The sequence below is a fragment of the Microcaecilia unicolor genome, chromosome 1 (assembly GCF_901765095.1).
Source record: "Microcaecilia unicolor chromosome 1, aMicUni1.1, whole genome shotgun sequence".
Lineage (NCBI taxonomy): Eukaryota > Metazoa > Chordata > Amphibia > Gymnophiona > Siphonopidae > Microcaecilia > Microcaecilia unicolor.
The window spans coordinates 715080737-715224915 of record NC_044031.1 but is presented as its reverse complement, the minus strand read 5'-3'; positions in this window follow the sequence as shown (position 1 = coordinate 715224915).

Sequence of the window (144179 nt, the reverse complement as noted above, 5' to 3'; positions counted from 1 at the left end):
TTTTTGGGGGGCTCAGCACCCAAGGTAAGGGAGCTATGCACCTGGGAGCAATTTGTGAAGTCCACTGCAGTGCCCCCTAGGGTGTCCTGGCATGTGAGGGGGACCAGTGCACTACAAATTCTGGCTCCTCCCACAACCAAAGGGCTTGGATTTGGTCATTTTTTAGATAGGCATCCTCGGTTTCCATTTTGGCCGAAAACTGGGGACGACCGTCTCTAAGGTCGATCATCTCAACATTTAGGTTGACCATCTCTAAGGTTGACCTAAATGAGATTTGGGCGTCCCCAACTGTATTATCGAAACGAAAGATGGCTGCCCATCTTGTTTCGATAATACAGGTTTCCCCGACCCTTCACAGGGCTATCCTGTGAGGATGCCCTTATGAAACATTGGGCGCACCGTTCAATTATTCCCCTCCACGTCAACATGGATTTAGTGAAGGGAAATCTTGCCTCACCAATCTACTACATTTCTTTGAAGGGGTGAACAAACATGTGGATAAAGGTGAGCCGGTTGATATTGTGTATCTTGATTTTCAGAAGGCGTTTGACAAAGTACTTCATGAAAGACTGCAGAGGAAATTGGAGAGTTATGGTGTTCTATTGTGGATTAAAAACTGGATAAAAGATAGAAAACAGAGAGTAGGGTTAAATGGTCAGTATTCTCAATGGAGAAGGGTAGTTAGTGGGGTTCCCCAGGGGTCTGTGCTGGGACCGCTGCTTTTTAACATATTTATAAATGACCTAGAGATGGGAGTAACTAGTGAAGAGGTGCAGAGAAGGGCAACAAAAATGATAAAGGGAATGAAACGAATTCCCTATGAGGAAAGGTTAAAGCAGCTAGGGCTCTTCAGCTTGGAGAAAAGGCAGCTGAGGGGAGATATGATAGAGGTCTATAAAATAATGAGTGGAGTTGAATGGGTAGATGTGAAGCGTCTGTTTACGCTTTCCAAAATTACTAGGACTAGGGGCATGCAATGAAGCTACAATGTAGTAATTTAAAATGAATCGGAGAATATTTTTCTTCACTCAACGTGTAATTAAACTCTGGAATTCGTTGCCAGAGAATGTGGTAAATGTGGTTAGCTTAGCGGAGTTTTAAAAAGGTTTGGACGGCTTCCTAAAGGAAAAGTCCATAGACCATTATTAAATGGACGGGGACAATCCACTATTTCTGGGATAAGCAGTATAAAATGTTTTGTACTTTTTTGGGATCTTGCCAGGTATTTCTGACCTGGATTGGCCACTGTTGGAAACAGGATGCTGGGCTTGATGGACCTTTGGTCTTTCCCAGTATGGCAATACTTATGTACTTATGCATGTACTAATGTAATTCTCAGGGTACTATTTTCCAAATCCTAGGTAGGGCTCTTTCTTTCCTCCCCCTCCTTCTGCTCTTTCAGCCTAGGGATATGTATATACCTTATAGGGGACCTAACATCTCTCTTACCCTTCCTCTGTGACTGATGTACTTATGTAAATCAGGAAAAAAAATCCAGATTCTCCAAAAACAAATCTTTTCCTTCCCCTGCTATTTCTGGATACACTCTTCCGATTATAGCTGGCATCCCTGTGCTAAGGATATAAGGAAAAACTTTTTCCTCATCTAGAAATGGCTTACCTTTTTCATTATGACAGAGTAACCCTTGCCAGCATCAATATCTAGGAAGCTTACCTCCTCATCTTGACAGAGTAACCCTTGCCAACGTCAATAACCAAAAGTCCTTGCACAACTCTAACAGAATATAATACTGACCTGATTAATGTACCTGGACATGAACCTGTTTAAGGAGCAAAGGATCTAATAAAGAAGAAGATTGATCTGTTGAGCAACAATGGCAACTTCTAAAGAAAGAAAAATCAATACAGGTTTTTCAGTTTAACTTTTCTTTGTCTTATATAGTAATTGTTCAGCTTTAAATAAACTGTATTATTGGATTCACCCTGACTTGGTGCCCTCAATTTGCAGATAGTCATAAACAACTAAAGAGTGCAAAGTAAACAAGGTTTCATTCTGTTCTAACTCCCCAAGCTATATAAGTGCTGGGCAGACTTATGCGGTCTGTGCCGGGGCTGGTGGTTGGGAGGCGGGACTAGTGCTGGGCAGACTTATACGGTCTATGCCGGGGCTGGTGGTTGGGCGGCTGGGATAGTGCTGGGCAGACTTATACGGTCTGTGCCAGAGCTGGTGGTGGGAGGTGGGACTGGTAGTTGGGAGGCGGGGATAGTGCTGGACAGACTTATAGGGTCTGTGCCAGAGCTGGTGGTGGGAGGCGGGACTGGTAGTTGGGAGGCGAGGATAGTGCTGGGCAGACTTATAGGGTCTGTGCCAGAGCTGGTGGTTGGGAGGCGGGGTTAGTGGTTGGGAGGCGGTGATAGGGCTGGCCAGACTTATACGGTCTGTGCACTGAAGAGGACAGTACAAATAAAAAAGTAGCACATATGAATTTATCTTCTTGGGCAGACTGGATGGACCGTGCAGGTCTTTTTCTGCCATCATCTACTATGTTTACTATATATATATATATATATATATATATATATATATATATACATTTTTGCACTCTAGTGGAAGAGTAGCCCAGTGGTTAGTGCAGTAGCCTGAGAACCACCGGAACTAGGCCGAATTCCCACTGCAGCTCCTTATGACTCTGAGCAAGTCATGCCATCCATTGCCCCAGGTACATCATAAGCACTTGCATTTATGGGCCCTTTTACTAAGCCGTGTAGGCACCTATGTGCACCCAATGCACGTCAGTTTTGAGTTACTGCCCAGCTACCGCGTGGCCCTTGCGGTAATTTCATTTTTTATACACTCCAGAAAATGTTTTATTTTCTGGTGCGCAAGCAGTAATCTGGCAGTAATCGGCATTTTACATGCGTAGATCATTACCGCCCGGTTACCGCATGAGACCTTACTGCTACCTTGCCACACGTCCATTTTTGGCAAAAAGTTTTAAAAAGGCCTTTTTTACAGGTGCGCTGAAAAATGGATCTGCACGTGCCCGAAGCACACGCCTACATTAGCACAGCCCATTTTTTGGCGCACCCTAGTAAAAGGGCCGCTGAAAGAATTCCTCATTTTCCTCATTGTCTTAACTTCTAAAACACCTACAAAGGCAACAAAGGCAACTCGGCAACTTACACTTTCAAAACACGGAAGTTACAACGAAGGCACACTATTGAACACAATGTTTTATATCAAGCAATACACTGCCTCAGGTAAGTCTCTTCATAATGGTGGTTAATAAATCCTAATTTAAAAAATATTGGCCATTCTAGAGTTGATATTCAAAGCAGGGGCGTAGCCAGACCTCGCTGGGAGGGGGGCCAGAGCCCGAGGTGGGGGGGCACTGTTTAGCCGCCCCCCCCCAGCCGCCACATTGGATCCCCCTGCCAACGACCCCCTTGAACCCTCCTCCCGCCACCAACCCTCCCTTGCCGTCGCCATCACCGCCCGCCCCGCCACCGCATCAAATACCTTGTTTGCTGGCGGGGGTCCCCGAACCCCGCCAGCTGAAGAGAGTCTTCTTCAGCGCCGGAGTAGCGCCTTCGTTCAACGAAGTTCCTGGTGTGATCAGCTGTTTCTGACGCCTTACGTCCTGCACCGTGCATGTAGCCCCGTGCAGGACGTAAGGCATCAGAAACAGCTGATCACACCAGGAACTTTGTTGAACGAAGGCGCTACTCCGGCACTGAAGAAGACTCTCTTCGGCTGGCGGGGTTCGAGGACCCCCGCCAGCAAACAAGGTATCTGATGCGGCGGCGGGGTGGGCGGTGACGGAGAGGGAGGGTTGGTGGCGGGAGGGGGTTCAAGGGGGTCGTCGGCAGGGGGGCCAAGGCCAAATCTACGGGGGCCCAGGCCCTCTCAGGCCCCACGTAACTACACCACTGATTCAAAGTGATTTAACTAAGCAGGAAAAGCTCCTGGCTGGTTAAATTGCTTGTTCAGGGCTATCCACTGATATCCAGTGGCAGTTAACCGGTTAGTGACACTGAATATCAGTACTAATCGCTAAACTGAAACCTGGTTATTTTGTGGGCGGTCCAGAGACAGAGTCAGCACTTATGCAGGTAAGTGTTTTTATTCATTGAGGGGACTTTTACTAAAGGGTTGGTACGCGGCAACAGGCTTGTCGTGTGTCAGTCTGGAGCTATCGGCCATTGAAATTTCCTCTCCAGCGCTACAAAAATATTTTCTATTTTTGTTGCACCGGTGCTTACCTGGATTAGTGTGAGAGCCTTTACCGCCACCTCAATGGGTGGTGGAAAGTGCTCTCCCCAGAAATGGCCGTGTGGCAAGTGGTTCACTTACCACATGGCCATTTCTTTTCCAGAAAAAAAGACAACCTATTACCCGCTGAGGTAAAAAGGGGGCCTAAAAGCGTGTCAAAAATATGCACTGACACTAGCGCAGGCCCCTTTTACTGCAGCTTAGTAAAAGGACCCTTAAGTTAACTGGATAAATCGGACCACATAAACAGTCCTATCTCTTCACGTTTTGCTTAGGCAGTTAAGTACTGAATGTAACATTTATCCAGATAAGAGTTAACTGGCCACATAAACACAGATATGTATTGCCGATGCCTGGACATGGCTCAGTATTGAATATCCAGGCAAAATGCCAGGTGATGGCCAAAATAATGCTGACCACCGCCAGCTGAATATTTATACCCAATGTATACCCAATGTATTTTTAACACATTATTCTATTTATATTGGAGTGAACTGGACATCGAAAGTGCAGTACACAAAGCTCAGGGCAGGAAAGAACTTTGGGGCAAGGACTCCAATGTTCATAAGGACTATGGGATGAGTGATGATGATTTCTTCTAATATAATTTTTGTTTGCTTGATTTTTGTCTTTTATAGTATCTCTGATGTTTTATTGTAACGCTGTTTAGAATTATTATTTTATTTATTTATTTAAAATTTTCTTCCATCCTATCCATCGTACAATCTGAGTGGCTTACCAATCAGTGGGGCTGTGCATTTGTTTGACATTTCCCATGTCATTGTGTCATTTTCAGCCTGAAACAGCAGCAGAAAAGCAAATTTTCAGGATATTTTTCCTGTTTTATAATTATTGCGCACTATTAACAAATAGGGGAATCCTTTTAATAAGCTGCAGTAAAAGGGGGCCTGTGCTAGCATCAGTGCATGTTTTTGATGCACGTTGAGGTCCCCTTGTACCGCAGTGGGTAAAAGGCTGTCTTTTTTCTAGAAAAAAAATGGCCGTGCGGTAAGTGAACCACTTGACGCGCAGCCATTTCAGGGGGGAGCACTTACTGCCACCCATTAAGGTGAATATGAATATAAGGGCTCCTGCATTAACCCAGTGATAACCGGGCAGCGTGCAGCACTGCCTAATTTCTACCAGGTAAACATCAGCACTACAAAAATAGAAAATATTTATGTAGCGCCAGAAATGATAATGGTAGCCTAATGGTTAGCGCAGTGGGTTTTGATCCTGGTAACCTAGGTTCAATTCCCACTACAGATCCTTGTAACCCTGGACAAGTCACTTAATCCTCCATTGCCCCAGGTACAAAAAAACTGAGGGGCCCTTTTACTAAGCTGCTTAAGCATCTATGCGCGCCCAATGTGCGTCAAAATACAGTTACCGCCTGACTACCACGTAGTTCTTGTGGTAATTTCATTTTTGACATGTATCCAATACGCACGTCTGAAAAATATTTTAAATTTTCGGGCGCATATAACGTCGCGGCCCAAGTGGCATTTGATGCGCATAGGTCATTACCACCTGGATTCTTTACCGCTATGTCAATGGCTGGCGGTAAAGTCTCAGACTCAAAATGGATGCGTGGCAATTTTGATATTGAGGCACATCCGTTTCGGCAAAAAAAAAACCCTGGCTGAGTGTGTCTCAAGGATTGGGTTGAGGACCTCTGCTATAAAGGAAGTAGTCACCTTCCTTCTTTTATAGAATACTAGTGTAACCAAGTAAATAAGTATGGGGCTCCTTTACTAAGCTGCAGTAGGGTCTATGCACGTGCAGCGCGCACCAAAATGAGGCTACAACCAGGTTAGCACCCCCCACCCCCCCCGACGGTAATTTTGGATTTGGCACATGCTCATTCCAGAAGTAAAAATTACTATTTTTTAATTTTCTACCACACACAGCGTTAATGGTGGTAATCAGCAGCCGGCACATGCCGAACAGTTACCACACATGTAGCGTGTGAGCCCTTACCGCTAGATCAATGGGTGGCGGTAAGGGCTAAGGCTGTAAATAGGCGCATGGTAGTTTTCATTTTAGCGCATGTCCATTTCTCAGCCCATTAAAAAATGCCATTTTTCTCAGACGCGGTACAAAATGGCTCAGTGCATGCCAAAAACACGCACCCATACTACCGCAAGCCACGTTTTACCGCAGCTTCGTAAAAGAACCCCTATAAAATTAAGATGAGAGCTGTTATGCCAGCCATTGAACTGGTGTAAAAGCTAACGCCTAGATTCAAGAGATATATAATACTATAAGTTACACATGTAAGTTATCATTCTCTGGCCGGACTTGACCGATGTGAATGCCTACCTGCAAACTACATGCTATTAAAGATGTGCACATATTGACAGAGTTGCATGTAGCTGGATATCTGTCATTTGTACATGTATGTGCACAGTATGGGGTGAATTCTACATATGGCACCAAAGAAAGCGATATTCTACAAGCCATGCTTAAAGTTAGGTGCAGTTTACAGAATCGGGCTTAAGCCCAGGAATCACACCTAACTTTAAGTGTGGCCATTTGCAGTGCACCAACTGAAACATGGTGCAAATCTTTGCACCTGCATTAGGTGTGTTTCACCCTTATTCTATAACTAAGGTGGGGGGGGGTCTTTTACTAAAGCTTATCTCGAGTTATCTGCAGCAGGGCCCATGGGAATAAAAAAATGGACCCTGCTGCAGATAACTCGAGATAAGCTTTAGTAAAAGACCTCCTAAGGGGGTCTTTTACTAAAGTTTAGTTTGAGTTATCTGCGACATGGTGACGCAGTAAGAGCACTCTTACCGCGTGGCCATTTTTTTTTTAGAGACATTTTACCTGCTACGGTAAAAAGGTCTCTGGCCTGTAGGAAAAACAGCCCCCACCACTACCTCAGGGCCCTTTCTCCCACAGCTTAGTAAAAGGACCCCTTAATGAAACAAAAACATTTGGACCACACACCCCTAGCACTAAGCAGGATGTTAATGTTTTTAAATAAAGATTTTGCAAAATTGCCCCATCGTACAGTAAGTAGTAAACTTTTTCTTGCAGTCTGCTAGTTGCCAAAATGTACTGAAAATCTATATTAATGAGCTGCTTCGTGGGATGGATTTTGAAAAAATAAAAAAAGATAGCTACACCGCAAGTGGTATAATTATATTTTTTTCAGCTAGGCCACACTCGAGTTTTCTCATGAACATTTCCTATGGAAGTTCATTTGCATCAGTAGCAAACTTTCACTGAAACGGGCCGCTAAACCACAGAAAATCCCATGGATTAGTGCGTTGGCTCTGTTGTTTTATAAAGGGAAAATGTTTCAGCAGCAGTTTATCTTAATTTCACATATTGTGAGAAATGAAGATCAAAGAAAAGGCGGCAAACTCTGTACTCAATGACTAATTAGAAAGGCTGTTTATTGATTTTTTTAAAAATGGTGACAAGCATAAAACAATAACCTCTAAGCTGCTAAATCAGTCAATTGCTAATCCTCAAGGCTCTTTATACATGAAAGAAGTACATAAAGAAGATCACAATATTTTTTTCTTCTGCGTTAGCAGTAAATGCTGCGAGCCCATTGCATTGAACTGTATTCCATAAGCACACAAGCATGGCAGAACTGCTCTTACAAAAAAAAAAAAACTGTACCGATACAAAAATGCTAAAACTTTACTCATTCCAACTGACATTTACTGAACTGTGTTATCAGCGCGGGCATGAAATAATTCTGAGGATAAATGTCAGCCTCTTAAGCCCAGAAGAAACTTCCCAACATTTTAGTTGTTATCTAGCGAGATCTTTTTGCAGTCTTAAGCCTCCTATTTCATGCTGATGCCTGTAAGTCTCTCTTTTATTTTTTTTATTTGGAGGTTGAAAGCAGGGTCAAGGTAAGATTATAGTCTAGAGCTACCCTTCAAGTACTATTGCATGTAATACACACCGAAAAGCTTCACCTACTTTGGTCCCGCTGCAAGTCTCATAATTAAGAGTTAGTAAAGACTGCTTGTGTTTAATAGGTATTAATTAGTTTCCAAGAGTTGATTATAACACTTTAGGCATCTCAATTAAGGATGTACTACGGCATAATTGCAAAACTTTAAGCCCCATGATTGTCAAAGGATTGATTTGAAGGCTGCTAAATCCAGTGAACTGCTGCAGAGAGTCTCTGGATTTAATTTGTACTCTGTATTTATGGCAAAAGTATTTCTACCTGAGATTGATTTATCAGGTGCTAAAAACTAAACTAGAAGTAGATGCTAAGAGATGGAGACTGTCAAAAAAGGAGTTTAATTTATCAATTTACCAGCCTCTCCACATGAGGTTGCTAATGGTAACAGTGGGAGGTTGTCTTAAGGCAAATGAGGGGAGAGCAGCTCGAGCAAGGAAAACAATGTTGTATAATGTAATTTCAAAGCTTTTAACATTAGAAAATTATAGATGCATCCTTAACATAACATCTTTGAGACATTTCAAATACATTTGAACCCTCTGGCCATTTTTATGAAAGACTTGGGGGGGGGGGGATTTCAATACTGCTACTACTACTACTACTACTACTTATCATTTCTATAGCGCTACTAGACGTACGCAGTGCTGTACACTTAAACATGAAGAGAAAGTCCCTGCTCGACAGAGCTTACAATCTAATTAGGACAGACAAACATGACAAACAAGAGATAAGGGAATATTAAAGTGAGGATGATAAAATGCGGGTTCTGAACAAGTGAATAAGGGTTAGGAGTTAAAAGCAGCATCAAAAAGGTGGGCTTTTAGCTTAGATTTGAAGACTGCCAGAGATGGAGCTTGACATACCAGCTCAGGAAGTCTATTCCAGGCATATTGTGCAGCAAGATAAAAGGAACGGAGTCTGGAGTTAGCAGTGGAGGAGAAGGATGCAGATAAGAGAGATTTACCCAGTGAACGGAGTTCCCGGGGAGGAATGTAGGGAGAGATGAGAGTGGAGAGGTACTGAGGAGCTGCAGAGTGAATGCACTTATAGGTCAATAAGAGGAGTTTGAACTGTATGCAGAAACGGATAGGAAGCCAGTGAAGTGACTTGAGGAGAGGGCTAATATGAGCATAACAACCCTGGCGGAATATTAGTCGTACAGCAGAATTTTGGACAGATTGAAGAGGAGAGAGATGGCTAAGTGGGAGACCTATGAGAAGCAAGTTGCAATAGTCTAAGCGAGAGGTGATAAGAGCGTGGATGAGGGTTCTGGTAGTGTGTTCAGAAAGGAAAGGGCGAATTTTGCTGATGTTATAGAGGAAGAAACGACAGGTTTTAGCAGTCTGTTGAATATGTGCAGAGAAGGAGAGGGAGGAGTCGAAGATGACCCCAAGGTTACGAGCTGATGAGACAGGAAGGATGAGAGTGTTATCCACAGAAATAGAGAATGGGGGAGGAGGAGAGGTTGGTTTAGGGGGAAAGATAAGAAGCTCAGTCTTGGTCATGTTTAGTTTCAGATGGCGCTGAGACATCCAGGCAGCAATGTCAGACAGGCAGGCTAATACTTTGGCCTGGATTTCAGCTGAGATTTCTGATGTGGAGAGGTAGATCTGGGAGTCATCAGTGTAAAGATGATACTGAAAACCATGGGATGAGATCAGAGTACCAAGGGAAGAAGTATAGATGGAGAAGAGAAGAGGTCCCAGGACAGATCCCTGAGGTACACCAACTGACAGTGGGATAGAAGTTGAAGAGGATCCACTAGAGTATACACTAAAGGTACGCTGGGAGAGAAGAAGAAAACCAGGAAAGAACAGAGCCCTGAAATCCAAGTGAGGACAGCGTATTGAGGAGTAGGCTGTGATCAACAGTGTCAAAAGCAGCAGATAGATCGAGAAGGATGAGGATAGAATAGAGACCTTTGGATCTGGCTAGGACCAGATCATTGGAGACTTTAGCAAGCGTTGTTTCAGTTGAATGAAGGGGGCGAAAGCCGGATCAAGAATAGCTTGAGATGAAAGAAAGTCAAGGCAACGGCGGTGAACAGCACGTTCAAGTATCTTGGATAGGAAAGGGAGGAGGGACATGGGGTGATAGTTGGAAGGACAGGTAGGGTCCAATGAAGGTTTTTTAAGGAGTGGTGTGACTACGGCATGTTTGAAGGCATCAGGAACAGTCGCAGTGGACAGTGAAAGATTGACGATATGACAGATAAACAGGATGACAGTAGGAGAGATAGTGTTAAGTAGATGGGTGGGAATAGGATCAGAGGAACAGGTAGTTAGTTTCGAGGAGGAAAGAAGATGTGAAGTTTCTTCTTCAGTGATTTCAGAAAAGGAAGAAAAGGAGGAGGCAGGGGTTGGAGGGTTGAGAGAATAGTCCTGTTTGTCAAGTAAAAGAGCAGACTGGAAGGAGGTCAGCAAGAATTTGAAATGTATGAAGTCAGCATGGGTACGAGATTTCAGCCAAAGGCGTTCAGCAGAGCGGGCACAGGAATGTAGGCAGCAGATTCTAGAGGTCAGCCAAGGTTGGGGTTTGGTATGTTTTACAGAACGTGGAATGAGAGGAGCGAGAGTATCCAGAGCAGAGGAGAGAATAGTATTATAGTAAAGTCCCACAATGATGGAATAACGCAACTTGAAATCATCGCTAACATAAGGCCTAGTAATCCTAGGGATCTCATCTTAAAGCAAAGTACAAATACAAGTATGAGCCAGGGTCCTCTGTTATCCTTCCCATTAAAGCAAAGATTCCTCCCCACAGAATCTGAAGAAATATTTCATACCCACATCCCAAGCCCCTCCTACCCATGTAGGCCTCTCTGGACCCCAGTCTTCTATCCTTCCCAAAGACCCCTGCCTACTGTATATCCTCCCCTCTTTGGCCTACCTCAGGCAATCTATGGTGGTCTAGGGGGTGTAGGGCAGGAGGGATCCCCAGTTACTCTTGCTCCTGCTGGTGCCAAGTTCAAAATGGTACCTGTGACCACTAGCAATAGTCTCATCATATTACCATTAAGGGTAAAGCTGACAGAGCCTATTCTTCCTGACGGCATTTCTCCTGTGTGTTCATATTTCCTCTACTCCCCCCCCCCCCCAAATAAATAAATAGATATCCAGCACCTTCTCGCAACTACCTTATTCCTTTTTCCTTCTCCAGCATTTACCCTCTGTGTCTCTATCTCCACCCCATGGTCTAGCATTTCCCTTCTCTGTTCCTATTCCCCTTCATATTTAATATCTCTCCTCCATACTCTTACCTCTATGCCATGTTCAGCATATCCTTTCTTTGTCCCTATACCTACTCCTTTGACCACAGCATGTCCAGCATGTCTCCTCCAACCTCCAACCTGGTACAGCTTCTCTTCTCCTCATCTAACATGTACTTATGATATGGCAATACTTATGCCATATCATAAGTACATAAGTATTGCCATACTGGGACAGATCAAAGGTCCATCAAGCCCAGCATCCTGTTCCCAAAAGTGGCCAATCCAGGTCACAAGTACCTGGCAAGATTCCAAAAAAGTACAATACATTTTATGCTGCCTACCCTAGAAATAAGTAGTAGATTTTCCCCAAGTCCATTTTAATAATGGTCTATGGACTTTTCCTTTAGGAGTAGTGGAGTGGAGGAGTAGCCTAGTGGTTAGTGCAGCAGACCTTGATCCTGGGAAACTGGATTCAATTCCCACTGCAGCTCCTCGTGACCTTGGGCAAGTCACTTAACCCTCTTTTCCCTCAGGTACCAAAACTTAGATTGTGAGCCCTCTAGGGACAGAGAAAGTACCTGCATATAATGTGTACAGCACTGCATACATCTAGTAGTGCTATAGAAATGATTAGTAGTAGTAGAAACTATCCAAACCTTTTTTTAAACCCCACTAAGCTAACTGCTTTTCTCCTTGGGACCTGAGGCAATGGCAATACAAGAACCTACACATGCACTGAAGTCTGTACTGCATCATGCTCTGTGTAATCCTCCATCATAATGAGGATTACTAATCTGATTGGAGCCCTTTCCAAGAGTCATTAGAGGGAGGGAACTAGTTGGTGATGGAGAGTGAGAAGAAGCCCAACCCAAGGGGAGTGTTTGTGAGAAAAAGTGCTGAGGGAAATGTTCCTGGTTGTTGAATGAGAGTAAGGGAAGAGTTTAGAGATGATAAATGTTGTTTTTAGGGAGAGCACAAGGTCTTTGGCTGCCTCTACCCCTGCCGGGACCCTTGTGAAGATGGAGGTGTCCTGGATGGGTTCAAGAAACTAAGGCTGGACTAAATTGGATATTTCTGCCAGTGACAGCATTAGCTGTAAAGTAGAGGAGTGCTCCAGGTGGGAAGACCCTGTTCAGAGCCAAAGGTGGTAGACCAGAGAGGTGCTCCTTTGGAAGAGTGTGGCCAGACAGGGAGGTCTGGTCCAAAAGGGAGATCACTTGTTACGCCAGAGTTGCAGGCCCAGCCTTAGGTTGTTTAGTCCAGAAAGGATGGGTAATGGACAGGAGGAGCTGTAAATATGTACACCATATCCCTGAGTTTGGCTCTGGAATTATTGTTACAAGATTTGAAGTTGAAACACAAATTAACTTGTTTATTCTAGAAAGATTTAAACTGCCTGTTGCAGCCTTTTAAGTAAAGATCCTGTTGTTTTCATATAAAACCTGGACTGGAGTCTTTTCTTGGCATGAGAGTGGAATTTTCTTACTCCTGCACTACCATAGAAAAGTAGAGTGTAAAGAATAAAGCCCTGGCTTAATACCCTACGATCTTCCGGATTTTTATCCAGTCCCGGCTTGTGTCTACCTCAGTAAGTCAGAAGTGACTAAGCAGAAGAAAGAGAGAAACTCCCCCTTTCTGTGTTGGCTTTTGTGGTCCTGGTCTTGGCTGCTGACCCGTGACAAGGTATCTGGTACCCGGACTGTGTATGTGGTGAGACCAGGGTTAAATCACAGAAGAGGAAGTCTGCATCAGAATGATGGGACATGGCAGAGTCTTCAGCATAGGCAAAAAGACTGCTGTGCTTCCTTTCTGTTGTATTGCCACTGCCACAGGGTCTCAGGATGATATAGTAGCAGTTAGCTAGCAGGCAAGAAAGAGAGATGCTGGACTGGGGGGTTTGCATATAAAGCCATACTAAGCCACCTCTGAATCTGGAAGTTATCAGAAAATTACACTTACACTGGCCTGTTTTTTTCTCCAGTTGGCTGTTGGCCTTCTCTGGATCAATGATAGATGCCAAGGAAGACGGAACCAACAGCACAGTGAGAAGAAGCACATCAAAAGAAGCACAGTGGGCCTTAATAAAGCTTGCTACCTACATCCCTTCTTGAGGCCCATTATGCTTGTTTTGATGTACTTCCATGGATAAAACCAGCCAGGCCAGTCAAATAGCAACCTTACAACCACTCAGGCTGAAGTGGATATAAGCAATCTGAAGTGATAGTGAAAAGCAAGCTTCTAACAGAAGCTCAAGAAGAGAAAATCCCTATAATATACTAAGCTGCAAACTGTGCCAACACATCACAGGACTTGTTTATTTGAAAGTTTGTATGCCCTCTTCTTTGGCAGACCCAGTCAAGGCAGTGAGCACATAAATAATCAAAAAAATTATAAAAAAAAAATACAAATACATTAAAAGAATGAGGTATAACTAAACAGGCGGAAATAAAAACTGCTTTAATCCTTTCCAAAGATAATAAAAGTAGATCCTATTTTCTTAAAAGTGCAGGTATTTTTTTCTACCATACAACAGCAACTACCCTAAAAACATGTCTTTGCTATGCCTCCTTTTTCATTACATCTTTACCCGAGTATACTAACAAATTATTTGGTGAGGAGCACAGAAGTGAGTTCAGGGTATATTTATTTAACCACTCAAACAATATAGCAGGAGTCTGATTTTTATCACTTTAAAAGTTAATACTAGTAACTTAAAAATACACTGTTCCTTAATTAGCAACCAATGCAAATCCCTCAACAGGGGAGGAACTATCTGATTATTTTCTATGCCCTTACTAATATCTTGCCAACGTATTTTGCATGATCTGAAGTTGATTAATTGGTTTACTGGGCAAATCTGCATGCAATGCACTACAATAATCCAGTGAACTACAATCATGTTCTGATCAAACTCAGCTCCAAACATGAGTATAAGTTTCTCACCATACACAATTTAAGATGTACTTGAATATTTATATAATCTGTTGCTGTCCTTCTCCATCTTCCTCTAAGATTACTCCCAAATCTTTGAGAGACGATGCATGCCATAACATTTTATCTTCCACCTTTACCTGGAGTACTGAACTGTGCCAATCTACATCCCCAAAACATAAACCAGCTGGCTGATACATTTCACACTAATCTAAGTAGTACTAAACCAGGATCCTATCATCTACAAAGTAACATAATAGATAAAGTTACATAAATAGATAAAGACCTGTACGGTCCATCCAGTCTGCCCAACAAGATAAACATTGTATAAAGTATGATACATATACTATGATCTTGATTTGTCCTTGCCATTTTCAGGGCACAGACCATAGAACTCTGCCCAGCACTGGTTTTGCTTCCCAATTACTGGTGTTGCCATCTACTCACCACTAAGCTTGTCTGGTTCCATGTCTTCTGTACAGGATTCCATTATGTTTATCCCATGCATTTTTGATTTCCATTACCATTTTCATCTCTACCACTTCCCACAGGAATTCCAGGTATCTACCACACTCTCTGTGAGAAAGTACTTCCTGATATTATTCCTGAGTCCCCCTTCCCCTTCCCCCAACCTTAATTCATGTCCTCTAGTTCTACCACCTTCCCATCTCTGGTAAATGTTTGTAAATTAATACCTTTCTATTTGAACAACTGTATCATATCACCCCGTCTCTCCTTTCCTCAAGGGTATACATGTTCAGGTCCTCAAGTCTCTCCTTATACGTCTTATGACGCAAACTCCATACCATTTTGTCACTTTTCTCTGAACCACTTCAAGTCTTTTTATGTCCTTAGCAAGATACAGCCTCCAAACTGAATACAATACTCTGAGTGGGGCTTTTCTGATAAATGCATTTAAACTTTAAACAGTCCCATACATTGCCTTTCTTTAGCTGCAAGTTCACTTAAATGCAGATCAACTAGCATCCAGGCAATACAAGCAGATTTACTCGATTTCCTTTTCCTTTTCACACACTTAACCCTTTTGCTGTTGTCCTTTAAATGCAGTTCAGATCAGACAGCTCTTTTAAAAGCACGATGATTGTCCTGCTCCAAACTTTCTTCATTAGCTATTTAATTTTGTTTCTTATTGTTTTTTTTTTTACTGTTCAAGCCTCTCTTAGACTTGTTACTGCAAAGTCTATGATAGCTTGGAGTATAACCTTGGCACACCAGTCACACCTGGAGTCTCTACTATTTTTATGAAGTCTCTTTTATTGACTAAATCACAGGTAATTTACTCACAGTCAGATGTTCAGAAGTGCTGCCCCAGGGCACAGAGACTCCGTAATTCTGAGAGCTGTTGGAGTGGAGATCTGAGGAGAGGTAGCTTTATTGCAGATGAGAAATAGTTGAGCAGATAGAAGTGGTTCAAAGCTGGGTGACTGGGATGTGCGATATCTCATTAGGGAGGAGATATTTTCAAGGTAAAAAACCAAGTTTGTTGCAGGGAGTTACAGCAGGACAGAGCTGTCTGGGGCACGATGGTACATGCTCCATGTCTCTAACAAGATGGTGAAATGCCTTATGGCTGAAGAAACAAAGAGGTGTTGAAGCCTCACACAGGCTCAGGGAGGAGCAGATGGGGACAGAGCCTGTCATCGGGTAGCAAGGGGTGGCCCTAGAGGACGGCTCTCGATTGGAGAGAAAGGTCATACCTGGCTGACCTCTCAGGACAGAGTTAGTAAGACTGAACAGGAAATGATAGCAAGTAGAAACAGGAGCCAGGCTTGGCTGAGAGAGAAAAGAGGTCTGGGCAGCCTCACAACCAGTGATAACCGTTCTTATTCAGACAGACAAGTGTGGTTGCATTGCCTGTGAACTACATTACACACAATGCCTTGCTCACATATCTTTGCAGAGGAAACTACAACAGTGAAGGTCCTTAGAAATGAGAATAACAGTAAAAGCATTACACACATTTTAGAATCACATCATAAACTAGTGCAAGGCTGTCAGAGGACAGAACACTCCCCAGGTACTTTCTAGTAAGTATGCAAGTGTTTAGTTAGTGTTATGAGTCATCCTTATTTCAGTTATCTGTTATTGTTTGCCAATTGCACTATTCTGTTCCACTGTTCAATATTTTTTAAGGGAATAAAGATAATTGTTTGTGCGCCCTGTTTGTATGGACTGATAAAGAATCCTGGTGGTTTGTGTGTTGGGTCTGTAACTGCCTTCTGGGAACTGTGGGCCCACTGGGATTGTAGCTCTAGTAACATAGAAATCACTGGGGATAATTGGAGAGCAGGAGACTCACGCAGAGGCGGTTGTGAATCAGTCGGTGAGACGAGGGTGCTAGTGTAGAGCACAAGTGGCAGGTGCAGGTGGACCTGAGCTTTGCTGGGGATAGACCTTCTAAGTGGCCACAGGGTAACCCCAGGCAGGTGGCTAGGCTTTTCATGATAACATCTCAATTTAAAATCTAATCCCAGACTCAAACAAGTTAAATTTTTAAAACTGTACTGAGAAACATGAAATATTTAAGACATTTCTCAGTCAAATACCTAAACATCATTCACCCACATATAATATTCTCAGATAAACTTCAAAACTCAGGTTTAAATGAACAATTTCTATATTTCCCTCTTTTGTATGCCTCATTCTCTAGCCACTGTAACATTTTCATCTCCAAGACATCAGAGTCCATATCTGATTTGACATCCCCCTCTTGAACTCTCATCCTATTAGAGCCATGCATTTGGAATACTTAAGGGTCCTTTAATAAGGTAAAAAGTGGCCTGCAGTAATGTGAGCATGTCTTTTAGGCGTTTACTGGACCATTTTTTACCTTGGCTGGGAAAAAGTCTACTTTTTAATGGACATGGGCTAATATTAAAACTGGTGCATGCCTATTTATGGCCTGAGCCCTTACCACTACCCATTGACCTAGTGATAAGGGCTCATGCAGTACCCCAGTGATAGTGCCGATTGGGTGCATGCTACCCCACGTTAGCCCTCCCATGCCTTTGTAAAAGGGCCCCTTAATTAGGACAGTTATGCACACCACAAAGTTTGCAGCCACCAATCTCCATTTTGAAGTTATTTTCCCCATAGGCGCCAACTCCGTGGGTGCTGTGGGTGCTCGAGCACCCCCAATATTTTAACCCGCCGGAAGTTCCAGTTCCGGTTCCAGTTTCAACCCCAGCCAGCCCGACCTGTCCACCCTCTTCTCCCTCAACAGTCCTCCGTCCTCGCCTTCCTGCCACTCAGCATTCAAAACTCATCTTACCTCGGGTCCCGGCAGCAGTGAAAGGCAAGCAGGCTCGGCACTTCAGCCTTCCCTTCTCTCTCAGCTCTGGTCCCGCCCTAATTTCCTGTTTCTGCAAGGGTGGGGAGAATGGATGAAGATACCAACTGTTTTATTTGCAGATAACTCTTTGGAGAGGAGTATTTAGATGCTCGTTTTTCAAAATATATACATCTCATATATATTATTTTGAAGAGAGGAGACCAGAGAAATTTGTTTCCTGTTAATTTCCTTGGAGAATATACTCTAAACTACATCATTCAAGGTTATAAAGACCCCTGAAGCAGGCCATTGTGCCGAAACACGGCCGTGTCGGGTCGCTGTTATGTACACATAATTTTTTAAGTGAATAAATATAAAACAGTTGGTATCCTCATCCATTCTCCTCACTTTTTTGTTTCATCTTCACGGTTTCGTGAGGATTTTTTACCTCCCCTTTTGTCTTCACTCTGCAAGGGTGGGACCAGAGCTGAGAGAGAAAGGAAGGCTGAAGCGCCAAGCCTGCTCACCTTTCACTGCTGCCGGGACCGAAGGTAAAATGAGTTTTAAATTCTGGGCGGCAGGAAGGCAAGGATGGAGGACTGTTGTGGGAGAAGAGGTCAGGCTGGGGTTGGGACTGGCATTCAGAAGAAGGGGGCCTGGAACTCAGAAGAGAGGGGGAGCCTGGAACTCAGAGGAGGGGGGCTTGGAACTTGGAGGAGAGGGGGGCTGAAAAGGGGCAGGTGGTGTTTGGGGCAAGTTAATGGACATGGAGGGGCGGGGAGGGGAGGGGAGGGAGGAGAAATCGCTGGACATGGAGGGGAGGGGAGAGAGAGGAGAAATTGCTGGACATGGAAGAGAGAGCAGGGGAGAGATGAGACTTGTTAGACATGGTTGGAGGGGAGAGAAGAATTCGCTGGACATGGATGAGAGGAGAGGGTAGGGGAGAGAGGAGAATTGCTGGATATGAATGGAGGGGGGAGGGGAGGGGAGGGAGAGAGGGGGGAAATGTACCACCTGTAAAAAAAAACAAAACCTTTTCAGCACCCCCAATCATTTTGAAAAGTTGGCTCCTATGATTTTCCCCATAGGTTTGAATGGTAAAAGTACATTTAAAATATTTTTGTATGAAAACAAAAAACAATGTCACCAAGCTTTCTATGCCGCACTAGCAAATCTTTATCAATATCCCGGTATTTTTACATTTTAAAAATAAGAAATTTTTTAGACCATACCTTTTTCAATAAAAGAACCTTAAAATACCTCAAAATTCACAAATTATCACATAAACTATTTAATAAAATTCCCTACTCATGACCACAGTTAACGGAAAACAAAACACACGTCTCCCAGAGCACAGGACCTCTGCACCCATAATGCCCATACTTGGCCACAAAATAACCCCATCTATAATTCAAACGTACCTAACCCATCTCTAAGGGATCCCCAAAACTCTCAGAGAAAAACAAATGTTTAATGACCTTCAGAGCCCAAACTCCACAGCTTCAAAACGTGCCCATAAAATTTTTAAAAACTTAAAGACAACCCCATAGGACTTCTTACCTGAACTCCCAGACCTGCACCTGGCCCTTCAAAACTTCAGAGCCCCTCTGGAATGACCCCCAACGCCAGCAATATAAAACCGCAAAATCCAGCTGGAACTCCAGCTAAATGGCACAAAAAATGAGGCCCGACTTCATTTTGGTCCTATTTCCTTGCTCCAGAGTATATTATGGATCCGTTGGACCCGGCTCTAGGCTTCAAGCAAGCCATTTTCCTGAGCACCCAGACCAGGGAAACCTCACTTTGCTTATGCTTCCAGGCAGCATCGGGGAAGGTCACCAACATCTCAGCTCCTGCCCCTGTGACCCAAACCACAAGAAAAGGACTCCTACTGGCCACCAATGCCCCCATCAGGACACCCCCCCCCCCAGGAAAATTTATCAACTTTAAATAAGTTTTTAAAAATTAAATCATTTAAATGTAAATTTTATTTTCAAAAATTAACCCTTGAATTACATTTAGATGCTTTTCTATATTAACATTGCCATCATGTTTTTGCTGGAGGTGATTTTCTGAATTCCCTTGTTTCCTATTATCAAACTAAACTCTGGGCTGAGGGAGTACAAATCCAGGGGTCCTTTTACAAAGGTACACTGAAAAGTGGCTTGCAGTAGTGTAGGTGTGAGTTTTGGGCACGCACAGAATCATTTTTCAGCGTGCCTGTAAAAAAGGCCTCTTTTTTTCACAAAAATGGACGTGCGGCAAAATCAAAATTGCTGCGTGTCCATTTCGGGTCTCTGACCTTACTGCCAGCCATAGACCTAGCGGTAAAGACTTTGGGCAGTAAGGACCTACATGTGTTATATGCCACTTGGCGCGCGTCTGAAAATAAAAATTATTTTTCAGACGTGCATAGCGGATTCTCGCCAAAAATGAAATTACCGCAACAGCCACTTGGTAGTCGGGCAGTAAGTCCATTTTGGCACGTGTTGGGCACGTGTAGGTACCTATCCTGCTTATTTTCAAAGGAGATCACCAGCCATCTTCCGACACAAATCGGGAGATGGCCAGCGATCTCCTGAACCCGGCCAAATCGATACAATCGAAAGCCGATTTTGGCTGGTGCCAACTGCTTTCCGTTGCGGAGCCAGCCAAACTTCAAGGGGGCATGTCCAAAAAAATATTTTTTGCCAGCCTCAAATGTCATACCCAGCTCCCTGACAGCAGTATGCAGGACCCTGGAGCAGTATTTAGTGGGTGCAGTGCACTTCAGGCAGGTAGACCCAGGCCCACCGCCCCCACCTGTTACACTTGTGGTGATAAATGTTAAGCCGTCCAAAAAAAACCCAAACACACTGTACCCACATGTAGGTGCCCCCCTTCATCCCTAAGGGCTATGGTAGTGGTGTACAGTTGTGGGGAGTGGGTTTTAGGGGGGATTTGGGGGGCTCAGCACCCAAGGTAAGGGAGCTATGCAGGGCCGCCGAGAGACTGGGCCAGGCCTGGGACAAGGCCGCCCCCGGGGCCCCCCCACCCGAGGTCGCCGGGCCACCTGCCACCGGGCCGGGCCCTCTCTCCACCCCAGGGTCCTCTGCACTGACTTTAAGCGCCTCACCTTCGAAAGTGCAGCAAGCAGCGACAGGCCACTCCTTCCTTCCGTGTCCCGCTCTCGCGGAAGTTACGTCAAGCAAGGGCGGGACACGGAAGGAAGGAGTGGTCTGCCGCTGCTTGCTGCGCTTTCGAAGGTGAGGCGCTTAAGTTCAATGCCAGGGAGCGACGGCGGGCGGGCCGGATTGTGGCGGCTGTGCCAGGCCCCCCTGGAGGCCCAGGCCCGGGGAATTTTGTCCCCCCTGTCCCCCCTCTCGGCGGCCCTGGAGCTATGCATCTGGGAGCTATTTTTGAAGTCCACTGCAGTGCCCCCTAGGGTGCCCGGTTGGTGTCCTGACATGTGAGGGGGGCCAGTGCACTACAAATGCTGGCTCTTTCCATGACCAAATGCCTTGGATTTGACTGGGTTTGAGATCGCCGGCATTAGTTTCCATTATTGGCAAAAACAGATGCCGGCCATCTCAGACCCAGCCATCTCTGACATTTGGCCGGCCCCAACCGTATTATCGAAACGAAAGATGGCCGGCCATCTTTTTCGATAATACAATTCGGGACTGCTCTTTGCGGCGCTGGCCATATAGATGGCCGGCGCCGTTCGATTATGCCCCTCCACGTGGCTTAGTAAAAGGTGCCCTCAGAGAGCAAACTATCCCACTCACTGATTCCCAAGCAAATACAACCATATCCAGGCAAAAAAAACAGGTTACTATGCAGAGGAAAAGAAGTTGAATTTAATATGTCTGCAGAGCTTGTTTCACTTTCTAACTTTAACTGCCCCTAGATTATAATAAAAGTATGAACTTAATTCAGTGCTAAGCAAAAGGAGAGAACTATTTTTTTTTCCATTTACAATTTTTATTACCTTACTCATTAGCCTTTCTTTTAGCATTAGGGTATTCATTAACCTTTCTCATGCAGTATGCTCAGAATGCATGACTTGTCTTGATCAGAGATTCACAGCATGGAAGTTGCTAAGACACGTCTTCAAAATGGCAAAGAAAAAGTGAGCAATCACCCTGGAGTCTGCTGTTGCCACTAAAGCTTCTGATAATCCTGCTACTGCTACCCAAGAGGAGAATTTTTAATCTGTACTTGTGTTGAAGCTATTATAATTTATCTGCAGAATCCACACTCATCAGTATTGGCATTTTCTTGTTCCCATAATACGCATTTTTTTAAAAATAATATTTGTTCTTTTACTCTGTTATGTAAGTAGAACATGACATTCATTTGAGGTGATCAATTAGTCTTAGTTTTCTGTTTACTTAAGAACTAACAATTTTTCTGTAGAAGTTCAATTTCTTCATAACCCTTAGAAAATTAAGTATATAGCTACTGCTTGTGTGTACTTTTCCAACAAGCCTGACTAAAGGATGACAAATATTTTATCATTTCTGTTCTGTCAAAACATTGCTTCAATTAATTAAATAACAGAATTTATACCTATATCCACTCATTCTATAAACTTGTACACCCGACTTAGAGCCAGATGCACTAAACTTAACGAGCCAGCAACGTGGTTTTTAAATTAGTTCTAGCCGGTTTAGTGCACAAGTAGTAAACCGGGACATGCACAAAAGGGTTCTCCAAGCCATTTTCCTGTCACAGTAGCAGCAAACAAAAACGGAATGCAAAGCTATTATAATGAGCTAATTACTATTATAATGTGCATGCAATGCGATGCACTGCCGTTTCCGACCCCATGCACAAAAGCAGTCCATACCTTTCCCGTGGAAATTTTAATGGGAGGTCTGGACCTGCCGGTTCTTCATTATCGCAAGTAGGAGAAAGGGAGAAACAAGGCAGGGAAGATGGAGAACAAAAAAAAAGTACACCGGCTTACATGCAGCTTCTTTGCGTGTATGAAAGCCGTGCCATGATTCTTTTTTCAAATGACATTTTACTGGCAAGAAATTGGGGGGGGGGGGGGGCAGTAAATGTAAAGCATAAAAGTAATGATGACTTACCAAAAATGCAAGGAAGACAAGGGTCAAACAAGCTCTACTGGGAAACTGCATCCCCCAGCATGCTTAGAAGCACAACAGAGAGGGGCTAAACCAATTGGACAGTGTCAGCCTGGGATGTCCAGCCCACTCACTACTGGATGGGGACACCAGGAAGTTCAGATCCAATAAGCTCACAGCTCTAGAATGGTGTCATCAGGGAAGCCCTGCAGGGAGAAAGATTTGGGACAGAAGCCAACCAGTAAGAGTCCATCTTCAGGGAGATTGGTGTTCCAGGATGTCAGCTGGCCAATAGAAGGAAGCAGCAGGAACAGCTGGGGGTGGAACTAAGCCCTGATGCTGATTCCTCAGAGTACAGAGCTGAGAGCAGCAGTGGGGATGCAGGGAGCCCCAACACAGGTCTGTCCATCCAAAAAAACCTGCGCTTTTGTGTTTGCAAAAAAAAAAAAAGGGCTTCATCTACTGCTGTGTGTATGAGAGTCATCTGTAGCATGCGCAGAGCAGCCACGCATAGCGATTGTTCTGCGCATGCTCATCTCACCAACTGGCTTCCCCCATATCATATGCAAATGACCTGGGTTGCAAAAGCAACGAGCAGCTCATTTGCATGCGATTCTCTTTGTGAATCCCTCTGTGTTTCTAAATCGGTCAATTTTTACCGATTTGGAAATGCAGATGGATTCGTAACAGGACTTTTGTGCATCTGGCTCTTAGTGCTTAGCTTGCAAAATTGCACACCCAATTTATAGAATAAGGTCAGTTATGTGTGTGTAATTTAATTGCATAATTAGATGCTAATTGGCTTTAACAACCAAATATTGGCTATAATTGGTGTTAATTGGCACTAATTAGCCGTTATGCATATTACTCCCTTAGTTGGTGTTCTGCAGTATGTGCACGCAATTTCCATAGAGTGCAAGGGGGTGTGGACCTGAGAGGTGCATGGGTGGGTTAGGGCCTGGCACTTAAATGCACATCTTATAAAGTAGTTGCAGTTAGACACCTAACTGCATATAGTTAGATGTGAGCATTTACATCAGGGTAGGTGCTTGCACCTAACATTAGTTGTGAGGAACTGCGAACTTACACTAGTATTCTATGATGATCAATGCTATGCAATCGCTATTATGGAATTCACACTTAGGGCCAAATTCTATATATGGCACCTGAAAAATCGACGCCAAAAAATCATGCATTTAGCACTATTCTATAAACTAAGCCTAATGAGCATATGCATGAGCCATTCTCGTGCCTAAAATTTAGGTGCACCCATTTAGGCCACCTAAAACCAAGCCTAAATACCTGCAACTAACGTAGGTGCAGATCGGGTGAATTGCATAACAGTGCATATAGTTTTTTAGAAAGGCAACAACCCACTCATTTAATGCCCTTGGCCAAACCCCCTTTTCGGCTGTGCGCATTAGAATTTACGTGCACCGCATTATAGAATATGCCTATAAGGTTGTGATTGTAAATTCTAATTAAAGACAATTAGTGCTGCTAATTAGTGGTTAAATACCAATTAACAGCGCTGATTGACTTGTTAACCAATTAAGTTGTGTATGCAATTTGGCTGCATGGCCAAATTAGTGCACACAACTTAAGACGCTGTCCCCCAGATTCTATATAGCGCGCCTAGACTTCTACACCGAAATCCAAGCATATTCTAGAATGCGAGTAACTTATTTGCCTTAACATTGATAGCATTGATAGCAGCACTTAACAATCAATAATGAGGACTCATTAACAATAATTAGAATGTATGCACACAACTTGCTAAGCATGTTCTGTAACGCAGTGCACCTAAATTCTAACCGCCAAAAGGGGACATGGTTATGGGTAAGGAAATGGGCATTTCAGGGGCATTCCAAAATTTACACACAGTGTTATAGACTCTGCATCTAAATCTATGTGCCAGAATTTACGCCATGCTTTTGTTGGTGTAAATGGAGACCCATAGATTTAGACGCTACGATTTCTGCCTAAGTGTACTCTATATACCATGCCTAAATCTAGGCACGGCTTATAGAATAGACTTAGGCAGAAATATTTTCCATGCAGATTTTTTAGGCGCCATATATAGAATCCCCCTCCCCCCATATGTAGAATTTGGCTGGTTAGTGCTCAATCTCCCAACCTATAGGTGCTTATTGAATAAACCCCAGGAAAACAAAAGCACTTCCCCTAGCACTCTCACCCCTTCCCTGACTCTCCGTTTTGTTTTTGTGCCTTTTTATAAATGACTCTGACTCAGCTGCACAAATATGTGTGTTTTTGATGCAACTAGAAAAAGTACTCAGCAATAGTCTGCACACAACCAAAATCAAGCATCTTGTAAAGCAGGAGGATTCATTTAGATGCATATGTGAATGTTTACAGTTATCCTGTAATGTATCGGGGACTTATCTGGATGGATATAGATTTAGCATCATTTTTATGTCCCCTTATATATGTTTTGGCTGCTGTACTATGGAACCCTTCTATTAAGCCGTTCTAAAAAGCAGCCTGTGCTTTTTTGAGCACATGGGTTTCCCATGCACGGAGACCACTATTAGCATGGCTGTATAATAGCCGCAATTTCTTTTTTTTTAATTATAAGAATTTAAATTTACAAGCAATAAAACAACCTGCCAGAAATACAGAGAAAGTAATACACAGGAATTATTTCAATCAGGTAATTCTATACTCTTCCTTATACCACAAAATAGGGAGAGTGAAACAAGACAAGGAGATCAATTAAACAACAGTAAACAAAAAAATGTGGTATTAACCTGATTATCCCCAGTTATTATTTATCTGAATCATTATTCCACATTGATCGCCTGGTTGGCTTCTTCAAACCCAAAACGGTGTATATTCAATTTATTTCATTGGAAACATACTTATTGTGCAATATTAGTAGAAATAATACACCTAATTTCATTTTTTTCTTTTTTAAAACCAGAAATTATTTAACAATGCAACACTTGAGTCTCTAATCCAATTCCCACTGATTAAGGTATTCCCAGTTTCACAGGCTTCACTCCTTTTGAATTAATATTATTAAGTAATAATTTATATTACTAAGAGGAATCATTACAAAGGAAAATAACAAAATTTTCAGAAATATTTCTGAGGAAATCTTTAGGAGTCATACCCGGAACTCTGGGAAAACAACAATCTCAGTATTAATCATCTGTAATAATATTCATTTTGTTGACATTTCTGGTCTATTATCATTTTCAAAATCTTAACCATTTCCTACTCCTGTAGAACTTCATTTGCTGTATCAATTTTTCTTTCTCAAAGGGTTCGATTAAGTTATCCATGTAGCTCACTAATACATTTAATACCACCGTTAGGTCCTGGAGCGCCTTCCAGATGATGTTCAATGTAACCTCCACGGGAGCCCAAAACTCCAAGCTGATAGCTCTTACAGGTTTAGGAGTGGCACCGCCGACTCGGGTTCAGTTGTAAACAATTTCCATTTCAGCTTGGACTCCTAACTCACTTCTCCACTCCTTTGGACATGGTGGTTAAATGATTCGGGAGTGATGAAGTTGTTTCCAGGTCCAAGAGCGTTGATGCTTCTTCGCCAGCGCTAATCAAAGGACTCACCAACCCAGTCATCTGTGGGCAGCTCGTCGCGCAGCAGGCCCACACTTGCTGCACAGGGGACAAAACTCTGGCCATCGGCGGCTGACCCCCGATTGTCCTCTTCCTCTCAGTTAAGGTAACTGCAGTTGCAGAGAGGAAATTTCAAGTAAACAAAGACAAAAGTTCAGAGGACAGCTGGGCCGTTGAGCGTACGAGCTTCAGGTCACCATCTTTCCACTCTCTCTAGTTGGGACACTCTTTGTCTGGTTTCTCCTCAGAGGCCTGTCTGATATGGGTAACCCTTCAGCATAGCCCTCTGAGTCATTGAAACAGAGAAGCCCCTCCACTACTGCAAGGTGGTGTCCCTCGGAGGGGGCCGCAATTTCTTTTTTTCCCATTAATGGCCATGTGTTAATTTCTGAAGGAGGAGTAGCCTAATGGTTAGTACAGTGGGCTTTGATCCTGGCAATCTGGGTTTGATTCCCACTGCCGCTCCTTATGACCTTAAACAAGTCACTTAACCCTCCATTGCCCCAGGAACAAAAACCATAGGGGTCCTTTTATTAAGGTGTGCTGAAAAATAGCCTGCGGTTAGTGTAGACGCATGTTTTGGGTGCACGCAGAATTATTTTTTAGCGCACCTACAAAAAATGCCTTTTTTTCTGCCGAAAATGGATGTGCAGCAAAATGAAAATTGCCATGCATCCATTTTGGGTCTGAGACCTTACTGCAAGTCATTGACCTAATTGTAAGGTCTCACACGGTAACTACGTGGTAATGGTCTATGCACGTCAAATTCCACTTGACGTGCATAGCTGCTGCATGTCAGAAAATAAATATTTTTCAGATGCGCATAGCGGACGTACGCCAAAATTGAAACCACAAGGGCCACGCAGTAACCGGGCAGAAACTCCAATTTCGTGCGCATTGGGCACACGTGGGCACCTACGCAGCTTAGTAAAAGAGGCCCTTATATTGTGAGCCCCCTAGGGACAAAGTACCTGCATATAATGTGTGTAGCACTGCATACATCTAGTAGCGCTATAGAAATGGTTTGTAGTAGTATTTACTAGGTGGTATGGGCTCTTACCCTTAATCCATGCTAATCAGCAGTGCACAAGAATTTGTCTATTAGTGCAAGGCACGCGCCAATCCCAGAACTACTACTACTTAACATTTCTAGAGCGCTACTAGGGTTACGCAGCGCTGTACAATTTAACAAAGAGAGACAGTCCCTGCTCAAAGAGCTTACAATCTAATAGACAAGTGAACGGTCGGTCCGATAGGGGCAGTCAAATTGGGGCAGTCTGGATTCACTGAACGGTAAGGGTTAGGTGCCGAACGCAGCATTGAAGAGGTGGGCTTTAAGCAAAGACTTGAAGACGGGCAGGGAGGGGGCTTGGCGTAAGGGCTCAGGAAGGTTGTTCCAAGCATAGGGTGAGGCGAGGCAGAATGAGCGGAGCCTGGAGTTGGCGGTGGTGGAGAAGGGTAGTATATCAGTTCTGGCGGAATATGAGACGTGCAGCAGAGTTCTGAACAGATTGAAGGGGGGATAGATGGCTAAGTGGGAGGCCGGTGAGGAGTAAGTTGCAGTAGTCCAGGCGAGAGGTAATGAGAGCGTGGACGAGAGTTTGGGTGGTGTGTTCAGAGAGGAAAGGGCGAATTTTGCTGATGTTAAAGAGGAAGAAGCGACAGGTCTTGGCTATCTGCTGGATATGCGCAGAGAAGGAGAGAGAGGAGTCAAAGATGACTCCGAGGTTGCGGGCAGATGAGACGGGAACTACTGTGGGATGCCTGAGCGCCTCCTGTGATAGTGCCTTTTAGCGCACAGTAAGCACGCATTAGTGCTTACCACCACTTAGTAAAAAGGTCTGATGCTTTTAATGATTCTTGCAACGTGTGTTAAATAAATCTTAGCATTTATATTGCTTTCTTTTGGAAACTGCTTTGATAGATTTGTGTTCTAAGGGTTGTATAAGTAAATCCTGTGAGTGAATTAATTACATAAATACATGAGCAATGAAAACACTCTTAAACAGCAATGCTGTATATCCTAAAAACAAAACCAAAAACCCCCCCACCCTAATTAGCTGGAAAATAGTCACCTATTTTTACATTGCTAAACACCTAAGTCTAGAAGCCCTATGTATAATATTAGTCTAGAACAGAGGTCTCAAACTCTGGTCTTTGAAGCCCACAAGCTTTCAGTATATCCCCATAATACGCAACTCTGTCCCATACATTATGCTATCTTGACCACCATCCATCCGTGTCCAGCAAATCTCCTCTCTCCCCTGCCCTCCCTTCCCATCCATGTCCAGCGATTCTCCTCTGGCATCCTTCTGGAAGTATAGGTAAGAAATATATTTTTACCCTAATGAAAAAGTGTCACCTTATATTCTTTCTTTATTATTATAGTTTTATTTTTATTTATTTAGGGGCCATTTTACTAAGCCACAGTAAAAAGTTGCCCTTGCTAGTTTTGGTGTGTGAAATTGGCCCTACCACACCTTTGTAAAAGGGCCCCTAAGTATGCTAAGCTAATTGCATAACAAAAAAAAGGCTTTTGGAGGGAAAGTTTGCTATATCTATTGAAAGTGGTAAAGGCGGTTAGCTTAGCGGTGTTTAAAAAATGTTTGGACAGCTTCCTAAAGGAAAAGTCCATAGACCATTATTAAATTGGCTTGGGTAAAATCCACTACTTATTTCTGGGATAAGCAACATAAAATGTATTGATTTTATTTGGGATCTTGCCAGATATTTGTGACCTGGATTGGCCACTGTTGCAAACAGGATGCTGGGCTTGATGGACCTTTGGTCTGCCCCAGAGCGGCAATACTTATATACTTAAAGTTTAATGTGGCAAAATGTATCAGAAATGAAATAAGATATGATTGAATGTTTGATCAGAGCCCTCTAGATTAAATCAGAACTGTCTAAATTCAAATAAATGAGTTGAAAATAGATTAATCAAATACTGAACTTCCCAACCCAGGCAATGAAAGTACCCTAGTTTAAGAATCCACTACTTGAAGTCTGACAAAGTTCCCTCAAGTAAAGGTCTGATGATTTTGAAACAAGCTGAAAATCTACCAGATTCTATTTGATCTCATATGTTTTGCAATTTAAGAATTTATATAGATTTTGCAAAGACATTCTTCTCTTATCCTTTTCTTATCTAACAGTTTTATCTCATTTGGCTAAAAATAAAATCAAGGTTGTGCAGAATCAACAAAACTGGAGATCATGGGATTTAACCGAATCATCTACCCAGATGATGTCACCATTTGCATACCTTTCAACAACAATATCACAGAAATAATGGGGAAAGTCAAAACAGGTCTGGACCTTATGAAAAACTGGGCAGAGACTTTCAAAGTCAAATTAAACAGAGACAAAACCAAGTTCCTGGTACTGTCAAGCCCGCATAAGTCCACAACCATCTCTCTGACTTCATGTGCAACTTTCTTTAAATTAGTCACCTTACTTTCTAACTCTTCTTAACCTCTTACTTAACTACATGTTCCATCTTTGCTTTTATCAATTAAAATGTTCTATTATGTATTATGTTGCTATTGTAAGTAGTATACAGTACTTTGTATTGTTATTTGAATATTTCTACTGCTGTAATTGTCTATTGCTCATGTTTGATCTATTCTTACTGTACACCGCCTTGAGTGAATTCCTTCAAAAAGGCGGTAAATAAATCCTAATAAATAAAATAAATAAATGCATATTTTAGTAGAATGATATAGGACATTAGCTTTAGCAATCAAGCAGTCACCAGCCTTAGTACACATTCCCTGATAATTAGATTATTTTTTACCAAAGATAAAAGCTAACTCAAGTAAATTAATGTTATTGATCAACAAGCTATAGTTGACAAAATTCCACTTAATTTTAACAAACTAATGTTCCAGTAGGTTGAAGTGAGCCAATGTTGGTTACAGTCTGATACACTCAGAGTCTGAAGTCAATAAAAGCTCTGTTTTCAACTGCCTTGAGAGAAATTGGTAGGGAATCTATTTAAAAATAGTTCCCTTTCTTAGTTTTTTATATGCAATACTTGCATCTTAAATAAATTAGGAACCTTTCCGTCATTAGACGTGTTATTCTTGCTTTACTTTTATCTTCTATACATTAAGTGCTAATATTTGCATAAATGATTAGAATACTGACATATTCGTCCATATGTGTGCACAAATATTTATAAATGTCAACATTCTGGCAATGCATTATTCTATAAAAATACACCTAAATGCAATAGCATGTAGTTGAAAGGTGAGTATACGCATGGAATGTGACAGGGCATACAGTTACATACCTAAATTATAGACTGTGATAATTTATAGGCAGGAATTTTACCTGTTACACTAGTATTCTACAAAGGAAAGTAGACACCCCATAGGCATCTTCTAGGCACCTAAGTATGGATCCACTGTTAAAGAGTTGCCTTCAAAGGAGAAATTCTATAAAATAAATGCTGGGCAGTCAAAAAAGAGTAGTATATGCAACAGGACGCTTCCACACACAATGAAAAACGACGATGAAGTCTAGAAGTTCTCAATAGAAGATGGTCTTTATTCTATAGGGGTAAAAGACTTGACACGACACCGTGTTTTGGCGAAGTGCCTGCTTCAGGAGTCTTAATAGATGTAGCTAAATGAAATAAGCCAAAAATGTTTGTGCTGAAAGTGCAGGAGTATTTAAAAAGACTGTAGGTGCACTTTTAGAAGAAAAGGACAACCGTACTAAAACTGCATATACGTACCGCACTGCTGCACTGCTTCCAGGTCGGAGGGGACCAAACAAATCAATCCCAGGCCTGCCTCCAAGCTCTAAAATGTTGTGCTGGACAATAAATTGTTTGGGTCACAGCCCTAGCAGCTCACCCCATTCTGATTCAGAAAAAAATAGAGTATTGGACTATCTTATAGCTCTGATTTCTCACCTCCCATATGTTAGCAGTTTTTGATTGAAACACAAGCAGGCTCATTTTCGAAAGACAAAGACATCCATCTTTCAACATAAAACGAAAGATGGACATCCTTCTCTCAGAGACGTCCAAATCACTATAATCAAAACTTGATTTTGGACGTCTCCAACTGCAGTCCATCACAAGGACGTCCAAATTTCAAGGGGGCGTGTCGGAGGTGTAGCGAAGGCGGGACTTGGGTGTGCCTAACACTTGGATGTCTTTGACCCATAATCAAAAAAAGCAAGGACGTCCCTGACGAAAACATGGACGTTTTCACCCGGACGTGTTTTTTTTACAAATAAGGCACAAAAAGCTGCCCGAAATAACCAGATGGCCACCGGATAGAATTGGGGATGACCTCTCGTTACTCCCCCAGTGGTCACTAACCCCCTCCCACCCTCAAAAAACATCTTTAAAAATGTTGTGCCAGCCTTAGATGTCATACTCAGGTCCAAGACAGCGCATGCAGGTCCCAAGAGCAGTTTTAGTGGGTACTGCAGTGCACTTCAACAGGCAAACCCAGGCCCATACCCCCCCTTCCCCACCTGTTACATTTGTGGAGGAAACAGCGAGCTCTCCAAAACCCAGTACCACAAACCCACTGTACCCATATATAGGTGCCCCCCTTCACCTGTAAGGGCTATGGTAGTGGTGTACAGTTGTGGGTACTGGGTTTGGGGGGGGCTCAGCACACAAGGTAAGGGAGCTATCTTCCTGGGAGCATTTTATGAAGTCCATTGCATTGCCCCCTAGGGTGCCTGGTTGGTGTCCTGGCATGTGAGGGGGACCAGTGCCCTACAAATGCTGGCTCCTCCCACGCCCAAATGGTTTTTGACATGGATATCTTTGGTTTCAAAAATCGCCGAGTCAGAAACGTCCATGTCTAGGGATGTCCAAATCTACGGATGTCCAAATTTGAAGATTTGGACATCTCTGACGGTATTTTTGAAACAAAATATGGACGTCCATCTTGTTTTGAAAATACGGGTTTCCACGCCCCTGGATTTCGCCATTTTGCAAGGACGTCCAAATCGCAACTTCAACTTTTCTTTCGAAAATGCCCCTCAAGGTTATTTTAAGGCTTCTAGTTGTCATCTGTATTATTTTGCTTTTTTCTTCTGTTTTGCATTTACTGTGCAGTAGCCCCCAGATTCTACATATGGCACCTAGATTTGCACGTCAAAATGTGGGTGCATTCTCAAGATGTGTACACAAATTAATGGCTAACAAGCCAATTAGCATCAATAATTGAGTGCTAACAACCAATTATTAAAGTTAATTGGCACTCATCAAAGTTCGTGCACACATCTGGCTGCACGCAAGTCTATAAGGCATGGCGCCTAACTCTACCAGTGTGTCACTCAAAAGGGTCATGGCCAAGAGCTTGTCAAGGATGTTAACATAACATGGTAACATAGTAAATGATGGCAGATAAAGACCTGTATGGTCCATTCAGTCTGCCCAACAAGATAAACTCATTATACATGGTATGTGATACTTTATATGTAAACCCGAGTTTGATTTGTCCTTGCCATTTTTGGGGCACAGTCCGTAAAAATCTGCCCAGCATTGTTCTTGTTCTAAAATTTAACTAATGTCAAAGCCCATTAAAATTTACACTGCAGCCCATCGATATCTATTCAGTCACGATCAGGGCACAGACCATAGAAGCAGTGCTTTTTTGTAGGAAAAAAGGTACCGGTACTCATTATGGGCAGGGCCACCACCTATGGCTCCGCCCCTATGATGGCCACACCCATGTTAGCCACACCCCTTATACCAACCATGGCGCATATAAACAGGCATCATTGATAGCTCTTCCCTCCTCCTCCTCCCCCCCCCCAGTCCCCACCCACTAGCAGAATGGCAGGCATACACAGTGTTATTTGAAAATCAGGTAAACTCTAGTCGAGAGAGATAGTGGAATGAATGACCAAGGCACATTCGATACCAAGCTAAAAACAGCAAACACTACAGCAACAGGTGAAAAAAAAGAATGGTGTGTTCTGAAATAAATATGCACACACACAATCATTTCATGTTTTCATTTTGTGCTAATTTGCCTTTTCACATTAATTGTCATCCACAATTGCAGGCCATTACAACCTCAGGTCAATGGTAGCAGTAAATCAAGCAGTCATTCACAGGATCAAGGAACTCCAAAGAGCCGTCTAGAAAGGCAAACTAATTAGCGAGTTAACTAACACACTGCGCTTTTAGTACACGATCAGCTCTCAAGAACCTTAAAAATACAGTTTATATTCCTGCCCCGCGTCACCTTGCTGAAGTTACACAACACAGGAAAAGCACAAAACCTTGTCTAAAAGCACTCAACTACTCACGCTTTTCCCTAAAAGTTATGAAAGCTTGAAGTTTAAGAAGAAGGGCGCGCGGCTGCCGAGCAACAGCCCTGCTCCTCACCTGGGTCAGCGCTCTGCCAGCCATCCTTGCTTGCCAGGTGCAAGGCTTACAGTGGACTAGATAGGCTCTCTTCCATGCCACTCTCTATTTACCCAAAGTCGCAGTGGAGAACCGGCAGGTGGCAGCAGTGAAAGCTGCAAGCAGGCAAGCTCTCCTCCGTCCTTTGCTTCCCTGCCCTCTAAGCATCCCGCCCTCGTGGAAAGGAAATGACATCAGAGGAAGGCGGGATGCTGAGAGGGCAGGGAAGCGAAGGACGGAGGCAAGCATGCCTGCTTGCAGCTTTCACTGCTGCCGGTTCGCCGCTGCAACTTCGGGTAAATAGATTTCCAGGGGGCAGAACGGAAGGTCGGAAAAAAGGTGCTGGTACGCCGTACCGGCACGAAAAAAGCACTGCATAGAAGTCTGCCCCGAATTGCTTCCCAATTACCGGTGTTGCCACCCAATCTCTGCTAAGATTCCGAGGATCCATTCCTTCTAAACAGGATTCCTTTGTGTTTATCCCATGCATGTTTGAATTCCGTTACCGTTTTCATCTCCACCACCTCCCGCGGGAGGGCATTCCATGTATCCACCACCCTCTCCATAAAAAAATACTTCCTGACATTATTCCTGAGTATGCCCTCCTCCAACCTCAATTCATGTCTTCTAGTTCTACTGCCTTCCAAAAAGTGTTCAAAAAATTTGTGCACGTAGTTATAAAATACTGCCTCAGCATGCTTAATTTGGAGCCAGCATTTACACCAGGGTTCAGCAGGCGTAAGTCTGGCACCCACTTAGGTGCAGGAATTGGCGCTAAACGTGACTCTAAAGGGTTTGTGCCTTTATGGAATCGCACTTAGTGCTGTTTTTTTCCAGTGCCAAAACTGAACAGCATTTATAAAATTCCCCTCTAAGTGTATAAATTAGCACACAGTCCCCCAGATTCTATATGTGGTGACAAACATAATCAGTGCCGATAATTGGCCACTAGCAAGCGATTATTGGCACAAATTAGGATTTACACGCACAACTTTCTAAGCGTATTCTGTAAAGAGGTGCATGTAAATTCTAATATATGAATAAGAAGTGGTGGTGTGGCTAAGTCAATGGCTGGCGGTAAGGTCTCAGACCCAAAACGGACGCACATCAATTTTTATTTTGCCACACATCCATTTTCGGCAAAAATTTTAAAAAGGCCTTTTTTACAGGCACACTGAAAAATGGATCTGTGTGCACCCAAAATATGCAGCTACACTAGCGCAGCACATTTTTCGGCAAACCTTAGTAAAAGGGCACACTAGTGAACTAGAAAAATTAAAAAGCCAAAGGTTTATCTGTCTATACTGATTCTCCATCTGCTCAATCTTTGAATGCAGCACAATGCATTCACTTTCTGAATTTTTTGTTTTACATTAGTGACTTTCCCAGTATAGTCCTTAGAACTACTAATCATTTCTATAGCACTACTAGACATATGCAGTGCTGTACACATTATATGCAGGTATAGTGATACCTCGGTTTTCGTTGATAATCCGTCTGAAAACAATCAATGAAAACCGAAAGACGAAAACCGAGGCAATTATTTCCATATGAATCAATGTAAATCCAATGAGCATGAGAATGTGTGGGTCGCCCTTTGTTTTCGCAAAATTAGCAGCGAAAACCGAGGCAACCAACGTAATCCGAGACAAAATTTTCACTGAAAAAAATCAATGTTTCACTATATTTTTTTTCTTTCCCAAGAGGGCTCACAATCTAAGTTTTTGTACCTGGGGCAATGGAGGGTTAATGACTTGCCCAAGGTCACAAAGAGCTGCAGTGGGAATTGAACCCAGGTAGCCAGACTCAAAGCCTGCTGCACTAACCATTAGAGCACTCTACCACTTGACATTCATGTTTTACTTTAGTGACTTTCTCAGTATAGTCCTTAGAGAAGAATTCTTGATTCCTAAACATACCATCCACTTTAGAAACCAAATCTGCAATTTTGGAGGATGACTTAGAATCCACAGCATTCAACTTAGCCAACTCAGTCCAAAAAGAGCACATTGTCACTACCACAGATTTCACACACAGAGAAGCTGGCATGTGCACCACAACAGCAGGGCCATTTACAGCAATATCAGTTGACCTAGTTCTATCCATTTCTTCCACGTTCATCACATCCTCTGACTCTCCACTGGTCAAATTACTATAGTGACACACTTCCACCAGCAGCAAAGTCTGGAAAGAGCAGCCCCATGCTTACTATACTAATGAACTCAAGTATGCTATGAGAGACACCGACCTTTCCCATCCCAATACAGATCTAGCAATTTCAGAAGGCTCAACCAGGGACTCTCTGCCAATGGAGAATGCTGGACACAGAGGTGGAGTGTGTCCCGAAGGAGATAGAAAGGTTTCTTGTCTCAACAGGCCTGACACTTCATCATGGTTTGTAGAGGAAATTTCACCCTTGACAATCTTAGACAGATGAAAAACAAAGGGGCCAACCTTCTGCTGGACATTGACAGGCATAGAGGTCTCAAAGGGAAAGACTTTATTTTCTATTTAGAATGCACAATTAGAAGAAAAGCATAAAAGAAACAGAACTGTAGCAGCTGAGCCAACCCTTTGATAATTTATGCTGCCAAGTGACTCTGTCCATCAATTTCTTTAAATTAAAATGAATTAATGGCTTTTCCAAAAGTATATCTTACCAAAATGACAGCTCTAAGTTTCAGTAGCGGAAGCACACTATTAAGTTTAAATAGATATTTAAACGTTTAAATATCTCAAGGGCATTTATGTACAGGACAAGAGCCTTTTTCAAATGAAGGAGAGCTCTGGAATGAGGGGGCATATGACAAAGTTAAGAGGGAATAGGCTTAGGAGTAATCTATGGAAGTACTATTTCACAGAAAGGGTGGTTGTGGAGGCGTAGGATGGCCTCCCGGTGGAGGTTGTGGAGTCGAGGACTGTTCCAGAATTTAAAAAGGCATGGGATAAGCATGTAGGATCGTTTAGGAACAGGAAGAATTAAGGGTTACAGAGGATGGGCAGACTGGATGGGTCATATGGCCTTTATCTGCCACCGTGTTTCTATGTTTCTAAGTAATCAGTGATAAAAAGGTCAATCTGACTGACTGATTCCTCTGAAACAGAGTGGTGAAAAAGGGTCCAGTGTGCAATCTGGATTTGGAAATGAGAGTAATCAAATACAAATACAAAATTTTAACACATTAATTCATAACATGAAACTGAATTCCTTACTAGTTGGGAATGCTCAGTTGCCTGTTTTTATTGATGTTCTACTTTCCTGTCAAGTCATATTCTTGGTTCAGTTTTTATTTCATGTTTGTAGATCAGCATCTTTCAGGCCAAAGTGCTTTTGCTGCTTCAGAAGGGCAGAAACTCAGTTGGTAAACCAGCAACTTGGCTGGTGCCATTCAGTGTCCCTCTGAATAAGGTAAAATGTACAGTGATCAATATTTTAACCTGAGAATCTAAAGTCAACACAGGCTAGCATTTCATAGAAAAAGCAATAGACTATTTTCATAACAAGAAGACAATCAAACATTCAAGCATCTGTATAAATTGCACATTTCATCTAACCATGTATGTATTTTTTTTTTTTTTTTTGCTAAGTATATAATTGTAAAAGCTTTTTTTGTTCATTTGAATCTAGAACTTGTTCACTTTAATAAGTCAAGGTGAGCAGAATTTGGCCCAACTGTTTGAGTAATTGTTTTGCTGAGGTTTGAAATTAAAGCCCTGGTCTGTTGTCTTTTTTCCACCTCACAGAATACCATGTTTTAGTGAGGCATCCAAGTGGCACTGAAAGGCTCTAAGCCCGTATTACAGGTTATATAGACACAACTCTTCAATCACACTATGTATATTTGCACTAGATAATTAACTTTAATGCTATCTCTCTGTTGCTTAGATCTGTCACAGATATGGGCTCAACTGCTTAAGATCTGGGGATGTATTAGGTACATGTTTAAATAACTATGCCATAAGAATAGAAAAAGATAGTTAAAAACAAGGAAGGCAATATTCAGCAAGATACATCTATATATGAAGGGCAAGTGGGCACCTGATTTAATCTTATTTGATAAATACACATGGAGGGGCATTTTTGATATGACGTCTAAGTCAGACTTTGGACGTTTTGCGCTAAACATCCAAATCCGAACAGGAAATATAGCCATTTTCAAAACAGCAAAAAGTTCATATTTTTGTTTTTCCTGAAAATAACCAAATGCAAGATGTTTTTGTGCTTTGTGCGTTTAACTTTTTGGTCCGTTAAAAAAAAAAAGTCCAAGTGAAATGCACAAAATCAAGCCATTGGGATGTAGAAGAAGCCAGCATTCTTAGGAGACTGGCCACACAGATATCCCAGGAGAGCAATAGGGCACCCTAGGGGGCACTGCTGTAGACTTCGTATACAAGCTCCCAGGTACACATCTCATCATTGCTCCCTTTTCTTATTTAAGCCCTCCAAAACCCATCGCCCCCCAACTGTATACCACTACAATAGCCCTTATAGGTGAAGGGATCACATCTATGTGGATACAGTAGGTTTCTGGTGAGTATGGGAGGGCTGATCACTTTCAACCACAAGTGCAACAGGTAGAGTGAGATGTAGGCCTAGGTCCTCCTCCTCTCTACAGTGCACTGTACCCACCCCTACACTACTCCAGGGACCTGCTTGCTGCTCTAATAGAACTGGCTATAACATCTGAAACTGTCACAGATGTTGGTATATACTGTTTTTATTCACATCTTTGGGAAGTGGGAGGGGTCAGTGACCACTGGAGGAGTAAGGGGGTCATCCCTGATTCCCTCCAGTGGTCATCTGGTTCTTTAGGGCACCTTTTCTTGCCTTATTAATTCTTTAAACAGGTCTAGACCAAAATTTTGAAGTTGTAGCACTAGACTTTTTTGTTTTGTTCCATTATGGTTGTAAAACATCCAAGGAACACCCTAAGCCCACCCTAATCTTGTCCCCAACATATCCCCCCTCCCTGACATACCCTGTTCTGATTTGGCCACACTGCAGATTAATTGCACAGATAAACCTCTGCAGAATAGGCTTTGAAAATACTGATGTTGATGAGTTGTGAAAACATATATCCAAATACTGCTTTATGACACTTTATGGACATTTTTCTATTTTGAAAATGAGCCTCACACATAGTAATATAGTAGATGACGGCAGAAAAAGACCTGCACGGTCCATCCAATCTGCCCAACAAGATAAACTCATATGTGCTACTTTTTGTGTATATCTGACCTTGATTTGTTTCTGCCATTTTCAGGGCACAGACCATAGAAGTCTGCCCAGCACTAGCCTCACCTCCCAAACACTAGCCCCGCCTCTCCCCACCGGCTTTGCCACCCAATCTCAGCTAAGCTTCTGAGGATCCATTCCTTCTGAACAGGATTCCTTTATGTTTATCCCACGCATTTTTGAATTCTGTTACTTAATAAGTCTAAGTACTTTGAAAATACACCTCTTAAGTTTCTATGTGTCTTTATAAATTTGTCCCACAAATGCAGCAGAAATTATGTGATTATCTATAGAATCAGGGGATTGGTTCATTTTACCCATGATTTCTGCTGCATTTGTGGGACAAATTTATAAAGACACGTGGAGGGGCATAATCGAACGGAAACGCCTATCTCCATGGGCATTTATCTCCAAGAACGGGTCCGTGAAGGGGCAGACCGAACCGTATTTTCGAAAAAATGGACGTTTTTGAGCTGGGCATTTGTTTTTTTTTAGCAATAATGGAAACTAAAAACACCCAGCTCAAAAATGTCCTAATCCGAGCCATTTGGTCGTGGGAGGGGCCATGATTCGTAGTACACTCGTCCCCGTGACATGCCAGGACACCAATTGGGCACCCTAGAGGTCAGTGCTGTGGACTTCAGACAACGCTCCGACATGCATAGCTCCCTTACCACGGGTGCTGAGCCCCCAACCCCCAACCCCCCTCCCCCAAAACCCACTACCCACAAATGTACAACACTACCATAGCTCTTAGGGGTGAAGGGGGCACCTACATGTGGGTACAGTGGGTTTTGGAGGCCTCCCATTTACCAGCACAATTGTTACAGGTAGGGGGGATGGGCTTGGGTCCACCTGGCTGAAGTACACTGCGGTACCCACTAAAAGTGCTCCAGGGACCTGCATACACACAGGCCTCTAGGACTTGTTGCTGCTATATAACATTGGCACACCAACGTCCTTTATTGGAATAACCGCGTTTACTCATAGTTAACTGCAGATCAGAGGTTGTGCCCCACTGGCAATGAGTCTCCCTGGTACAGAGATGAGCAGTAGGTCAGAGCTGGCAGAATGCTGTACAATGCCCTCTTTCAGCCACATTCAAGGTAAGAACTAAGTTCTGTAACGTGGCTAACACAGGAAAGGGAAGTAAAACTGGCTTACAAAAATGGCCACTACTGCATGGACTACAACAGGAAACACAACAGGGCACACTCTGACCCAGTAGGCAGGGGGAAAAGCACCATGGGAGAAGAGCCTACCAACTACCAACATCGTGAGACTGTAACACAAGCTAATGAAATCACAGAGCCCAATACCCTACACCCACCATAATGCAATGCTGATGTGACCCTGTACTGCACCCGAGAGCCACATCTGACCCAGGGAAAGGCTGTGACAGGATCGAACACATTCTGCTGTCATGGAGGTGGGTACGGCATTTGAGGCTGGCATAGAGGCTGGAAAAAAAGTTTTTCAAGTGGGTTTTTTTTGGTGGGAGGGGGTTAGTAACCACTGGGGGAGTCCGGGGAGGTGATCCCCGATTCCCTCCAGTGGTCATCTGGTCAGTTGGGGTACTTTTTTGGGACCTGTTCGTGAAAAAAAAGGGTCCAAAAAAAGTGACCCAAAATCGTGGTAAGAACGCCTTTTTTTTTTTTTCGATTATCAGCTAAAGACGCCCATCTCTCCTCGGCCGATAACCACGCCCCAGTTCCGCCTTCACCACGCCTCCAACATGCCCCCGTCAACTTTACCCGTTTCCACGACGGATTGCAGTTGGAAACGCCCCAAATCGGCTTTCGATTATACCGATTTGGGCGCCCACGGGAGAAAGACGCCCATCTCCCGATTTGGGTCGCAATATAGGCGTTTTTCTCTTTCGATTATAAGCTGGATAGAAACTTAAGAGGTGTATTTTCAAAGCACTCAGACTTATTAAGTTATCTGTGGGGCTCATTTTCCAAATAGAAAAATGTCCATAAAGTGTCATAAAGCAACATTTGAATAAATTTTTTCACAACTCGTCACACAAATTGCCCCTTAGGGCTGGATTCAGTAAATGGCTCCCAACAGTATTCTATAAAGGGTACTCCGGGATGAGCACTTTATAGAATAACATTGGGCACTGAATTCCACACCCAACTTTGGGCATGAACGCTTATACCAGCTAAAACCAGCGGTATTCTGTAATACTACGCACAATTTTCCGGAACACCCTTGACCCACCCATGCTCCTGCATGGGTGTTAAATAAGATTACCCCCAAAACCTATAACTTTACATGGATATGTTCCCTGTATTTGGGGATTTCACCATCTCAAACCCAGCGACATCCAAGGCATTTGGCCGGTCTAAACCGTATTATCGAAAAAAAAAAAAGATGAAAAAGATGGCTGGTGCAACTGCAGGGCACATAAATGTTAGGCACTTCATTTTCAGTTTTTAAATGTGCAGCGGTCTAGACACAATAATGACGTATTTGATTTATCCTTCAGCCAAGGGAAAAAGAAAATTACATTTATTTGAATCAACTTGGCATTTTAAGCAGCCAGACACTGAACAATCTTAAAGGCTATGTTTAATTCTGCTGTATCTTATTTAGATTTTACATAAGAGGGGAATAATCGAACGGCGCCGGCGTAATAGATCGCCGGCGATCTATTTTGGCGGTGGTGCAACAGCTGGCCGGAACCGTATTATCAAAAAGATGGCCGGCCATCTTTTTTTTTTCGATAATACGGTTTAGACTGGCCAAATGCCTTGGATGTCGCTGGGTTTGAGATGGCCGGTTTTGTTTTTCAGCGATAATGGAAAAAAATGTCGGCCATCTCCAACCCGGCGACATCCAAGGCATTTGGTCGTGGGAGGAGCCAGCATTTGTAGACACCAACTGGGCACCCTAGGGGTCAGTGTGGTGGACTTCAGAAACAGCTCCCACATGCACAGCTCCCTTACTGTGGGTGCTGAGCCCCCCCCCCAAACCCCCTACTCACAAATGTGCACCCACTAAAAGTGCTCCAGGGACCTGCACACACTCAGGCCTCTAGGACTTGTTGCTGCTGTATAACCTTGGCACAGCAGTTGACACCTGAAGACTAATGTCTTTGAAAGAGTGCTTTATTTGAATAAGCACGTTTACTCACAGTTAACTGCAGATCAGAGGTTGTGCCCCACTGGCAAAGAGTCTCCCTGATACTGAGATTAGCAGTAGCTCCAAGCTGGCAGAATGCTGTACAATGCCCTCTTTCATTAACATTCAAGGTAAGAACGTTTTCTAACGTGGGTAACACATGAAAGGGATCTAAAACTGGCTTACAAAAATGGCCACTACCTCATGGACTACCGGAAACAAAACAGGGCACACTCTGACCCAGTTAGCAGGGGGGAAAAGCACCATGGGAGTATAGCCCAGTACTGTATACCCACCACAATGCATTGCTGATGTGACTCTGCAGGGCACCTAACAGAAAACATGTCACACTCACCCGAGAGCCACATCGCAACCACAGAAAGGCTGTCAGACGATACAACACATTCTGCTGTCATGGAGGTGGGTACAGGATTTGAGGCTGGCATACAGGCTGGCAAAAAAGGTTTTCATTTTAACTTTTGTAGTATGGGAGGGGGTTGGTGACTACTGGGGGAGTAAGGGGAGGTCATCCCCCATTCCATCCGGTGGTCATCTGGTCAGTTGGGGCACCTTTTTGAGACTTAGTCGTGAAAATAAAAGGACCAAGTAAACCCGGCCAAATACTGCTTAACGCCGCTTTTTTTTCCATTATCGCCAAAAGCCGGCCATCTGGTAGCCACACCCATGCCCGCCCATGCCTTCGCTTCACCGGCAACACGCCCCCTTGAACTTTCCCCAGCGAGGCGATGGGAAAGCAGCGATGCTGTTAAAAAGCCAGCTTTCGATTATACGCTTTTAGCCGCTTTTGCGAAATCACCGGCGATCTCCCGATTTGTGTCAGAAGATCGTCGGCGAAAAGTTTCGATTATAAGCTGGATAGTAACATAGTAGATGATGGCAGAGAAAGACCTGTACGGTCCATCCAGTCTGCCCAACAAATTAAACTCATGTGTACTACATTATGTGTATACCTGCCCTTGATTTGTATCTGCAATTTTCGGGGCACAGACCGTAGAAGTCTGCCCAGCACTAGCCCCGCCTCCCACCACCGGTGCTGCCACCCAATCTCTGCTAAGCTTCTAAGGATCCATTCCTTCTGAACAGGATTCCTTTATGTTTATCCCACGCATTTTTGAATTCCGTTACTGTTTTCATCTCCACCACCTTCCGCGGGAGGTCATTCCAAGTATTCACCACTCTCTCCGTGAAAAAATACTTCTTGACATTTTTCTTGAGTCTGCCCCCCTTCAATCTCATTTCATAGCCTCTAGTTCTACCGCCTTCCCATCTCCGAAAAAGGTTCGTTTGTGGATTAATACTGTTCAAATATTTGAATGTCTGTATCATATCACCCCTGTTTCTCCTTTCCTCCAGGTTATACATGTTCAGGTCAGGAAGTCTCTCCTCATACGTCTTGTAATGCAAATCCCAAACCATTTTTGTAGCTTTTCTTTGCACTGCTTCAATTCTTTTTACATCCTTAGCAAGATATGGCCTCCAAAACTGAACACAATACTCCAGATGGGGCCTCACCAATGACTTGTACAAGGGCATCTGCACCTCCTTTCTTCTGCTGGTCACACCCCTCTCTATACAGCCTAGCAATCTTCTGGCTACGGTCACCGCCTTGTCACACTGTTTCATCGCCTTCAGATCCTCAGATACTATCGGACCAAGATCCCTCTCCCCGTCTGTACATATCAGACTCTCACCGCCTAACACATACATCTCCCATGGATTTTTACTCCCTAAGTGCATCACTTTGCATTTCTTCGCATTGAATTTTAATTGCCAAACAGACCATTCTTCTAGCTTTTGCAGATCCTTTTTCATGTTTTCCAGTCCCTCCGGGGTGTCCACTGTGTTACAAATCTTGGTATCATCCGCAAAAAGAAAGAAAGTCAAAACATTCTTGTTTCAAAAATACGTATTAGATTCTATATCTTGATTTGCTTGTTACTATAGTCGGCATATTCCCAGAGGTTTGTCCTTGGTCTCTTGATATAATGTTACCCGCTTAGAACTGTTTGTGGTATTAGTGGGATGCCAGACTGTTTTATCATTATCTTTAATCTATAACAGAACCTGGCTGCTCAATTGCTATATAGAATAGCACAGCCTCAGCATACCTAATTGGAAGAGCCAAATTGAAGAATCGCGCCCATGATGACTATATATAGCTAGAGCCTATGTGTTCTGCAGCCTGGTAAACCTTTTTTAGAAACACTTATGTGGTCAGCACCTGTTGCAAACTGCAGTGGTGGTTCTGAATATTGGCCCCTTAGATTCTGCAGATGCAGCCATTGCCTGGTTTTCTACAGGAAAGTTACAAAGCTCATTACAGGGTCAGGATACTTTTGTCTCAATATAAAACTGTAGCGTGATTAATTTTTAAAGAAAGATTAATGACTTCAGTGACAGCTGGTAATTTGAGAATACATTAATTCTATTAAGTAGTTCTGAAGATAACAAAAAACATATTACCCTGAATTGAAAATTAGGAACATGGATTATGACAATAGATAAGGACCCCAGAGAGTAATCTAGTCTGCTCAATTTGCTCCCTTCGACAATGCCATAAACCACAATTGATCTGAGTGATTCCCAGAGTAGAGACAGAGAGAGTGATACTAGCAGTAGAATAATAGGCATTATCTTGACACTACTCACTGTTACATCATTTATTATTATTAATATATGTGTGTGTGTGTGTGTCACAGCCCTGCTATGACTCCTGTACCGACCCCTCCAATGTACTCACCGCTCCACAGTGCTTCGTAGGATGGTGTCCTTCCTCCTTCCTGCAGCTGTGTGCTGGCCTCCTAGGGCGTGCACATGTGCCTCAGCCTTTAGATTATAGGGCATGCGGTTGTAATCCCTGGGGATGCCCTGAGAGTGAAGTTATGGGCCAGGGCGCATTTAAGGAAGGCCCGGCTCCTCCTCCAGTGCCTTCACAACAGGTCTCATCTGTGTTTTCTGATTGCCTTGTTCCTGACCCATCCTTGCCAAGCCTTGTGCGTCTCCAGCCTTGCCTTGTTCAAGTTCCTGCCTTGCCTTGCCATCAAGTTCCTGCCTTGTCTTGTATGTCTCTTAGCCATGTCTTGTCTTCAAGTTTCAGCCCTGCCTCCTCACCTAGTTCCTGTCTTGCTGTATCTCTAGTTCTTGCCTTGTTTGCTTAGTTGTGTCTGGATCCAGTTCTTGCCCTGTTTTCATTGTCTTGCCTTGTCTGGGTCCAGTTCTTGCCTTGTTTGCTTTGCCTTATCTGGGTCCAGTTCTAGCCCTAGCCCTGCTTACCTTGCTTTGCCCTATCTGGATTCAGTTCTAGCTTTGTCTGCCTTGTCCAATTCAAGTTCTGCCTGCCTTGACTTCTGGCAAGCCTTGTCTAGTACTTTGCCTAGTGCTCTGCCTAGCTCAAGTGACTTGCCTGCTGTAGCCAGTGCCCTATTAAGGTCCAAGGGCTCACTTCCCCTGAGTCTGTGATAGATAGATAGATAGATAGATAGATAGATAGATAGATAGATAGATAGATAGATAGATAGATAGATAGATAGATATCTAATATAATAAAACGCAACGTGAACGTTCTGAAGACAACGTTCTGAAGTCACTCTCAAACACTGCCTGGCTGTAGGGTTTGTGGATTCATGGTGTGAAGCCAGCCAGCCGTCTCTGCCCTGCCCTCGCGTCAAACGTCATGACGTCGAGGGCGGAAAAAAAAACGGATCGCACCCACGCACGCGGTTCCGGCAGTGCAGCGTCAGGGAAGGAGGCGGCGCTCCCGACGTCTCTAGCCTTCCCTTCACTGTGTTCCGCCTTCTTCTGACGTCAAGGATGACATCAGAAGAAGGCGGAACACAGCGAAGGGAAGGCTAGATGTCGGGAGCGCCGCCTCCTTCCCTGACGCTGCGCTGCCGGAACCGCCACGGAGGTAAATTTAAAAAGAAAAAAAAAAAAAGGATGTTGGGGGGAGAGAAGAGGGTGGGCAGTAAAGTTGAACAATGGGAGCGGAAGGGCAGGGCTCAGGGAGAGAGGGGAATTGCTGGAAAGGGATGAATGGAGGGGGCAGGGGACAGAGGAGCATGGATGGGCATGGATTGGGAGGGCAGGGCTCAGGGAGAGAGGGGAATTGCTGGAAAGGGATGAATGGAGGGGGCAGGGGACAGAGGAGCATGGATGGGCATGGATTGGGAGGGCAGGGCTCAGGGAGAGAGGGGAATTGCTGGAAAGGGATGAATGGAGGGGGCAGGGGACAGAGGAGCATGGATGGGCATGGATTGGGAGGGCAGGGCTCAGGGAGAGAGGGGAATTGCTGGATAGGGATGAATGGAGGGGACAGATGGGCATGGATGGATATGGATTGCAGGACAGGGCTCAGGGAGAGAAGGGAATTGCTGGATAGGGATGAATGGAGGGGGCAGGTGACAGAGGAGCATGGATGGGCATGGATTGGGAGGGCAGGGCTTAGGGAGAGAGGGGAATTGCTGGATAGGGATGAATGGAGGGGACAGATGGGCATGCATGGATATGGATTGCAGGACAGGGCTCAGGGAGAGAAGGGAATTGCTGGATAGGGATGAATGGAGGGGACAGATGGGCATGGATGGATATAGATTGCAGGGCAGGGCTCAGGGAGAGAGGGGAATTGCTGGATAGGGATGAATGGAGGGGGCAGGTGACAGAGGAGCATGGATGGGCATGGATTGGGAGGGCAGGGCTCAGGGAGAGAGGGGAATTGCTGGATAGGGATGAATGGAGGGGACAGATGGGCATGGATGGATATGGATTGCAGGACAGGGCTCAGGGAGAGAAGGGAATTGCTGGATAGGGATGAATGGAGGGGGCAGGTGACAGAGGAGCATGGATGGGCATGGATTGGGAGAGCAGGGCTCAGGGAGAGAAGGGAATTGCTGGATAGGGATGAATGGAGGGGGCAGGTGACAGAGGAGCATGGATGGATATGGATTGGGAGGGCAGGGCTCAGGGAGAGAGGGGAATTGCTGGAAAAGGATGAATGGAGGGGGCAGGGGACAAATGGGCATGGATTGGGAGGGCAGGGCTCACACTCTCTCTCTCATATACAATGTCTTTCTGACTCACACTCTCACACACTCTGTCTCACACTGTATCACATTCACTCTCTATGTGCCACACAGTCACTCACACACTCGCTTGGTCTCATACACTCACTCTCACAGAGAATCTGTGTCTCACACACACTCTCTCTCTCGCACACACACACACACTCTCTCTCACACTGTGTCTCACATACACACTTGCACACACTCTCATTCTCACACACACACTCTCTCACAAACACACTCACACCCAGACTCACTCTCTCTCTCACACACACACACTCACACTTTCACTCTGTCTCTCACACAGTCACTCTCACATACACTCTCCCAAACATACACACTCTGAGGAAAACCTTGCTAGCGCCCGTTTCATTTGTGTCAGAAACGGGCCTTTTTTACTAGTAGACATATATTATATATGGTTTTTGGTTCCGAAAGAGTAGAAAAGAGACATCTTCTTCTACTCTGATTTAGCTACTTTATTGGAGAAGTGAAAGATAAAGATCAGCTACCTTGGTAATGTAATTGCCAGGATGAGCCAGAAGTTTGTCTGTAGAATGCAGTTGTCAATCAAAATCTCATAATGACACATCACTGTTATTATTCCCCCCTGAAGCCAAGCTCATGCTATATTGGGAGATTTAGATAATAGATAGTTATGATTTGATGATTTCCATGAATAATGAAGACTGATCCATATGGGATAAAGCAGTAACCTATGTTGATGATAGATAGATAGATAGATAGATAGATAGATAGATAGATAGATAGATAGATAGATAGATAGATAGATAGATAGAAACATTGATAGAAACATTTTTTTTTTCTAACATTCCTTTGCCAAATTGACATATTTTATTTCCAAAGGTATTTTGTTTTTATTTTCTATAAAAATCATTGGAAACAAAATGTATTGTCAGGTTGGCAAATGAATGTTTAGAAAAGTTCACTTACCTATTTACTTCATTTGTAACCCACCTATTAACTAGCTGGTTAACAAAATACAAATATAAGGGCAATAAAACACAACGCAAAACAGAATATCATCATTACATAAAAGAAAACAGTATTCAGCTTTTTATGGGAATCACAATATCACCAAAATGAAATGTAATTTACCTCAGATACAGTATTCTTGCTTAGCAGCGTAATCAACCTCTGGTGCCACATGAACCAAACTGTACAAATGTTCAGTTGTACATTTTGAAAAATGTAGTTATGGGATGCAAAGCAGCTCCTGGATCTTCTGCATTCCTAGATAAAAATTTTTATGAACTTTTTCATGTGTATCTGGGACCATAATGGTGGCTGAAATATAAAGGGTTCTCATTGCTCAACACATAAGTATTGCGATACTGGGACAGACCAAAGGTCCATCAAGCCCAGCATCCTGTTTCCAACAGTGGCCAATCCAGGTCGCAAATACCTGGCAAGATGCCAAAAAAAGTACAAAACATTTTATGCTGCTAATCCCAGAAATAAGCAGTGGATTTTACTCCTGGCTGCCCTCCAAGACCAAACATAGAGGGGGATTCTCAAGGCCCTGGTAGTCTAAAATTCTAACATGGGGCATAAGTGGAAGAATACGCCCCAAAATCTTTTGCCCCTTTAGGGCATGTCAGGGGCCCCTGTTGGGACATGAGCATTGCCAGGCAAAAAGACACAGCAGGATCCAAGGCAGAAAACAAGAGCACTGACAGGAACACAATCACAGAAACAGACCCAAGGTGGGGTCATTTAAACCCCAGCATTCTAAGGACTAATCAAGAAAAGAAAATCAAAATGGACAAAACACAGGAACACACACAATGAACAAAGACCAAGACAGAGGATACCAGAGCCCATGCTCATCCCACGAAGATACGTAAGAGATGAAAACACCTCCAGCTCATTACCTGTACCCTGTTTCCTTGTGGTTTGCAGGTAAATGTGGCACCACAAATATCAGACTGTTACACCTACTCAAGGCTTCTTTTTCCAATCAGCAATAAAAGGGGCCCTGTGGTGGCATCGGCACACAGGTTTGCCGTGTGCTAAGGCCCCCTTTCACCACCACTGGTAAAAGGCTTTTTTTTAAAGGAATGAAATGGCTGTGTGGTAGGTTAAACACTTGATGTACAGCCATTCCCTGGGGAAGCCCTTAGGAAGCAGTAAGGGCTCCCACGGTAGCCTGGCAGTAACTAGGCAACAATGGCCACCTGGCACGCCCCCGGAGCTAGAAAATAGAAAACTATTTTCTAGGGCTGGTAATGGCGCACGGTGGTGGTTAGAACTACTACCGGGCTACCCTGGGAGCCTGGTGGTAGAGCTGAATTGCCACAAGGCAAGCCGCAGTAGGCTTGCCGCACTTTCATAAAAGGGTCCCTAAATGATACATCCTTTCTAAGTGCAGTACAGGAGCTCCACAAATAGCTGCATTTATTAAGATTAACTTTGTTTACATGGATGGCATTCAGTAGAATTATTTATTTTCACTAACAATACAAACTGATGGGATAGAAAAGATTGTAAGCTGCTTTGAGCAGGGACCGTCCTTCTTTGTTAATTTGTACAGCGCTGCGTAACCTTAGTAGCGCTCTAGAAATGTTAAGTAGTAGTAGTAGAAAAGAATACAATGAAGTTTTATCGAGTGCCCAGGTTACATGAGTGTTATAGAAACAATGTATAAACTTACCCTTTGTAGTTCCCTATTTTTAAATATTAATGGACAGAGCTGGTATAAAAATTCCTTAGTGTAAATAGCCCAATGACATAGCATATACATTTGGTGAACCTTAATGACACAGAAAATATCTTTTTATAAAAATGTATGGTTTCAGTGTAACCATTCTCTCTTTCATTCTCTGCACACCATACCAACTGAGACACCTACCCATGAGGAATGCCATCTTCAAAGTGTCAGCTGTAGCGTGAGGTGTCAAAATGCTAGCAGTAGCCACTATCAACTTCTTTCAATGTTTTGGCATCACTTGTCATAACTAATAGGGGGAATGTTCCCATTTTCTCCTATGTTTTCCACTGTGGTAGAGCAGCATGGAACAACCTGGATAAAGATGATTGTTATGGTCCCCGTAGGCTCTTCAGTCTTGTCAAAATCACTTACCCATGCTGATGCCACTGAAGGGGATAAGCATCTTTGTTTCATACACAGCTGGAGCTGATTTGAAGATAGGAAAGCAATGTTAAGAAAGAAAGAAGGTATTAAAGCTTGACCATGTGTGAAAATACATCAGAGGAAGAAGAACAATTATGGATTCAGCAGGAGTGAAAGAAATGAGGAACGCTGGGCATCAGGGTTACCAAGCTCAAAAGGTACATGTCTACATGAGGTGTAGCAATGGTTGTAGGTATGCAAGAACCAAAGACAGAGTGTGCAGTTAACGATTTTATGAAGTTATAATGAAATATTTTAACATGTGAACTTTATCCTAATAAGAAGAAAAGAAAAAAATTATCTGGCCCAGTGTTTTTAAAAAAAGGCTAAGCTCCTAAATTTATGAATCCTTCTTCATAAGCTTCCTTATATCTTTCTCTCAGATTGATATTTCACTTTCATGACTCTTTGCTTCCTTTCTTTTTCTGAAGATTTGATTTAAGCTATGGAGTAAGTACACTTAGGAAATCCAATACATTAGCATTTAATTTTCAAAAAGGAGACTATGATAAAATGAGAAGAATGTTTAAAAAAAAAAAAACCTTAGAGAAGAAGCTGCAAAGGTCAAAAATTTACATCAGGCATGGATGCTATTTAAAAATACCATCCTGCAAGCCCAGACCGGATATACTCCATGTATTAAAAAAGGAGGGAGGGAGGAAGGAAGGCCAAACGATAACCAGCATGGTTAAAAAGTGAGGTGAAGGAAGCTATTAGAGCTGAAAGAAAATCTTTCAGAAAATGGAAGAAGGATCCAACTGAAAATAATAGGAAACAGCATAAAAAATGGCAAGTCAAATGCAAAGTGCTGATAAGGAAGGCAAAGAGAGGCTTTGAAAATAAGATTGTGTTGGAGGCAAAAACATGTGAGTAAAAACCTTTTTAGGTATAAGGAGCAGGTAAAATAATCAGTTGGACTGCTAGATGACTGATAGGTAAAAGGGGCACTCAGGGAAGACAAGTACATAGTGGAAAGATTAAAGGGCACGTTTACAAAGGTGTACAAGTGACTATGCATGTCCAACATGTGTCAAATTGGCACTACCGCCCGGCTACCGTGTGCCCTGGGCGGTAATTCCATTTTTGGTGCGTGCCCAGAACACATGGTAAAAAATATTTTCTATTTTCTACAGCGGGGCCCTTACATGGCAGTAATCGGCAGTTGGCGCATGCTGCACGCTTACCGCCCGGTTAGCACGTTAAGGTCTCAGGACAAAAATGGATGCATTCGGGTTTTCAATTTGACACACGTCCATTTTCTGATACATTAAAAAATCCCCATTTTTCAGGTGCACTCCTTCTGAATCACCAGCTTATCCCTTCAGAAATGAACATGTTGCACTGGATGACAATACTCTCTTTCACCCACAGATGACACAGAGTGGGCTAGCATATAAGCTTCTTCCTTGGTGGGGAGTTTTAACTTTTTTTTTCACTTCCACCCACAAAGTCCAGCAGCACCAATACTTCTGATATTCATCCCTTTCAATGTTGAAAATTCTCTAATGTCACCTCCAGGATATTTGCTGTCGGGATAATAGTGCTCATTATGGCCTTTTTGGAACTCAGTTCATATGTAGGTTCTTCGAAGGGCTTCAGTACTTCTATGACCTGACTCCATATTTGTCCAATCTTGATGCCCAAGGGGGCTTTAAATACTAATCTCACATAAGAGCATAAGTGTTTGCCATACTGGGACAGACCGGAGTTCCGTCGAGCCCAGTATCCTGTTTCCAACAGTGGCCAACCCAGGTTACAAGTACCTGGCAAGATCCCAAAACAGTAAAATACTTTTTATGCTGCTTATCCTAGAAAAAAGCAGTGGATTTTACCCAAGGCCATTCTAATAATGGCTTATGGACTTTTCTTTTAGGAAGTTATCCAAACATTTTTTAAACCCTGCTAAGCTAACTGCTTTTACAACATTCTCTGGCAATGAATTCCAGAGTTTCATTACACATTGAGCGAAGAAATATTTTCTCTGATTTGTTTTAAAATTACTTCTTAGTAGTTTCACTGTGTGCCCCCCCTCCAGTCCTAGTATATTTGGAAAGAGTAAACAAGCGATTTACGGCTACCCACTCATTCTTTTATAGACCTCTCTCATATCTCCCCTCAGCCTTCTTTTCTCCAAGCTGAATAGCCCTAGCCACTTTAGCTTTTCCTCATAAGGAAGTCGTCCCATCCCCTTTATCATTTTCATCGCCCTTTTCTGTATCTTTTCTAATTCCACTATAATTTTTTTTGAGATGCGGTAACCAGAATTGCACCCAGTACTCGAGGTGTGGCTGTGCCATGAAGCGATGTAATGACATCTGAAGGAGAGTTGCCCTTTGTTCAACTGAACTCTACAGCATCAGGTTTGTGGAATTCCACCTGGTATCAACATCCTAAATTAACTGATGCACAAGTGCCTCTGCTGCTTCCTGCTTCTCATACAGGTCATGCCATGCCATGCCATAACATTTTAATTTATATTCCGTTAAAGCCATATTGAGTTCTAAGCGAATTACAATAAAATGCCAACTAGTACAATACTAGTAAGAACAAATTATACAAGAAACCATAAAATACTTAATAAATCAAGAAATAACACTTACTACAACTTTGACATCTTCTGCTGGTATCCACTTGTATTAAAAAGTCTTTTAAGGTTTTCAAATTCCTATTCACACTCAGAAACCACAATTCCCAATTTTGCAGCACAACGATACTTGAGTTAAGTTCTTGTTTCATGATATTTAAATCATAGCATCTATGAGGGAGGTCGAGCACTTGACACCCGACGGCGGCCAGACCCGTTTCACTCAAACGGCTTCCTCAGGGGTTGTGCATCGACGTCTGATTTTTGCCAGGATGGTCTCATATATTAGAATGATAACCTATGGACCATGTATAATTTGGAAAGATGCTATGATTTAAATGTCATGAAAGAAGAACTTAACTCAATTATCGCTGTGTTGCAAAATTAGGAATTGTGGTTTAAATAGAAATTTGAGTGTGAATAAGAATTTGAAAACCTTTAAAAGACTTTTTAATACAAGTGGATATAATAAAGCAATAAAAGTAGAACGAAATAAAATTTCAATATCACGAGGTTTTTTTAGACCAATGATGAATGACACAACCCCAGCAGAAGATGCCGAAGTTGTAGTAAGCGTTTGGGTGTTTTGAGGTTTTTTTCCTTCCCACTTTGAGAATTTCAAAGACCTCAGCTGTGCCACTCAATACACAAAGATCTTATGCACCACCTTCTTCATCTAAACTACTCTTAATCCAATTACTTTTCCAGTGTTAAAAACATTGGTAAAAGAGTCCCCCTCCCCCCCCCCCCCCCGGAGAGAGAGATAGTCCTGGTTAAACTGGCCAGACTCAAATCACATATCTGGTTTCCAGAGGTAATATTGATTTAAATATACTTACTGATATGTCTCTTTGTGCGCTTTTCCTGTCCAGACTGCTCTACTCCTCCAGCTACACAATCTCTACTGCCCAATAGCACTGCAAGCTCAGTGGAAAGTTCCACCTTCAAACTGCCCCAGCGGTGATATCACTGGTTTCATAATTAAAAGTTTGCTTTATTCCATGTGGTGCACACCAAAGGAGCATGACAAGGGAGTATGTCGTTCTCTTTTGTGCACTCCTTCTTATTCCTCTTGGCTATGTTGTCTGCTCTTCATCCATATTTGCTTTTACTTCTTTATATGTAGCAATTTAAAATGCATTAATGGTCTACGCGTGTCAAATGCCACTTGATGTGCATAGCTGCCGCACATCAGAAAATAGAAAAATATTTTTCATATGCACGTAATGGACGCGTGGCCCAAATTCCTGTCCTATGTGACCACTGGATACCCTCTTGTGGCACAACAGGTAAGATCCTGAATCCTTATCTCTATCCCTCAATGCTCCTCTGATACACATGTCTGCACTATACTATACGCTATATGTCACTGGGATGTGCTTCACCATAGAAATGAGGTACTAGCATTTTTGGATGGAAATGTAATCAATAGAAATAAAACAAAATAAAGCATGAAAAAGAAAATAAGATGATACCTTTTTTATTGGACATAACTTAATACATTTCTTGATTAGCTTTCGAAGGTTGCCCTTCTTCATCAGATCGGAAATAAGCAAATGTTGGTGGATGACAGTATATATATAAGTGAAACATCAAAGCATTCCAGTGACAGTCTGACAGGATGAGGGTGGATAGGTGAGAGACAGGAAGAGTCGGGTGGATGAGGGACAGGGAGATATGCATGGAGACAGGAGGGTGACAAAGCAGTACAATTTTCAAAGCAGTACAATTTTATGGTTTATAATGGGCTAGAAAACCCAGATCTTTGTTAAGTCCTGTCTGGTGGGTGTCAAAATATTTAACCATTCTTACTACAAAGTCACTGGTACAGTGTTCTGGTTTTGTAAAGTGCTGGAAATGAAAATGGCCCACAGGTGCTGTTAGTGGTTTTGAGTTTAGTAGAATGGGGTGAGATATTAGAAACCAATTCTTATTTTATGCAGGCTATGGGCTCATAATACCTGAATACCTTATGCCTGGAATAGACTTGCTGAGCCTGTACATCTAGCTCCATCTCTACCTGTTTTCAAATCTATGCTGAAAACCCACCTTTTCACCACTGCTTTTGGCTCCTAGCTACTACTCAATTACCTTTCCTTGTTCCTTCTCACCCAGTACTTCCCTCACCCTTAATTGTCTTGTCTGTCTGTGTTATTTCTAGATTGTAAGCTCTATTGAGCAGGGACTGTCTCTCTATGTCATGTGTTCAGCGCTGCATGCGTCTGGTAGCGCTATACAAATGTTAATAATAAATGTTAATAATAATAATACCATCTATGAAGGCTGCAAAAATTAACTACATCTGTTGTGGTATACTTAACTATTCAATATCAAATGGGACGTATTTAATACTGGGTAACACTCCTTGGGGTCCTTTCACTAAGGTGCGCTGGAAAATGGCCCGCGGTAGTGTAGATGCGTGTTTTGGGCGCGTGCAGAATTATTTTTCAGCGCACCTACAAAAAAATGTCCTTTTTTTATTTTTGCTAAAAATGGATGTGCAATAAAATGAAAAATGCCACACATCCATTTTGGGTCTGAGACCTTACCGCAAGCCATTGACCTAACGGTAAGGTCTCACCAGGCATTAATGGTCTACGCGTGTCAAATGCCACTTGACGTGCATAGCTGCTACACATCAGAAAATACAAAAATATTTTTCATATGCACGTAACGGACGCGTGCAAAAATTGAAATTACCACAAGGGCCACGCGGTAACTGGGCGGTAACTCCAATTTGGCAAGCGGGCATGCATAGGCGCCTACGCGGCATAGTAAAAGGGCCCCCCCTTGTATTAATGCCTAATGAGGTCATTTGCATTTTTGTTTTGCATTTGTTTGCACATTAGCAGTACTGTGAGATAACACACCTTTAGTTCATTAACACACCTTAAATTGTTGATCGAATGCACTTTAACCTATGAATTAAGGTTTGCAAAGTCAATTTGCAGGCATCAAGGAGTTCTAGCATGCATATTTTTTACATGTGCTAACATGAACATGTGCTAACATGTGTTAAACAGGCCAACAAAATGTACCAAACAATCATTAAAAAAACAAGGCCAAAACTCTGAAAATGAATTACTGACATCCTACTAGCACATGTAACATGCTTAGTGTATGGATGTTTGTGCTAACTCCCAGGATTGCATTGGCCTTCGTTTCAGAGTCCAGGGGCCCTTTTACTAAGCCGTGGTAGACTCTACGCGCTTGCAGCACGTGTCCAAATGAGACTACTGCCAGACCAGTGCGCCCTCCTGGTGGAAATTTCAAATTTGGCTGGCACCCATAGAGTGTGGATGAAATATTTATTTATTTCCTCCTACACACACCGGTTCCGGCAGTAATTGGCAGTTGGTGCGCGCTGACCGGTCACCGCATGTGTAGCAGTGGGTGGTGTTAAGGTCTCAGGCCAGTTTTGGGCGCACACTGGTTTCATTTTTACAGCAGGCCTTTTCCCGTCCCATTTTAAAAAAAAAAACATTTTTGTAGATGCGGTAAAAACTGGCCTGGCGCGCGCCCAATACACACGCCTACACTACCGCAGGCCACTTTTTACCATGGCTTAGTTAAAGGACTCCCCAATGTCTTAATGAAAAGATTATGTTCAGAATAAGATGTTATAAAAGGTTGGACTGGCAGGACAAATTATCTGTGTCTTTATTTATAACACAAGTTCATTTTAATTTAGTCGAGCTTATAATTGACATAAATCTTTTGAAGATCAGCATGTTTTGCTTTGATTTGAATCTCTTATTTTTTTTAAATTATTTTCACAATATGTATGCCCCTTACTTGCATTTTTTAAATTAGGTTATTCTGATTACCTTGGACTAATTATCGAGCCTAACCATATCCACTAGGCCATTGACAAATCAGCGTTAGTCAAAATCTGAATTCTTTGTAATTACCCTGCAGTCATTGAGGCTATGGTGAAGAGACAGATGAACCCCCTTGAGACCATTCCACCTCGAATAATCAGAGGACGTCAATGGGGTCATTTACCGTTTCAGCTTGCCCTATAGCGGTGCATGTAAATCAGTTTACTGGGAGTTTGGGAAAGTGCTTTGATAACACTTACTCCACTGTTTTTATCTCTGCAGTTGCAGGCATCTCATGACGTTGGGCAGTGCAATACACAAGTAGAAATATGCTGAATTAGATGAAAATGCTGCTAGTCAATGAGCCACAATATTCACTAGTTAGCAAATGCAAAAAAACGTAATACTTTCAGCCCACTACTGACTGTTGCCATTCATTTTAATTAAGTTTTTCTAAGAGCCGATGATGGATGTTCACCTAAAAAGACAGGTTCTTTATCCAATTTGCAATTTATCAACACAGCATCTTTCTTTTTCAGTCTGTATAATAACTTTATAATAAGGGAAGCATTCATATCATCCAATGTTGTGCATAATGAAAGCACAGAATTCTAATCTCAGGGGAATTTAGATTTCTGAAAGAGTGACCAAAGAAATCTGATTATTCAGCTTACTCCCTATTTCCTTAGCCCAGTGGATCCCAAACCTGTTCCTGGAGGCACCCTAGTCAGTCAGGTTTTCAGGATATCCACAATGAAGATTCCTGAGAGAGATTTCCATGCAATGAAAGCAGTGAAAACCTGACTGTCTGGAGTGCCTCTGGACAAGGTTTGGGAACCACTGCCTTAGCCTTATTCACCCCAGAAGAAGTGTACCCTGAACCAGAGTGTAGTAGAGGGGGTGCCATTAACCAGGTTCTGGCATCCTCAGCAGTGCTCTCCTCCTGCTTGCCCCCCTCCCCCAAGAAACTTGACCTTAGGCAGGAAAAGTTCCCACTTGCTTTTGGGGGGAGTGGGCAGAGGGTAATCACAGAAATGGGAGAAGCCAGAAGCACTGTTCCCTCTACGCAGAGTGGAAGTCCTCCACCCAGAGTCTTGCCAGTGGGGGGTGTTGTTTTGCTCACATTTTCAATACTGAGGAGCAGCCAAGCTCTGCAGGACTTCGGGGAACCTGCCTGTCTCTAACAATTGAAAACACAATATTGAAGCACTAACCTCTGCTGGCAGCAATGAAGTCGAAGGACTCCTGCTCAGCTTAGAAGGAACAGTGGCCAGAAGGGAGGAGAATAAGAGTGGAAAGCAAAGTATTTCATCCTTTTTTATTCCCATCCCTACTGCAAGGTAGATATGTTGCAACACGAGTGTTGTATTGGGAGATGCTTTGAAAGACTAGACTTACCAATATGGCATGCAACTTTAGGCACTAAAATGAAATCTATGCACCTAAATGAGGGTAAATCAGTGGCGTAGCGGGGGCGGCTGCCACCCGGGGTGGATCGCCGCTGCACCCCCCTCCCTGGTGCAGACCAACACGACACCCCCCCCCCCCCCCGGCATAGCGCCACCCCGACACGGTCCCCACCTGTCTAGGAGCTCCATCCATCTGCAGCGCTGCTGTAAAAATCGCTTCGTCGGCCCTTCCCTCTCACTCTGTCCCGCTCTCTGACGTAACTTCCTATTTCCTCAAGGGCGGGACAGAGTGAGAGGGAAGGGTCGACGAAGCAATTTTTACAGCAGCGCTGCAGATGGATGGAGCTCGTAGACAGGTGGGGACCGTGTCGGGGGGGAGGCGCTGCGCCAGGGGGGTGGACGGATGCACCCCCCCACCCGTTGACACCCTGGGCGGACCGCCCTTGCTACGCCACTGGGGTAAATGGCAGCATCTACATTCTTTAGTGTGTAACTGCAAGGGGTTGTACATATGGCCACGATATTGGCAAGCCATGGGCAGGTCATACACTTATGGGCAAAAGTTAAGTGCCAATATTTAGGTTCACACATTTATGCCTCTTATAGACATGGTGTAAGTAAGAACACCTAAATTTATTTGTTTAAATTTTGCTCACATCTTTTTCAGTAGTAGCTCAAAGTGAGTTATATTCAGGTTCACTGAGTATTTCCCTGTCCCTGGAGGGCTCACAATCTAAGGGGCCCTTTTACCAAACTGTGGGGAAAAGGGCCCTGTGCTGGCAGCGGGGGACATTTTTCCTCCTCGCCAGGGCCCTTTTTACTGCAGCGGGTAAAAAAGCCCCCAGCACACATGGCCATGCTGTAAGAGAACTCTTACCTCATGACCATGTGATGGGGAGCCCTTACCGCTACCCACTGAGGTGGCGATAAGGGCTCCTGTGATAACCCTGCTGTAACCGGGCAGCACATGGTGATGACCGATCACCACCAGGTTACCACCATGCAAGCCATTTCCAGGGGTTTTCTTTTTCCCCCAGAAATGGCATGCACTTGGGGTGGGACTACCACTGGCAACTGTGTTGGGCCAGCGGCATTCCTGAAAGAACGAACAGTAAGCCTGCGTTGGGCTTACAATCACTCTGTAAAAGTGCCCCTAAGTTTGTACCTGAGGCAATGGACGGTTAAGTAACTTGCCCATGATCATGAAGGAGCAACATTGGGATTTAAACCGGGCACCTCTGGATATCAAGACCAGTGCTCTAACCACTAGGCCACTCCTCCACGTGCCAAATAGCACATCATTTGTCATTAAAGAATACTAGCTTAGTGCTCAGATATTTGGTGCTTGTTAATGCCCTTTATAGAATTGCCCCCCTTAATGGCTTGTCAAGAACCAGATACTACAGACGATAGGTGGTAGGGGGACAACTGGCAGTGGCTAACTAGAGGTAGGAAACATAGCAGGAAGGTAGCTTCTTAAGACCTCCAACTTGGATCTCTTATCTGGTAAGGGATGGATGAGGGAACTAAACCTCCCAGGGAGCCCCCAGTGATCAGAGCAGTAGAAGGTGCACTAAGCATGTTGATAGAAAGAAGCTTCAAAATGTCTAAAGCACAGAAGGAAACCGGAGGTGCGAAGGCAGTAGAACGAGAGGACATGAAATGAGATTGAAGGGGGGCAGACTCAAGAAAAATGTCAGGAAGTATTTTTTCACGGAGAGAGTAAGTGGATGCTTGGAATGCCCTCCCGCGGGAGGTGGTGGAAATGAAAACGGTAACAGAATTCAAACACGCGTGGGATAAACATAAAGGAATCCTATTCAGAAGGAATGGATCCTAAGGAGCTTAGCCGAGATTGGGTGGCAGAGCCAGCCGGTGGTGGGAGGCGAGGATAGTGCTGGGCAGACTTATACGGTCTATGCCAGAGCCAGTGGTGGGAGGCGGGGCTGGTGGTTGGGAGGCGGGGATAGTGCTGGACAGACTTATACGGTCTGTGCCCTGAAGAGGACAGGTACAAATCAAAGTAGGGTATACACAAAAAGTAGCACATATGAGTTTGTCTTGTTGGGCAGACTGGATGGACCATGCAGGTCTTTTTCCTGCCGTCATTTACTATGTTACTATGGTTCAGAGCCTGTAGATGTTTTCGTTCTCTGTGTATTTTACTACTACTACTACTAACTAACATTTCTAAAGCGCTACTAGGGTTACGCAGCGCTGTACAATTTAAACATAGAAGGACAGTCCCTGCTCAAAGAGCTTACAATCTAAAAGACAAGAGAACAATCTAAAGACAAATGTACAATCTAGAGGACAAGTTAATCTGATAGGGTGGATAGATTGGGGCATTCTATATTTCTCAAGCGGTTAGGCACCGAAGGCAGCATTGAAGAGGTGAGTTTTAAGCAGAGATTTGAAGATGGGTAGGGAGGGGGCAAGGCGTATGGGTAAAGGAAGATTGTTCCAGGCATAGGGTGAGGCAAGGCAGAATACGCGGAGCCTGGAGTTGGCAGTGGTGCAGAAGGGTACTGAGAGAAGGGCTTTGTCCTGTGAGCGGAGGTTACGGGCGGGAACATAGGGGGAGATGAGGGTGGAGAGGTAGTGAGGAGCCGCAGACTGAGTGCATTTGTAGGTAAGGAGGAGGAGCTTGAATTGTATGCGATATCTGATCGAAAGCCAATGAAGTGATTTGAGGAGAGGGGTGATATGAGTATATCGGTTCTGGCGGAATATAAGACGTGCAGCAACGTTCTGAACGGATTGAAGGAGGGATAGATGGCTGAGTGGGAGGCCGGTGAGGAGTAAGTTGCAGTAATCAAGGCGAGAGGTAATGAGAGCGTGGACGAGAGTTCTGGTGGTGTGCTCAGAGAGGAAAGGGCAAATTTTGCTGATGTTGAAGAGGAAGAAGCGACAGGTCTTGGCAGTCTGTTGGATATGCGCAGCGAAGGAGAGGGAGGAGTCGAAGATGACTCCGGTGAGGAGTAAGTTGCAGTAATCAAGGCGAGAGGTAATGAGAGCGTGGACGAGAGTTCTGGTGGTGTGCTCAGAGAGGAAAGGGCGAATTTTGCTGATGTTGAAGAGTTCAACTCTGATATTTCCATGGACCAACTTGTATAGCCTGCATTCTTGGGTCCTGGCAAAGTGAGGTGGTTTGGGATGGAAATATGCGGGGGGTGCAATGACTGTCAAAATTAACTCCTAAGTCTAGAAAATGGCTGACCTTTTTGATATCACTAGCATTTGACCTTTAGAGGCAGTAAACCATCTTCAACAAGAAGGAAGACCAACAAAAGTTAAGCAGATATGCAACCACAAAGCAACAAGAAAACAAACAAGTTCATAAAAGGATTGATATGCTTCAAGTTCAGTAAGTTCTTGCCTTTGCTCATAGTTTCCAGTCCTAAATAACTGGAGTGGCCATATTTAAGCCGTTCAAAATGCCAGGTTAAATAATTTTCCCTACTTTAAAGTTAACAAAGGTAAATTGTTCTACATCTTTTCCCACAATGGGTCTTCTCTATAAATATCCTGACCAGACCTGCTAATTTTATTTCCTATAAAGATGTAAGAGTCGTCTTTGCCTGATTCTCCAAAATCTTCAGCTGCCACCCATATTATCTTTCTTCCAAATCAGCATTTACAATATAATAATTATGGGATCAATATTCAAAGTGAGTTAACTGGTTAAGAGAGGCTCTTATCTGTTTAACCCACACTGACAGGCAGTGGTGTTCCTAGGGTGGCTGACACCCAAGGCGGATCGCCGATGCGCCCCCCCGGGTGCAGCGCGACCCCCCCACCCCCGGCGAAAGGACACCCCCCCCGGGTGCATTTTTACCTGCTGGGGGGTGCAGCACGCCTGTCAGCTTCGCTCGTTCCCTGCTCCCTCTGCCCCAGAACAGGAAGTAACCTGTTCCGGGGCAGAGGGAGCAGAGAACGAGAGGAGCTGACAGGTGCACGGCACCCCCCCCCCCAGCGGCGTGCACCCAGGGCGGACCGCCCCCACCGCCCCCCCTTGGTACGCCACTGCTGACAGGACTTCAAGGGAATATTCAATCGTACTTATCTGATAGAAGGGATACTCAGTGGCACTAATTGCTACAGCCAAAATGGGCTATTAAATGGGTGATTCGGGGGCAGTGTCAGGCCAGTATGGCCTTGCAGTAGTTTCATTTTTGACAAGCATCCGCTACACGGGCCGGATAATAATTTTTCTTTTCTGGCGCGCAGCAAAAACCAGGAGGTAGTCGTCATTACTGCACAGTTATCGTGTGAGACCTTACCGCTAGGTCAATGGCTGGTGGTAAGGTCTCGGACCCAAAATGGATGTGCAGCATTTTGCTGCACGTCCATTTTTGGCAAAAATTTTAAAAAGGTGTGTTTTACAGGTGCGCTGAAAAATGATTCTGTGTGCGCCCAAAAGACGCATCTACACTACCACAGGCTATTTTTCAATGAGCCTCAGTAAAAGGGCCCCCAAATAATGCACACTATTGCTGAATCGTACATCCTATTCTATTCCTCAACAGTGCATCCTATTATTCAAATAATGCACATTGTTGTTCACAGTACATCCTAATCTGTTCCTCAATAGGGGCGGGCTGTGGGTGGAGTTAGGGTGGAATGTCAACTTAGCTGGATAGCGGCAATTTTCAGTCCGATAACTAGCTAAGTAACCACATACATTTAAGAGAGCAAAACAGCTGCCTTAACTTTATGTACTAAATTAACTGGGCACTAGTCTGAATTTACTGCTAATGCTCACCATTTTGCATTGTGCCAAAGAGATCTTCCTTCTGGAGTTCATAAGATGTAACAGGTATAAGCAATCTACCAAGGTGTACTTGAAAATTCCTTTTAATCAAATCAGTGACACCCAAACAATGGGAAATATTTTTTTAATCTTCTTGCCACTTAGTCTCGCGGTACTTGAGGATCTTTCCTTTCTCCTCATGATTCACAGAGTACTCACTTGGGATTGATACCTCTATGATCTAAGCCATTCTTGTGTTTTTATGTCTGGTTTCCTTGCATCCAGCTTTTTATTGGTCAGAATAGGGATTTCCCAGGTGATCATAACTTCATCATTCCCCATAATTCTCTTAGAGTCATATTCCTAGTGCTATTCTAGAACAGCAATTTTGTAATGTTTACAAAGTTTCCAATGGATAAGATGCGCCACCTAATTGCACCTTTCTATATAGAAGTTTTCTAACATCAGAACTCCACCGTCAGCTCTGAGAAGAGTGGCTATTTCCAGCTCTCTCTTACAAAATCTATAGACGCCTGTTTTCCCAGTTTTTTCATGCAGGCTGTGAACTCTCTTATCCATAGTTCATTGTCCTTGGCTGCAACTATCAAGCTCTCATCCTTGGGTTTCAGTTTAGCTCTCTTTAACCATTCATGAGTCCGAGTTTGATTCACAGACGGTTCCTGGAGTAACATTTTGTATTCTCCACTCTATTTGTGCCTTTGCCACTTGTTTTTCTTCGCTTCACTGGGTGTATCTGAACATGATAAGCTGAAGCTGAGAAATATACATATAAATGCTGTACTAGGTTAAAGAATGCCATTGCCTTCTACAGACACTTGGCAGCATCAGTAACCACCAAATTCAAAGAATGTGCCCTGCAAGGAACAAACAAATCTCAAGGATTCACATCAGAAATTCTTTGCTGTACACCATTTTCTTTTCTTTCCATATTGCTTCCATTTATCATAGCTTTGACACCTAAATTTACAAGGACCTAGAATAAGAAGCCCTGCATCTAAGTTAAAAAAAATATTTTTATTACTATGATCATTCATATAGAACTTCAAGGTGTACACAGCACTTTACAGATACACACAAAGGATGGTTCCCTCTTTAGGGAAAGTGAAATGGGACTTGATATACTGCCTTTCTGAGGTTTTTGCAACTACATTGAAAGTGGTTTACATATATTCAGGTACTTATTTTGTACCAGGGGCAGTGGAGGGTTAAGTGACTTGCCCAGAGTCACAAGGAGCTGTAGTGGGAATTGAACTCAGTTCCCCAAGATCAAAGTCCACTGCACTAACCACTAGGCTACTCCTCCACTTTAGGGAGCTTACAATCTTCTCAAAGAGGATGAATAAGACATACAGATACAAATACATTCAGAGGCTTTCAGCCCCATTTTATCAATAGAAATCAAACAAAATAAAACATGGAAAAGAAAATAAGATGATACCTTTTTTATTGGACATAACTTAATACATTTCTTGATTAGCTTTCGAAGGTTGCCCTTCTTCCTCAGATCGGAAATAAGCGATCTGAGGAAGAAGGGCAACCTTCGAAAGCTAATCAAGAAATGTATTAAGTTATGTTCAATAAAAAAGGTATCATCTTATTTTCTTTTCCATGTTTTATTTTGTTTGATTTCTATTGATAACCTTAAGAGTGGACTAACACGGCTACCACACAGCCCCATTTTAGAAGGGCATTGAAGTCAGAATCAAGACATCCATGATGTAGAGGCTGTTCTAAAATACAAGAGAAATTGACATTTATGTGCCAAGTGCATTCAGCATAAACATCCATTTTAGGGGGAGGGGGGGGGGGAATGTCAAAAATTTCTAACATGTTGAAAACCACCACATAAACATGTATGTGCCAGTATATACACTGTTAAGTTGTAGAATAGCAACATAAATGTCCCTTTGCCAGCATATACACTTTTATCTTTGCTATTTTAGATGCATAAGTGAGTACCTTATTTTCATGCATATAAGCAGTATGCAACTATTAACCGCACCCTTGTATAAGCCGTGGATTTTCTGCCCTCGTGTAAATGTGCCTCTGCATAAGCCACACCTATGTATCAGTCACTACTTGGGTGTGCACGCATATTTTTGTGCGCCAAATACTCGAGCGTGGGTATTAGCGTGCTCAGTACAGAAGGCCGCAAATTTAAAGTTTTTAAACACAGATAATGAACAACAACATGTGCGTGTGTCCGAAGAAGACTGAAAATGAAAGCACACATACTTTGGTACAGGAAAAACAGGTACCAATGGGTGCTGACACTTCTATTTTTGTGTGGGTATACGCGCCAAAGCTGCATTTACCGCAAAACCTTTGTGTACATGTGCCAGGCACATTCCTCCCCTCACTTTTGGTTTATAGCGTGATTTAATCACACATAAAATTAGTGGAGGAGTGGCCTAGTGGAGTGGGGGAGTGGCCTAGTGGTTAGAGCACCAGCCTTGACATCCAGAGGTGGCCGGTTCATATCCCACTGCTGCTCCTTGTGATCTTGGGCAAGTCACTTAACCCTTCATTGCCTCAGGTACAGGCCTAGATTGTGAGCCCTCTTGGGGCAGAGAAATATCCATTGTACCTGAATGTAACTCACCTTGAGTCACTACTGAAAAAGGTGTGAGCAAAATTCAAATAAATAACCACATTGCATAGTTCACTGCACATTTACATAAACTGGAACATGTATTAGCCACGCCCTTATATTAACTGTGACCCCCTCCTGTAAAAATGAGTATAAGCTGCAACTTACTTATGTGAAAATATGGTATTTTCCCAGCACTGTCACAGATATTGGTATTCCTTGCCAGTTTGGCTTGGGGGGGGGGGGGGGATTAAAGGGGCAATCTCCCCTAATCCCTTCAGTAGAGTGCTGCTCAACAGGAGCAAGTTGTCAAAACCTAAATGTGCTTGGCAGCAGGTGTGAATCTTGACATTGATCTGTTAAGACAGGCGCGTTTATTCCCCTTCTAAAATGGGGATTAAATGCATATTTTCAAGGCACACCTTAGTCCCAGACAAACTCAAACCAGATCTGAATCACCAAATTGGTGAACTGAAGGAAAATTTTTAAAAATCTGTAAATAAATCAAACAGAACCTATTCTTAGTTTCTGAAAAAAATGGAGGAAAAAACCTCATTCAGCTGCTGCAACTAAGTCAGTCAAGTATACATTAAGGGGCCCTTTTACTAAGCCGCGTAGGCACCTATACGCATCCTACATGTGTCAATTTTGAACTACCACCCGGCTACCGCGTGGCCTGGGTGGTAATTTCATTTTTTATGTGCGTCCACTAAGCACACCGGAAATTTTCTGGCATGCGGCACTAACTGGGTGGTAATCGGCATTGTACATACCTAGACCATTACCACCCGGTTAATGCATGAGACCTTACCACTAGGTCAATGGGTGGCAGTAAGATCTCAGGCCCAAAATGGATGCGCGCCAATTTTTATTTTGATGCATGTCCATTTTCAGCCAAACAAAAAAGACTTTTTTTGCAGATGCACTGAAAAATGGACCTGCGCTCATCCAATACACGCGTCTGTACCAGCACAGGCCATTTTTTGGTGTACCTTAGTAAAAGGACCCCTAAGAGCAGCTCATATGCCACTCATCTTCATCCAGCAAAAAAGTAATCATAGACATTGGAGCCGACTCTGGGGGTGCTTGAGCACCCCCAATATTGAGAAAATTACTTGTATGTGTCCAGGGAGGGGTCATTTCCATTGCGCTTAGCACCCCCAATAATTTTGAAAAGTTGGCTCCTATGATCATAGATCTAAAAAAACCTCCCAACATAGATCCCAAAAACTCTTGAATCGATTTTGCTTAAATCCCACACATGAGAGTAAGTGAAAATAAGCACATTTAGCTTTCTTACAATGTCTTTCCATAGGTATGTTTTCTTCTAGCGGGAAAATTGTTAGTTACAGCATTCTTCTTCTGCTTTGAACTTCTTGGTGTTTGGGCTTTCCTGCAATGTAATTTCCTGCAAAAACTAAGGGGTAAATTCTATAAATGGCGGCTAAAAAATCAGCACCAAAAAAACCACACGCTTAGTGTGATTCTATAAACTATGCCTAAAGTTAGGCGTAGTTTATAGAATATACTCATGTGCCTTTCTTGTGCCTAAAATTTAGGACACCCATTTAGGCCACCAAAAACCAGGCCTAAACACCTGCACTTAGGTGCAGATCAGGTATATTCTATAATAATTCACATAGTTTTTTGAAATGCCCACAACCCACCCATTCCAGGCTCATATCCATGACCCCTTTTCAGCTGCACACATTAGAATTTACGTGCGCCACATTGTAGAATATGGCTAGAAATTTGTGCGTGTAAATTCTAATTAAAGCCAATTAGTGCTGCTAATTGTTTGCTAAGTACCAATTATCAGCACTGATTGGCTCATTAATCAATTAAGTTGTGCGTACAATTTGACTGTGCAGCCAAATTAGTATACACAACTTAAGATGCCATTTATAGAATTTGGGGGTAAACCCATGATTAGGAGAACTAACTCAGATGGGTTGCGATTCCACTTAAACTGTCTACAATGATTTCTTCTGAGTAGTGTCCAGTCTCAACAAAGTTTGTGTTTCATCTAAAAAGATTTCCTACAACAAAAAGACAATCAACTTATTCTCATTCTATAATCATATCTTTTTGTGGCTCCAAAGCAACTATTGGGGAATTTTTGAGGGCTAGGGAAGGATTTTTATGTAAGGGCACTCGTATTGACGGCTTATCACTGTTAAATCAGCATATGGAACTTTAGCTGATGGCCTCCTGTTAAACTATTTTGTTTTTGTTATTTCTTTTTTTTTTCTTTATTTTCTTTCTTGACTTTGTAGTTTTTATAAGTAATTATTGCTTGTAGTTTGTATAAGTATCTGATTTCTATTTGGTGTGTATTTATTTCTTTTAGATCATATCATGTGATTCTTATTTGAAATTTTTATAAATAAAACATTTGAAGAACCTTATTTTCATTATAAAATACACTTCTAATACCTGCTTTATAAGGGAGTCACAGTCTGTAGTACACCCTTCCAAAATTATAGGGGATGTACCAAAAAAACGTTAAAAAAAATGTAAAAACACATCTTCACATTTCATTACATGGGGAAATGTATCCAATAAAATTCTTTGAAAAATTAAATGTTTCTATGTTTGACTGTTAATGAACCAAAATTTTGCTTTTACCTCCAGCAGATAATGCTACATGCAAACAGGTGATTTTATGGAAAATACATTTTAAAAGGTAGCAGGTTAGGCCCACTTGTACTGAACATCTCTACACCCGCTCCCTCCCTTCAATGGCTATGGGCCTCCTTCTTGTTTAGTTCACTTAGGGCTCCTTTTACAAAGCTCTGGTAGTGATTCTCACTTGGCAAATGTGACGAAGCCCATGGGAATTGAATGAGCTTTGTGGGTTTTGCCACATTGGACTCACTATCATGGCCTAGTAAGAGAAGCCCTTAATTTATTTTCTTCCTTGAATGGTCTCTAGACACTGCTTTCTTCACCTTCCACTCATATGGGCCACTGATGCAACTTTCCCCTCAGCTCATGTGTCACTGTTGAACTTGACCTGACACATGGAGGGGCATTTTCGAAGGGACATCCAAGTCAGAGCATCCCAAACAGATATCCATCTCACATGTATTTTCAAATAGGATACAGCCTGTTTGAAAATATGTGAGATGGATGTCCATGCATTAGAGACGTCACCTACTGCTTCAACTGCCCTATGTGCTGAGTCACCAACCTGCTCTCACAACATATCTAACATTTATTTATTTATTTATTTATTTACTGCATTTGTATCCCACATTTTCCCACCTCTTTGTAGGCTCAATGTGGCTTACATTATGCCACACGACAATCATCATCAGTGAAATAAGAACAAAGTATTATTTCAGTTAAGGTTCATAGGATATCATGAAAATTAGAAATAAAGAAAATGATTAATACATTACAGATATGCAACGACTAAAATAACAATATGATTAAAGTAACCAATTTAAGGAATTCAGTGTTGATTGTTCTAATATAAATGTGAAATGAGTCTTTTATGAAGAATTCATATTATAGGTCTTGTTGAACAAGTTCGTTTTCAGTGACCTCTGGAAAGTTGCTAGGTCGTGTGTTGTTTTCAAGGTATTCGGCAGTGCATTCCAACGTTGCGCACATGTAGGAGAAGCTGAATGCATATAATGATTTGTATTTGAGTCCTTTACAATTAGGGTAATGGAGGTTTAAGAAAGTACGTGAAGAACGTTTAGTATTTCTTGCTGGTAGGTCTATTAGGTCTGACATATAAGTCGGGGCCTCTCCGTGGATGATTTTGTGAGCTAAGGTGCAAATTTTGAATGTAATTCGGTCTATTAATGGAAGCCAATGTAATTTTTTCCTAAGGGGTCTAGCACTTTCGTATTCTCATTCTCTCTGAGTTCTTCCACTTCCTTTTACATTGTTGACTACACTCATTCATTCCCTATCTCACAGTGCTGCTGCTTACCTAGAGTCATTGCATTGGCATTCACTAGCCAACCTTTCATGTCATCGGCAGCACTAGAGAGGGTTGCAACCATCAGAGCTAAAAGTTGCATGCAACTCAGCAGTAGCATCCTCCAGTTCCTCCAAAACAGCAGTATCATCCAGACACTGGGCAGAAACAACATGGGTATCCATTGATCCATGAACAAGAGGGTTGATGTGCTTGAGATTTCCCTTTCCTCTTCTCCATCCTGAAAAAGAGTGAAACTATGCAAAACAAAATTTGTAGCTGTCACAGAACTTCTCACTCCACATCTACTCATGGCATCATTTTGTCCCTTCCATTCACACATTTGCAAAAGTATGCATGTAGTTGAAAATACCTCCCCAACCTCAACCCTGAGAGTGCTCCACTTGGGTATGATGCTTCCACCTTCCCGATGGTATCCATGAACCTGTCAGTCCTGTTCACACAGAGATTTCTGGTTTCCTCATAATCAATTAGGCCCTTGCCTCATTGAGGTTATCAGAGTCTCTCTCTCTCTCTCTCTCTCTCTCTCTCTCTCTCTCTCTCTCTCTCTCTCTCTCTCTCTCTCTCTCTCAAACAATTCTCCTTTAAGCTGCTTCTGAAACAAAAGAAAAACACTCCAAAAATAAGCAGTCTGGTGATCAAACTATCAAGGGTTGTGGCATCCAGCTGAGATCCAGCATCCTTTCCTGTGGCCTCCACAGAGGGAGACTGAGTTCTGCTCCACACTACTGTTTCTTATAGCACAGTTGACTCCTCCCCTAAGCACCACCCCAGAACCGGATTGTAGAGAAATAGTTACCTTGGATCCCTATTGGGAGAGCTAGGTAGTGAAGAGCTGGGGCTAGGTGAAACCTCTTACATAGCTGTTCCCTCCGGGGTTGATTTTGTGGATCACTGGCCAAACCTGTTTTACAACGTTCTAATGGGTCTGGCACTGATTGCTGGTTTGTAGTCCCTGCTTCCTCTCCATCTCTCTGGGTGCTTCTGTGTGAGGGAATGTAGACAGTAAGGTTACATACAAATGTGCATAATAAACATGTTTATTAGTATATTGGGTGGGCACCACCCACTGGCAGGACTGTAGGTGGAGGACTCCCACTCAACTTAGAGGAAATAGTGCCCTTGTACCAAATACAGAGACAAGGAAGATGTGAGTCCTCTATTAGGCGGTCATGAAGATGTTGAATTGGAACCACAACAACATGGAAGCCAGAGCTGCTGCAAATAAGGCCCTCTACATGTTTGATTAGTTTTCCTAGCTGCTTGCAAAACAATTGCGAATGTCATGTTAGTTCAGTTTTTGAGAGTTATGTTCTTTTCATCAGGTCAGTGAAGAAGTAGCACATTTACATTGGGTTTAAATAGTACAGATTCATCTAAATCTTAGGCTACCTAAGCCCATTTCCGCAAGTAAAGCACTATGTTGTTTGTGAAAATGCTTTTGAAAACTATCTTCCCTATCTTTTTCTAAATGTTAGAAAAGTATAAACTAGTTTGTTATTGGTTAAATAAATTGTAACTCAGCAATACAGTTCTGGTTCCCACATAACGTTGTCAGAAACAAGCAAGAGATTAATGTAAATGGGGCTTTTTATGATCTGTTCAGCAAACAAGAATTATCAATCAATAAACTAAAGTTATAGTAAAAAGGTCTAAAAGCCCCAACATTTGGTACAGGCATTAAGTTATCACATGTACTTATAGGGTTTCTTTGTTTTGCCTATTGGGAGCATAATAGAAACCATAGAGCACTCCATAAAATTCTGCAGGGAAATCATGCAAAGAGTGAGTGAATGGCATCTCTGCCTTTTATTTAGTATGAATACTTTTTACAGATTATCTGTTTTCATAGACTGTTTAGAGGGCTGTACGATATTATTCTTGAGGACTGATGTGCAGCTACATTCATTTCCACTGAATATTTCACAATTCTTTCATCCTGCATTTATTTTAAATTGCAGTGGGTAGAAATATTGAAATAAATCTTACCATAAGAGAGGCAATGTTTCAGCCTTTCTTCAGATAGAGGGCTATTTTCTATGGTTTGACTAGTAAATTATTCATCGCCACATGCTAAGATTTCTGTGCTATAAAAGGTCAACTATCTTCCGGTACCATAATTGAGTCTTCCATAGAAAACTGTCCTATGAATATTCAGACACATATCCTCATAACGCTTCAATCACTGTGCATAAATGTGCATTCCTTCTATACTTCAAAGTCAAAGAGACAGTATTTGTCCTGTATATGGATTTCTAACACCTCCTGGATTCTATTTTTAAATGAAATGTCAAAATGACAGATACCAAGTAAAGGCTTGGCTAGATCCAAGACAGAAACACAGGATGAGGCAAGGAGCAGGGTAGGAAATAGTCAGATGATGCACCCAGGAGTCCAGTACAGGGAAGAATTGAAATACCCTGAATACTATGGACTGGATTTCTGGACTACTCCTGAAGTAGGTCAGATGGAACACACAAACACAGATCTGATTGGGGAACTGGGAATCAAATATCTAGGAACGGTGGTAAAGGTAGGCTAGCCGACATGTTTTTGTTTATTGTTTATGGAGCTCTTGCTAACGAAAGAACACGCAAGGCGGTTTACAGACTAAAATGAAAAGAAATAATAAAAAACAGAAAGAAGAAAAGAGAAGACAAAGAAGGGGGGGAGAGAAAAAAAGGATCATCTTGAGGCTATGAACCTTTGGACATGAACTTGATCCATATCAGGGAAGTGCTGACATCTTGCAACCCCTAAACAGGTCTGTTTTTAAGGATAGCTACCATGAATATACAGAGGATGCATTTGTCAAAACAATCTGGTTAGTTTTCATATTGGGGTTACCTTAAATCCAGTCCTGTATTGGGGTTATAATGATCTAAGGGGTCCTTTCACTAAGCCACGTGGAGGGGCATAATGAAACGGGGCCAGCCATCTATAAGGACGGCCATCTTTAATGACGGCCTCGTTAAGCGGCGTACCCAACTGTATTATCAAAACAAGATGGCCGGCCATCTTTCATTTCGATAATACGGTCGGGGCCGGCCAAATCTCAATATTTGGGCCGCCCTTAGAGATCACCGGCATTAGAGATGGCCGCCATTGGTTTCCGCCAATAATGGAAACTAATGGTGGCCATCTCAAACCCAGCCAAATCCAATATTTTGAAGTATAACCTTGGCACACCAAAACACACCTGAAGTCTCTTTATTTTCTGAAGTTTCCTTTATTGAATAAACACAGATAATTTACTCACAGTCAGATGTTCAGAAGTGTTGCCCAGGGCACAGAGACTCCATAATTCTGAGAGCTGTATCAGTGGTTGGAGGTAGAAATCTGGAGAGAGGCAGCTTTATTGCAGAGGTGAGAAAATAGTTGAACAGGTAGAAGTAGCTCAGAGCTGGGTGACTGGAGAATGCAATATCTCATTAGGAAGATATATTCAAGAAATGTATTGTTATGTCCAATAAAAAAGGTATCATCTTATTTTGTTTTCCATGTTTTATTTTGTTCTATTTCTATTGATTACCTTTAAAAGTGGACTAACATGGCTACCACACCGCTCTACTTAAATTAAGCTTGAAATAGGAGCCTTTTGGGGCTCCTCGCCTAGGTACCCTGTATATAATCAGCACCTAAATGCATGCATTTTTTGAAACTTTTATGCACACACAGTTTTCTCCTGTAACCAGTTGATGCCTCCAAGAACATCTTTTACACACATACTTTTACATGACTAAGGGGGTCGATATTCAAAGCGATTTAACCTAGCAGAAATGGCTCTTGGCCAGTTAAGGCCCTTAAAGGAAATGGCCCCGAGTATTTGAAGAACAGGATGACCCTCTACAAACCTCGAAGAACACTAAGATCCTCCCAAGGGGTATCCCTAACCACACCCTCTCCAAAAGACATTACACAATGTGATACCTGCAAGCGAGCCTTCTCCTGAGTAGCCCCTACACTCTGGAATGCACTCCCTGAAAGGCTCCGCTTAACACAAGACTATCTCTACTTCAGGAAGCAGGTGAAAGCTTGGCTCTTCAACAAGACCTTTAATGGAAGAAGTAACTAACTTGTTAGTCTCACTCACACACTTAAGGAGTGACATGGGCTGCATATACTGCAGCAGGACATGTTTACCCACTTTTACCCTAGCTGATATAACACCTTTCTTTAAATTAGTCACCTTATTCTCTAACTCCTCTTACTCTCTTACCTACCTATATGTTCCATCTTTGCTTATACCCTACACTGTCAATTAAAATGTTCTATTATGTATTGTGTTGACATTGTAAGTAGTATACTATGCCATACTTTGTATTGTTATTTGAATATTTTTACTGCAGTAATTGTCTATTGCTTATGTTTGATTTATTCTTACTGTACACTTTCTTGAGTGAATTCTTTCAAAAAGGCAGTAAATAATTCCTAAAAAATAAATCACTTGTTTGGGGCTAACCAGTGATACTCAGTGGTACTTAACCAGATAATGCCCCTGAAAATGTCCAGTTAGTGCCCAACTGGAAACTGGCTATTTTGAAGGCATTCCAGGGGCAGATTCAGCATTTGGCTGATTAAGTGCAGATATTCAGACACAGTTACCCAGGCGATTAAAAGATACTCCAGCCGCCACTGTCAATTGGACATATGCCCCAGCTACCTAATACAATCTGCCCCCCAACGCTTCATAACAGATCTTACATCCCACTTAAACTTCATGCTTCAGCAGGGTATTTTCCCTAAGGAAAAAGGTAACATCCTGCTCACCCCAATACCAAGAAACTACTGCCCAGTAGCATCTATCCCATTAGTAGTCAAACTTATGGAAAGATTGGTGACCATACAACTCAATGACTACATAAACAAATTTACTATACTAAATGACTCACAATCAGGATTATGACCTCAATACAGCACCGAAACAGTACTACTCACTCTCCTAACTAAATTCAAGCGGGAGATAGCAATAGGCAAAAGCATTCTCCTCCTCCAATTTGACATGTCCAGTGCGTTTGATATGGTTAGCCATAACATACTGCTAAGACTCCTAGATTACTTCGGAATCAGTGGAAACACTCTTAATTGGATCAAGTGATTTCTAACCACCAGAACGTACCAAGTGAAATCAAGCACAAACATATCGCCGCCCTGGTCACCAGACTGTGGAGTACCGCAAGGATCACCACTATCACCGATCCTTTTCAACCTCATGACGGTCCCACTAGCCAAGGCCTTATCCACCCAAGGCCTTAACCCATTTATTTATGCTGATGACGTTACATTATACTTCCCCTACAAACATAATCTGGCAGAAATCACCAACAAAATCAAGCTCAGCTTAAGCATCATGAACTCATGGGCAAACGCATTCCAACTAAAACTTAATACAGAAAAAACACACTGCCTTATCATCACATCCCAATATAATACATACAAACCCACAAATATCAACACCCCAGAACATACCCTCCCTATCTCAGACAACCTGAAAATTCTCGGAGTAACAATCGACCGAAACCTCTCACTAGAGACCCAAGCGAAAACCACCATAATGAAAATGTTTCTCTCAATGTGGAAACTCAAACACATGTAACCATTCTTCCAGAGAGAAATATTTTGTAACCTGGTACAGTCAATGGTACTAAGCTACGCAGATTACTGTAATGGCATCTACGCAGGATGCAGAGAACAAATTATAAAGAAACTTCAGACCGCCCAAAACACAGCAGCAAAACTTATATATGGAAGCACATGCGTTGACAGCACCAAACCACTCCGAGAAAACCTGCACTGGCTTCCAATTAAGGAACGTATCACTTTCAAAATCTGCACGACAGTTCACAAAATTATCTACGGCGAGGCACCGGGATATATGACAGACCTCATCGACCTGCCAATCAGAAATACTATAAATTCAGCACGATCATACCTAAACCTCCACTACCCAAACAACAGGGGACTCAAATATAAATCCACATATGCATCCAGCTTCTCCTAATTGAGCGCACAACTGTGGAACACACTACCTAAAGTAGTAAAAACTACGCTCGACTACCTGAATTTTCGAAAAGCACTAAAAACATATCTGTTCAAAAGGGCATACCCCACCAACCCAACATAAAAAACATGGCACCTGCGATACAACGTAACCAAAGACCGTAATGGACATATCCTCTCTCTCTCCCTCATTAAGCCCCAATTGTATTTACCATACATGTAATTTATTCTACCATAATATTATCTCTAACTGTTCATACCTTGTATCTGCTCATATCAGAATCGGCTAACGCCATTTACGAGAATATCCAGTTCATTTTCGAAAGAGAAAGACGCCCATATTTTGACCCAAATCGGGAGATGGGCGCCCAAATCAGTATAATCGAAAGCGCATTTGCCGGGCACAAAACGTATTATCGAAACAAAAGATGGACGCCCAGCTTTTTCGAAAATACAGTCCGTTCTGCCCCTTCGCATACTCATCCTCGGAGATAGGTGCCCATGGAGATGGGCGTTCACGTTTGATTATGCCCCTCCACGTAAGCCACATTGAGCCTGCAAAAAGGTGGGAAAATGTGGGATACAAATGCAACAAAATAAATAAATAAATAGGATTTGCATAAAAGTCAGACCTATCTTTGTGCAGTGCCCCATAGCTGGTTAAATTCTGAATATTGTACTTAACCAGCTAGGTTTTCTTCAGCCCCGTATACCTGGAAACTCAATGCTGGAGCCTGGACATGGCCAGTATTGAATTTCCAGGGATAACAGCAGCATCAGTCAGCAAAACACTGATTGCCACCAGCTGAATATTAAGCCCTAAAAGTTCACTTGGGTAGATTTAAACATTCTGCCTGCATAATGCATATGGTTTCTGACTAAAGTTTTTCATTATGATCATCACATTTTGTTCATTTTAAAACAGATTTCCAAGCCATGATTAGATTTATCCAACTTGTGGGTTTCTACTATAATATCATTCTTTCAGACTCGATGACCCGCTTATTGTTCTCATACTCATAATTAGAGAAAGCATTCACCACCAAGGATTTTACTGCTGATAATCAGAAAATGACTTGAGACAGTTTCACTGCTTATCTTCATAGGGTGCATGCTGGTTTAACCTATTGTGTGCAATTTGCATAAAGCATGTCCAATTCTAATTATCTTTGCAGATTACATTGAGCCAAACATCTCAAAAAGCTGATTTTCTTTTAACTAATAATCATCATTTGAGCATATAAGCAGCAGAAGAATGTATGTAGATACATGCCTGGTTATGAAAGGTGAGGAAGGGACTCATTTCAGAAACAGAATGTGTACACAGAGGGTGCATTCCAGAAATGAGTGTTGCTTTATTTGTGGAGAAAAAGAAATTGTGAAGAAATGTTAGTTTGCAATCAAACATATTTGATTTCACAATTTGAAAGGTAAGAATTTCAATGGCAAACATACTTGGTGGAAAAAGGAAACGTTCCAATATAATAGTGAAAGAAGGGAGAGAAAGTTTGGACTGTACATTCACTATACGAGTTGCACCAGGTGCCATATGTAACCAGGGTACCTATGTAGGCTAATGGCTAGCTGTGGTGAGTCCAGTCAATTTTTAATGAAGCCACCTGACCACACTCCCTGTGCAGTAAAGCAGTGAGACACATTGGCTAATACTGTCATACTCTCTGCAGCATACCAGACTTTTTGGTCATGCTGCTGTTTGTGGTAGTGACATCTGTGGTACCAGGGGATGTTAGGACTATCATCCATAGCAGCCCTAATACTGATGTGGCATGTTTCTAGCAGTACTGGTGTCTTCTCCATCCTATCGGCACTGCTGAATGACTGAAAGAGTGAGAGGGAGAAAAGAGGGCTACAAGAATTGACCTTTTCCTGTATCCCCAGCACCCAACAAGGTTTGAAGCTTGGAATTGTGTCAGGTTTAGCTAGGATAAAAAAGAGAATCAGCCATGCAGCTTGAATTTAAAAAAAAATCTACATCACAGAAACCTCTGGACTCCACAAAAAATGAATGTCGCTGGTTTCCTTGACAATAATCAATGTTGGTCCTGCAAAACTAACAAAGGTACCATTATACACATGCTTATTGAATGCAATCACACCTTCCAGTTTTGGAATAAAGTTTGGCAAATAATATCTGATATATTACACACGTCAGAAAAAACTTTCCACCAGCAAGATTATATTTGGATCCCTAGCTTTGGAAAATCCTGTAGACATGTATACTTCTCAATTATATGATATCTTAATTACAATAGCTCTTAAAATGGTTTTATCCAATTGGAAAGACAACACTAAACTCAATTCCCACTTCTGATGACACTCAGTACTGCAAATCCACAATCAACATCTCTTGTCATCAAATTTAAGACATCTCTACAAATTAACAAAATATGGCTATCAAAAATTACTTGGCATAAGAAAGGATTCATACAGTTACATGGTCTGTGAATAAATCTGAATAATATATTATACTTTCTATCCCATTTTATGTTAATGCCACTTACTATTATATCAATATGACAATTTGTATAATTGTAACTTCCATAAGTTTTTATTATGATTACTTCCCCTCTTCTCCTTAACTTTCTTTTCTATTCCTTCCCTCCTTTACTTTTAGCTATCTTCTTTTCACATCTATTTTTGCTATTGAGATTACTGACATTTGTTGTCCTTGTGTTTGATAATATTACTTGTCATAGCAATTGTTCAGTTTGCAACATATTCAGACAGGAAGATAGTTTAATAGTTGTAATGTCCTTTAACTGCTTTCCTTGAATGTACCTTGAATTGTTAAAACCCAATCAAATTTCCTTTAAAAAAAAATCCAGGATGCCATTGGGCCTGGACAGGTTTTAGAAAGAAAACAATTAAAATTTAAACAAAATAAACTGTAGTCTTGTGGTAATCAGTATCTGGGGATCAGCACATTTCTTATCATCATCTGTTCCCTTCCCTGCAAAAAATTAAATAAAGCTGCTTGGGTTAGACTTTGCTGTGGAGGCCTCCCACTCTAAGTCCAAGTGATGTCCTAGTAGCTTCCACCCACTGGATGTCCCTGAGAATTACCACTTTGATGGTAGGTTATGCTTCTGCAGAGTACAAAATGTGCTATTGTGGCTGTTGCTGTGCTAGACAAGAGGAGTGCTTGGGGTGGGTTGAGGAGGTAAGGCAGGATTCCAGGGAGCCTATGTGCAAAGCAGACCAAATAATCAGGCAAGTTGGGGAGATGAAACATCTGGTGCAAACTAATTGGTGGGAAGGTAGGCCAGGAAAATCTGGAGCTGGGTTCTATGGGAGACAGAGAGCAAGGCAAGTCTAGAGCACAAGGCAGTTGAGGATCTGCACTAGCCACACCTGCATTACTGCAGGAAGATGTAAGAAACGGATTCCAGATGGGGCATACAGGAGAATGGCCTCCCCCCTACTATTGTCCCCTTCCTCTAACCTATGCAGCCATTATGCCATCCCAGAGCAGCAGGTTCCAAGTAGATTCCTTGGTCATAGATGCACATTGGGAGCATGCATTCCTTTATACATGGTCTAGCACAGGGCTACTCAGTTCCAGTCCTCGAGGTCCACAGGAAGGCCAGGTTTTCAGGATATCAACAGTGAATATGCATGAGAGAGATTTATACACACTGCTTCCTTGGTATGCAAGTCTCTCACATATGTTTATTGTGGATATTATAAAAATGCACTTAATATTGTTTATTATTACTATTTCACTAATTCCACAAAACAAAAGGAGCAAGTTCCCACAAACCATCTTTCTCTTTTGATCTAAGCACAGGAAAAAAAATATTTTAAATGCCCCCAGGTTTCAACCTAATTCATATTTAATGTGATAGTAGATGATGGCAGAAAAAGACCTGCACGGTCCATCCAGTCTGCCCAACAAGATAAACTCATATGTGCTACTTTTTGTGTATACTTTACCTTGATTTGTATCTGCCATTTTCAGTGCAGAGACCATAGAAGTCTGCCCAGCACTAGCCCCGCCTCCCCCCACCAGCTCTGCCACCCAATCTCGGCTAATAAATGTCATAAATAAATACATAGATAGAAATTCTGAATGTTGAGCACCTGATTCTCATAACATGATGCCTGTTTTAGTGGCCCTTTACCAGAAGAAAAAAAATCTCTACATGAATATAACACATGCTAGGGTGTCCCTATAACCAGCCCCTTCAAATGACCACTGATTAAGATTTATAACAAATTACTACTACCTATGAAAAGTTATTTTGTTATTATACTTCCTCTACGTACATCCATATGCTGCATAAGCTGGCATGTTTGAAAGTATAAGTGAGATTAAATAAAAATGCTATCAACAATAAAGTACGACAACATGGATGCAGCAGCTCATAAGTTTGTTTGCTTTGTTTTTAGTGTACGCAGAAGGATGGCTGTGCAGGGAAGGGGAATCATAGACTTACTTAAGTGGCTTCAACTTTTTGACGTCTTGCTGTCTCCGGTTCTCAATCAAACCTCCTTGGTTTTTACACAGTTGTTTTTCCGGATTCTGGGGAGCCAATGATAAGTCCGTTAAGGGTTGTTTAAAAAGTCCAAGACTTCCCTTGGACAGTGAGGCTCTTTTGTTTAAGTATATATTATTACAATATAACCTTTCCCCAATTGGACTTTAGCAAAAAATTTCATTATAGTAATGATAGCACACACATTGCAAATTACAATAACACCCCTGCTACACATAAAGACCATAGTGAACTTGTTCATGAACCCACTGCAAGAGGAGATAAACCACAGTAGTTAATAAAAAATAAGTTAAGAGGCTTAACTACAATTAAATGGACCCCTGCAGATAAAGAGGAGATAATATACTACTGCTTTTATACTGCATACTCTACATTTAAATTGAGGTGTACAGAGTCTGCCAAAAACTGAAAGGAAAAGGAATATTGCCACAGAAAAAGCTGCAAAGAGCAACTGATGCAAATTTAAGATCCCTAAAAATCAAAGCAAAGAACTACATGATTGATAACATCTTAAAATGATTTAGATATTCCGTAGAAAGTGAAAGAGAGACAGAGAAGACCTAGATGGAAGCACCAAAAAAAATGTACAGAGAGAAGGAAGGAATGTGGAAAAGAGCACAAGAAGAACTGGTGCAGTGAAAGAAAGAAGGAATTCCAAACAGAATACCAGAAAAAAGGTTGATGACGAGAGAGAAATAGGAGGCTTGTAATGGAATACTAAAAGGAAGGCTAAGGCAGACATGAAGAATGTTTATCTTGCTCTCTTGAATTTCTGGATCTACTAAGGTCAGGGCAAGAAGTTAACTGAAGAGGAAGAAGAAATGCACAAGAAAGACCCACATGTAGAAGAATTAACAGTTTGGTTCCTAGCCCATGTGTGAAAATGATTATGCTGGGTTCCATGTGAGGGAAGACCATAACCTGTATGAAGGGACATCACAGAAATAAATTGTATACAATACGGTAACACAAAAATTATTACTGAAAGAATTCTACCAATGAAAAAACAAGGCCAGATCTTCCTCTGACTCCCATGAACGCTCCTCATCAGTGTCGGACAAAACCTCTCTATGGGAGGGCCGAGACCGAGCCTGCTTCAATGCAGGGGAGCCATGTCCTTGAGAATGGCATCGAGGAATCGATTCCCGTCTCGAATTCAGCAAAGCTTCCTCCACTGACGTCGAGGGGGGTCCCGGTTTGGGTGGCAGTTGACACCAGAGCCACATGCAGTTTCATTGCCAAAGGCCACACTGCAGGCTGAGGGGCATGCAAGGCCATAATGGGAGGCAGGGTAGATGCAAGCACCCCCGGTGCCGATGCACAGCATTGCATAAGACCATCAAGCAGCTCAGGAAGCAAGGCCCGGATGCGCTCATTGAGGGCTGACATCGGGAAAAGCTGGGGCTCCAGTTGAGAGACAGAGTGCAAGACTGTTGAGGTCGATACCAGAACTGGCTGGTGGCTGCTGGTAGAGAAGCGCATCAGTACCTCCTGTATGGAGGGAGAGCAATCTTCCCGGCACCGGCGCTTCCCAGGTGCCAAATCCCTTGATGCCCTAGAACTCCCAGCACCATGCATTGAAGAGGATTGATGATGATGCTTCTTAGCCTTCGACTGAAGTTTGTCACCAAGACTCCTCAGTGCCGATGAAGACGACGGCAAATTCTCACATCGCCTTGGGGTGGGATCCAACAATGGACAGTCCCGGGGACTCTGCACAGCAGTAGGCCACTTGATGCACCACTGCTCCCCGTGTTTGCAGGACTAGCAGCAGCCATGCTTACCGATGCTACCAACGCTGGTGAGATTCTCAACATCGATGCTGATGCCTCCAACCTTGATGCTGATGTTGACGCTAAGGAACTGGACATAGCTCCAAATAGTTTCTTGCCTTGAACCTTTCTGGAAAGTTGGATCCTTTTCTTCATATGAAGACAAAGGTTTCAGTTTTCAGGGCTATGGTCGGGCCCTAAACACTGGAGACACCAAGAATGGGTGTCTGTTCCAGAGATCATCCGATTGCACCAGATACAGTGCTTGAAGTCACTGGGAACTTTAATGGACATGTACAGGAAAACTTCGCTGGCTAAATTAAAAGAAGAAGCAACCTAGAAAAAAATGAAGTATACCCAGCTAATGCCAAGGCCCAAAAGCGGCCTTGTGAAGATAAAAAATTAAGGAAACTTAAATATTTGGCAAAAAAAAACTAAGAAAATAAAGAAAAAGGTAAAACAATGTTCCATAAATGGAAGGACAGCCAAAAAGGAGAAGAACACACCAGAGGCACAAAAGAAGCTGTTGGACCGAGCAAGTGTGGAGAAAGCAAAAAAAGTACACCCTCTCCTCACCACGGTAAAAAAGCAACTGAGGTGACTGGGTTTGCAGGGCGGGCGGGAAGGCACTCGCACATGCACGATGGAGAGTGACTCATACTCCACCAAGCTCTTCTTATGCTGGTCATAAGATCCGGAGCGGGCAACATGTCCTGCATTACCCACTTGTGAGAACATATAGGCCTGCTTGTCCTCAGAGAAAACATTTTAATAGGCAGTATAGTGTGTAAGTAAAGATGGAACATATAGATAGATAAGAAAGACTATCAGGAGTTAGAAAATAAGAGGACTAATATAAAAGAAAGTTGCATATGAATTCAGAAGGGTGATTGAATATTATCTCAGCTAAGGTAGGAGTGGATAAATATGTCCTGTTACAGTATGTGCAGCCAATGTTACTCCTTTTGTATCTGTAACTAACAAGTTAGTTACTTCTTCCATTAAGGGCCTAGGTAAAGAGTCAAGTTTTCACCTGCTTCCAGAAGGAGAGTCTTGTGTTAAGCAAAGCCTTTCAGGGAGTGCATTGTAGAGGGTGGGGGCTACTCCAAAGAAGGCTTATTGGTGGGTATCACAGTGCATGCTGTCCTTTGGAGAGGGTGTGCTGAGAGAATGCTCCATTAATTGTTTAAACAGTCTATCTTTCATTTTTGCCCTTAGTACAAATATAGCTTTATTTTCTATCAGTGATTTGATTTTCCACCAGAGACCCCTGAAGCAGGTTTTTCAAGCTGAAACATAGTCCTGTGTTGGGTCTATTTGTTCATCAATAAAACCACACCATTAAGAATCTTCTTTCGTTAGTGTATTGGAAGACTCATTCATCGACCTTACTGTTTGCCTGTTGTGCTTTTCCAAACAACACGATGAGCAAGGCTATCTGGCCCAGGTAGCAGGATACCCAAGCCTGGGAGGGAGAATTATTTGTGCTATCAAAAAGAAAACCCAGTAAATGTTACCTATGATCACCTAGCACCTAGGTCAGGAGGCTCCAGACTGTGATGCACAGTACTGACATAATCTGACCCAGAAAGCTGGTGGCTTTGCCCATATTGAAGAGTCACATAAAGGAAACCCTGGCTATTTTCCAACCAAATAATAATTTAAAACAAAAACAAAAAAACACCACTGTGTTGCTTGGTGGGTATAAACCAATTGCTAGTATGATAGTTAACGTCACTGTTAAGGTTTGAGTAAACAGGCTAGATTCCCTTTTCAGGGTATTGGTAAAGCTTCAACCTTACCTCTCCCCCCACCCCTCCCATCCTTTTTACAAAGCCATGCTAGCAGCTGCTGCGCGGTAATGCCAACACAGCCCAATCACTTTGAATGGGCTGTGTTGCCATGACCGTGTCACAGTTTTGTAAAAGGAGATGGGTATTCATTACACTCATCATCAGTTGTCCAGGCTGTTTTAGTAGTTCAAATGAAGGATCACAAACTGTGGCCAGTCACAATTTTTCTGGTTATGCATGGTACTACCCATTAACTCTAACTGTGAAATAGATCGAATAGCTTCAAACAAAAATACCAGTACCACTAGACTGATGGTATATGAAAATATAATCAATGTTATTCCAATGGCAATGATAGAAGTAATCAGTCAATTGCTTGAACATGAGATCTTAATTGTCCTTGAAACTGGAATAAAAGTGTTTCCAGCTTTTCTTATTGACACAGTATCATTTTTATGAATTGGTGCTACCATCTGATTGACATATCACTTATTCAAGATCCCTATTAATGCAGATAAAAACTGATTAACTTCCAAAATTCATCTAGCTCATTTTATTCACATCAATCAAGTACTGAAACACTGATTCTTGAATTTTGTTTCTTCTAGCAGAGTTTGTAGGCAAATACACATAAACTTTTTTTTTAATTTATACCCATAGAAGCTTTAAGACTAAGAAGATGCCATTTCCAACTATTTCTTGCTATTTTCACATTCAATGTACATAAAGCATAGCAAAATAAAAAAAAATCACATCTTTTCAGCTCATAAATAACAGATGTTCTACCCATTTAATTATTTATGGTCTTCAATCTTTCAAAAATGAAAATGACCACACACATTTGGTTCTTGGTAATTTGCTGCTCGAATGCTAAAAACGCCAGATAAAATTTTGACAGGCTTACCTATCTCAAATGACTGCTTCCTCAATCCCAAGCAACTTTCTTAAAATTAAAATGTAATTAAAGGCTAATGATGAAATGATGTTTGTACATTTGTGTCAATAATTTATATCCTAAAGATCAAAATGCAGGTAAATATGTTAATCATTTATTGTTGTCTTTTGAACCTAAGCTTCATTGGTTAGGCATGTAAGGCATGGCTGGGCAAATTTTGTGGTAAGTCTGAGATTTGTTACATTAGTAGTCTAAGGGTTTTGCATACAAGTTAACTGTGCACAAACTCTTGCATAGATGCCAGTGCTCAACACATTTAAATCTATGGTAATGAAGCTATTAACTATTCTGCACAGATGTAGAGAAGTGTACAGAAGACAAAAAGACTGAATGCAAGGTCTGAGAAGCTGTAAAAGGTTAGCCCATTCTTCTGCAGTCAGTGTCAGTGAGGAATTCATGTGTTTCTTGTCTTTACTGCAAGCATATAAGACCCACAATATCGGTATCTCAAAAATTGTATGCACAAAATAATTTTCCAGCACATGTACAAGCGTGTGTACTTCCAGGTGCCAATACAATTAATTTGTGTGCAAGATGTAGCTGCCACTAGTGCAGACCTGTGTGTGCATGCATCCGGTGCAATGTCCCATGTTAGTGTACATTTTTTGTGCTGAGGGTGTTTGCATGCAGTTTGGTGATGGGATTGAGCAGCAAAAGTTTGGTGTTACTCTTGCATTACAAAGTCATGCACTAAGCATTAATACATGGCTCTCGTGCAAGATTTTTGCATCTGCCCTTCTCAGGCTTGGAAGAGGCAACATTTTAGAATTTTCTAGCTTCAAAAACCTCTCTGTCTTGCTTTCTAAGATGTTGTGAAGAATTTTTAATTTAGAAGTGTGAGCTTGAATGTTGCATGGAACGGTGGTTTTGTATTTTGAGTTAGTCTAGCCTCTCTGGCCTCTGCAGAAGCTGAGGTGCCTCTCACCCACCTAAGTCTCTGATGCTCTTATAGACAGAAAGAAAATCAGAACTCTGCCCCACAGTCAGGTTTTCCTCAATTACATTAAGTAGTTTCTTTATATATTGGGCTGAAGGCTACTTTGTTATAGAAATTGCAACTAATCCAGAATACAGCTGCTCATTTGACTTTTTTTTTTTAGAGGTCCTTTTACTAAGCTGCGAAGGCGCCAATGCACGCAAATTTGGAACTACTGCCCGGCTACTGCATAGTCCGGACAGTAATTTCACTTTTTTATATGTGCCCACTATCTGCACTAGAAAATTTCCAGCATTTGGTGCTAACCGGGCAGTAATCAGCACGCCGATTCATTACCGCCTGGTTAACACACGAGGCCTTACCGCTAAATCAATGGGTGGCAGTAAGGTCTCAGGTCCAAAATGGACCTGCCAATTTTCCTGCACATCCATTTTCAGCCAAAAAAAGGTCTCTTTTGCAGGTGCACTGACAAATGAACCTGTGCGTGTCCAATACACGTCACCAGTGCAGGTCACTTTTTGGCGCACCTTAGTAAAATGATTCTTTAATTACTAAGGAGTCCTTTTACTAAGGTGTGCTCACAGATTTAGGGGTTCTTTTACCACGCTGCAGTAAAAGGAGGCCTGCGCTAGCATTAACGTAAGTTTTTGATGTGCACTGAGGCCCCCTTTTGCCACAGCAGGTAAAAGGCTGTCTTTTTGGCTGGACAAGAAATGGCCGTATGGTAAGTGAACCACTTGCTGTGTGGCCATTTCGAGGGGAGCACTTACCACCACCCACTGAGGTGGCGATAAAGGCTCCCACGCTAACCCGGCAGTAAACCTGCAGCACACGGTGCTGCCCAATTACTGCTGGGTAAACACTGGCGCTACAAAAATAAAAATATTTTTGTACTGCCGGAAATGGTGCATGCTGGGGGTGGGAACTACCGTTGGGCTCTTGCAGTAGCCTGTTGTAAAAGGGCCCCTTAGTGCATGCTAAATGGTAAAACGCCCATAGGAATATAATGGGCATCTTATCATTTAGTGCACTCTAATCATTAGCGCGAGCTAAATCCATTAGCACAATTTAGCGAAAGAACCCTTAAGTTTGAAACTGTTATCAAATATTTGTAAGATTTACATTGGCTTCCGTTGAAAGCATGTGTTGCTATTAAAATAGTTTGTATTATGTTTTCATTCAGGCTATTTATGTTTGGAACACTATACCTAGATGACTACAAGCTATATGCTTTTTCATAAGCTATTGAAAACATTTTTATTTGATTAATTTTAGTCAAGTAATTTTATTTGTTTTTAAATTTTTGTTTTCCCAATTATTGTTTTGATTTCTTCTTTTTATAAGTCACATAGGACCTCTACTTATCACCCAAAAAAAGAAATATATAGGAATATACTAGATTTCACAAAATCCTCAAATCATTCCTATTCAAACCAACCCTCACAAAGAACAACCATATCTCAAACAATTATTACCTGAATTGGTCATTACTCTATTTACCATTAACTTTCTCTTTGCTTCCTGTACAATTTCTCATTCATAATAGATTTTCTAAATGTTAATATCCATAGTTATCCCAGTATGTTTATGATACTGTATTGTAAAATTGGTTTCTTACAACAAATTACTTTCTTATGCATTATTCTTTGTTAAGTATCCTATACTGTTTATTGTAAGTAGAGAGCTACACGGGAACGGGGTTTGCGGAAATCCCACGGAACCCGTGGGATTCCCGCAGGGACGGAAGCAGTTCTGCGGGGTTCCCGTGGGGATGGAAGCAGTTCTGCAGGGTTCCTGTGGAAGTGTAAGCTGCACTGCATCAGCCTCTCATCTACCGAGTACCTTGAGTGCTGTCTCCTCCTCTTCCTCCTTGCTTTAACAGCACAAATGTGGAAAGTCTTCCGTTAAGGAGGTGATAGAGACACAAATGATGATGAAATTCAAAAAGACTTGGGATGAACACAGAGGATCTCTAATTAGAAAATGGAAGTTATAAACATCTTAACCTTAAATGGCTGCATGTGTGTGGATGTGTCAAGTGACACTTAGATGGCGACTCTGGCTGTGATTAACTAGGGCCGATACCGGGCAGACTTGTATGGTCTGTGTCTAATATATGGCAGTCTGGTTTAGGATGGGCTAGAAAGGGCTTAAACAGCAACTTCAGTGGCTGGAACATAAGGACAGTGCTGGTCAGATTTTTACGGTCTGTATCCCACAAATGAGAAGACGAATAGACTGGAGTGGGCTTCAACGAGAACTCCAGCAGTTGGAACATAAGTATAGGGCCAGATAGACTTCTATGGTCTATGTTCCAGAAACACAAAAGAAAGTATATAATATCACACTCGTTGATTTAATCATGAATTGATAATGAGTGTGACTTGGGCAGACTGGATGGACCGTTCAGGTCTTTATTTGCTGTCACTTACTATGTTACAATTAATCCTCTTTGCTCCCGGGCTGATGCGCAGACCTCAGGTCTGACACCTGACCTACTGGCGCGTGCATGTGGTGACCTCTCAGCACACAGTGCCAGAAATCAGAGACAAATCTTACATGTGTACACCAGAGTGTTCTAAGTTTCAGCTTCCATTCCTTCCTTGCCTACAGTGATGTGGCTCAAATCCAGAGAGAGACTGAGGGACCTGACCAGAATTTTCTTTTAAGTGCCATTAAATTCTTGCGGGGATGGATGGGGATGGATGGGGACGGGTTGTGATGGGTTAAATTTTGCGGGGATGAGTGGGGATGGGTAAGATTCCAGTGGGGACGGGTGGGGATGGGTGAGATTCTAGCAGGGATGGGTAAGATTTCTGTCCCCGTGCAACTCTCTAATTGTAAGCCACATTGAACTCAAACTTGTTTGGGATAATGTGGGATATAAATGTCACAAATAAATAAATAATAAATACAGGGATTTTGTGATTAATTAAGCCCCATATTAGATTAGCATGCAAACATCTATTCCCGGATGCATTTTAGGACAGGCTCTAAAATACTAGCTAAACTGCAAGACCAGAAAGATGGAATCATCTCCCTGGACATTAAGATTATTGGCTGATACATTTACTTTCAAGAAGCAACTTAAGGCCTTCTTATTTATGCAGGCGTAGGGATCAGATGTTTAATTCAATGCATTTCAATTGTTGATGTCTTATAGGTTCTCCATCATTTTGTGTTTTTGATGTACTCTTGCTTAGGTATAGGCAGGTTATAAATGCAATAAATAAATAATAGAACTGTCCTGTTTAAATTTAGGCATTTGTAAACTATTGACTTATCTACAACATTTTAATTTTCTAGAAGTGGAGCAGCATTTTAGAAAATTGAAATGTTGTAAATAAGTTATTAGTTTACAAAAGACTAGTTAAATGATCACACAGAGAATGAAGTATGGATGGGGTTTACTCTAATAAGTGGAATGCAGTTTGTGGGGGTTCTTCAGGGGTCTCCCCTGTCCTATTTAATGTCTTGATGGCATCTTTGGGCTTTGCTTTGGAATCGGCTGGATTAAAGTACTTATGTACGCTGATGATATTACGGTTTTAATTCCAATAATAACTGTAGAAGACTTTTTTAAAATGAATAGAGAACCTTATGTTATTGATTTCTACATGGATGGTCAATCCTTGTTTAAAACTGAATAGTGAGAAAACTAACCCAAATGTTTAAAGCCATGCTAGCGGCTGCTGAGCAGCATTGCTGACACAGCCCATTCAAATGGCTTTGTAAACGGGGGGTAAATTTCTCTTGGCTGGTCGTAAGGAAGACAGTTTGAAATCTGGGCCTCTGATATTGAATGGAATAAATTCTAAATGAGAATTGTCATCAAAAATGTTAGGAATAATTATAGACCAAAATTTGACCTGGGAATTGCAAGTGAACACTCCTTGTAAAAAAAAATGCTTTTGGCTTATGAACAATCTACCACGTGTTCGGAAATACTTTGTTCAAGAGAAATTTAGAATATTAGTTCAAACTTTAATTTTAACTAAAACTGATTATTGTAACATCATTTATCTGGGATGTACAAAACATTTAGGGCCTCTTATCGAACTGCGCTAGTGGTCCCCGGTGTGGCAATGTGTCTTGATAAGAGGCCCTTAATCAGAAAACTACATATGATACAGGATACAGCCCTTAGATTAAAGACATTTGATAGAGTCTCTCCTTATTATGCTCAGCTTTGCTGTGTATCAGTGGAAGCTAGAATAAGTTTTAAAGTTTGTTGTTTCATTTTAAAACTGCTCAAGGTTTTGTGCCATTGTACTTATATCCTTTGATCACATTACTAACATCGATTTATAACACCAGGAATTATCTGCATCTATCTCTACCTTCCTTTAAAGGATTGTTTTTTAAGAAAATGTTTAGCAATTGTTTTGTAGCATGATAAGAGTTCTATACTCTAGATTCTATATTCTAGATTGTTCCATAACTTAGAACTTAAAATGTATGATAGGAGGAATTTTCAGAGTTATTGATTTTGCTAGAATCAAATACAAATGTATATATATAAAATATAAAGCTGCAAAGACTTATTGGAACAAAATATGCATATTGAAAACAATCACAGAGACTGGAGTTAACAAAAGACAGTGAAACTCCACCTAATCAGACAAAAGAAGCCCACCTGCACCAGACAGAAACTCTTATGATGTCATTAAAACATGTGACCAGTTACCATGCTCTATCTCAAAACTAGAAGGAACCAGTTTTCAGCTATCCCTGAGTTTTCATTGGATCAAGTGTACCCCACCTGACTTCAGCCTATGGTCCAACAAGAAAATGTAAAACCCTGGAAAATTCTCAGATCTCACTCTGGCCTTTTTCCTCTCTGCTACTTCCTGACCTGCACATCTATGGACCTTCACTGAGCCTTGCTGGACCTCATACACATCCAAGGTAAGACTCTCTCCAGGCTCTAGCAACAACTCTGCAACAAAAAGACTTCTTTTCCAGAAAGGACCTCCTTTATCACTCCAACCAGCAGCCTCCATCAAAGTGAGTTACCATTAATCCAGCCTAATTTATAATTCAGACTTTCTAATCTTGTAGCACATTTCTCTTGTGTAAGATCCCTAAAAACTGCCTTCTCTTTTTAACATTATCGCATTACCTGTATTATAAATAAATCTTTTAAAGTTAAATATCTTGTCTTTATGTTCTGAGCCCATGTCCTTAAACCTTACAGTGCAGGTTAATGTAATTCACCAAATATATCCTCTCATTCCCCTTTCTTACATATTATTATTTTTACTTTTTTTAAATATTTTATTTGTGGAGAATGTAGGCAAGGAATATAATGCACAAGATAACAACAAACTCATAACAGTTAAATTATTACTGAAATTTTATTTTTCTGCTTTATAGAAAATTGAGTATCTTGTTTCAAATAAAATCCCTGTTGATACTACTGAAAACAGCCACCACACATCTTTCCTTGGTAACTCAATCTAATTAACTATCCCTGTGGCTTCATTTTTCATTTTCTTGCTGGTATGTACCTTGGTGAAGACACACTAATGTGTTGGAACTGGTGCCTAGCAACTCTTTAATCTTCTAACCCTCTTCTTTATTATATATCCTTTCCTAAACTTCCATCCTTTTTGAGGTTGGTAACCACTTGTTGTTCAGGCATATTTTCAAGGGAAGTCTTCATGCCAATAAGCCTTACTGAACTCCCATGAAACTTATGCCATTCCAGCTATCATTCTAAGCCTATCTTCTCCATAAAAGAGAGCATTTTTGACACACAAAGCCTACCCCGGCTTCTCCCCGTACCAACGTGTGGATTCTTGAATTTTAGTGCATAACTGTGTTTTGGCATAAAAAGAGAACTGATTTTTCAGCTTATTCTGAGGGTGCCACATATATACACACTATTCTAGGTATAGACAACCCCACTTTGTTTAAGCAATATGTAGTGCCCTCTGGGCCTAACCCTTGGTGAAGCTGATGACATTACCACCACCTCTGATATTGAAACCAAATTTGAAAAGTACTGTTCCATATATTCAGTTAAGTCAGAGCATAAGAGAAATGCTGCTTGTCTTTGGTTAAAGTGGGCCATATGTAAGAAACTCTTAAAAGAGCATGCAGAATTGAAAGACAAATTACAGGCCAAAGAGAAAGAATGTATGGTATGAAGACAGATAATGAAAAGGAGTTTTTAAGCACAATGACTACTTGCTTAAGTTATCAAGTAGAATCTCTGAAACAGCAAGTCCAACAACTGGTAGCCCAAGAAAATCAATTCAGACCCAAATTTCAGCTTTGGAAATACAAGCAAGCCAGGTTCCAGGCTTGAAACATTTAGTAAGAGAGTTAACACTGCAGACTCCCACCCTAGGTGAAGGTGCTGATCATGCACATTGTCACAGGGAGATACAAGCCTTAAAACAAAAGCTTCTGGATTCTCACTTGCAAGTCTCAGCTATTACAGGCCTTATATACACCCCTCAGGACACAAAGACAGCCACAGCTAAGCCTGTGTCAGCTGTAATAAAGGTATCACAGTGTCATCCTATAGAAGGAAGTTTCACTCGAACTATTAGCTCACAACCTTTATCACAGACATATGTGGAAGTGATAGCTAAGCAGGTAGGCAAGATAGACCCCGATAATTTTCCTTGTGCTTGTGTTGTACTATGGAAGTTAGAGAAGGATGAAAAACTTGATACAGAGGAATTGGTTAAAATTATTTGCCTCTGTATTGAATATGCAGAGCAAATTGAAAAAGCTAAACAGATAGGCTTTTCCTTATTCCATTTGGCAATAGCTGTTTGTCTCTTTTGGCATGAGAAGGTTTAAGGCCCAAAGTGCAGTTATCCAACAGGATAAGAATGAGAGTACTGAAGATTATGTTAGAAAAGCAATACTATAACTGGTGATGACTGGACTAGCTGATGGGAGAGATTCAAGAGGGCAGCTACCAAAATATCTTTTAGATTGCAGTATAGGTACTGAGGACCTCAGGGAAAATTGTCAGGGCATGCATCCTGCTATTGCAAGAGCTTTATGTTCTTGGGCACCAGGTGAGCCTGCTTCTGCTAGAGATTTGTGTGTGAAGGCAGTGAATGTCCAAAATTATCAGCTGTATGCTTCACACCCAGTGGCAGCAGCTGGACCTGTTTTATTTCCTGATTTAACGCCATACCAGGAACAGGCCCCAACACAGCATCCAACACCCCAGTACATAGGAACACAAGCTATTCTGTACTCTGATTTAAGCACTCATAAAAATGAGCCTTCAATTAAAAATTCAGCTCTTTAGCACATAGATGCACAACCTGTTTTGCGTTCTGATCTAAGCTCCCATAAAAGTAAACCTTTAATTAAAAATTCAGCTCTTCAATATGTAGATACTGAAACCCGCAAGCAAGCATGTGACATTTTAAAATCTCATGGTGAGATGTCATACTGGGACAACACACCTACCAATATTCTTACCGCACGGGCATTGCAGATCCTCACAGTTTGGGCGAAACGTGCATGTCGGACATCTGTCCCCCTGGGTCCGACAGTAGAACAAGAGGCAATGAGATAAGTGAAAAAGTTTTCATAAATATAAGAGGAGGTTAGGTGTGGAAGAACCAATGAAGATTTAGATGTTAGATATATCACTGCAGTTGAAGTTGTAGTGATTAACATCACTGAGGTTCTGGGGAAACCAGGGAGAGATGGTTTGAAGATACATAGATATAAGCTATAAAGATACATGACTTTGGAAGATTGTGAATTAGTGTGATAAGAAGTTATATGTATATATACAATTACTGGATTTCAGAAATTTATGACCTATAGTGATTGGAGATCCAGTTCCAGAAATATAAATCTGCCAGATTATTTAGCTGTTGTACTATATTACTATGGCATTTGAAGGATACACTGAGGAGCAAATTCAAAAACTCTTACAGCAACCTATGCTGTTGGATGAGGAAGATAACCCTGACCTTCAGGGCTCTTGGATGGAACTAGAGACTTTACAAAAAAGACTGATGAGGGCGGAACTACATGCCAGTACGTTGGCACAATACCTGAGAAAATCCTGGATTCCAAAAGGGTTACGCATTATTAAAGAACCTAAGATATTTGTAACTGATAAAACCTTTGTTGAAAAATGGTCAGCTATTCTGAGTAAATGCAGTCGAGATCTGATGGCCCTCATAGTGTAAACCACGATACAAGTGGAAACAGAATTGAAAGTGGAGATAAGTAATATGGAGGAAACTTTAAAAGGGATATATATGCCAGAAGATTTTGATAAGAGAATGGAAGAATTGAAAAAAACTGTACAAACAATGAAAGACTCTATTAAACAGGTAAAGATTAAGAAATTAAAAAGAGATGAAAGGGATTACCAACCAGGAAGGATTTACACCTGGCATAAGAAAGAGTACGGGATGACATCGAATAAGAAGAAAGTGGCGTTTGAGGGATCATCAGAAGATAGTGGTGATTTTAGTACGGGGAGTGATCATGAACAAGAAAATCGGATGAGTGAACAACGTGAATATGTGAATACCAGAACACGGGTTAAGACCATTCAGCAAAGGCAACAACAGTCTCGAGAACAAGATCGATCGGGGGACTCCAGGGGACGGAGACTCCGGAAACAATAGTCAATATTTCATCATTTCAGCTTACGGAAGATCATGTTAGTGTGTTGAATCTAGGATTGGGGTTTGTGCCGACTACCCGGCATGATTCGTTTCGCCTACGTATTGCTTTACAAAGATTTTTTCGAAAACTACAATGTAAAATATTTTTTGTTGACCACCCGACCTCGATTGATATCTCTGTAGTGAAGCCCAGGTCGAAGTGGTATCCTCCTGGACCGGTTAATCCGGTAGTGGCAACGTACAGAGACCTGATTTTTCGTGATCTTGAAGCTATTGAAAATAATTTTTGTGATGAGAATATCAAGAATAATATGACATCTAGACAATGGTTAGCTCTGGAAGATCTAATTGAGGAACCATCCATTATTATTATTAGGGCTGACAAAGGAGGAGCGACGGTTGTTTGGGACAAACAACAATGTATGGATGAAGCAAAGAATCAATTGAGTGACCAGATGGCGTATCGTAGACTGCCAGAGGATCCAATGATTGATTTACAAGAACATATTAAGGAGTTGGTATCGGATGCTGTGAAAATTAACATGCTGACGGCTAAAGAAGGAAGATTTTTAATGGAGGAGAATCCTCAAACTCCAAAAATCTACATCCTACCTAAAATTCATAAACGGCTGTCCTCTCCCCCTGAGTGTCCAATAGTTTCAACTAAGTCATCTGTTACTACTACTACTACTTAACATTTCTATAGCGCTGCTAGGGTTACGCAGCGCTGTACAATTTAACATAAAAGGACAGGCCCTGCTCAAAGAGCTTACAATCTAAAGGACAAGTGAGTAGACGATACGATGGGGGCAGTCAATTTGGGGCAGTCCAGATATCCTGAAGGTAAGAGTTAGGTGCCGAAGGCAGCATTGAAGAGGTGGGTTTTAAGCAGAGACTTGAAGAGTTAGGTGCCGAAGGCAGCATTGAAGAGGTGGGTTTTAAGCAGAGACTTGAAGATGGGCAGGGAGGGGGCTTGACGTAGGGGCTCAGGAAGGTTGTTCCAGGCATAGGGTGAGGCGAGGCAGAATGGGCGGAGCCTGGAGTTGGCAGTGGTGGAGAAGGGTACTGAGAGGAGGGATTTGTCCTGTGAACGGAGGTTTCGGGTGGGAACATAAGGGGAGATGAGGGTAGAGAGGTAGTGAGGGGCAGCAGATTGAGTACATTTGTAGGTAAGAAGGAGGAGCTTGAACTGAATGCGGTAACGTATTGGAAGCCAGTGAAGTGACCTGAGAAGAGGGGTGATATGAGTATATCAGTTCTGGCGGAATATAAGACGTGCAGCAGAGTTCTGAACAGATTGAAGGGGGGATAGATGGCTAAGTGGGAGTCCGGTGAGGAGTAAGTTGCAGTAGTCAAGTTGGGAGGTAATAAGAGCGTGGACGAGAGTTTGGGTGGTGTGTTCAGAGAGGAAAGGGCGAATTTTGCTGATGTTGAAGAGGAAGAAGCGACAGGTCTTGGCTATCCGCTGGATGTGTGCCGAGAAGGAGAGGGAGTAGTCGAAGATGACTCCGAGGTTGCGGGCAGATGAGACGGGGAGGATGAGGGTGTTATCCACTGAGATAGAAAGTGGAGGAAGAGGAGAAGTGGGTTTTGGTGGAAAGACGATGAGCTCAGTCTTGGACATGTTTAGTTTCAGGTGGCGGTTGGACATCCATGTAGCAATGTCGGTTAAGCAGGCCGATACCTTTGCCTGGGTCTCCGCGGTGATGTCTGGTGTGGAGAGATACAGCTGGGTGTCGTCTGCATAGATATGGTACTGGAAGCCATGAGATGAGATGAGGGAACCCAGGGAAGAGGTGTAGATTGAGAAGAGAAGGGGTCCAAGGACAGATCCCTGGGGAACACCAACAGATAGCGGGATGGGGGTGGAGGAGGATCCATGGGAGTGAACTCTGAAGGTGCGGTGGGAGAGATAGGAGGAGAACCAGGAGAGGACAGAGCCCTGGAACCCGAATGAGGACAGTGTGGCAAGGAGTAGATCATGATTGACAGTGTCAAAAGCGGCGGATAGATCGAGGAGGATGAGGATGGAGTAGTGGCCTCTGGATTTGGCAAGGAACAGGTCATTACAGACTTTAGAGAGTGCTGTTTCTGTCGAGTGAAGAGGGCGAAAACCGGATTGAAGTGGATCAAGGATGGCATGAGAGGAGAGAAAATCAAGGCAGCGGCTGTGAACGGCATGCTCAAGTATTTTGGAGAGGAAGGGTAGGAGGGAAATGGGGCAGTAGTTGGAGGGACAGGTAGGGTCAAGTGATGGTTTTTTGAGGAGAGGTGTGACTACGGCGTGCTTGAAGGTGTCAGGGACAGCTGCAGTGGAGAGAGAGAGGTTGAGGATATGACAGATGGACGGGGTGACAGTATGAGAGATGGTGTTAAGTAAGTTGGTGGGGATGGGATCAGAGGAACAGGTGGTACTTTTCGAGCAGGAAAGAAGGCGAGCGGTTTCCTCCTTGGTGATGTCTGGAAAGGAGGAGAAAGAGGCCTGGCTTGGTTGGTCGAGGGTTAAAGGGTGAAAAGGAGGAGATGGTTTGGCAGTGAACTCAAGGTTGATCTTTTGCACCTTGTCGCGGAAGTAATCGGCCAGTGATTGAGAGGAGAGTGAGGGGGGTAGGAGCGGAGGGCACTTTGAGGAGGGAGTTAAGGGTGGCGAAGAGACGACGGGGGTTGGAGCTGAGAGAATTGGTCAGTTGGGTGTAATAGTCCTGTTTGGCAAGGAATAGGGAAGAGTGGAGGGAGGATAGCATGAATTTGTAGTGAAGGAAATCTGAATGGGTGCGAGATTTCCTCCAGAGGCGTTCGGCAGATCGGGTGCAGGAACGAAGGTAGCGGATGCAAGGGGTCAGCCAAGGCTGGGGATTAGTACGCTTTGTGGGACGGGAGGTGGATGGAGCGAGGGTGTCCAGAGCAGAGGAGAGAGTGGCATTGTATGTGGAGACAACCTTGTCGACAGACTCGGAGGACAAGATGGAGGGGAGGAGATTGGAGATACAAGAGGATAAGGTGGGAGGGTCAATAGCCTGGAGATTCCTGGAGGTAGTGGTTAGAGTTGGACGGGGCTGAGGTGGGGTGTGAAGAAGTGTGAAGGTGATCAGGTGATGATCCGAGATAGGAAAAGCTGAAGTGTGGAAATTGGAGGGGGAGCCGGAGGAGGAGAGGACGAGGTCAAGACAGTGGCCGTCTCGGTGAGTCGAGGCGGTGGAGCATAGCTGAAGGTTGAAGGAGGATGTTAGAGTGAGGAATTGAGACGCGTGAGGGTCGGATTGGTCATCAATGTGTATGTTAAAGTCTCCGAGAATGAGTGACAGAGATGAGGGTTCAAGAAACACGGAAAGCCAGGCATCGAAATCGGTGAGGAAGGAAGAGAGGGGTTTATTAGGGGGGCGGTAAATGACTGCCACTCTGAGTGGCAATGGGTAGAATAGCCGGATGGAGTGTGCTTCAAAGGATGAGAAGCAGTGAGACTGCAGTAGGAGGAGGGGTTGGAAACTACAGGAGGGCGAAAGTAGTAGCCCGATGCCTCCACCGCGGCCAACTGGGCGGGGAGTGTGGGAGAAGAGATAGCCTCCATGGCAAAGGGCCGCGACTGAGGCCGAGTCATCCGGGGAGAGCCAGGTTTCAGTTAGGGTGAGCAGTTGAAGGGAACGAGAGATGAAGAGATCGTGGATGAAGGGCAGTTTTTTGCAGACCGAGTGGGCATTCCAGAGGGCACAAGAGAAGGGGAGGGAAGAGGGGGGGAGGAGGGGATAGAGACGAGATTGGAGAGATTACGGAATCGTTTGCATGGATAGGAGGAGGACAGGTGAGGGGGGCCAGGATTAGGATTAATGTCACCAGCGGATAGCAAGAGGAGGAGCAAGAGAGTACGGAGGAGGGTGGGGGAGGTTGGGCGATGAAGGCGACGAAGACGGGGTGCACTTAGGAGGAATGGTGATGGGTTAATGGCAGGAAGGAGGTGATGAAGGTTAAGAGCTAGGAGGGAGGAGGGGGACAAGAGAGATGGTGAGGTGGTGGGGGAAGGGGGCGAGTAGGGTATTGCCGTGGCGGGCAGGATGGGAGGGGACCTGGGTGGGCAATGAGTTCCAGCGGTAGGCAGCGGTGGGGGGTGGGGGAAAAGATTAGGAAGGGACAGGGCAAGGAAGAGAATGTGGACAGGGGCCATGAGTAGAGATTGAGATGTGTAGTGACTGAGATGTGGAGCAGATAGAAGGAGCTGAAAAGCTGGAGGCTTGGAGTTGATGGACTGGAGAGCGGGTAAGTCAGTGGTTGACAAGCTGGCAGGCAAGTACGTCAATGGCTGAGAAGCTGGCAGGCAGGTTGGTGGTTTAGCAGGGGAGCAGGTAGGCAGGAGCAGGACTTGAGTCAGCAGGACAAGTTGGCAGGCAAGTAAGCCAAAGGCTGACAAGCTAGCAAGCAGGAAGGCAGGTTGGTGGGTTAACAGGGAGGCAGGCAGGCAGGCAGGAGCAGGACTGGAGTCATCTGTCCTTGAACCTCTATCGATTTTTATTGATCAGTTCTTAAAGGATCATGTTAAAAAGATGGATTCGTATATTAAAGACTCTTCTCATTTTTGAGACAATTGGAACTATTAGACAGCGTGACGGCAGATACTTGGCTTGTCACGCTTGATATTGTATCTTTATATATGAAAATTCCTCAGGCTGGTGCCCTGCAAATCATTAGAGAGATTATAGAGGCACGTCCAGGGACTCAGAGGATATCGACTGAGTTTATTTTGACCCTGGCAGACATAGTGGGGTTCCGCAGGGGTCTGTGCTGGGACTGTTACTTTTTAACTTATTTATAAATGATCTAGAGGTGAGAGTAAATAGTGTAGTAATTAAATTTGCTGACAACACAAAGTTTTTCAAAGTTGTTAAATCACAAGAGGATTGTGAAAAATTACAAGAGGACCTTATGAGACTGGGAGACTGGGCATCCATATGGCAGATGACATTTAATATGAGCAAGTGCAAAGTGATGCATGTGGGAAAGAGGAACCCAAACTATAGCTACATGATGCAAGGTTTTGCATTAGGAGTCACCAACCAGGAAAGGGATCTAGGTGTCATCGCTGATGATACATTGAAACCCTCTGCTCAGTGTGCGGCGGTGGCTAAGAAAGCAATTAGAATGTTAGCTATTATTAGAAAATGAATGGAAAACAAAAATGAGGGCTAGAGCTCTTCAGCTTGGAGAAAAAGCTGCTGAGGAGAGATATGATAGAGGTGTATAAAATAATGAGTGGAGTGGAACGGGTAGACGTGAATCACTTGTTTACTCTTTCCAAAAACACTAGGACTAGTGGGCACGCAATAAAGCTATAAAGTAGTAAATTTAAAATGAATTGGAGAAAAGTTTTCTTCACTCAATGTGTAATTAAACTCTGGAATTCATTGTCAAAGATTGTAGTAAACGCAGTTAGCTTAGTGGGGTTTAAAAAAGGTTTGGATAGCTTCTTAAAAGAAAAGTCCATAAGCCATTATTAAAATGACTTAGGGAAACTCCATTGCATATTTTTAGGCTAAGCAGCATAAAATGTATTGTACTGTTTTGGGATCTTTTCAAGTACTTGTGACCTGGATTGACCACTGTTGGATAAAAGAGGGATAGGAAATCCACCTAGGTGCATGAATATCAAAATCCCAGGGGAATAAGTACACAAAGAAAAAGTGGGAAGTGGACCAATGACTCCAGAGACTGGGACAACTAAGTTGAACAGGTTAAACTTTATTACAGACTCGACACAGATCTGTGTTTCAGCCACAGGCCTGCCTCAGGAGTCTGTATAGTCTGAGCTCATGTGTGAAATCCTTATGTGAATAGGGTGGCCTTGAAAAAGACCTTTGTGTATATTGCTAGAAGCAGCGCATGGACATTGACCAAGTCTACAGATCAGAATTAAAACCTGGAAATTGGACCCACAAGTGAGGTGCTTAAATTTGCAGATGACACAAAACTATTCAAGATTGTTAAAACACATGCGGACTATACAAAATTTGAGGAAGCCCTTAGGAAATTAGAAGACTGGGTATTCAAATTGCAGATGAAATTTAAAATAGACACATGCAAAGTGATTCACATGGGGTATAATAATCTGAATCAAAGTTACCTGGTGCTAAGGTCCACCTTGAGGGTCAGCATCCAAGAAAAAGACCTAGGTGTCATTGTAGACAATATGCTGAAAACTTCTGCCCAGTGTGTGACGGGTATTGTGTTCAGTTCAGGTTGCCGTATTTCTAAAAAGATATAATGGAATTAGAAAAGGTACAAAGATAGTGACCAAAAATGATAAAGGGGATCAAATTCCTCTCATATAAGGAAAGGCTAAAGAGATTAGGGTGCTTCAGTGATATAGAACGAGTAGAAGTGAATCGATTTTTAACTTTTTCAAAAAAGTACAAAGACTAGGGGACGCTCAAAGAAGTTACATGGAAATACTATTAAAACAAATAGGAGGATATATTTTTTCACTCAATGAATAGTTAAGCTCTGGAACTCATTGCCAGAAGATGTACTAAAACACTTAGCATATTTGGGTTTTAAAAAAGCTTTGGACAAATTCCTGAAGGAAGTCCATAGTCTGCTATTGAGATAGGCATGGAGAAGCCACTGCTTGCCCTGGGATTAGTAGCATGGAAGTTTGCTAATATTTGGATTTCTCCCAGGTACATGTGACCTGGATTAGCCACTGTTGGAACCAGGCTACTGAGCTAGATGACCATTGGTCTGACCCAGTATGGCTATTCTTATGTTCTTATGCCCACATCCTTTTTTCAAAATGTGCACATCTATGTTTACTTTATATACTCACATTTATGGCTTCTCGACCTCCAACATCATAAGAGCTTGTTAATATCAGCCTTTCTGTCTTGTCTGTAGAACCTAAGAGGATGTTAGAGAGCAATTTGGTTTCTAGAAGCAGTAACCCTTTTGGGGCATTCCAGCCTTCAAAGTAGATATAAAAACTGTGTCTAAGGAGATAGTGACATTTTTTGAAGTGCTGAAGAACAAATTTGATATACTAAATAAAAAAAATGTTGCTTGTCTGCAGTCAAGGTATTATGTTACTGAACTTAAGAAAAAAAACAGCACAAAGGGCCTTTAAAAACAAAGGGACGCAAAACTTATGTTGAAAAACTTTTTAATGATCAAATTTGATTGAAGGAAGACCCGACACAGGCCGTGTTTTGGTGCTACCGCACCTGCATCAGGGACAGGGAGGCTTATATAGACAATATTCAAAACATCTGTTGAATTTCAAATTTGTCTATAAATGTATTCCTCCATATATCATACAATATTGAGCACACGCACACATCGAAAGTGAATGTCAGAATGACTATATAAGCCTCCCTATCATTGGTGTGACCCCAGACGCAGGTGTGGTAGCACTGAAACACGGCCCGTGTCGGGTCTTCCTTCAATCAAATTTGATCATTAAAAAGTTCTTCAACATAAGTTTTGCATCCCTTTTGTTTTTAAAGGCCCTTTGTGCTGTTTTTTTTTGCTTGGAGTTTGTTTGTGCTTAGTTCCCTCTCTTTGTTACACTGAACTTAAGAAAACACTTTCTAAAGACATAAATGCCCCATTGTTCTTTGCTTAAAATGCTCAAAAAGATGAAAAGTTCTATCATTGTTTTAGAAACTTATGCTTCAGGAATACCTGAAAGAATTTGATAATGGCATAGTAGAACCACAATGGAATTGGTAAGTGGAAAAAAACCCCATATCTCCAGAACAGATGTAAACAAGTTTTTTTTCACATTCAAATGTATTGAGCATAAGTACGAAATATCATGCATAAGAGCCAATGAAAACTGAAGTGGTACACATTGAGGGGCTTAATCGAAAGGGGCGTCCAAGTTTTCCTGAGGACATCCTTGCAGGACGTCTGGCGAAGGGGCAGGGAAACCTGTATTATCGATAATACGGTCGGGGACGCCAAAATCACAAAATTTAGGTCGACCTTAGAGATAATCATCCTTAGAGATGGTCGTCCCCGATTTTCGGTGATAATGGAAACCGAGGACGCCCATCTCAGAAACGACCAAATCCAAGCCCTTTGGTCATGGGAGGAGCCAGTTTTCGTAGTGCACTGGTTCCCTTCACATGCCAAGACACCAACCGGGCACCCTAGGGGGCACTGCAGTGGACTTCAGAAATTGCTCCCAGGTGCATAGCTCCCTTACCTTGTGTGCTGAGCCACCCAACCCACTCCCCACAACTGTACAACACTACCATAGCCCTTATGGGTGAAGGGGGGCACCTACATATGGGTACAGTGGGTTTGTGGTGGGTTTTGAAAGGCTCACATTTACCACCACAAGTGTAACAGGTAGGGTAAATCTCTCTTATCTGTACCCTTCTCCTCCACTGCTAATAAAAGGTGGTTTCAGATGTATATATCCAGTTATTGTAACAGCCCAACATGTTTTGGCATCGCAGCACCTGTATCAGGGGCAGATGCCACATTAATTGTGAGCCAATTAACCATATCATATATATCCACCTTTAAAAAATGCACCACTTCAAATAAAACAAAAGGAGCTCTGGATAATACTGAAAATCAGCTTTTCCAGCATGGAGCAAGTCAATCAGGTTTGAGAACTTACTATATATATGATGATAAACTATAGACCTTGCAGCATACCCTGAAGAAAGCCACATTGGTTCCACTTACACACAGCAAGACCTGGACAACTGCAACAATCACATATGCTCTTTGCTCGTTTGTCTGTTCTAATTAGGTTGTAAGCTCTGTCGAGCAGGGACTGTCTCTTCATGTTCAAGTGTACAGCGCTGCGTATGTCTTGTAGCGCTATAGAAATGATAATTAGTAGTAGTAGTAATGCATATAAGTACATTTGTATTCACCTGGGCAATTTTATGAGCCATTTTTTAATGTGTAAAACATGCTTTACATGAGCAAAATATAAAATTATCTCAGTGATCTTAAATACTTCCATAATATAGTACTTTGCATGGTAATACTGTTGACTTACATCTGGGGAAAATTAATTCACTCATTTGATAAGAATACATCTAAATGACATTACAAATTCCTGTCAAAATCTCTCACTAGACCTAGAACTGTGGTTCTATAAAGAACTCTTACAAACATTGTAACTAAATCCCAAAATAGAATAATCTTTTTGAATGCTGGCAAACAATGTAACAAAGTTACTTGAACATTTCCACAATTTGCAACAATGAGGGTCCTCATTATATTTTAAACTTGCAGTTTCTTAGTGTATGTTGGAAAGGTTATAATCAGGCTTATTTTCGAAAGAGAAGGGCGACCAGCTTTTGACACAAATTGCAAGATGGGCGACCTTCTCACAGGGTCGCCCAAATTAGCATAATTGAAAGTCGATTTTGGCCATCCTCAACTGCTTTCCATCGCGGGGACGACCAAAGTTCACGGGGGCGTGTCAGAGGCTTAGCGAAGGCGGGACTGGGGCGTGCTTAACACATGGGCATCCTTGACCGATAATGGAAAAAAGAAGGGCGTCCCTGACGAACACTTGGACGACTTTACCTGGTCCTTTTTTTCTTATGACCAAGCCACAGAAATGGGCCCTAAATGACCAGATGACCACGAGAGACAATCGGGGATGACTTCCCCTTACTCCCCCAGGTAGTATCCCTGTTTTGGATGTTAGTGTTGGTATGGTAGATTTGCTCTAATTTCTGAGTGACTTTTTGATTGATAGATTTTTGTATTACTTTAAAATATGCCTGTTATTGAGATAACACTAGAAACAAAAAATTTTATATGGTGAGTTTTATGGGGAAATGTCCTAGATCTGCTCTGCATCCACTGTTGGGGAAGGGCCAGGGGGTGCTATGGATGCAGATTATTTGGGGGAAACATTAGTGTGTTGGGGGACTGTGGCTCAATGGGGGATGAAGAGTGCAGCCTCTTATACTTCTCCTAACCCTCAACATGGCCTGCAGCCACTGAAGCTCACACTGGTACACTCATTAAAATTATTAGAATTATTGAGAGTGGGGTAGGGGGTAAGGTTAGGACAGGGCATGGGTGCATGAGGTGACAGATGTTTCTCAAGTGTCCACCCATTCAATTGCCTTTTGGCTACGCCACTGCTGAGGAGAGCATTGCCAAAGAAGCCGTGTAATGAAAGCCTAAGAAACTTTGATATGAAAAGCCTGGTAAAGAAAATGATGAAGAAAAAGCACATTTGCTAAACAGATACTTTTGTTCTGTTTTCACAGAAGAAAATCCTGGAGAAGGACCACGATTCACTGGCAAAAGTACATATGAGAATGGAGTGGATATATCACTGTTCACAGAAGAGAGTGTATATGAACAACTTGAAAATCTAAAGGTGGACAAAGCCATGGGACCGGACGGGATCCACTCCAGGATATTGAGGGAGCTCAGAGAGGTTCTGGCGGGTCCTCTTAAAGATTTGTTTAATAAATCCTTGGAGACGGGCGAGGTTCCGTGGGATTGGAGAAGAGCGGTGAGTGATATTTTATTTACTTATTTCTTGGGTTTATATCCTGCTTTAATAACAAAGTGGGTTACAAGATAAAAAAAAAACATTCATAAAAATATAATAGACAATACAAAACTTTCATACAATCTAAATCAATACTGCATACTGCAGGAAGAGCTGTAGGACAAACTGAAGATCAAACACCCATAAAAGCCTTCACAAAATAAAAAGTTTTTAAAAGTTTCTTAAACTGAAATTTCCCAGAACAGAATCGCAAATAACTAGGGAGATGATTCTACAAATATGCCTCTGCAATGAAAAAAAGACCACTTATGTGTATCAGAGGAATGGCAAGTATTTAACACATAGTTGTTTTGCTGCTTCAGATCCAAGTGCTCGATTTGGTTGATACATAATCAAACTTTCACTGAAATATTGAGGTACAATACTAGGGCTGGTGGAAAGGCCAGCACCTAATTTGCATATTCTGAGAACTCTAACAATATCTTTTTGTTTTGTTTCTCCACTGCAAGTATGAGAGCCAAAAGGTTCTAAATATTAAAATCTTTATTATTGCTAATAGATGAGGTAGTGAAATTTATTTGTTTTGGGAAGTCACCCTGACTGTGCTAGCAAGTTAAGATATTATTGTTCTATCTTTTAAGACCAAAGGGCTGGTGATTAGTATTTATCTCTTAAGTGCTTATGTTTTAGCTCTAAAAGGCTACTGATGGTGAACTTAACATAACCATCAACTAATCTTATTCTTAGCCAACAACACATCTATATACTAATTTGTACCTCAAGGTTTTCTGGCTGGCTGGCTGGGTTTGTAACATCCTGACATCAGCTCACCTCCAGCGTTCCCTTCCCTCTCAGTGTCCCACCCTTGCATAGAAACAAAATGACATCAGAGGAGGGCGGGACACTGAGAGGGAACGCTGGAGGCGATGCAAGCCCAGCCTGCCTGCCGCCACTCAGATGGAGGGGAGGACAGAATCACAGGATATCGAGGAGAGGGAGGACAGAGGAGAATCGATGGACATGGGCGGGATGGGAGGAGAGGAGAGAATTGTGGGACATGGATGGGAGGGGAGGGCAGGGCAGAGGAGAATTGCTGGGGAGGGCAGAATCGCGGGACACGGATAGGAGGGCAGGGCAAAGGACATGGAGGGGAGGACAGAATTGTGGGACATCTAGGTGAGGGGGAGGGCAGAGCAGAATCGATGGACATGGATGGGAAGGGAGGAGAGGAGAGAATCACGGGACACGGATGGGAGGGCAGGGCAGAGGACAATCGCTGGATATGGAGGGGATGGGAGGCAAGGGGAGAATCATGGGACATGGAGGGGAGAATCGCGGGACACGGATGGGAGGACAGGGCAAGGCACAGGACAATCGATGGACATGGAGGGGAGGACAGAATCGCAGGACATCGAGGGGAGGGGAGGGCAGGGCAGAGGAGAATCGATGGATGGGATGGGAAAAGAGGAGAGAATCGCGGGACATGGATGGGAGGGCAGGGCACTGGAGAATCGCTGGACATGGACGAGCAGACAGAATCGCGGGACATTGAAGGAAGGGGAGGGCAGGGCAGAGGAGAATCGATGGATGGGAGGAGAGAATCGCGGGACACGGATAGGAGGGCAGGGCAAAGGACATGGAGGGGAGGACAGAATCGTGGGACATCTAGGTGAGGGGGAGGGCACAGCAGAATCGATGGACATGGATGGGAAGGGAGGAGAGGAGAGAATCACGGGACACGGATGGGAGGGCAGGGCAGAGGACAATCGCTGGATATGGAGGGGATGGGAGGCAAGGGGAGAATCATGGGACATGGAGGGGAGAATCACGGGACACGGATGGGAGGGCAGGGCAAGGCACAGGACAATCGATGGACATGGAGGGGAGGACAGAATCGCAGGACATCGAGGGGAGGGGAGGGCAGGGCAGAGGAGAATCGATGGATGGGATGGGAAAAGAGGAGAGAATCGCGGGACATGGATGGGAGGGCAGGGCACTGGAGAATCGCTGGACATGGACGAGCAGACAGAATCGCGGGACATTGAAGGAAGGGGAGGGCAGGGCAGAGGAGAATCGATGGATGGGAGGAGAGAATCACGGGACACGGATGGGAGGGTAGGGCAGAGGAGAATCACTGGACATGAAGGGGATTGGAGGCGAGGGGAGGGGAGAATCGCAGGACACGGATGGGAGGGCAGGGCACAGGACAATTGCTGGTCATGGAGGGGAGGACAGAATCACGGGACATCGAGGGGAGGGCAGGGCAGAGGAGAATCAATGGACATGAATGGGAGGGCAGGGCAGAGGAGAATTGCTGGACATGGAGGGGAGGGCAGAATCGCGGGACACGGAGGGGAGGGCAGGGGAGAGAGGAGAAATCGCTTAGACGAGAACCTTCCTAGGGCCTGTTTCATTTTTGAAGAAACGGATTTTGTTGCACTAGTAGCTCTATAAGTCACATAATCATGCATACACAATCACGTCCAACTTTGTTTTAGAATGCTAAATAGCCTGAAGAATATTTCAGATCAGAGAGATCCAGTACAGATTCTAAAGTAAAAATCCACTGTTATTTTCAGAGGTCCAGATGTTAATTGCAATCATCTCCTAGATCATTACTTTTGGGCACGCGTAACGGATGTGCGCCAAGTGGCATTTGGCACGTGTAGGTCATTACTGCCCAGTTACCATGTGAACCTTTACCACTAGGTCAATGGCTGGCGATAAGGTCTCAAACCCAAAATGGACACGCGGCAATTTTCATTTTGCCGCACATCCATTTTCAGTAAAAACAATTTTTTTAAAAGCACTTTTTACAGGCGCGCTAAAAAATATATCGGCATGCACCGAAAACCCACGCCTACACTACCACAAGCAATTTTTCAGCGCGCCTTTGTAAAAGGACCCCTAAGTGTATTCTATAATCGGTGCTGAGATTTAGGTGCTGATTATAGAATACACTTAGTTGATATTTGAGTGTCTAAATCTATGCGCATCCATTTACACCAACTAAACATGGCATAAATTCTGGTGCATAGATTTAGGCACACTGGGCTATATTATATAACTAAGCACCTAAACTTTGGAATGCCCATGAAATGCCCATTTCCCCGCTCATAACCATGCCCCTTTTTGCCTGCGCACATTAGACATTCAGCGCACATCATTACAGAATACGCTTAGCAAGTTGTGTGCCTAAATTCTAATCAGTGCCAATTAGTGCTCATTATTGCTTGTTAAGTGTTGATATCAGCGCTCATTAGCTTGTTAAGCCAATAAAGTTACGCGCAGTGTTATAGAATCCGCGTCAATTTCAGTGCCTAAATCTAAGCGCACTATATAGAATCCATAGATTAACAACCTTTAGTAAAAGGGCCCCATGTCAATTAGGCAGCATGTTGGAATATACAAGCATATATGTACACATATACTACTACTACTACTACTATTACTACTACTACTATTTAACATTTCTAAAGCGCTACCAGGGTTGCGCAGCGCTGTACAATTAACAAAGAAGGACAGTCCCTGCTCCTTATTTCATAAAATGCTAAAAACGTTCCTGGTAAAATCAGCTATCACTGATGGAAGAAACCAACCTAATATTTTACACAAAAATTCATTAACTTTTTCTTTCCATTACCTATTACCCAAATGTAACCAAGTTATATTTGTACTTTCTACAAACTGTATGTTTAATGTAATCTATTAATTGTGTAACTAATGACTTTGTTTTATGTAAGCCCCATTGAACCTGAACTAGTTTTGGGATAATGCGGGATATTAATGTAATAAATTCATAAATACAATATGCTAATATTCTAAACATTTACACATGTAAACATGCTTACATGTTAGTGCCTATTTCGTAGAATGGCCCCAATAAAATCTCAAATCTACATTTTATTTGGATGTAATTTACTGCAACCAGAAAAGGCTATTTAACAGAAATGTTCTAGTTTGAAATAGTGACTATAGTGATTAAAGTAGTTCCTTTTTAACAGCAAATGCATCTCGGGTTCCATCAGTTTCCTCTACTGCAACCTGCTTCACTTCAGCTTGAACATAAATGAAACAAATCCTTCTCTTCAGGTACCTGCTGATAAGCTGGAGTGTGCACAGTCTTCACCTTCACTTTGAAGCTCAGCACAAAATGCGTTTTGGTTCTGAGCGACTGCCTCCAAAAGCTGCAGCTACATTAAACTGATTTAACAGGAAAAAAATATATAGTTATTGAAATGAATGTAGCATAAACTCTGTGTGCATCTCCCCTGAGACTGAGCAGATTAAAGCAACAAACTGTTAAAATAATAAATGACCAGTTGACCTTGTTTGTATTAAATTTACTTAACTTTATGCTGGAAATTATTTTTCAGCATCTATTAAATAATATTATCTTATGTTGTGTTATGTTACATGTATAATACAATGTTACAGGTAATTGGATCTATAATTTTGTTTGCGTTATTAAATGATATAAATTTGCACTGACTAGTCTCTTTTCTTTATTCATACATATGCAGCTCCTTTTAGTGCATCATTTGTTTGAGTGACCTTGGGCATAACTACATAAAGTACGAACCACCACAGATGTTTGAAATGCAGTACAGGGTCACCTATAATACTGGTGCAGGGGGAATACTCTACTTAGATAAACATGTCTATGATTCTGCATTTCATTTTATTGCTGCATTGACATGATCACCCTTGCAGCATTATGCTCGTCCCCACATAATAAGATTAAATATGCAAATACAACATTTATAAAGTGTTCTTGTATGGCTGCATATTGCAGATAGGGAAGTCAATCTATATACTTGCCGTGAACTTAGCAAAAAATGTGTGGATGCAATGTCAACACATTTCCCATTCTGGTAGAAACATGGTTGAGGTGACTTTGAGGGTCATTTTACAACAAGTCACCTAACCTTTGTGGTATGTAGGTAAGCCAGAACATTACTCCATGCCAAAATTGGTGTATTTTACATGTGTATTTATTTATTTATTGCATTTGTATCCCACATTTTCCCACCTCTTTGCAGGCTCAATGTGGCATACAATACTACTACTACTACTACTTAACATTTCTAGAGCGCTACTAGGGTTACGCAGCGCTGTACAATTTAACAAACAGAGACAGTCCCTGCTCAAAGAGCTTACAATCTAATAGAATACATCATGAATGGTGGAAATGTATAAGAAAATAGACATTTAGTGTTACAGAAGGATCTTGGGTAACATGGTAATGATAAAGCATAATAGTAGTATAACAAGCAAATGTTGTAAGACAATTCTGGATATATATGGAGGAGTTCACATTTGTTGATCTTTGTGGTATGCCTTGCTAAAGAGATGGGTCTTCAGTAGTTTGTGGAAGTCAGTTAGTTCACAGATTGTTTTTAAGTTGCGCGGCAGCGCGTTCCAGAATTGTGTGCTCAAGTAGGAAAAGGTAGACGCATGCGTTAGTTTGTATTTTAGACCATTACAGTTGGGGAAGTGAAGATTAAGGAATGTGCGGGATGATTTATTTAAAATATTTAATATTCTCAGCAGATAACAATTCAAAACATTACCAATACGTAACGGTTTTAGAAATTGTAGAGACTTCCTAGTTCTCCACTTCCAAAATTGTAACAAGATACAATTAAAAAAAAAATCCACAATGCTAGTTTCTCCTATCAATGTACTAAGGGGTCCTTTTACTAAGGTGCACTGAAAAATGGCCTGCGGTAGTGTAGATGCATGTTTTGAGTGTAGATGCATGTTTTGGGAGTGCAGAATTATTTTTTAGCGCACCTATAAAAAATGCCTTTTTTTTATTTTTGCCAAAAATGGGCGTGTAACAAAATTAAATTGCCGCACTTCCATTTATGGTCTGAGACCTTACCGCAAGCCACTCACCTAAGGGTAAGGTTTCATGCAGTAACCGGAAGGTAATGGTCTATGCGTGACAAAAAATAAAGAATATTTTAAAGAAGTGCGTAGTGGATGCACACCAAAATTGAAATTACCACAAGGGCCATTTGGTAACCAGGTGGTAACTCCAATTTGGCACACGTTGGGCGTGCGCAGGCACCTATGCGGCTTAGTAAAAGGGCCCCTAAAAGATAGAATTCCCTTCCCAAATGATTAAGTCATATAAATGACTATCTTACATTTTGTAAACTATTAAAAACATACTTGATAGGTTTATCTCTCAATGTCAAAGAGATAATCTTTAAGATTTTTCATTCTTGTTAATTCTACTACATTATTCTCATTAATTGCATTGCCCTGGGATTGGTAGCCGCTATTTTGGGTTCTGCCAGTTATCTGTGACCTCGCTTGGCCACTGTTAGAAACAGGTTACTGGGCTAGATGGACCATTGGTCTGACCCAGTATGTCTATTCTTATGTTCCTATGAGTTTTGAATGTATATTTAATGCAATGTAATCTGAACTTACTGTCAATTAATTTAATGTTTTATATGAGCCATGTTGAACCTGAACTTTTTCAGGATAATGTGGAATACAAATGTCACAAATAAATTAAATAAAATAAATAATTATGATAACAAAACAAATTAAAACAATGGGCCGTGTTTATTAAGGTGTGCTAGTATTTTTAGTACATGCTAAAAATTAGCACGTGCTATCGCTAGAGACATCCATGGGTGTCTCTAGATTTAGCGTATGCTAATTTTTAGCACATGCTAAAAATGTTAGTGCACCTATATCATGGCTTAGTAAACAGGGCCCAATGACTGAAAGAATTCCTCAACATTCCTGTGTCAATTATACTATAAAGAAACTCCTTCATGACAGTCAGACTCCAAAAATGGCTTCTTTCTCAATTCATACTAAACGCCTGTTTAAAAATGGTTTTTAATTCCTGTCAAAATACTTCCAAATTCTATGTCTCTCTCAATTTGAGTAGTACAGTGTTCCATAATTACAGACCTACAATATAAAAAATAGAGGAGTGATACTCCTCTAATCTCACATTATGCAGTGAAGGGACGTCTAGTAAAACTTTATTAGCTCATGTCAAGATTGTAGATGGTTGATAAATGTCCACTAGTAGCAATAACCACAAAGACTCTCTTAATCAATACATTTTTTTTTTTACAAAGTACGTACATAAGAACATAAAATAGCCTTACTGGGTCAGGCCATTGGTCCATCTAGCCCAGTATCCTGTTTCCAACAGTGGTCAATCTAGGTCACATGTACCTGGCAGAAACACTAATCCCTCCCCTGCCCCACCTTGGGAATATTCTGCTCAGTCTGAGGGGTTGGAAAATAACCCTTTTTCAGAGCCATGGAAAAAATGGCTTTAAGCATATGGGAAATCTGTTTCAATATCTAACCCTTAGATTTTTAATTGCATTTGTAAAACCTCTAAAAAAATGAATTACTAAAGACAAAAAGAACGTGGAGCGCAAATAGCAGTAAATTTAATGCTGCAAGTGGTCCTATGCAAAGCAAATTAGGGGGCATACTAATTCACAATAGCAGTGTTTCAAAATAGAGATCACTATTGCAAAATAGTGCAGATTATTTGTGAAATGGTATACAATATTGCAACAGCAGAGGAGTAGCGTGATCAACAAGATACTTCCAAAAATGCCAAGGAGACAGAGGGTGGAAAAATGTTCTTCAATTGTAGATAGGACTTGACACGGTACCGTGTTTCGGCAAACAATGCCTGCCTCAGGAGTCTGTATATGATGGTAACTTGAAGGTGAAATCGAAGGATGAACTTACCAAATCAAGTCTTTAAAAGGACTGGTGATTGGTGGTCATAAATGGTGCGATTTAAAGGAAAAAAACTCAAAGCGAGATCCAATTTGGCATCCACTTACCCTTCATCGATTAAGAGGTTTTTTCCATCTGCACTGATTATTTTGATGCTAGATATAGAATCTGGCCCACTATGTGTCTCCTTAGTGAAAGGAAGCCTATACAAGTGGGATCAGAGTCACCCTAGACCCTGTGAGTGCCGGCGCAAAGGCACCAGGTTGTTTTTAAATTCTTTTGCAGCCACTGTGGTCTTAGTCATTGTCCCCCAGATTCTACATATCCCAAATCCCCCCCCCCCAAAACCCACTCCCCACAACTCTACACCATTACCATAGCAATTGGGTGAAGGGGGGCACCTACATGTGGGTACAGTGGGTTTTGGGGGGGGTTTGGAGGGCTCAACACTTAGCACCACAAGTGTAACAGGTAGGGGGGGATGGACCTGGGTCTGCCTGCCTGAAGTGCACTGCACCCATTAAAAACTGTTCCAGGGACTTGCATACTGCTGTCAGGGAGCTGGGTATGACATTTGAGGCTGGCATACAGGCTGGTAAAAAAAAGGTTTTGATTTTTATTTTTTTAGTGTGGGAGGGGGTTGGTGACCACTGGGGGACTACGGGGAGGTCATCCCCCATTCCCTCCGGTCGTCATCTAGTCAGTTGGGGCACCTTTTTGAGGCTTGATCATGAAAATAAAAGGACCAAGTAAACCCAGCGAAATACTGATTAACGCCACTTTTTTTTCCATTATCCGCGAAAGCAGACCCTCTGGTAGCCACATCCATGCCCGCCCATGTCCAGCCTTTGCTACACCGCCAACACGCCCCCTTGAACTTTCGACAGCGCAGTGATGGGAAAGCGGCAATGGTGTCAAAAAAGCCGCTTTCAATTATACCAATTTCGCCGCTTTTGAGAGATCGCCGGCCATCTCCCGATTTATGTCTGAAGATCGCCGGCAATCACTTTCGAAAATAAGCCTGATGGACGCGTATGCGGCTTAATAAAAGGGCCCCTTAGTGATCATAGATTTTTCCTAGTGTTTAGATAAGAATTGAACCCTTAAACTTCTCCTTGCTCTGGTTGAAGCTTTCTGGTAGTTGGTGGTGCATTATTACATTCTACACTTAATTTGATTTGTGCCTTTCTCCACTATAGAACATATATTATATCACTCCATGACACAGAAGACAATACTTTGCTTAGAGGTGGAAATTATTTCCCCATAGTCTCTGCATCATTCTTTAATCACATATGATAAATAGTTCTGGTAGTGCTTTCTTGGCAATTTCTATAAACTGTTTATCTGCTAAATTTCAAGGGCAAGAAACAAGTGTTTATAAGTTCTTAGGCAGATTTCAGGGTCTCCATTTTGGGTGTTTTAGCTTTGTGTAAATATCCATGAGAGACAGAACTGAAGGTTAGAATGAACTCTGTTATCATCCAGTGTGGCAAATCTTATGTTATGACATCATAGTTGCATTGACAAGACAGCACATTACTATAATACACAAACACACTTCAAAATGAGCACAGTAATATAGTAGCACAGTAGATGATAACAGATAAAACCAGATTGGCCCATTCAGTCTTCCCAATTCACATTCTTCCAATTTCGGTAGGTGAGCTTACAAATTCTTATTTACAATCCAATACCAACTCATGCCCCTTAGTCCCCCATCTTGTCCTTTCCACGATTCTTTTTCCTATCACTGCCCTCCATATCCATCCATATGTGCCCAAATTCCACAAAAAAAGTGCTATCTTCTACCATATCCACCAACACTGGTACACCATTACAGGTTTTTCATCTTCAATTTTGAATTTTACAGGGCTAGTACTTAATCCAAATGCCAGGTTCAGGTCACCAAACACAGTTCACATAGAAACGTTAAGCAAGTCAAGGACAGTACCCTAAGCAGTCCAAAGAGACAAACTCTAACTTATGAGGCAAAGCAAGGTCAGAAAACCAGGTCAAGGTCGGGATGTGAAGTGGTGTATCTGATGGAAAGATGCAGGGCAGCTGGGACAGAAGAAGAAACAGGCTTGAAGTTGAAATATGGGCAAAAACAATGACATCCAAACCACAGGAACCAAAAGCCTCTTTTCTCCCATCCCCTTGTCAAATCGGCAAAGTCCCAACCAGGGTTACAAAATTAATTATGCTAGCCTATTTAAACTGGCTGCTGGGGATTCACGGGGAACTGGCAAGTGTGGAATCATGCTCGTGCAACATGGTGTTCAGGAAGTACAGAAATGTTCAGAACCAGTCCCGGGAATAGATTAATAATCTCTTGCTGCAGATCTTCAGGTCCTCGAGCAGCAAGCAAATACTAGTCAAGAAATGAGGTAGAATTGATATCATGTTCTAATAACTATGGTATGAAAGAATTCAAAGAAGTCACACAAACTCTTCATGTAAGTAATACACACATACACACAAGAGCCAAATCATTGTTAAGGCAATGAATGATCTACGTATTTCTAGGGACCAAAAAAACAAACTCCAAATTAGAAAGTGAAAATCACTTAAGACTAGGTGCCATATGGAAGTTGACTAGAGCAGAAAAGGACATCTTCCAGTATTGATAATTTTGGCAGAGAGAGATAGTCAAATACATTTCGCTGAACTCATTTAGAAACAGAGTGTTTATTAAGGAGGGGAGGGGAGGAGGAGAGTATCAGAAAAATGCTGTCTTGGCTCATCAAACTCATCCATCCTAATTGTTTATAGAACAGTATTTTATTATTGTTTGTATATTAGACAATGATGGATGCCATCCAAGCATTCCAGGCATAAATGAGCCAATCTGTTACATAACACATCAAGTTTTCTTCTCAGCATGTCATCATGCATTGTCATAAACAAGCCTTCGGCAGTCAAACATGCATAAAGTGATAGATTTCTTCTGATTAAACCCCTGCAACTTAGATTTGCCATCCGTTTTAAAGGAAGTTAGCAGCAGCTGTCGCATATAAAGTCTTCTTCTGAGTCAAGAAAGTGGACTTACAGGGAAATTATGTCATCATTTATTCAGGGCATTTACTGATTCACTATACAATAGATGAAAGAAATAAGCAGAAACTATCATTTTTATGCCAAAGCATTATAAACCTGAGCTCACTTACAGGAAAACGTGCCAGAACAGCTGCCTGAGCCATTATTTATGTTTTCTGAATCCAAAGGAAAGAGAACATCAGATTAATAATTCTGAGACAGAATAGTTGTTAAGGACCTTAGGACTCAATTAAGCAGAATCCGCTGAGACAGAACGTATAGCAAATGCCAAAAGGGAGGTCAATATATCACAGTCTGTTGAAGATTGCCAGCATAGACTATCAATTAGATAATGCTACACATTGGTTGGACTCAAGGTTTACAGGTAGTGGGTGCAATTCTATAACTGGACAACTCAGTTTGGATACATTGATGCCATGTGTTGAATACTAACTCTATAAAAGGCATCTGTGTGTTCACATTCCATTAAAAAAACAGAGTAAGCTGGTATTGATGTGTCTAAATGTAGTTGCAAACAATTACGCCATGTCTATGGCAGGCGTAACTACTGATGCTTAAATGCAGCATTTTAGCATGCAACCTACAGTATTCTGTGAGTTATGCAAATAATTGGGAGACCCGCCCACACACTGCCCATGTGTATACCTCTTCGCACTTATGTAATAAGGGGCCCTTTTACTAAGCAGCAGTAAGCCCACCATGGGCTTACAGCATGCCAATCTGGAGCTATCTCCGGCCCAAAGTGGGCGCCAGTGGTCATTCCACCCCCAGCGTACAGCATTTCTGGTGCTAGCGGAAATATTTGAAAAATATTTCTACAGGCACTAAGCCAACAGTAATCGGGCAGTGCCCGCACGCTACCCGGTTACCGCTGGGTTAACGTGGGAGCCCTTACTGCCACCTCAATGGGTGGCGGTAAGTGCTCCCCTCCCCCTCCGCATGACCATGAGGTATGTTTCTTTTCTCAGCCTTTTTACCCGCTGTAGTAAAAAGGGCCTCAGCCCAGAGCAAAAACAGCCCCTGTTGCTAGTGCAGGGCCCCTTTTAATGCTCAGATTCAGTAAATGGTTCCCAATTTTAGGCACAGGAAAAAAATCAGCATGGAGTGCTATTCTATAAAAAGAATGCTCTGGTTTCAGTGCTCTTGGTAGAAGAGTGCTCACAGCGCATTCCCATGTCCAAATTTGGGCACCAGTATTTATGCCAGCTGAAACCTGCTGTAAATGCCGGCACCCAGCTCTTGGCATTTGGGCGTGGGAATGGTGATATTCTATAACACTGTTCACAAATTGTTGAAACGCCCCTACCACGCCCCCTTTTGAGTCACACACTAGGGTTCTCTTTTATCAAGCCACGCTAGCGGCTCCCGGTGCGGTAATGCTGATAAAGCCCATTCACTTTGAAGGGTTAAAGAACAATGCACAGGAAGATGTGCATACAAAATGTAATTAATGCCAATTAGCTGCAATAATTAACAAGTTATTCCTAGTTAATGGCTTGTTAGCTAATTAACATGCACATTTAATCCAAACGCAAATTTCGGTGCCCAAAGTTGGGCACCATATATAGAATCTTGGGATAAGCCACTTGTGTGCATAGGTTATAGAACAGAGCCTAGCACACAAGTGCAAGTAGGTCTATAATTTGCAGGTGCAGTTGGCATCGAACTTTAGGTCAAGTTCACACGAGCAAAAAAAAAACTTAAACAAGAAAATCTGCACCAAAAAGCTAAATATTCAACACGTGGATCAACTCTGAAAAGGGAACCATTTGACCTGCACACACCGAAAAAGTGGAGAAAAAAGACCTCAGCGTTATCACTCAAGCCACCAGGAGTTTGGGGGGTCCTTTTACTAAGGTGCGCTGAAAAATGGCCTGCGGTAATGTAGACGCGTGTTTTGGGCATGCACATATTTATTTTTCAGCGCACCAACAAAAAATGCCTTTTTTTATTTTTGCTAAAAATGGACGTACTGCAAAATGAAAATTGCCGCACGTCCATTTTGGGTCTGAGACCTTAACACAAGCCATTGACCTAGCAGTAAAGTCTCATGCAGTAACCGGGCGGTAATGGTTTATGCGCGTCAAATGCCACTTGACGCGTGTAGCTGCTGCGCATCAGAAAATAAAAAATATTTTTCGGACGCGTATAGCAGACACGCTCCAAAATTGAAATTACCACAAGGGCCATGCGGTAACTGGGTGGTTACTCCAATTTGGTATGCGTTGGGCGCACGTCGGCGCCTACGCGGCTTAGTAAAAGGGCCCCTAAGGCATTCAGCACAGCACACCATCACAAGTCAGAAAAAACCTCCACTTACTATAGTGTACACCAATCTCTTCAATTCCCAGACTAACCACATGTGTATCCACAGGTGAGAAAATAAATCACAGTCACTGTAATCTCAAATAGATGAATAACTCCAATCCACTTATCTCACCCTGTCTTTATACTGCGTATCTTCATATCTGCAACCACTGGGTCCCTGTTACCTGACAGGGAATCCTTGTTTCGCTAAAGCTGCATCAGGGGTAAATATCCTGCAGTTAATTTTTCAGTTAGGAAGACGTGAAGGGGCATAATCAAACGGCGCCGGCCATCTATATGGGTGGCCATCTTTATGGCCGGCGCCACAAAAGGCGGTCCCGAACCATATTATCGAAAAAGATGGCTGGCCATCTTTCGTTTCGATAATACAGTTGGGGCCAGCCAAATGTCTGAGATGGCCAGGTTTGAGATGGCCGGCTTCGGTTTTCGCGGATAATGGAAACCGAGGCCGGCCATCTAAAACCCGGCCAAATCCAAGGCATTTGGTTATAGGAGGAGCCAGCATTTGTAGTGCACTGGTCCCCCTCACATGCCAGGACAACAACTGGGCACCCTAGGGGGCACTTCTAAAAATTAAAAATAAAAATAGCTCCCAGTTGCATAGCTCCCTTAACTTGGGTGCTGAGCCCCCCAAATCCCCCCCAAAACCCACTCCCCACAACTCTACACCATTACCATAGCCCTTATGGGTGAAGAGGGGCACCTACATGTAGGTACAGTGGGTTTTTGGGGGGGGGGTTGGAGGGCTCCCATTTACCACCACAAGTGTAACAGGTAGGGGGGTGGGCATGGGTCCACCTGCCTGAAGTGCACTGCACCCACTAAAAACTGCTCCAGGGACCTGCATACTGCTGTTACGGAGCTGGATATGACATTTCAGGCTGGCATGGAGGCTGGCAAAAAAAAATGTTTTTTTACCTTTTTTGGGTGGGAGGGGGTTAGTGACCACTGGGGGAGTAAGGGGAGGTCATCCCCAATTCCCTCCCTTGGTCATCTGCTCAGTTCAGGCATCTTTTCACGGCCAAGTGCTTGTCAGGGATGCCCTTCTTTTTTCCATTATCAGCCGAGGACGCCCATCTCCTAATCATGCCCCAGTCCCGCCTTCACTACCCTGCCAACACGCCCCCATGAACTTTGGTCAATCCCGCGATGGAAAACCGTCAAGAGTGTCAAAAAATTGGCTTTCGATTATGCCGATTTGGGCGGCCTTGCGAGAAGGGCGCCCATCTCCCAATTTGTGTCGAAAGTTGGGCGCCCTTCTTCGAAAATAAGCTGGCACTTTCAGATACACATGTGGTTTTTACTCTGAGAATTGAAGAGATTTGGTGTACACTATAGTAAGTGGAGTTTTTGTTTTCTGATCTGTGATGGTGTGCTGTGCTCAATGCCTTAGGGGGCCCTTTTACTAAGCCATGTAGGCGCCTACACACACCCAATGCATTCCAAATTGGAGTTACCACCCAGTGCTATGCTCAAAGCCTTAAACTCCTGTTGGCTTGAGTGGTAACGCTGAGGTCTTTTTTCTCCACTTTTTTGGTGTGTACAGGTCAAATGGTTCCCTTTTCAGAGTTAATCCACCTCTTGAATATTTAGCTTTTTGGTGCAGATTTTCTTCTCTAACTTTAGGTGTCAAGTTATAGAAAGAGGGGGAGTATGTTTTAATTACTATGCATTTATTTGTCAATGTCTTTAATGTATATTGTGATTGTCACTTTATATTTTTGTATTTTAATATTCTCTCTTTATTTTGTATTGTACACCACTTTGGGCATCTTGCCCAATTTTTGAGAAATCTTATAAACAAACAAACTTATCATGGTAGCATGTTATCTGGCCTCCCCCTCCTGTTGGTATCTATTGATAGTCAGATGCTGTATTCATTTGTAAATTAAACCCTTGTGGAAGAACCACTTCTGAAGATTATGATTCATTGTGATATCAAAAATTTGAAGAATGTAGGACATTATTATATGTTTATTAGCAAATGTCTATTTCTTCCTAATTGAAAAATTAACAGTAATTTTCTGTCTTAGTTTTCTACATACTTTAATGTCTTAGTGCTCATGTTTTTATAAAAATTAATTAATTTCAAATACATTGCTGTCATTAGCATCAACTTGCAACATTCTCCTCTGTAAACATTTTCAGCTTCAAAGATTCAAGCACTTAAAACTGCATTAAAATAACATTAGAGTTGGAATATAAACCCAGAAGATGAAGTAGACTCACAGTTACAGTCGACATTTGCTACCTTTTCTTGACGTTCCAGCCCTTTACTCATTGGCCCTCCAGCAACTGGTAAACAAAAATACGACATTTCCCTTAATGCTAGAAAATAGTAGCCTCCAGTGATGAAAATATTGCTCAGTAAATAACAGTGGCTCTTGCGAGTTTCACCGTTCTTTCTTTAATGTTTCTAGCCCTGGGTAGCTCTAGAAGCAAGTAGCTTCTGAGTCCATGTCTCTAGCAGGGCAGAACTTTGTGCTTTCTGCTATAAAACTAAATTAGTGTTGCCAAAATAATTCAACATCGCAACTCAGTCTCCACAGATCTGTTTATGATAACTGATGGTTCCTAATGTGTGTCCTTCCAGGTTGCACTGGTATTGCCTTGCCATCATATTGATTTCCTAATGTTGTATCCTTCAAGATAAATCAACATTGCAGTTCTGTCTTCATGTGACAGCGTAATCTTGCCTCCCAAAGCTTGCACCAACATTAGTTTCCTACTGTAACCTGAGAGCATTGAATGATGTGGAGTACGTATGCATCAATATCTTTTTTGCCATCATAATTATTTAATGCTGTCTCCGTAGACTTACACTGAGCTACCATTGTCATGATATAGTAATGCTCTTCATTCCATTAACCTGAACTGACATTTGACATGCTGCCATAATCAATATCTGCCAGGATAAATTATTTAATAAACTGAAAAAAGATTTTTTTTTTTATTATTATTAACTTTTCCATTGGGACCTGCCATTTGTTCTCAGGAATACCAGAAATGGTGAAACCGTTTGTCCTTGCTTGTATGGATACTGTCAGTATTTGTATTGGGGCACTTATGTTTACAATCATGGAACAATAGCAACAGTCCAAAAATGAAAGCTGCAGGCACCATGGCAGCGGTGGGGCATAGGGGAGCAGGAAGAGGCAATGAACCTAAACAGCCAGACCTACGAGAGAGAAGGCAGCAAGGTATGTTAGACTGGGGATTGTTAGGCTAGACCTCGGGCAAAAGTGGGTGGGCCTGAGCTCTCCCAGGCCCACCCGTGGCTATGCCCCCAGGTGTAAGTGGGCATGCCTAATTGTAGAAAATTAATGTAACAGGACATTTAATCCCCCATCTCTGGTCATATGTAATCCCCTCTGTGCTTGAATGGCCATGGTCAGAGCAGTAGTTTTGACGGTCATCAATGAATATCATCCTGGGGTCGACTAGAATTCCTGCTGCAGTGCACTATTTTCCTTGACAGTTACAAACTGTTCTGGTTTTAGGCTAAATGCAGTGAATTTTCATTTGTTATGTTTGCATATAGTTGGTTTAAGAACCCAGTTCATCTGCATGCTTTTGTTATCCTGTAGAAAACGAAGGGATGCATTGAAAATTTGAGATGAAATCTTTTAATTGGGCATGGAAGTCTCAGTCATGAAACAGAACGAACTTCACATAGTCCTGTTCTGAAGAAGTAATAGAAGATCACAGCAACAAACTATTGAACCACAACCTTATCAACTAACAAATTAAAAATTAAAAGATCCAGTCCATATAATTAAGCCAATTAAGCACAAAAAAGCAAAATAAACAAATAAAAAGACTAATAAGAACCATTCTATAACAGAGTGCCTAGATGTAAGTGCCATACACATGCTTAAATTTATGGAATGCTAGACTTATGCATATAAGCATTTGTAGAGCATTCACAGTGTCCTATAATGTACATACACAAATGCCTTAGCACTTAAATTCAAGGGTGCAATAGCTGGGGAGGGGCATGGGCAGGGCTCCAATTTATATGTGTAACTTACAGAATACTGTAAATTATACTCTAAAGTGTATCCACACATTTATGCCTACCATAGACCCGGTGTAAGTAGTAGCGTAGCCGGAAGGCAATTTTTTGGTGGGCCAACAGGTTAGATAGATGGACACTCATCAAGTTGGATGGGTGGACACTAGAGAAACACCTGCCATATGATGCACCTATGCCCTTCCCTTGCCCCTATCCCTTACGCACACCTACTCTATGCCCAATAACTTCAATGAGGGTAGCAATGATGGCTTCATGGGTTATAGAATATGAACTAAACCCAAAAAATAGGGTAGAACCCTCAGCAAATGCAAATAATATATTTAAAAAAGATTATAGAGAGTTCTCTTAGGGTCTGACTTTTTTAAATCAGTTGTTCACAATCCCCCTGGCCGTTCTCCAACATTTCCCTATTAAAAATCACCATACAAAAATGTTTGTTTCTAGTGTTACTGTATCTCAATAAGGCATATTGTACAGTACAAAAATCTATCAAAGAAAAAGCCACTCAGAATCTAGAACAAATCTATCATGCCAGCACTAACATCCAAAACAAGGATCCTACCTATGATATTTTAGGGCCTAAATATTTCAGTGGGGCTCTAAAATATCAGTACATCTATCAAGAAAACTGAACAAGCTAAATTACTACAGAATACTACATAGAAAATTCATGCTAACAATACTTTGGTCAAACACACTGAACACAAATGGCAAATACAGAATAAGTGATCACAAACCATAAACAAATTAAATCAAAATCCCAAGAGGCCGGACCTTGCATATACAGCACCAGAGAAGTAGAAAGAGATGCATTTTCTCCTACACCGTGCAAAATATAATGATAGTACATGCCAAAGAAGATGTTAGGGGTTACAACTAGGGCAACTGCCCCTGGCCCCTTGGCCCCCTGGCCAGAGAGAACCACAGGCCAGCTGGAAGCTGAAGAAAGTGCAGCCTAGTAGTAAGCTTTGGCGTCCCCTCACAAATTTCTGCCCTGGGCCCCAGCCATATCTAACACCAGCTCTGGCAGGATGTACATTTCAAGTCTGACATATTCTGACATAAAATTATTTTTTCTACCTTTTGTTGTCTGGTTATTTTATTTTTCAAATCATGATAGCCTCAGGCTCTGGTTTCTGCTTCCATATGTCTTCTCTTAACTCACTCACGAAGGTCTCCTGTCCATTTGACATTTCTACTGTCTCCATGTCCACTATCCATCTTCATCCATCTCTGTGCCTCTATCTTCCACCATGTTCAGTATCTTCCTTTCTCTGTGTCCCTATATTTTCCTGTCCAGCTTCTCCCCTCTCTTCCTCCCCCATGTCACTATATCTCTCTCCTCTCCAACCCTACCTCATCCAGCTTTCTCCCCTCTCTCCTCCCTTTCCAACATCTGGTTTACTTGCTTGATTGCCTGCCTGTTGGCCCACCCTCTCTCCTGCTGTGAGGTCTGGCATCTGTTTCCCTTCCCTGCCCCCTTGTGCTGTTCCAGAAGCTCTCTCCCTTCCCTCCAGCTCCCTCCTCCTTTTCTTCTCATGTCCAGCAACTCACTTCCTTCTCTCCAGCCCAGTGGCGTTCCTAGGGGGGCTGGCACCCGGGGCGGATCGCCCCCCCCCCCCATGATGCAGCACAGAACCCCCCCCCCGGTGAAAGGACACCCCCGTGAAGGAACCCCCCCCCCCGCCGGGTGCATGCCGCTGGGGGGGGGGTGCCACGTGTGCCTGTCCTCCGTTGTTCCATGCTTCTTCAGGTTACTTCCTGTTCCGGGGCAGAGAAGAAGCATGGAACAATGGAGGACAGGCGCGTGCGCGGCCACCCCACCCCCCCCCCCCCCGGCGGCGTGCACCCGGGGCGGACCGCACCCGCCGCCCCCCCCCTAGGAACGCCACTGCTCCAGCCGCCTTCTCTTCCTCCCACATCCAGCACCTCTCTCCCTTTCCTCCAGGCCCTCTCTTTCTCTTCCTCCCAGAAGTCCAGCACCTCTCTCCCTTTCCTCCAGCCCCCTCCTTCTCTTCCTCCCAGAAGTCCAGCACCTCTCCCCCTTCCCTCCAGTCCTCTCCACCTCTTCCTCCCAGAGGTCCAGCAGCTCTCTCCCTTCCCTCAGCCCCCTCCTCCTCTTTTTTATCCCACATTGAGCAGCTCTCTCTTTTTCCTTCAAACCCTTAATGCCTTTCCTCCCACAGGTCCAGTTGTCCGGGATGATTGCCTCTTCCTGCCTGCCCACCCCGCCACTGCCCCGGTTCCTGCTGCAGCTTTCATTTTCGACTGTCACTAGCAGCAATTCACACAGGCACTTCAGGGCAGCCTTCCCTCTGCCATGTCCAGCCTTCTCTGATGCAACTTCCTGTTTATACGAGCATCGGACACTTATGAGGCATATTTTCAAAGCACTTTGGGAGGCTAAGTTCCATAGGTTTCTATGGAACTTTGGAAGGCTAAGTGCTTTGAAAATGAGCTTGATAATAGATGACGGCAGAAAAAGACCTGCACGGTCCATCCAGTCTGCCCAACAAGATAAACTCATATGTGCTACTTTTTGTGTATACCTTACCTTGATTTGTACCTATCCTTTTCAGGGCACAGACCGTATAAGTCTGTCCAGCACTATCCCCACCTCCCAACCACCATCCCCGCCTCCCACCACCGGTTCTGGCACAGACTGTATAAGTCTGCCCAGCACTATCCCCGCCTCCCAACCACCAGTCCCGCCTCCCACCACCGGCTCTGGCACACAGCAGAGGAAAGGCCACCCTGTAGTGCCTGTGTGAATCGCTGACAGCAACAGCCCAAAAATGAAAGCTGCAGGCACCACAGCAGCGGCAGGGAAGAGGGGAGCAGGAAGAGGCAATGATCCTGGACAGCCAGACCTATGGGACAGAAGGCAGCAAGGGATGTTAGATTGGGGATTGTTAGGATAGGCCTTAGGGAAAAGTGGGTGGGCCTAAGCCCACCCAGGCCCACCTATGGCTATGCCCCGGATGTAAGTGGACATGCCTAATTGTAGTTGCATTAATGCTGATTTACAATAATATTCTAACATTATAATGACATTTTGGCATACAGATGTCATTGTAGAATAGGTCCTTAGTGTGGCATTGGCACACCTAACTGGATGTGACCAGTTATAGAATTCCCCCCTTAAAGTGTGACACAATAGCGCATTTTCTCTTTCTTTATTAATAGACTCAGGGAACTCTACCTGATCTAGCAGTAGGAGGCAGTACATATGGGGTTCATGTTAGGATAAGAAAATTTATATGTTGGACATAAATATTTGTGTTTGGAAACAAAGGAAAGTAGATAAAGGGAGTGAACTCATGCATATAGAAAAATATAGAAAAGTAGTATTATGATAGGCTAACACCATTTGCCACACTAAAAACTCCCCACCAGGAGTTGAGCAAGTAGAGCATACTCTGTAATAACATAAAACTACTAGCTAAATCAAACAGGATCAGGTATAATTTCCACCACACTTCTCACAAGTGTGGAAATACTTAGCAAATAAAGCCCAGAGCTGGCCAGGTCCCTTTTCTTAGTACCTCAACAATCAGGGTGACTTCCCAAGTTACCTCAATCTCACTTCCATCATATTGAACACCCTTTCTTCTGTGAGATTAGATCAGAAATCTCCTGGCTCCTAAACTGCAAGAAAACACATACTTTGTTAAAGTTCTGCATATATGCAAATCAGGCTCTAGCCACACAATCTTTATGCAAATTAACTTTCTATATCATTTTTTAATCAGCTCTGTGGGGGTTTTCTCTATCCAAAATTCTTCTTTAATATGTAGCAAAACAACTAGACCGAGTCCTTCTGAGTAAGCAACTCATTCAAACAGCCTCCTCACTCTGGATAGGACAAAACAACCATCCTATCCTCCATCTCCAGCTGTTCTTAGTTCAAAGAAAAATGCAAAAAGACTATCTCAATTTCCAGGTAAGTACCTTGCCCTTCTGTCCACGTTTCTTCATTCCTTAGAGGTCCATGCCCCAGGATCTCAGCTTGATCCATCCTTCTGGCTATGGCTACTTCTTCATCTCCCTACTTTCTGTTTTATGGTTTCTGAGATAGTTTCTTTTTAAGAGGCATTAGGAACTATATCCCTTCCCATTTTCAGAATTCCTAACCACTTGTAACCAAACCTCTTTATTCCTTCTACATCACCCCTCCTTCAATGCTACTTCATTTGAGGGGTTGGATTGAACCCAGAACCCAAGGACAAACAGGACTTCTTCTGTGGATTTACTAATTCTGCTTCTGTTTTTTCCAAACATTGCAAGAAAAAAAAATGACTCCACTTCATGGATCCTACCACAAGTCCAGGAAATGTCCTCCAGGTTGTACCATTTTCTAGTACTCCTGCTGCCATCACTGCTGCTTTGCACGGTTTATTTACTCTTTCTGCTACACTCCTTCCCAAATGAGACTGGTTCTCCTTATGACTGCTTGGTTCCCCAGCTAGATTCCTCAATACCTCAATGCCTCCTGATGTTCAGCTGCAACCAAATAAACAAAAAGCACACCCAAGTGCAGTACTTTTTACGCTGGACCCACAAATCTGTCAATGCCTTGGACTCCAACACCCTCAAGTAATTTACCAATCCTCAGCTTCTCCTTCCCACGTAACCTTACTACTACTACTACTACTATTTAGCATTTCTATAGCGCTACAAGGCGTACGCAGCGCTGCACAAACATAGACGAAAGACAGTCCCTGCTCAAACAGCTTACAATCTAATAGACAAAAATAAAGTAAGCAAATCAAATCAAATCAATTAATGTGTAAAGGAAGGAGGAGAGGAGGGTAGGTGGAGGCGAGTGGTTACAAGTGGTTACGAGTCAAAAGCAATGTTAAAGAGGTGGGCTTTCAGTCTAGATTTAAAGGTGGCCAAGGATGGGGCAAGACATAGGGGCTCAGGAAGTTTATTCCAGGCGTAGGGTGCAGCGAGACAGAAGGCGCGAAGTCTGGAGTTGGCAGTAGTGGAGAAGGGAACAGATAAGAAGGATTTATCCATGGAGCGGAGTGCACGGGAAGGGGTGTAGGGAAGGACGAGTGTGGAGAGATACTGGGGAGCAGCAAAGTGAGTACATTTATAGGTTAGTAGAAGAAGTTTGAACAGGATGCGAAAACGGATAGGGAGCCAGTGAAGCGATTTGAGAAGAGGGGTAGTATGAGTAAAGCGACCCTGGCGGAAGACGAGATGGGCAGCAGAGTTTTGAACCGACTGGAGAGGGGAGAGGTGACTAAGTGGGAGGCCAGCAAGAAGCAGATTGCAGTAGTCTAAATGAGAGGTGACAAGGGTGTGGATGAGGGTTTTGGTAGAGTGCTCGGAACCTTACCTTAGGAGACTATTGGAAAGTGCATTTTATTTGTTGTGGTGCTTGTCCCAAGTCACAGGATATTCTGGACAATAACTTGCTAGTAGCCAGCCTCTCTGACAAATGTGGTGTTCTCAGATCCCACCACTCATGGCCTCGTCAAGCATTCTATATGTTGGCTCTCTAGCTCTAACTCTTGGTACCATTATGTGATAGGCTGCCACCATTTATCACACTGAAAGGTCCCCACCAGGAGTTGAGTAAGTGAAGAATACGAGACTACCACTATGGGTCAACAGTGCCATTTTGAAGAAGTCAGCTGAGGCAAGAATGAGTGGGAATCACTCCTTTCTCCATTGGATCCCTGGGATGAGTTGAGATATGAGGGCAGGCGGGGGGAGGGATTCTGGCTGGCTGGAAGGAAGATAGTAGAGTCAGGTGAGGTTGGGGGAAAGAAACTGGCTGGCTGGCTGAAAGAGAGCTGTGAGCATCAAAATGAGGGGCGCTGATGTGGTGGGGGCTGCATGGAAGGGCACCGACGTGTGCTGGGAACACAGATGCAAAAGCTGGCTGACGGTGCTACATCCCTTTGAGACAGCCCTGGTGCTCTGAGTCTTTAGAAACACAGTCAAATTATGTATTATAGGTAACAAAAATCTTTACTCATGTAGTTCAGGTTCAAAACACAAAATAAGTCTGCCTTCCTTGCAGGCTATTAGCTCAAGTTCAAACATACAGCAGTACAGGGTTAAATATCCAAAAGAGTTCTGTTTCACTAACAGACCACTAGATGAGTACAAAAGGTTCCTGAGCCATCTCTGGCAAGGTACAAAATTAACATGTCCTACCTTGCAGGCTAAGGCCTTATTTTAGAAACATCCTAATGTCTGAATGGCAGCATTTAAACATCTAGAGCAGCTCAGATTTTTAAATATCATTTTATGATGGGAGCCTTTCAGATGTCAAGGAGCCAAATGCGCCCAGATAGCAAGGGATTGTAGGGAGGATGCGGAGAGAAAGTGATCTTGGCGAGACAACTATGCCCTATTTCATATAAGGAATGCAGATATGCACTGGAAAATCTAGATATTGGAATTTATATCTGCTCTTAGGCATGACTAACTGCCTGCTATAGGAGCCTTCACCTGATCAACTACCCCCCCCCCCCCCCCCCCACCGGGGCGGGAGCAATGTCCACTCACTCCTGTCTCATGGGTGCCAGGATCCAAAATGACCACTGAGACCTCTATCAATTTTACTGCTCGAGGTCAAGCTTCTATATTTGGCCAGTTCAGAGAGCCTTAGGCCTGAAGGGGGATGGTCTGGTTGAGATTGTTGGGTTGTGCTTCTGTGGGAGGGAGCTGCCATCAGTGACTAGGATCAGGCCCTTTGCAGAGAGAGCATAGATTTTAGAAAGCTACTCTCACATCTATGTGTCTATGTGTGTGGGGAGGGGGGGAGACACAGTGCATTTTTTCCCACACATCCAGTTTTCTGAAATTACTGTTTCCTCTGGATGTGGGGCGGTTGGGATGCACCTTGCTGCTATTTTACAAGACTTTACATTTTCAGAGCTTCTTGCAAAATAGTATAGGAATTCCACACATCCTAAAATGGACATTTGAATTCCCTTCCATAAGTCTTTTCTAAAATGCTACTTCAGATCAACAGCTGAGCAAAAGCATTCCATATACAAAAATAGTAGATAGTGGAGAAATAGTCTAGAGGGCTGTTTCTTCCTGTCCTGGGCCTCCTTAAGATTCCCTAACTCTGGGTTCTTTATCTTCTCTGACTGTACTACACTCTTCTGGCTGAATTCCCCAGCCTTGGCTCTGTTAAGGTGGCTCAGTGGGGGAATATGTTTAAGGCAGACACATTCTGTTATACATTCCTTCACAGCCACATTTTTATGATGAGGTGTCAAAGAGCATAATGACTTTCTAGAATACTGAACTGCTGTGAAAGTTTCATGGAATAGATTGCACATAAGATTAGCTGCCTACTTTTATAACAGTTTCAAAAGTTTTCACAAAGAACAATTTGTAAGTTTCTCCTGCTCATTAACCTGCAAGAATGTTGGCAGTCGGTTGGCCTCAAGTTATTTGAGAGCCCACGCATATTCTACAGCATACTTTGGATTTGGTTTTAGACCACAGCTTTTGTTGAGCAGAAGAGCTTGTGGCGGTCATGTACCCAGGTTCCACGGTCTGATCATTTTCAGAAAGACCTATACATTGAGATTCCAAGTATGGATAAGGAACACCTCAATCACTGTAAACACTATTCAGAAGTGTGGTTTTATTGATCCACAGCAACTAAGTACCTGCTGGATTTCTAATTCATCTTTCTCATCTAGTACTAATGTGGAGTTTGCTGTACAGGTTTGGTATGACATATTGCAGTCAACCCTGGATGAGGTTGCTCCTGTTACACAAGTCACAGTGAGGCATTCTTTCTCTGTAACTTGGTTTACTAATAGGTTGATTACAGAAAATAGACAACTATGACAAATGGCAGAAACCTAATTCTAGAGATGCTTTTTACCTGATTCTAGTCAGACAAATATAGACAAACCATAGATCAGACCATGAAAGATTGCTTTTCCAAGAAAATGCCCATAGGTGGGAACCGCAGCCAAGAGTTAGTTGGGAGCTAACAATCAATTATAAGAGCTAATTGGATAATTAAAATTATATGCACATATTTATGCACCTGGATCTACACATAAATATTATACACAGCTCCAAAAAGGGGGCATGGTTTTGGGAGGGACATGGATAGATCAGGGGTGTTCCCACAATTTATGCATGCTGATATAGAATAAGGGTTATCTGTGCCTAATATAGGCATTGAGATTTACACCAGGGTTTCATTGGTGTAAATGGTCACACCTAAATGTAGTCATGGTTCCCGATGCTTAGCACTATTCTATAAACAACACCTAACTTTGAGCACTAAGCGTTTTTTTTTTTTTGCACTGATCTTTAGGCACCATTTGCTAATTTACCCCAATGCAACTTGCCCGCTCCTATCGTAGAATACTACCGAGCATGCACCTAGCATTCATGTGCATGCATGTTACCACATAAATACTAATATTCTAGAATCTTAGCACATAAATGTGCTTACATTTTCGTGAAAAGTTATAGAATTAGGGGGTTAAAGGGTAGGATCTTAACTTTAGTTCATAAAGCTTTAAGTGGAGAGGCACCAGCCAACTCATTAGCTGACATCTGCAAGACTGACCTTATGACATTATGACGTTATGCCTGACAGAGACTCATACTCAGTCTTTCCCTATTACTGGTCCTAACTTATGGAACTCTTTCCCAGAGTCATGAAGATCTGAATCCCTTCTTTCTTGGTTCCAGAAGAAGTTAAAAACTTTTTCTGCTGTAGGCTGTTGAAGATGTCAATAGTATATAACAGAATGTAAACCTATGAATGATTTTCTTCTCTGTGTTTTTTTTTTTGTTTTATAAGTATAATTTTAACAACATTATTTTGATCTACATGTTGGTTTATTATGTGTTAGGATTTTGCTCTAATATTCAAGCACCATTTGTGTGGCCTGTTTATTTGGGTTCAAGAAAGCAAAGGGGCAGACGGTCTGCAAACTCCAAGACGGAAAATCAAAAAAGCAGATCGTGATGAAAAAATGTAATTTATTAATAGATACATTAAAAATTATATACAGTTTATAATTTTAATATATCCTATATAATAAAACGCACCTCCAACATTCTGAAGCTGACTGCATGGCTGAGGCATTCCTGCTCTCTGTATCCATCTCCTGAATTGACATCACGTACTTCCGGGTTCGTCACAAGCAGAAGTGACCAACCACACAAGGTTTTTCGGCTTCAGAATGTTGGAAGTGTATTCTATTAAATAGGATTGGTCAGTTCCTTGAAGCACAGCCAGAGCTCAGCGTCCTGCACAGTAACGCTCAGACACCAGAGAGGGGGGGGCTGACACCAGAGAGGGGGGGAGGTATCTCTGTCACACACACACTCTCTCTCTCACACACACACTCTCTCTCTCTCACAGTCAATGTCTTTCTCTCTCTCACTCTCACACACTGTCTCTCACACACTCTATGTCTCACACTGTATCACATTCACTCTCCATGTGTCACACAGTCACTCACACACTCTCTTGGTCTCATACACTCAGTCTCACAGAGAGTCTGTGTCTCACACACACTCTCTCTCTCTCTCGCACACATTGTATCTGTGTGAAACACAATCTCTCTCTCTCTCACACTGTCTCACATACGCACTTGCACACACTCTCATTCTCACACACACACACACACACTCTCTTTCTCTCACAGACACACTCGCACCCAGACTCACTCTCCCTCGCTCTCTCTCTCACACACACACACATACTCACACATTCACTTTCTCTCTCACACACACAGTCACTCTCACATCACTCTCTCAAACATACACACTCCGAGGAAAACCTTGCTAGCGCATGTTTCATTTGTGTCAGAAACGGGCCTTTTTTACTAGTCTATTAATAAATTACATTTTTTCATCACAATCTGCTTTGTTGATTTTCTGTTTGAGTTGCCATAATTGTGGCATCCTAAGGGCACTATCCAGGCTCCTAATAAGGACTTAATAAGTCAGGTGGTTTGCTTATGAACACGATATTCAGGTTTTGCAGGTGCAAGGGGCTTTGTTACCATGTTGTATTCTTTATTTGTTATCATGCTGTATTCTTTATTATGTTTTATGGTTTTATGTTTTGGGAATATATTTTTGTTCTTTGCCAAGAATCATAGGGGTCCTTTCACCAAGCTGTGTGAAAAATGGCTCTGTGCTAGCAACGGGGGACATTTTTCCCAAGCGCCAGGGCTGAAAAAAATGGCCATGCGGTGAGATAACTCTTACTGCATGGCCATGTGGCAGAGAGCCCTAACCACCACCCATTTAGGTAGCGATAAAGGCTCCCGCGCTAACTCAGCAATAACCAATTACGGATGACCAATTACCATTGGGTTATTGCCACACAATCAATTTCCGTGGGTTTTCTTTTTTCCACGGAAATGGCGCACGCTCGGGGCAGGAATACCGCCAGTGGCTGTGTTGGGCCAGATGTAGTCCCGGAGGAGCGTGCGGTAAGCCCATGTTGGGCTTACCGCCGCTCTGTAAAAGGGCCCCATAGCAAGGATAAGAAATGTTTATTAAAATAAGTAAATAAATAAATTAAATATGATTGTTTTTATGGAATGTCCACAGATGTGTTTTGTAAGCACACTTTACAGAGATATAATTAGCCGCAATGTAATATACCCTTGTATTAGAGAAAGCTGTTATCTTTTAAAGAACAGGCTTTTAACTTCTTCTGTGCTTCATGTTATCAATAGAAATCAAACAAAATAAAACATGGAAAAGAAAATAAGATGATACCTTTTTTATTGGACATAACTTAATACATTTCTTGATTAGCTTTCGAAGGTCGCCCTTCTTCCTCAGATCGGAAATAAGCAAATGTGCTAGCTGACAGTGTATATAAGTGAAAACATTCAAGCATTACTATGACAGTCTGACAGGGTGGGAGGAGGGGGGTGGGTCGGAGGTATGCATGGGGACATCAAAGCATATCATTGATATTCTAACAGGATGGGTGTGGATAGGTGAGGGGAGGGTGATCAACAGAGACATACAGCTTTATGGTTTATAATGGGCTAGGAACCCCAGATCCTTGTTAAGTCCTTTCTGTTGGGTGTTAAAATATTCAATCATTCTGACTTCAAAGGTCTTACGTTCTTGTATGGTTTTAAAGTTACCTTTCAGGATTCTCACTGTGAAGTCACTGGTACAATGTCCTGGTCCTGTAAAATGTTGACCAACAGGGGTGGGAACCCTACTGGCACCAGTATTGTTCATGTGATGTCTATGTAAATTGAATCTTGTCTTAAGCATCTGGCCTGTTTCTCCAATATAGCATCCTTCGTTACATTTTTTACACTGAATGATATATACCACATTGGAAGATGAGCAAGTGAAAGATCCCTTTATGTTGAATATCTTTGACTTTCGGGTCCTGTGAAATATTTTGGCATAGTTTGCAACTGAATAAATTAAGGGAAGTGTGCCCTTCTGTTCCTTTTCAGTCTGTGATGGAAGTTTACTTCTGATTGGCTTGTGTTTTAAGTTGGGTGGCTGTCGGAAGGCCAGTACTGGTGGGGATGGGAATATCTCTTTCAGTAATTCATCCTCCTGGAGTATAGGTTGTAGATCTCTTATGATTTTCCTCAGTTTTTCCAGCTCTGGACTGTATGTCACTACAAGGGGGATTCTGTCTGTGGATTTTTTCTCCTTGTACTGTAGCAGATTCTCTCTGGGTGTTTTGAGGGAGGAGGCAATATTCTTGGAGATTATTTTGGGATTGTAGCCTTTCTGTTTGAAGGATGCAGTCAGGCTTTTAAGGTGTCTGTCTCTGTCCCCTGGGTCAGAGCAGATACGGTGGTATCTTGTGGCTTGGCTGTAAATGATGGATCTTTTTGTATGTGAAGGATGGAGGCTGGAGTTGTGGAGGTAGCTGCATCTGTCTGTGGGTTTCTTGTATATAGATGTTTGTATACAGCCATCACTGATTGAGACCGTGGTGTCCAATCTATTGATAACCTTAAGAGTGGACTAACACGGCTACCACACTCCTCTACTTCTGTGCTTCATAAAATAGTTGAAATAAATCAGAAAAGCATAATTTCCATGAAGGCTTCACCTGACTTCCTGGGTAGATGGTTGAATCAATCTAAAACAATGTTTCTTAACCCTCTCCTGGAGACACACCTAGCCAGTCAGGTTTTCAGGATTACCACAATGAATATGCATGAAATAGATTTGCATATAGAGAAGACTCGTTGGATACACATATATCTCATGCATATTCCTTGTGGTTATCCTGAAAACCAACTGCCTCTAGGAGAGGGTTGAGAAGTATTGATATGAAAGACACATCAAGATCACTGTTCCCTCTAAGCTAAGCGGGAGGGGTGGTGCTTCAATATTGTGTTTTCAGTTGCTAGAGACAGGCAGGTTCCCAGGAATTCTGCAGAACTTGCCTGTCCCTCACTATTGAAAATGTAATAGTGAAACAGCACCCCCACTGGCAGGACTGTAGGTGGAGGACTTCTGCTCAGCTGGGAATCAAAATCCACCATACCTGTTGCACACTCTGAGGCCCTTTTACTAAGCTGTGTAGGCATGTACTGTATGTGTGTTCTATGCGCGTCAATTTTGAACTACTGCCCAGCTACCGCATGGCCCGGGTAGTGATTTCATCTTTTATGCAAGTCCGCTAACCGGGCAGTAATCAGCATTGTACGTGCATAGACCATTACCACCTGGTTAACATGTGAGACGTTACCGCTAGGTCAATGGGTGGCGGTAAGGTCTCAGGCCCAAAATGGATGCACGCCAATTTTAATTTTTCCGCACTTCCTTTTTCTGTCAAAAAAGGCCTTTTTTGCAAATGCGCTGAAAAATGGACCTGCACATGTCTAATACATGTATCTACACCAGCGCAGGCCATTTTTCGGCACATGTTTGTAAAAGAACCCCTCTGTGCAGACAAACACAAACTAAATCTTTTAGATATCTAGGGGTCATTATTGATTCTGCACTAACTTTTGAGGAACAAATATCTGATGTAGTGAAAAAGTCTTTTTTTCACTTAAGGAAGCTTTGTTCAATTAGAAATTTAATAAGTAAGGATTCTCTTAAAACACTGACATATGCGCATATAATCTCACGCCTAGATTACTGTAATGTTATTTATGCAGGGATTACTCAAGTTAATTTAAAAAGAATACAAAGAATACAAAATACAGTGGCTCGCATGATTTGCAGGGCTCAGAGGGATGATATTGTATCAACTACATTGGCTTCCGATTGAAGCAAGAGTCAAATTTAAAGTACTCGCTCTGACTCATAAGGCTTTCCATTCACTTACCCCTAGCTACTTATCAAATCTGACGATTCCCTACACTGCTCTACGGACACTTAGATCATTAACAGATAATAGGTTAGTCATTCCTCCACTCGCTAAGGCTCGATGGGAATCTACATGAGGATCGGCTTTTTTCTTTTTGTCTCCCTCTCTCTGGAATGGGCTTCCAAAAGAGAATAGATTAGAGAAGTCCTATATTCACTTTTGAAAGCTTTTGAAAACTTTTTTCTTTATAAACTGTATTGAACAGAACGTATGATAGTAGAGAAGGTGTAGAAGGTTAGGTTTAACTGTATTTTTAATCTGTAGATCGTACTAGTTATGTCCTTCTTGTCATTTTTGGCTTGCTGTGCTTTTCTGTTAATGATTGAAGTTCTTATTTGTTTGCATGTATGAGTTGTATTCTTTAAATGTAAACCATTCTGTTTTGCAGTTGCAATAAGAAACGGTATATAAAATGAATAAATGATGAATCAATGAATGATAAATCATCTTGTCAGTACAACCAGAATTAGAATGAGCATTGAAATGTAATCCCTTCATCAATTTCATAAAGAGGATTTTTGTGTATACAGAATGTTTTTAAAAAAGAACCAAAATCAGTTACTAGTTCTTTAAATCACCCATTTTTGAACACTTGTCGCATGAGACACTGCAACCTGCCTTAGGTGAGCAGGGAAAGACAAACAATGTGGTTCACATTTTTCATTCAGATTTACATCCACTGTGAGCTTTGCACAGTATGAAGCTGAGTTTCTATTTTTCGCTGCCTCATTAATCCTGTGGCATGCATATTCATAACAGCAATTTTCAAAGGCATTTCAGCAGGGAGAGCAGCACTTTACATGCAGAAAGAGCCTGTTGCAAAATCGCCCACCTGATATGAAGGTAAACATGCTTGTTAGCAAATTATTACATTTACCTGGACTGAGCAAAGTGGCAAATGGAATGGGATTAACACTTAAATGCATAGCTTTAAAAATTCAAACGTGCATTTTTTTAAAATAGAAAAGTTTGACCCCCCCCCCCCCCCACACACACACACACACACAAAGAGTGGTGTAAATGGAAGTACATCCTTTTCCACATACTTTCTCTTTGAAAATCCAATGAAGCCTAGTGCAGGGATACAAGAGTTCAGCCCTTGAGGGCTGTAAATAGTTAAGTTTTCAGGATATCCCTATTTATATGCATAGTTCTGCCCCCAGCACTAACCCAAAAAATGATGAAAACACAAATACCACAAATAAAGATCTTAATGGGAAACTCTAAAGAGGAGACCGGAGTGTATCAGTTTAAGAACCACTGGGAGCACAGATTAGTGGTTTGTCTGGGATGTTCATGATGTTTGTAAGAGTACGACAATGTAAGTCTGTTAATGCAGATGAACCTGAATTGGTATAACAACCAATAGTTCGTAAACTGTTACATCCCAGTTTCCACTTTAGAGTCTCTCTTTAGGAACAACTTATGGTGACATCTTTATTTGTGAGATAGATCTGCAGCATGAGAGATAGATTTATATACAATGATGGTAGTATCCATACAGGTCCATCTCAAGCATATTCGTTAAGGATATGCTGAAAACCTGATCTATTTGTGCCATGCAAGGCCTAAACTCCTGCATCCATGGTCTAAAAGTTTAGAGCATGGACAAATTCACATAGTACTTCATGCTAGATCTTCAGTGTTTTGCTCCACTCTGGCTTGTCCTCTTAGTAGGTGCCTTTGAAGTACTACCTCAACAGCTCTGGAGGACAGAATATGTGCCAGAGCACTGGCAGGTCAGACCACTTTGGCTCGTATGTCAGTGCAAAATACTTAGTGCTGCTCCTCGTGACAGCCTAATTTGCAAGAAAGCAACAACAACAAAGGAGGAATATTTACCCTTATTCCTACTTCCATCTAACTTGGTATTGGCTTGGTATCTCCATGATCAAAAAAAAGGGGGGAAGCTAGGATCTATTCACTGATTCCATCATAAACCCTTTTTAAGGCCCGAAGGATGATGCAGGTTTTAGATTTTAGCCTCCTTAGGTTCTACTAGGCTGCAACAGAGTCTTTAAGTCTCAAGGCAGGACACAGAGACTTTCCATCATCACAAAATTAGTGTCATTAGAGATATGACAGCAAGCAGCAGACAGAGAAGGGAAGCCAGGATTATCATTCCTTGCCAGTAACCCAGTGCTGCATGATTTGCTGCATGTGGAAGAGACTGCTTCTGTATTTGTCTCTACCCAAGTTTCACTATCTGAGATGGTCTCTGTGGAGATGGAGCAGATGAGAAGTAACTGGTAAGACCTAAGGTTTTCCTCGGAGTGTGTATGTTTGAGAGAGTGTGTGTGAGAGTGACTGTGTGAGAGAGATAGAGAGTGAATGTGCGAGTGTGTGTGTGTGACAGAGAGAGTGAGTGTGGGTGCGAGTGTGTCTGTGAGAGAGAGTGTGTGTGCGAGAATGAGAGTGTGTGCGAGTGCGTATGTGAACCACAGTGAGTGTGAGAGAGTGTGTTTCACACAGATACAGTGTGTGTGTGTGAGAGAGTGTGTGAGAAAAAGAGAGAGTGTGTGTGAGACAGAGTGTGAGAGTATGTGTGCGATACAAAGACTCTCTGTGAGACCGAAAGAGTGTATGAGATAGAGTGTTTGAGAGTGACTGTGTGACACACAGAGAGTGAATGTGATACAGTGTGAGACATAGAGTGTGTGAGAGACAGTGTGAGAGTGAGAGAGAGAAAGACACTGAGATAGAGAGAGAGAGTGTGTGTGAGAGAGAGAGTGTATGTGTGTGACAGAGATACCTCCCCCCCCTTACTCTCTGGTCTCAGGACCCCCACCCCCTCCCTCTCCCCCTCCTCCCCTCTCCACCCACCTCTCAGGTCTCTGGACCCCCTCCCCTCTGGTCTCAGGAACCCCTCCATCCCCCCTCTCTCTGGTCTCAGGACCCCCTCAACCCCCCCCCTCTGGTCAGTACCCCCTCCATTCCCCCCTCTCTGGTCTCACGACCCCCTCCACCCCACCTCTCTGCTCAGGACCCCCTCCACCCCCAACTCTCAGGACCCTCCCCCTCTCTGGTCTCACAACCCCCTCACCCCCTCTGGTCTCAGGACCCCCTCCCCCGCTCCCCCTTGGGGGGGTATTGCTGAACTGGGAGGGGGTGGAGTTGCTGAGAGGGGGGGACAAAATTCCCTGGGCCCGGGGCTCCAAGGGGGGCCCAGCGCTGCAGTCCCACCCACCCTCCGTCGTCGACCGTCTGCCCTTTGCATTGAAATCGCAGTCTCACCTCCATGAAAGCAGTGCTGCAAGCAGCAGAACGCCTCCCTCCGGGTCTCCTTCCCTCCCTGTGTCCCGCCCTCGTCTGATGCAACTTCTGTGAGGGCGGCACGCAAGGAGGGAAGAAGGGCCGAAGGAGGCGTTCTGCTGCCTGCAGCACTGCTTTCACGGAGGTGAGACTGTGATTTCAATGCAGGGGGCCCAGCCCGGTGGCGGACGGAGGGGGTAGCGGCGGTGACCTCGGGGGGGGGGTGGAGGGGGAGCAGTGGCTGTGGCGACCTTGGGGGGGTGGAGGGGTGAGCGGCGGTGACCTCGGGGGGCATAGCAGTGAGGGCGGCAGGGGCAGGGCCCCGGGCCCAGCCCAGTCTCTCAGCAGCCCTGGGTAGAGATGGTGGTGTGTGTGGAGGAAGGGCTGAAGCTGCTCCTGCAACGTTCCAATGTCTCTCTCTGTGTTTGTAACCATCTCCTGACGTCAAGCAAGGAGGCTTCTACTGTGGAGAGTGACGTCAGGAGATGGTTACAAACGCAGGTAGACACATTGGAACGTTGCAGAAGCAAATTATTAGATTAGGATTTATTTACTGCCTTTTTAAAGGAATTCACCCAAGGGAGTGTACAGTAAGAATAAATCAAACATGAGCAATAGACAATTACAGCAGAAAAATATTCAAATAACAATAAAAAAAGTATGGCATCGTGGTCACTTCGGGTGGTCCGGAAGATCTTTCTGACCAAAGCACCGAAGGAGTTTCGTTGAGCCCTCCTTCATTAACAGCGCCCCCAAGACCAGGAATGGATAGACCGGCAGCGAGTGAGCAGCGCGCAGAACCCGGAAGTCGGACCCCTGCAGCTGAATGTGGAGACCCCGCAGCCTCGTCGACGCCAGAGGGAACACCAAGCCAGGCAGGTTTTCTGTCGGAGAGAAGCTCAGGCGTGCCTTCCTTAAGTTTTGAGGTTTTTAGAAAACCAACGTCTGTTACACTGGAAACAGTATGGGAAGCAATTCAAGCTGTGAACAACACCTTGCAGCAAATCTCAGGTACTTTAAGGGGAGAAGTGGCTGAACTAAAACAGGCCCAAATAGGGGTGACAAACAAACTTGCAGAGCAAACAAACAAGATGGAAGTTTTTGATAAGGACTTGAAATCAGTTAATTCCTCAACCTTAATGTTAATTAAAGATAGTAACCTCCAACAGCGCAAGATAGAATATTTAGAGAACCAGATTAGAGGTAATAATCTGCGTTTTCTAAATTTTCCTAAATCTCCTCTCATTCCAGCTCTAGAGATGTTAAAAAAATATGTTAGAGAAATATTGGGAGTCCCTGTTGAGGGTTTCCCACCTATTACCAGGTTACAATATATCTCTGGTACCGGTGGGGAGAGAATTACCAAATGAACCACAAGTTGCTTTAAATTTAACTGACTTTTTAGAGAACTCCATGGAGGTTATTACAGAGAGAACAACACTGTTGGTCACATTCGCTCTGCAACTTGACTGCAATAATATATTCAAACTTTACTTCCGCCACATGAATTCTCCTTTCCTCGGATCAAAAGTGCAGATTTTTCCAGATCTTTCTAGAGACACTCAAAGAAGAAGAAAAAATTTTCTTTTGTTAAAAGAGAGAGTTCTTCGAGTTGGAGGGACTTTCATGTTAAGATTTCCTTGTAAATGTTATGTTTCTTTTAATTCCACAAATTATATTTTCTTTGATCCAGGGAAATTAACTGAATTTATTACCGCTAAAGAATAATGCTGCAATAGTTTAGGATTGCAAGTGCTTATACCCGGCTGTGATTTCAACAGCTCTCTCAGCTCATGTTTTCTTTCTTTATACTGAGTATAAATATTACCTAGATCTTGGATCTATTATTGTGGACTAAATAATTGGAAATTTTCCTGATTACTTATTTCCTACTTTGATATGTTTTCTTTGTTACCTGGATTTATGTTATATTACATAAATGTAAATGTATATAATTTATAAATAAAAAAAAAAAAAAAAAAAAAAAAAAAAAAAAAAAAAGTATGGCATCGTATACTACTTACAATGTCAACACAATACATAATACATAATAGAACAGTTTAATAGAACAGTTAGAAAGTAAGGTGACTAATTTAAAGAAAGTTGCATATGAGGTCAGAGAGATGGTTAAATATTATCTCAGCTAGAGTAGGAGTGGATAAACATGTCCTGCTGCAGTATGTGCAGCCTGTGTCACTCCTTGTGTGTGTGAGTGAGACTATCAAGTTAGTTACTTCTTCTATTAAAGGCCTGGTTGATGAGCTAAGCTCTCACCTGCTTCCTGAAGTAGAGATAGTCTTGTGTTAAGCGGAGCCTTTCAGGCAGTGCATTCCAGAGTGTGGGGGCTACTCTGGAGAAGGCTCGCTTGCGGGTATCACATTGTGTAATGTCTTTTGGAGAGGGTGTGGTTAATGATAGTCCTTGGGAGGACCTTAGTGTCCTTGGAGGTGTGTAGAGGATCATCCTATTCGTCAGGTACTTGGGGCCATTTCCTTTAAGGGCCTTGAAGATCAGACATAGAGTTTTAAATTTAGCCTTGTATTGTACTGTTAGCCAGTGAAGTTTTTGCAAAAATAGTGTGTGGTCACGTCACTTGCAACCTTCTATTAGTCTTGCTGCAGCATTCTGAATCAATTGGAGCTGGTGCAGGCCCTTTGTAGTCAGACCACTGTAGAGTGCATTACAGTAATACTACTACTACTACTATTTAACATTTCTAAAGCGCTACTAGGGAAGACGATAAGCTCGGTCTTGGCCATGTTCAGTTTCAGGTGCAGCAATGTCGGATAAGCAGGCCGATACCTTGGCCTGGGTCTCCGCGGTGATGTCTGGCATGGAGAGATACAGCTGGGTGTCGTCAGTGTAAAGATGATACTGGAAACCATGGGATGAGATCGGTGAACCCAGGGAAGAGGTGTAAATTGAAAAAAGAAGAGGTCCAAGGACATATCCCTGGGGAACTCCAACAGAGAGCGGGATGGGGGTGGAGGAGGATCCATGAGAGTGTACTCTGAAGGTACGGTGGGAGAGATAGGAGGTGAACCAGGAGAGGACAGAGCCCTGGAACCCAAATAAGGACAGTGTGGCAAGAAGTAAGTCATGATTGACAGTGTCAAAAGCGGCGGATAGATTGAGGAGGATGAGGATGGAGTAGTGGCCTCTGGATTTGGCAAGGAACAGGTCATTGCAGACTTTAGAGACTTTAGAGAGTGATTTGAGGGGGAGTTCGTACTTCCCAAAAGAGATTTTGATGTCAGCTATATATCCACTTGTGTTAGGGACCCAGAGAAGCTCGGTTTTACTTGAGTTCAAGCAAAGATTGTTGTGTTTAGCCCATTCTTGAATTGATGTTAATCTAGTCTTGATGTTCTCATGGCATGCACAACTGGGATAAGACTACTACTACTACTTAACATTTCTAGAGCGCTACTAGGGTTACGCAGCGCTGTACAGTTTAACAAAGAAGGACAGTCCCTGCTCAAGGAGCTTACAATCTAAAGGACAAAATGTCAAGTTGGGGCAGTCTAGATTTCCTGAGTAGAGGTATGGTGGTTAGGTGCCAAAGGCGACATTGAAGAGGTGGGCTTTGAGCAAGGATTTGAAGATGGGCAGGGAGGGGGCCTGGCGTATGGGCTCAGGGAGTTTATTCCAAGCATGGGGTGAGGCGAGGCGAGGCGGAGCCTGGAGTTGGCGGTGGAGGAGAAGGGTACTGAAAGGAGGGATTTGTCTTGAGAGCGGAGGTTGCGGATAGGAACGTAAGGGGAGATGAGGGTAGAGAGGTAGGGAGGGGCTGCAGATCGAGTGCATTTGAAGGTTAGTAGGAGAAGCTTGAACTGTATGCGGTACCTTTCGATGTAAGGAGAGAGGCAGCGTAGCTGTCGCAGATAGTCGAAGTAGCTCTTGAAGGTTGTTTGGATTTGAGGAGTCAAAGTAAGTTTTGAATCTAACTGTATTACAAGGTTCCTGACTTGTGATTTGAGGGGGAGTTCCTACTTCCCAAAAGAGATTTTGATGTCAGCTATATATCCACTTGTGTTAGGGACCCAGAGAAGCTCGGTTTTACTTGAGTTCAAGCAAAGATTGTTGTGTTTAGCCCATTCTTGAATTGATGTTAGACAAGTAATCAGTTTATTTAGGGCTATAGATAAGTCAGGTTCAATGGGTATGGGTAGCTGCACCTCATCCATGTAGATGTAGAACTGAGTGTCCATTGACCAAATCAGCTCATTTAGTGGCATGAGGTAGATATTGAACAGAATGGGTGACAGTATCGATCCTTGTGGTATCCCACATGTCAGTGCCCATGATGGTGATGAGCTAGTGCCAAACATTATTGATTGTTGCCTGTCTAATAGATCCGAACCAAGCAAGTACTGTTCCACTGATACCAGTTTCTGTCAGTCATGCTAGCATGATACTATGATCCACAGCTGCTGAAAAAGTATGTCAAAAGCTGCTGAAAAATCTAGCAGTACTGTGAAGATCATCTAGTAGGGATATGAAGAGCATTTGTATTCCTTAACCGAGTCTGAATCCAGATTGACATGGATGTAGCCAGTTTCTCTCTAGCCAATCAATGAATTGAACACAGACTGTCTGTTTCCCTAGAAATGGGATGTTGGATACTGGCCGGTAACTTTCATCTAGCCAGGTTTCACTTATTCCTAGGATGTCAAGATGCTGTTCATGTATGACATCATGGATCACTGAGGATTTCTTTGCAGCTGATCTGGCATTCACCAGTCCTATAGTTCCCAAGGGTGGTCTAGGGGTGCTGGGGGTAGCTTTGGCATGGCAATGAGATGATATTTTAAGTACTGTTATGTAGGTGTTTGACCGCTTCTACTTTTGCCTTCTCTTTGATTGGTGGGAATTATAGTTTCCTGTTTATATCTTTTTGAATGTGCAGTCTCCAGAATTGTACACAGTATTCTAAATGAGGTCTCACCAGAGTCCTATACAGGGGCATCAGCACCTCCTTTTTCCTACTGGCCATTCTTCTCCCTATGCACCCAGAGCATCCTTCTAGCGTTCACCGTCACCTTTTCTACCTGTTTAGCCACTTTAAGATCATCACATACAATAGCACCCAAGTCCCGCTCTTCTTTCATGCACAAAAAGTTCTTTATCCCCTAAACTGTACCATTCCTTTGGGTTTTTGCAGCTCAAATGCATGTCCCTGCACTTTTTAGCATTAAATCTTAGCTTCCAAATTCCAGACCATTCCTCTAGCTTCGCTAAGTCCTTCCTCATGTTATCCACACCATGAAGAGTGTCTACCCTACTGAAGATTTTGGTATCATCCTCAAAGAGGCAAACCTTACCAGACAGCCCTTCAGCAATATCACTTACAAAAATGTTAAAAAGAACCAACCCAAGAACCAAACCTTGTGACACACCACCATTACTCTCTGTCACCTTCCACTCAACCAGTTCCTAACCCAGTCAGTCACTTTACAGCCCGTACCAAGGGCAGTCGGTTTATTTATTAGTCATCTATGAGGAACCATATAAAAGGCTTTGCTAAAATCTAAATACACCACATCTAGCTCTCTCCCTCAATCCAACTCTCTGGCCACCCAGTCAAAGAAATTAATCAGATTTCTCTGACAAGACCTGCCTCTAGTGAAAACATATTGCCTCAGGTCCTGTAATCCATTGGATTCCAAAAACTTTACTGTTCTCTGTTTTAAAAGTGTTTTCATTAGTTTACTTACCACAGAGGTCAGACTTACCAGCCTGTAGTTCCCAACCTCTTCCTTACTTCTGCTTTTTTTGGAGAGGGATCACACCTGCTCATCTCCAGGACCACTTACGACTCTAGAGAAGCATTGAAAAGGCCAGCCAGTGGAACCACTAGAAGAAAAATATGTGTTAAGCGAATCTACCTTATCTTTATCAGCTTCTACATATTATTCCCCTTCACTTTTGAGTC